The sequence below is a fragment of the Cyrtonyx montezumae genome, unplaced genomic scaffold, assembly GCF_038088225.1.
Source record: "Cyrtonyx montezumae isolate F1298 unplaced genomic scaffold, pur_monq_1.0 scaffold_9, whole genome shotgun sequence".
Classification (NCBI taxonomy): Eukaryota; Metazoa; Chordata; class Aves; order Galliformes; family Odontophoridae; genus Cyrtonyx; species Cyrtonyx montezumae.
This window is the reverse complement of record NW_027072100.1, coordinates 9,151,165-9,293,297: the sequence shown is the minus strand read 5'-3', so window position 1 is coordinate 9,293,297 and position 142,133 is coordinate 9,151,165. Positions and strand designations below refer to the sequence as shown.

At 45.7% G+C, this 142,133-nt stretch overlaps 4 protein-coding genes across 7 annotated transcripts; 1 reads left to right on the top strand and 3 right to left on the bottom strand.

Moving 5' to 3' along the window:
* The first annotated feature begins 27,531 nt into the window (after positions 1–27,531).
* On the top strand, positions 27,532–46,212 carry CHRNA4 (cholinergic receptor nicotinic alpha 4 subunit). The gene is made up of 6 exons (XM_065754477.1): positions 27,532–27,592; positions 28,824–28,975; positions 32,852–32,896; positions 32,988–33,097; positions 39,337–40,717; positions 45,650–46,212. Exons 1-6 carry the CDS (start codon positions 27,532–27,534, stop codon positions 45,773–45,775), a joined length of 1,875 nt encoding a protein of 624 aa, XP_065610549.1. The 3' UTR covers positions 45,776–46,212.
* A 5,149-nt stretch (positions 46,213–51,361) lies between these two features.
* COL20A1 (collagen type XX alpha 1 chain) lies at positions 51,362–96,034 on the bottom strand. Its single transcript, XM_065754305.1, has 40 exons — positions 95,971–96,034; positions 92,637–92,721; positions 90,009–90,119; positions 88,645–88,788; positions 88,035–88,193; positions 87,225–87,419; positions 85,936–86,091; positions 85,116–85,235; positions 84,794–84,958; positions 83,678–83,842; positions 82,163–82,335; positions 81,467–81,596; positions 80,801–80,946; positions 79,295–79,418; positions 78,739–78,878; positions 78,438–78,567; positions 77,807–77,949; positions 76,489–76,621; positions 72,376–72,518; positions 71,953–72,082; positions 71,600–71,656; positions 68,989–69,027; positions 67,126–67,264; positions 65,381–65,523; positions 64,902–65,011; positions 63,199–63,357; positions 61,336–61,413; positions 60,649–60,735; positions 58,573–58,626; positions 58,083–58,178; positions 57,536–57,589; positions 57,131–57,184; positions 56,736–56,789; positions 55,504–55,575; positions 55,086–55,121; positions 53,693–53,759; positions 53,269–53,457; positions 53,102–53,179; positions 52,296–52,451; positions 51,362–51,796 (listed from the first exon to the last, which is right to left on the bottom strand). The coding sequence occupies exons 2-40, from the start codon at positions 92,707–92,709 to the stop codon at positions 51,783–51,785; spliced, it is 4,416 nt and encodes a 1,471-aa protein (XP_065610377.1). The 5' UTR covers positions 92,710–92,721; positions 95,971–96,034; the 3' UTR covers positions 51,362–51,782.
* A 2,193-nt stretch (positions 96,035–98,227) lies between these two features.
* LOC136060041 (DEP domain-containing mTOR-interacting protein-like) lies at positions 98,228–113,070 on the bottom strand. 2 transcript variants are annotated; one of them, XM_065754301.1, is made up of 9 exons: positions 112,850–113,066; positions 106,613–106,791; positions 103,869–103,992; positions 102,530–102,708; positions 101,803–101,988; positions 101,307–101,447; positions 101,112–101,182; positions 99,384–99,488; positions 98,228–98,502 (listed from the first exon to the last, which is right to left on the bottom strand). In XM_065754301.1, the coding sequence occupies exons 1-9, from the start codon at positions 112,978–112,980 to the stop codon at positions 98,377–98,379; spliced, it is 1,242 nt and encodes a 413-aa protein (XP_065610373.1). In that variant the 5' UTR covers positions 112,981–113,066; the 3' UTR covers positions 98,228–98,376. The 2 variants fall into 2 exon arrangements, with proteins under 2 accessions (XP_065610373.1, XP_065610374.1); XM_065754302.1 differs by having other exon boundaries at positions 98,415–98,502; positions 99,384–99,484; positions 112,850–113,070.
* Positions 113,071–121,019: 7,949 nt separating this feature from the next.
* ARFGAP1 (ADP ribosylation factor GTPase activating protein 1) lies at positions 121,020–135,773 on the bottom strand. 3 transcript variants are annotated; one of them, XM_065754615.1, is made up of 14 exons: positions 135,662–135,773; positions 134,071–134,134; positions 133,286–133,395; positions 132,304–132,475; positions 132,083–132,183; positions 131,252–131,338; positions 130,609–130,705; positions 128,942–128,998; positions 128,585–128,617; positions 127,304–127,333; positions 125,928–125,984; positions 123,899–123,958; positions 122,702–122,778; positions 121,020–122,229 (listed from the first exon to the last, which is right to left on the bottom strand). In XM_065754615.1, exons 2-14 carry the CDS (start codon positions 134,128–134,130, stop codon positions 121,875–121,877), a joined length of 1,296 nt encoding a protein of 431 aa, XP_065610687.1. In that variant the 5' UTR covers positions 134,131–134,134; positions 135,662–135,773; the 3' UTR covers positions 121,020–121,874. The 3 variants fall into 3 exon arrangements, with proteins under 3 accessions (XP_065610687.1, XP_065610686.1, XP_065610685.1); XM_065754614.1 differs by lacking the exon at positions 127,304–127,333; XM_065754613.1 differs by lacking the exons at positions 125,928–125,984; positions 127,304–127,333 and having other exon boundaries at positions 135,662–135,737.
* Between the last annotated feature and the right edge of the window lie 6,360 nt (positions 135,774–142,133).

Here is a 142,133-nt window from a genome sequence, read left to right as displayed (position 1 = left end):
ACTAATTATTAATCGCAGATGTGGCCAAGGAACTAAACTGAAGGAATCAAAAATTGAGTAGCTGTTTTGAAAGGGAGCAAGGGGGAACCAAGTGTCTCAAAGATGATGCTCTGTGTGTGGTTGGATTGTGCAGTGGCACCCAGGGACCTCCCGTGGCTCTCAGCAGCCTCACTGGTGGCCTGAGCTGGCAGGAGGAGCCCCGTTATCTCCTGCTCAGTGACAAAGGACAGTCAGAGAGAGCTTTCTAGTTTTCTATTACAGAAGATGGATCACGTGTTGAGAACTTCAATTTTGAAAGCTGGCAATGCACACCAGATGGAAGAGACCTGCTTGTGCCAGAGCAGAACTTGGCAAGTGATGGCTGAAACTGTTGAGACAATGTGGGCTCCTGTTTCATTTGAAAGCTGTGTTTATTTTTTCTGTATAACCTGAAATTCTGTGGCAAAAAATAAAAAAAATTAAAAAATTGAGAGCAGAAGAGATTTGAAAGCGCAAGAGGGAGCAAGATCAGGACAGGTTCTGAGAGAAGACCCTTGGAACTTCCCCTTTGAAAGCAATGTGAATCCTGGCCCATCCCTGGTGTTTGTCCTGCTGCTTTTCAAACTGCAGCCTTATAACATTGCCAGACTTTTTCTATTGCTCATCAAGTCTGCAGCCTTCAAACCACCCTCTTACTGACTCCAGAAGCTTGTGATGGTAGATGTGGTCCAAGAGTGGTTCAGTCCTTTGTGGAAACCTCATCGCCTCCAGCTCAGGTGTCTGCAGGGTCTCTCAGGTAGGTTGGAGCTTCCCCAGATCACTGCTCCTGCAGAAGCTACTGGAGACCCTTCCTAACAACTGCTCCCTTTCCAGCCCAGCTCTCTGGAAGTAGCAGCCTGCCCACAATTGAGCACCTTGCCTGGAAGGTGGCAGATGACGCCTGTAAAACTCTTTCCCTGACATTCAGAGCTGCTAATTTTTAATGAAAACTGTTGCCTTGGTATTTGCATTTGAAATGAGTTTGCATTTCCTTAACTCTTTTGCCACCCCCTCTGCAGCTATATAGGCTCTGTAATTTCACAGGAGCGTGCAAGACACCAAGTTGTCATTGGGAGATTTACTCGGGTCTCAGGATGAGAAATTCTGGAAGCACCTCAGTAAAAGGATGAAGCTGCCTTCCCTATCAGTGTCAAGGTTCATCCCACCAAGAAAAGACCTGTTTTCCCAAACCAATAGCTGGGAATAGCACCATCTCTGGCACGGTTTGTATTCCTGATCTCCTTCTTTTACCTTGCTACATTTTGTGTGATCCAAATGTTTGGTCATCTCAAAGGTGCATAAGAGCAGCTGTTCTTCCAGCACATTTCAACTTCTATCACAGACTACATCCTGGAGTAAGAATCAGTTAGCTGATCAAATAGATGTGGTCTCCTTTGCTTGGAAAAAGAGCACCACAAAGACAAAGCAGAAATAGAAGGTGATATATTGGCTCTTCTTCATATTATTTTCTTCAAACATTAGAAAGGAATTCTAAAGAAATTAATGACATGTCAGGATAGATGAGTGCTACTACCAGCTAATATAATTGGATTTATACAAAAAAGTGTCATCACACACAGTGCAGTGCAGGAGCATCCTGGAGTGAGAGGTCTTCCAAGGATGACTTATATAGACCTATACGTGCTAGCATTTGCTTGAGAAGTTAAATAGAGCTTTTCATAGTTTTCTTTTGTAAGGATGCTTGCTGCAATAACTTGTTGCTACCAGTCCCTCTGTTCCTACAAACCTGTAGAGAAACTCAAATCGATGTCACTCCTTCCTTGGAGGAAAAAAAAAACCAGCATCTGCATGTGGGTGTGCAGTGCTGGTTGGAAGTGAAGCAAAAGGATTTAGTGCCAAGCATGAGCACGTTTCTCATGAAAATGAATTGCTTCCAATGTACTCGAGTTGGAGAAGCAATGTTGTGCTTTGTTAACCTTTCCTGTTGTAATTTATACAGGTGCTGTCTGTGCAACTACCGTAGTGCTGCAATGAGTGATTTTGAGAAGAAAATGTAGCTCACTTCCCCTTGGTGCCACATGTGGAGGGCTGGGGCACCTCTGGGAGTCCCTTACCCCATTCTTTTCCCAAAGGAGGAAGGCTGGCTGTAACCTCAGACCCCACACTGAAGTCAGAAGTCAGTCTGTGAACGCTCTCAGGGTTGGAGGCATTCTGAATGGCAGAAGGGTGGACGTGAAGCTGGCTCTGCAGATAACCCGGTGGTGGCAGTTCTCATCAAATGGACAGCGCTTGGTTATCTAAACTGCATAGACACATATGGAAGTGTCATACTCTTCCTTTTGGCTTTTTTTTTCTGCCAAATCACATAAGCACATAATCAACTAAAATCAAATTATGTCATGACAGAGTTAAGCTCGCCAGATGAGGCAGAGCAGAAAACCTTATACATGCTTTTATCCCATCGGATGGCGGAATGTGTTTGTTTAAGCTCCTCTCATTAAGTCAATCTAATGTGATCATGTTAGCTGGCACCCTGTAACTGTCTATACTGATGTGATGGGAAGGATTATGGAAACAAATCAGGGCTGTCCCCTCTGTCCTTCGCTTTTCCTCTCTATGGATAACAAAACAAGACATACAATGCAAAAAAAAAAAAAAAAAAGAATGCTGTTCTGTCAGGTGTCAGGATCGTGGGGAAAGTCAGAGCTATTCACTTTTAAAGGCTGATAAGCACTGAATATGGCAGTAGGAGATAGCCTGTGGGCAGGAAGCAGTTATTTGGGAGCTTTAATTTACTGCTTTTGGCAAGAGATAGCAACCCAGTACGATAGTATCTGGACACAAATAGTATAATTCGGCCAGACAGCTAGGAGGACAGACTTCACTGCCTCAGGAACCACAATACGGTGTGATTTCAGGCTATGATAATCAGCATGCAGCTATTTTGTCACACCAAGAGAGATTGCATTCAAGCCTCCTTGCAGCATTGTGGCTGAGATATCTGGTCTCAGTGGGAAACCCAGGGAACTGAGTCAAAAGTCAAAAGCCCCGCCCTGTGGGTCGCAAATAAATTCTTTTGACAAAATAAAAGTATAATGTTGATAGTATCCGGTCCCAGAAGTCCTGGAATTTCCAACAGACTGAAATTTCAGCTCTGCAGGTGCTGGCTCCCGGGGCTGGCCATCTGCAGCACTACAGAGCAGTCCAAAGCAGTCTGAATAGCTCTCAGGTACCTTTAACTCTGGTTTCTCAGTCTAAAACACTTTATGACCATTTCTGTTAACTGTTTAGAATCCTATATGTAATAATTAAATTTAAAGTGGAGTCTGTCATGTTCTGCTCTATCTGTGAGGTTGTCCTTTGTGAACTTTCTAGAACATCCATCCATTCATCCGTCCACACCATCTTTTCAGTCCCTTACTCACCAGAAATAACTCAGAAACAGAGGTTGCAGGACCTGCTTGTAATTTATTCTGTGAAAGGAATCTATCTTCATTAGCACTATGAACAGCCACGTGCATCAATAATAACCAGTCCCACACTTGATTAAAATGGAGGCACAAGTCCAAACTTCTTCAGATGCAAGGGCCCAAATCTCATAAACGTTCCAGGTGCCTTAATTACAGTAGATCAGTGAATAGATAGATAGTCCTGTACTTCTTGACAGACAGTTCCTCTATATTACAAGGGCACATGGAGTATAGCACTGATTTGAATGCATGGCAGAACTGCAGCCCTCAGAACAGCCTGAAGGAAATGCCTACCATATTTTAATGATTTTTTTTTTCAGCTAATTTTCCACTTAAGCAAGGGAGCAATATCAGTTTACAATCAGCTGAGGCTGTGACACCAGCTCCCAGTGCTTCCTTATCACATTTACAATAGCTGTTTCTTATGGTTTGGTGGGAATTAGCATTCAGGTCCAGCAACAATGCAGGCTCCCAAGCCAAGCACCTGTATGAGATAGGAAATTAAAATCAGGAGCCAGAACTGAAAGCCAGATCTTGCATACAAGCAACCCAAATCTCCAGAGATGTAGTGTGTACTGGAGGATTTCATGCTGTGTTGAGCATGAATGCAGCCTGATTCTCATGTTCAAATCCGTTCTTATTGCAAGCATAGAGAGCAAAAATAACCCACAAGGTAGGATTTGGGATTGGAGACAGGGGAATCTTCTCTGCTACAAATTAATTTTGATCAATTGCTTTACTTCTATGCTCCTCAGTTTGGTGCAAAATAAAAATGGCAGTTTTTTCTCTTTTGGCTGTGAGATGCCAAAATCTGGGTGGAAGAATAGAAGGGGAGTAGAGTTGCTTAGATAAGCTCTCCAAATACCAGGAACTTTAAAGGGAAGTACAGAGATCCCACTTAATGGACAGAATCCCTCCTTCACCCATTAAAATGCAACTTTACAGAAGGGAAAACCTGCCTGCATTTGTGGCAAAGCCAACAGCTGAGATCCCTGCTTTCTCTGTTTCTGAACGTGCATTACGTTACCTGAATAAAAGCCTCTGCATTTATCCTTTAAGCCGTCTCTGGCCACGCAGAGCAACTTAGCACAGCAGTTATCTGTTTCAGGCAGGCAGCTCACGGAGGCTCCCAGCTCTTTTAGGTTTGGTGCCCATTTCTTCCTCTGTTTGGAGGGAACGATGCTGATCTCCCTGATAAAGCCCTTGGTCACCTGGCTCACAACACGGGGTTCCCCAGCCAAAGGGAAAAAGGAGCACAGTGTGCTTCTTGTGTTCAAGGTGCAGCACTTGGGTCCTGACCAATCTGTTGGGCCCAAAGAGAGCCTGTGTGAGCAGGGCAGCCTGACCTTCAGGCGCCCATGGGTTGGAGTCACTCCTGGAATCAGGAAGTGTTTTGTAGCATCAAGAGCCAAACCCCATCTCGGAAAAGACAGGACCCATCTTGGGGCTGAAAGACAAATATATTAATCTTCTTCTCACACCTTCCCAAGCAGGGTTGAAATGGTTGCCAGTTCTTAGTTTATATGAGGTAGATAAGAGTCTGGAAAAACAAGATTATATACACTGAGCACTTCAAAGGCAAGAGGGAGCAATTTCATGCAGCAGAACTGGCTCTGCCTTTCCTGCACATGCAGCAAGGTGGTAGGAGCACTTTGGGAGGGGAAGCAAATTGCCTTGTCCCCATTCCTGTTACCTTCCTGTCTCCATCCCAGCTCTGCACTGCAAGCACAGTGCAGCTTCCTCCTTCAGGAATATTAAATCTGCATTTTGCTTCTCCCTGGCATTTTCCTTTCATTCCAGATGGCACGTGATTAGAGTCCTAATCAGCTATTAGCTTATAAACACTGCCCCTAAGTACTGACAGCCCCATGATAAGGAAGAGCAAAAGGGAAGAAAAAAAACAATCCGTTGATTGACTCATCTGGGCCATACAGGTCTGCATGAAACAACTGAACAGAATCCTTTGGATTAATGTTTTATAGCAAAGGATACCCCTACAAACACCCTGGAATAAAATTCATTATGAAAAGAGGAGTTATAACACAAGAGGAAAAATCTTGAAAGGGGTTTAAGTTCATTCCTTCACCTTAAACAAATAAAATAATAAAGAGAAAAAATTTATTTGTGCCCAGGCACTATTCTAACCCTCCCAGGCTCTGAGTCACTCTGACATGCACAACCTGAGTTGTGTCAAAACCTATTTCAGCTCCGGCAAGATCTCTTGGTCACATCCACAGATTGTCAAAAAGCAGATGGATTTCTCAATTTCATTGCAGTGTTGCTGATTTGTGCCCCTTTGATGATCTGGCCTCTTTTTCCATAACATGTTGTCCTTTCTCCTCCACCCCAGAGTACCTTTGGGTGGCAGCTCCTTTCCTGGCACCAATTATTTCCTCCTCATTACAACTCAGGAATCCTTTTATTGCCAAATTGTCCATCTTCAGACAGGCTACACTGAGAATTGCTCACTGCTGCCCTTTCCTAAATAGAAAATCTCTCCTGCTATAGTTAGAAATGCAGTTAATTTTCCTGATTTACAGGAACTAATCAGAAATTCGACACAATCTGACGACACTGTCTATCTCTCCTTTCGCTGGGTCGTGTTGAAATAACAAGAAGCGAGGATGTCAAATCTCAGGGTACTTTTGAGAGAGATAATGGATTCATGTAACTCAGGTCCTTTGAAGCACCAGCAGAAATTCTTCATTATACGTAGCTTAATGCTTTCCCGGGATGTCAGACAAATCAGATCTGTCTCTACAGGTAGAATGAGTGCATTGATATGATATTTTATTCATATGCAAATACAGCACTGATAATATGGCATTGCTCAGCGTGTGCTGATGGCACAGGAGGTGACACTACTTAGGGTCACTCTGACAGCATCCTGGAGGGCTCAGACATCTGCAGAGCCCCATCTGGGCTCTGCCCTCAGCCCCAACCCAAGGGCTGCATGTTTCACTATCTACCAGAACTGTCCTACAAATAGGATCCTAAGCTGACCCTTCAGACAGCTGATCCTGGCCTACCTCCCAGCCTCTGTAACTCTGCCTGAGCAGCTCCAGATCAGAAATGGGTAGTAGCAAGTCCCTGAAGAGTGAAGTGGAGCTGTTCTGCATGGGTAGAAAATATAGGGTGAGAGCTATGAGATCTTCCACATTTTGGACAGCATAGAAAACTGGCTTCCTCACTATGGCTCATCATACATGTACATGTGTTACATGTCTTTAATATTGGAATGCTTGTAATTAAGGACAGCTAGGTGGCAAAGTGGCTTCCTTTCTCCTATCTAATTTCCCATGGTCCTTCATGCTGGCATAGATCATTGCCACGATGCTTTGGGTTGTTTTCCAAAAAACTGAACAGCTCTTCAGCAATTGAGGGAAGGAGACTTCTAGGAATCTCCTGAGCAAAGGGGAAGACAACAGAGGGAGTGAGGAAGTCCAGCCCCCTGTGAAGCTTTTTACCTTCTTGGAGACAGAGTGAAGGCTTCATGCACACGTACAGCCACCCCAGGGCTTCCTCTGTTGAAATAGAGAGGGACTGTCAGAACTGAAGGGCAGTTTTGCTTGGGAAGATTGCTCACTTTTGAAAATTCTGTACATTTTTTTTTTCAGACTCACAGAATGGTTTGGGTTGGAAGGGACCTTTAAACCTATCTATTTCCAACACCCCTGCTATGGTGTTCCTCTAGACCAGGTTGCTTGAATTCCCATCCATTTTTATTATTCTCTTAAATAAAGGTGGTGGGAGATCCGAGTGAGGAACTATTTAGTCTCTTCCACAAGAATTGCATGACAAAAGAGAGGAGATTTTTGGGTGGGATTGTATGTCTTAGTTATTAAACATCCATATTGCATCAAACAGGTATTTTAATTGGATAAGCAGTCTGAGATTTCACCAGCACATGCGTTATATTGACAACTTTTAACAACAACAGAAAGAAAATGAAAAAAAAAAGGAGGAAGAGAGGAGTATTGTGAACTGAAACACTTTGTATGAGTCTATTAATGTTTGATTGCTGGTGCCCAGAAAGAGGATATAAATAATATATTATTGCTGAAAGCTGTACCCAGCTTGGAGGGGGGGACACAGTATGACAAACAAAGCAGCAAGGCACAGAAGTGAGCATCACAGGCATCCACCAGTAAGTTTCCATTGTACCTTTTACACTTGGAAACAAAATAATTACGGAGGCTGTGAAGGTACCTAGTACAACTTGATTCAGATGTCATGACATGTTCTATTACATACATCATTCCCTTTCCAGGGTACCAAGCAATACACTGCTATCCTGACTTACCTAATAGAATCATAGTTACCAGAAAATAATAATAGCTACCAGAAAAGATGGCAAAAACAACAGCAAAAGTCCCCAACCCTTTCTTTTTAGGCTGTTTGTGTTTGTGATCCATGTTAAACAGGTACCAGTGAGCAGGCTGGGACCGTGCAGCTCATCTCGCCAATACATCCACTCAACTCGTCAATGCTGTGCCAAATGGAAGGAAGTCAGGATGCAGAGTCCCTTCTCCTTTCTGAGGACAAAATGCCTGAGATATATCAAAAATGTTCAGTGTATTTAAGTGCTTAATAACTGTTTTTAAATCTAATTTAAGGACAAGAAATCTTTCACTTCTATTGGCTGAAATGTTCACCAAAATATAGGATGAGATGAATTACAGAATCTTAAATGAGAACCACCTAGGGAAAAGCATATGATTTAAAATTAAAAAATGCATCTAATCAGAGTGAACAGCTAAGAAGGCCATTATTACCCCATTTAAGAAACTGTCAATGTAACGATGCGTTTTCTCTTCTCCAGCAAGAGTGACAGTGCCTCTGGTCAATGCCATTAGACTGTGGCTTCTGGAAGTCTTTGAAAAGTTTTTCTCCCACAGTGAAAGGGAATGAGTCACATCAAAGTTGAATAATGCGAGCTAAAAAGCCCCTCTTTTCCTCTTCCACTTCCTAATTAAGATTAGTGTGTAATCTGCATGAGGAGCGAGGTTCAGCAAAACCAAGCAATGGAAGTGCTGCAGATACAGGGCGAGAACCTTTCCTTGCTAATTGAAGCTTTTCAAGTAGTCTCCACAAGCCACCAAGAGACAAATTACACTCTGGATGAGTAGGACGAGGGGGATCTCTGAAGACGAAAGTAGCAGGAGGAGAAAGGGAAAAGAAAATATTCTGAGGGACATTTCTAATTGGAAATTTCCAATCACTTGTACCATCTGTACAAACTTTCTAGCTCTGCTTGGCCTGAAATTGGTGATGCTCACCCTAAATTTCAGCCTGCACACCTAACCCAGCGATTTCCAGTGTGTGGCACCAGAGCAGGCTTTGAAAGAAATAACATTGACTTTCCTTAAAGGAAGTTTTGTGCAAGAATATGATCATCTAGAGCAAGCTGGATGCTGTGACAACTGAGCAACTCAAGAGGCAGAAGATCTTTGCTGCTGCCTCCTTTTGCAGGCAGCCTTTAGAGGGCAGAGGCAATGCTGGGCGCTGCCAACCTGGCTGAATGCTTGCTTGCTATCTGCTCACTTGGCAGAACAGTTTGTCACAGCAAACCAGAGCAGCTTGGGGATGGCTCTAAACAGTTCCAGGTTCAACCTGGAGTGTGAAAAAGGAAGAAAACTGGGGTTTGTGGTAGTTCATTTTAGTAGGGCCTTAGTCCTTTTGCCCTGCTGTCTCAAATCATCTCTGCTGCGCCATACTACATCCCTCATACAGAAATTGACCCTGACTCCTCTGGTTCTAGCATCTGGCCAGTATTAAATGGTGGCCTTGTGTTAGCGAGGTGAGCCTAGGGAATAAATAATTATCCCGCATTGTGGCGAGACATGCTGGGGGAAGGGAGGACGAGATTAAAATAATCTTTTTGGAAAATGGATCAAAAAAGCCCTAAGAGAAGATTATCCACAGCCCAAGCCGGGCCCAACGCTATGCATTAAATAAATAAATAAATAAAAATCTATTAAAATGAAAAGACAGAAGATTGACATAAACCCCATCAAATGCGGCCATTCGCGGCTAGCTCGCTGCCCGGCCAACAGCAGCAGAATGACAACAGCCAGCTTAGATCAGCAGGGCGTCCCGTGAATCTGTTCCACTAATCACCTCCTCCCACGGGCTTATTATTATCATGTGTGGGTAAAATCAGCTTGTTCCCAGAATATCTGTCTAGGGCTACCAAGAAACTCCCATAGGGCTTTTCCTGCTGGCAGCAGATTAGGGCAATCCATCTATAAAGAAGGCCAGGAGCTCAAAAGTTGCACTGACGATGAGTGGATGGCTTCATGATTTCCAAATCCATAACAACAGGGTGTTCTGCTACTTTTATTTTTTACTATGGAAAGAAATCCACTGAGAAAGTGTGCAATTTCTATTTCCTTAGCTGGTGTAGGGGAACCCTGACAGAGCCAGGGTGAATGTGCCTGACTAAAGGTGCTGGAGTCCAGTTGACAGCTGACCATGTAAGAACAGTTGGATGAAAGCTCAGAGTGGCAGGGTATGGGCCAACCCCTGGGAACCTCCCTGCCTGCATGCAGAGCAGTGGAGGGACTGTGGCATCCCGACCCCATGTACATCCAGGCAGAGGAATGCAAAGCAAAAAGTTCATTTTACATCACTGCATCTCCTCCCATCCTCTGACTTGCTGCTGGTTCTGCTTGCTCGCACCAGGCTGTTTCCTAGGCACAGCTCCAGCCCAAATCTGCATCCCTCCTTCGCTGAGGAGTAAATACAGCCTTGCTCCCCCGGCAGTGCTGAGTCATTATTTTGCCATAAAGGACAGTCTGTTCTGCAAAAGGAAAACGTTTCTCCGAGGGGCACTTTTCTACGCTTTGTCAGACACAGAATTTGTACAGACATGAGTGTAAACAGAAAAGGCAGCACCAGTCCCAGCAGGGGTGAGGAGGGAGCAGAACAAAAGCTCAGACATCAGAAAGAATTTTGGGTGATTACTGGGAAATGAAAGGAAGGGCAGTCAGAGATGAGGAGAGGAAAGGGGGTGTATAGAGGAGGGAAAGTTGGAGGAAGAGAGAAAAAAGGAAAGGGAAGGGAGGAACGGGTAGGGCAGGTGAAGGAAAGTGAAACTGCAGAGCAAGTCAGAGCAGCCAGGAGCTGTGTTTGGGGATGAGAGCGATCAGCCTGCAGGAGAGACCAGAGAGTGGGAATGGGGATGGGATGGACTCTCATAGGTAGAGCCAGGGCAACAGCCGTCTTCTGACCATCTGCATGGGGATGTGGGACCAGAGCTTAATTCCCACTGCTTCCCTTTTCTCTAGGGGAATCCAGGGTCCCTTTATCACCCAAAGCCACCTCTACCTGAAGCACAGGTACAGTGAGGTGCAGCAGGCTTGTTTGACGCCAGAGACTTCTCCATCTGTGTTCCCTGAGTGCCTAGGATCATGAAGTCCTTTCCTTCAGCTCTTGAGGCATAAATAAATGAATAGAGGTGATTTTCCCCTGCCTGTATGTTCCCCAGTACTCTGCAACAGACTTACCACCTGCCTCAATCCGTCTTGCATAATGCAGTAGCATAAAACTGTTATTTTGTACTGAATAAAAATGATATTCCTGGTTTATGCATGAAAAGAGATCTTAAAGGGATGAAGCTGCATCAAGAGCAAGGGAACAAGGAGGGATGTGCGGCACTCACGAGGCGAGGAGTTAGACTCAAGGTCAGTAAATCAATCACCAGCCAGGAGACAGAGAAGAAATTGGACAACACAGACTCTCTCTGACACGTAGATCCTAGGCACAGCCCGTTGGCATGGCTCCAACGGCACCAAAATAGGGTTTCATTCCCTGCTGCACCATGGCTGTTCCTCCTTTCAGCACCTGGGCAATATTTTTTTATCCCCACAGAGGAGTCAGCTTTCATAATCCATCATTATGCTCACTTGAACCTCTCGCCCATCCATCAAACATGTCAGTGCTCGTAGTGTTGCGGACCTCACATTTCATGCCCCTTGGATGTGTCCTTCCCCTCGCAGGGCAGACTTGCCCTCGGGTTTCTGTCCACATCCTGTCAGCACCATGAATTATTACTGCCAAGGGAAAACCTGGGGCTGCTCAGACAGCCCAGAATCTCTTTTTCCACTGCTTATCTTCAGCACTGTACAACTTCAACTTTCATCTGACAGCAGGAAAAAAATCACAATCTGCTGCTGCCTGTTGTTTTTGCCAAGACTAGAGCTGAGGCATGTGATGGACATGAATTCTGTCTAACATATGTGTATTTATTTAAAATACCAGCCTGCCTGCCCTCTGCTAAGAACAGCTCCCGTTGACATCAGCCACACTATGTGTGAACGAATCCAAGCATCCAAATAAATAAATAAATGGACAGTCAGCATATGCAACGCTTACAAGAAGTTTTAGAGCCAGCCAGGTGAAGAACGCGGGGGATTTACTACCCAAATGGATGTTGCTATATAAAATTGATGCAGCTCCTTCACATCCCAGGGGAACGTGATTCATAAGACCATACTGCTACATCAAGGCATGTTATACAATTAAATATGATTAACCAGTTTGCCCGCATCAACTCAGTCATCCCATTTTAGTCACTTTTCAGTATGATGACTGGGGGAAAAAAAAAAAAAAAACAACTTAATTTAAGGACTGGCTAACTGTGGGGAGGGGAAGAGAAGGAAACATCTTCATTTGCTGTTGGAACAAATTAGCTGCCCAGGAGATGGCGAAAAGTCAACTGGGCATTAACACCGTCTGACACCTGCGTCCAGCACACAGCCAGCTCTCCAACTGCTGAGACCAAGTGGATTTTTTGAGGGCAGTGCTGACCTGCTTGGAACAAAGTCGAGGACCCCCTGCAGCCCCTCAGCGGGAGGTTGGGCTTTACCATTTCCACTTCTTCCATTAATTTGGTTTCTTTCTGCCTGAAGGAAGAGCAAAGCAAACCTTGTTATCCTGCTGACAAGATGACATGTGCAAAGCTTTTGCCAGTCCAGATGACATAGGAAGGCTCTTGTTCCAGCAAATGCCGTGCTGATACACTGCTTCAGAGCAAAAGCCAGAAACTGGGCCCAGAAAATGAAAACTGTAGCTGCATTTCCAGCTTTTCTAGCCTGCTCTGTTTCTCCATTTTATTAGCTCTTGAACAAAGTCAATATATTTTTACAAAAAAAACTGCTGCCAACCATTGAGGTACAAGTACCTGAGAACTAGCACAGACTTTATTTTATGAGGTAAATAATGATAAGTCAAGGAAAAGGCAATTTAGTTGGGAAGACTACGTTTTAAGCTGCCAGTCAAAAAGTGCCTTTCAGTGCCCCGTTGCCATTCCTCTGTGTGAACCACAGCATGGTTCTTATAAGACCTTACTGTGCTATGTGGCATAAAGATTTCCCAGTAATCCCTGCCAGAGTGGCCAGGTAATTCAGGTAATTACATGGGGCTCTGTTGCACTGCAGAGTAGGCCCGCTGGATCCCATCCTCCAAGACAAGCAATGTCTTTGGAGCCTAAAACAACTTGGAAAGGATCTCTGTTATATATACAAGCAAACTGCACACCTCTGAGGTGGTGCTGTAAGGGCCTGAGAAACTGGAGAGACTGGAGGAGCTCAGGGATCTACACACTGCAGTGAAGAGCATCGTTTGGATTCCTTTCACTCTCTTTTACTGCATGCTTCTTTTCTCCATGCTTTCATATGTGAATCCATTGCCCAAACACTATTGTAAGCATTTGGGAATAGATAACCCTCTTTCCCCCTCAGCTCCAATCTTTCCTGCCCATCTTGAAAGCCAACATGGCATAAATTGAAAGCAAATGCAGCTTGGAGAGAGTGCAAGCCACATCTAATGACACCACTCGGCCCCTAAATGGCTGTCACTGTGCGTACAGCATGAGTCCTGACAAGGAGTCATTATCCCTGCAGCAAACACAGGCAGAGTGTGCAGCAGGCTGCTGGGGCTGGGAGAGGCTCCCAAATTCTTTCCTTTGATGGGGCTGCTCAGGAGCAAGCTGGTGTTTGTTGCCTTGATGAGATGCAGTGAAAGCGATGGTAATTTTCCACCAATGTTAGCAACCCCCATTGCAACTTCACGCTGAGCCACGAGCACAGGGACTGAGGGGCTGTCCTTTGCTGCCATAAATTCACCCATTGCTTTTGAGTGTGACCTATTTTCCTCAGTGCAGTCCGTTGCTAGCAACTGTGTGCTGTCTCCTTGCTGCCTGCCCCCCTCCTGTCCCCAGCCCCTCTACCCTTTCTTCCCAGTATTCATCACACTGAGCAGAGAGGGTTAACAGAAGTGACCTCCTCATCCTGACATTCCTTTACTCTTTCCACAGGGCTCCGTGCTGCCCCTGGGCACACCAGAAAGGAGACAACTGAGACTCTCTCTGTGAATTAGCTCCTCTTCTTCCATTGGTAAGAGGGAAAATACTTGAGAATAGAGGTTTTGGGGAGAAAAGCTTGCCGAAAAGAAAAGGCAGAGCCTTCTGAGCAGGGAATATAAATGAGGATTCAGAAAGGGACCAAAAATCACTACAACATTAATCACAGAACATCCCAAGTTGGAAGGGACCCATAAGGATCACTGACTCCAACTCCAAATTAGACTTTGGCTTTCCTGTCTTTACTTTTTGCCCTTAAAGCTATTGTTCCCCATATAATCTTATGTTTTCCAGTCTTGCCCTTCCTTTTTTTGTTTCTCTCCTCTTTCCTTAATATAAAAAAATAAGATAATAAATCTAGAATCATCAGGAAGCTCAGCTTGACTCACACGATTCTTAATATTGAGTAAAAAAAAAGTCTACAAAAATAATAATAAAAAAAAAGAAGTCAATTAAAGAATTCTCAGTCAACATTCACTCTTGCTTATAAGGACAGTTTTTCTCTGGTGGCTGCTTTTCCCTTGCACTGTTGCCAGGCTCTATCCACTTGTGCTTGATGGGTGCCTTCCTGCAGATGCTCCAGGCCCAGCACAGCTCTGCAGGATTGGGCTCACCTGGTTCCATGGGGTCCTGCTAGTGATGGCTGCTTCCCTCACCCCCAGCTCTTCCTGCTCAGTGAGTGAACAGCAATTTAATTATCTTTCTTCTTCTTCTTTTTTTTTTTTTTTTCATTCTGGATAACAATGCAGCAATTGGATTGTTTCCTTGTTAAGGAAGTGTCAGCCTGGACCTTTCATGGGTGCCCGCTGAAACTGAATGAATCCTGGGGAAACTTCTTGCTGTGGATGAGACACAAAGAGTTTCTACTGCTTGCTTTGAAAATAAAATGAAATAACCCTCAAAAAAACCTTTTAGGGGAAATGGAAACCTATAATTTCTTATGACAGTAAAGTTCTGTTTATTTAACCTATTTACTGTGCTGGCTTTCAAGTCTTATCCTCAGAAAATGTTATGCCAGTGCATTATCGTTTTTTCACAACTTAGACTTTAAAAAAACTCATCGTCCATGTGTTATTTTCTTTAAATCTTCATAAACTTTAAATAACATTTTTCTGCCTTCATCACCAGCGGAGTCAGCCACTGTCTGACTAAACACAGGAGCAGAAACATATAATTTGATTCAAGCTTTTAAACTCTCCTAGTCGACAAATGATTTGAGCATCTCTGCAGAGTGTAATGTCACTTTTCTGCCATCTGTCATATGTCACTCTTCTGCTCGTGCTCCCCAAGGAGAAGCATCCATCACTGATTTACATTTGCTTTACAAAGGAAAATCCTGTTAGGATACAAAGGGACCGAGTTTTGGGGCTCTTGTTCAGCTTCATGGAGGACATTAATTGTTCTCTTCCAGTCACTGTGCTACTCCCCTTGACCAGCATATTCTGTTCATCTCTTTCTCTCTCTTTTTCTTTCTTTATTTTTTCCTAGAATTCTTTGCTCATTTTAAAGTCAAACAAGCATAAAAAAGAGACTCAGGAGAAATACTCATTTCCAGTACTGGCACTCTTATCAAATCAAAGGGCTGTGGATAAGATATGAAATTAGAGGGAAGAGGCGTTGTTATAATTGCTCTAGCCCAGGACAACCTCAGACTCACAAGGTTTGCTTTAGGAAAAAGTATTCTGCAATGGATGATTTAATATCATATTCAATTGACTCTCACTTAATGTGGAATAAGAATTTGCATATGGGTAAACAGGAACAGCTGAAGTGTTCAGACAGGGAGGGACAGAATTAAGATCGCTTTTTTATGTCAAATCTAAGGAGGAAGGGAGACGGTTTTATTTTCTTTTTTACTGCTACCTGCTGCTTTTTATCCATCTGTATAGCCACCGTCTGCCCAGCTGAGGACTGTAGCTCATGGAGAAATAGCAAAGTGCTGCTTTTCTGCCCAATGTGATGGATTGCTGATGTTTAAGCAGGAGATGCCCAGTTTAGCAGCTTTTGGCTGAAGAAGCATGGTGATGCTCTCCAACCTTCGGTGCTCCGGTGCTCCCCCTGCACCTCCCGTTGCCATTGGGATGAGCAGTGACAGAGACAGAGAGCAGCGTGATGCCACATGGGGAATGTCCCAGCTGTTTTCCATCCCAACAGTTCATCTGTTGACACTGCAAGCAAATAACGTGTTTTGCTGGTTGTAATAGTTGCAGTGTGCTATTTTTGTGTGTGTTTATTTGTTCTTTAGGGATACTTTGCTTGCTTTTTCCCTTTCCATGTGCATTCATCACTGGAAAATCCTCAGCTGAGGCCTAGAAGCAAATCAGGAGCTTGGGCAGTCTTCACTTGGGTCCAATCTGGTGTTCTGATCCACCAGCAAAGAGTTTCCCATGCCCAGTGCTGCTCCTCCACAAACATTTTCCTGTCAAACCAACACTGAAACTCAGAGCGAACCAAGCAATAGGACTTCTGAGCTGAACACCCTCAGTAAGATATCTGCAACGTTGAGCTATAATAATATGGTGTATAATATAGTATTTCCACAGAAAAATGTGATGCCTTGCCTTGAGGATGCCTGTTTTTGTTGTTACTTCTCCCCCGTGCCTGCAGTGTTATGCCATTTCCAAGAAAAGGTGAAACGCAGTCACCCCTCCAGATTCCTGTGTGTTGCAGAATGCATCCAGATGAAGCTGGCTCTCATTTAAACACCCTTGCAGGAGGAACATCGGGGAGCTGTGCTTCAGCTGATTATACTTGCAGCCGTTCACCTTTGCGGGAGCTTAATTAGCTGAGATACTGCCTTCTCTATATTTATCCCGTGTGTCTTCCTGACACGTGTGCAGAGAGGAGGTTTGGTTTGCAGGCTGTGCAGGGGCTTTTCAGTTCATCTCCGTGCAAGGACAGCTGCTGTGCAGGGGTCAGTGGGTGGCTTTCTCTGCATGGAGTCTGGGTATCCAAAATACCCACGTGCTTTTGGAGAGGTGAGTCTCATAATTTCAGCTGCAGTCGCACCGTGAGATATGACAAATGCCTTCAGTGCTGAAATGACAGGAGCAAAGTTGTTGCACGTGCAGACCACCTCCTCTGTCAGCTCTGCTGCTCTTTGGATTGAGACCGTGAAAAATAACTTCCCCAAATGTTCTTTACTTCCTAATCACATCCATTATGTTGAAAATGAAGTACAAAAGCCACTGAAGTCCCACCCCACCTCTCTGTGTAGCACATATCCTATGGCAGCTTCCATTCCCTCCTGGATTTTGTGCTGTTGGCTTTCTCCTTACCCCCCTCTCCTCCTTTCCCAGGTTCTTTGGTAGCAATGTGGGTTCACAGTTCAGCCAGGGTTCCACCTTCACTGGGAGCAACGTGGTTGAGGGATGAAGGATCTGTGCTTCATTTATCACCAGACAAACGTGCCCTGAGAAAAGCTTAAAGTACTCAGAAATGTTTTCATACTTGATTTCCTTGATGTTTCTTTTGCCTGTAGATTTTTCTCTTCAGTTTTGCAAATTTACACAGAAAAAAAAGAATAGGACATTCTTCTGGCTTCAGCAGCTGACCACGAGAATTGGCTGAATCTGATGTTGAGCTCTGGAAGTTTTATGCATTAATTCAGTATTTTCCCAGAAAGATTCATCTGAATTGGAAGAGATTTTTCAGGGCCATCTGGTCCAACACTGCCACAATGAACAGAGACACCCACAGCTCCTTCGGGTGCTCAGAGCCCCTCCAGCCTGACCATGAGTGTCTGTAGGAACGGGGCACCCACCACCTCTCTGGGCAGCCTGTGCCAGTGCCTCATCCCTCTTAACTGCAATAACAGTTTTTTCATATCCAATCTAAATCTCCCTGTTTTTTCATACAATTATCACTGAAGATCTTCAGAAAAAACTTGGCCTTGGTAACCCAGACTGAATGCCAGCAACTCAGCCTGGCCCTCTCTCTTCTTACGGTTTCACGGCCCATATCCCACATATTTGAGCATCATTAAATCCACAGCCACCGTGACTGTACGATGTGTATGGCTGCTCTGCCCAGCACGCTCCAGCTCCTTTCTGCTGGGATGACTGGTGGCTTCCCTGAGCCTGCATGAAGGTGCACATGCAGCCATGGGTTATGAATAGCACCTCAGTTCCACAGATCCACTGAGGTTAGCACCTCAGTGTCTCCAAATCATTGTAGAAATAGCAGGTGACACATGATGTCTGTTAAGCTCAGGTCACCCCTAGTGCATCTTCCAAGGAATAGCAGTGGTTTTGCTCATGGGGAAAAAAAAGAAAGGAATGAAATAAGAGCATCATAGAAGTGGCACAACCTGCTACAGGTCAGGAAGAAAATTGCATTGATATATATATCACTGTCTTCTCTTTCTGTGAATACCTGTGGATGCCCCACGATAGAGTAATAAATATCAGCAGGGCTTTGGTGGATGGCTTTGGAGGGTTTCTGATTACCACTAATGAGGTTTACTAAGTCTCCCTTGTGTCCAGTTATGCAGCTCAGACTTTTCTGGCTGATATGTTTTTGCTCCCCTCAAAGCCAGCTCTCCTCTCTGTTCACATGAGGCATCCACCAGATCATATCCAGGGAGGAAGGAGGGATGTGAAAATGAGGACCTGAGGGATGGGAGCTGTCCTGTGAAGGTGGGTGGACAAGTGCCAAGACCAGAAAAGCTGCTGCTTCTTCCCTACTTTCTTCCCCACTTTCTTCCCCAGCAGCTGTTTGTAAGACCTATCTGCATCTCTTTAGGTGGCAAAAAGGAAGGTTTTCTAAGAAGTCTTTTTCTGCAATTGATTTCTTCTGGCTCTGCCTCTGCTGTAGTTTCACTGCACCAAGGTATTGGCATTTATGGGCTACCACTCCTGCAAGCCAAATGGACATCTTGATTACAGCCCCTACTTGAATCTCACTTAAACTTCACAGAACCGTTTATGCAGGCTCATGCTTGCTCAGTTAATTGATTTCACGGCTGCCAGCTGGATTGTTTGAGCAGAGATGGTTATTTCTTGAGTAAATACCGAGGAGTTGAGGTGCTGATCCAGAGTGAACATTCCCTCAAACATTTGGGGAATTGCTCCTAATAAGCTGTTGCTATGGCTGTGAACAGATTTTCCTGTATCCTAGCAATGATTGTGTTTGAGTGAAGCTCTGCGAGGGTCAGTTCCTGGTGGCAGTGCTCAGACCACCAGCCCCTCACCTGCTCTCCTTCCATCACTCAAAACGTGACCTCCCGCACCCCCCGCAAAACTGATGGCATGACTCAGGCAACATCATTCTTTGCAACCTCACAATTTGCACCTTGCAGAAATTACTATGGTACTGGAATAACATCAGTTCAGCGTGGGACCTGACTTGATTGTTAATAAACTGCAGGGCTGGTGTGATAAGTGTATACAAGTCACTGTAGCAGTTCTGAGTAGCTCTGTCTTCAGTCAACTTACAGTGAATCCTCCCTTAGAAAACTCATTGATTTTTTGCCTGCATAATTTATACATTTGTTTCTGCCTTATGTGAATAAAGGAGCAAATAACAACTGGGTCTGCTGACAGAGACGGCTATTCCAAGCAATCATCCCTGAATAAAACAGTTTCATGAGCTGCAAAGCTTCTAAACTGAGGTAGGGGGGAAAAGACAAAAGATTGCAAACCCCAGCAACAGAACAATGCTACATGAGTTCTGGAACCTGAAAGATTTCCTCTGTTCCAGCAAACATTCTCCAGGCTGGAACAAACCACACTGAGATGTGCAATTTGTCTTCCTAAACTCCTCCTCCGGATAGACATCGCGGCCTGGTGAGCAGGCAGGATGAACACATTGGAGCAAAGCACTGCCAGCCCCCGGCCCCTTCCTGCAGAGCAGGAGTCAAAGAAGCAGCTGGTGTCTTTTCCTTCTGCCTTCTGGAGTACCGCTCATGTTTGTAGCACTTTGATTTCCATGTCAGCGGTCAGGATGTTCTTCTTTGCGGGAAGCAAAGCCTGGCTCAATGGTTTGAGCCGTCATGATGGACAAAGGTGAGAAATGTTGGTGGCAGAGAGTAGGCACAACAGAAACCTCTTCTGCTGGAGATGTCTGGGTTTGTGTCTCTCATGGCAGCGTGGACTTTTATTTTTTTATTTCCTATTATAGGTGATTGATTTTTCAGTCTGTGCTTCATGGAAATGTCTGTCTGCATTCCACTTAAAAGCTCTGTGTTGCTCATGGAGCTTGTGTGTGTTATATATAGAGAGAGAGCCAACTCCACTATTCCCACATGGGAACAATTCTGCATCCACCAAAATTTTCAACCAAGTGCATGATTTTGTTCCCCTGCCAATAAGATGATGAACAAGAAGGTCCAAGGATTGCAAATTCCCTGTTGTGTGCACTTTCTAGGCAGGCAGTGAGGGTAATTTGCCCATGCTCATCTTTTCTTCCTTTACACAAATGATACTTCTTGTTGTAGACCATAAATGAGTCTGCTACTCTCTGCACTGAAATGCTTTCATTAGGGTTACAAGAAAAGAATAAGTTAGCACAAGACTTGCAACTAATAAGACTGTTATTTACAGCTTGTTTATCCACAACTTTTTGTGTTTGGAAAAAGTTGAGGAGTCCTTTTCCATTTTTTGTCTTTGACCAGAATGCCAAATTTTGAAGAAATAGATGAAGTTTTGCTCCTGATTTTCTGGATAGCACTAAGGATGTCAAAGAAACTTAGTAGGGAGATGTCACTGTGATTTTTGAGATGGTATAGATAAAAAAAGAATATGACAGTGTCCTTCCCTTGAAATCTCTATTACCAGCACATTCTCCAGATTTTGGTTGAATTTCCATCATCTACGATGAGAGAAGGTACTAGATCCTGTGTACCTGGGGTGTGACTATTCCATGTGAGGGCTTCCAACTCATGTTGAGGCCAAGGACTTTGTTCTGCAAAGGAGCCATTTGATTTTTCCTCTGGAGGCCACCTCTGGTTCTGTTCAGAGATGAATGGCTGCTTTGAAACCATTTTCCAGTTAGAAGTGTACTAGAGGAGATCAAAAGAGGACTATTTTATCCCCTTAGAGAACAAACTTTTATGTCCGTTGCTCAGTGTAGAAAATGTCTCCTTCCTGCTGAACAGTGGGATAAAAATTACATGCCTATTTCCATTTGCCAAGAGCATTTTCAGTCTGAGCCAGCCCAAAAGCACAACTTGGTATTTTCAAGTGTCAGTCAAACATGCATTCCCTTCAGCTGGTTCAGGGTCCAACAATAGGCCATATGGGATGTTAGTCCATGCCAAATGAAGAAGAATCGAATCGGGAACTAAATACATCAGTGTATCTTTAGGCTATTATCAAGCTCTACAGTCAGTATGATGGGAGGGGACTTACTGTAGCTTTCCATCCTCAACAGCTTTGTTGGCAAAATCAGAAGTAGCACAGGTATAAATTTGCCTACATTTTTGCCTTCTTAGAGATGCAGGATAAGGCCTGAAGACATGAAGATAAAACTCTTTTGTTTGTCTGAGGTCCTTTTTTTTATCTTTATTTTGTTGTTGTTGTTGTTGTTTTGTTTTGTTTTGTTTTTATTTGGCTTATAAGTCCAAAAAAGGCTGGGTTCTTATGTAGAAAGAGATTTCTGTGCTTTACTGACAATGCCTGAATGGGCACAGCCCAGACCTCCAAAGAGACTCCGGCACTTGAAGTCAAATGTTTGTGTTCCTTTACTCAGACTGAGCAGTGAGTAGCGCTGTAAACAACTGCTGCACAGAAATGCATGCTATTCATGAACCTGGACCCAAATAAAGGCCTGTGTGCTATCCATACTCTGGCTTTAAGCTCTGAACACAGGAAAAGAAGCTGTAATTTAGGGAAAGAGTATCGTTTTTGGAAATTAGTGGATGCTGAGTGCTTTTTTAAAGGAGCTTCCTCCTTAATCAACAAAACCCTTGTGATCCAACAAAAAGAAAAAATAGAGAAGTAATGGATCACTGATGTTTCTTTTCATGTGGGCCAATCAGCAGGAGAATAATTTGAGCCTGTGTTTTAACTAGCAGGAAGAAGATGTGGGCCTGAAGGAACCAGTAACATGGGAGATGTGCATAAACAAACTGGTTATTGAAAGACTTCCTTGTCTATTGCTCAAAAAGAGATGTTGTGGGGTCTGCAAAGGGAAGATTGGTCTGTGGAAGGAGGATGCCCATTGTGGCCTCTTTTTCTGAGCAATGAACTCTTGGACTGCAGCTCCCATACCCAGTGTCTGTATGAAGCGTGCAGTCACAGCTCATCTGGCAGCTATAAAAAAGATGCTGAAATATATTCACATAAATATTTCATTTTATCCCTCCCAAGCACAAGAAGAACAAGATGCTGTTGAACTCCAGGAATCACCAGAAATTGGCATTTCAGGTTGCTTGTAAGAGCCAAAGAAGTTGCAGGAAATCTGCCCTTAATTTCCCATGCAAACAAGGCAGGACCCCAGTGCCAACAAGTGTGAGCCAGTTGCTACTCAACTATAATTGAGATTTAAGAACTGTCATTTCCTATTGGTTAACCAAGGAAATATTTATGGCCAAAGCGTGGTGCCAAGCACAATATTTATGACCGAGTTTTTAGTGTTTTTTAGTGCTGACTTTTGCACAGAGGACACAGATCACATCTACAGTGCTGTGGGCATGAAACTGATCTGTATCTAGTGATAATTATAGGGAGAAAAAAGAAGTAATTTGCCAATCATTCAACTCTAGATTTCTTTATCGAATAAGCTGGGCAGCTTTTGCCCTTTGGTGAGAAAGGACAAGAGCTTAATTTAGACCTACAAAGCTGAGCAGTGAAACCAAAGCTATCCTTTGATAACAAACTTGTTTGGAGAAACATGCTTCTGTTCTCTAATTCAAAAATCCATCTTCTTAGATCTCAAGAGGAGCTAAAGAGCCTTCCTCCTCTTTATAGGCTCTTTACATTGAAATGTCGCATTTACAAATGAGATGTTGAGGTTCATCTGGTTTGTAACAGGAGTTCTGTAATAGCTGTAGCACTGCCAACTATAATGAACCCTCGATCCGATGCTCTGCAGTCTTTCTGTTCTCAGTGGTTGGCTCACTTTACTTGTTGATCTGTTTTAGCAGAGACAGAATCACAAATGCCTTCATTGTTTTTGTTGCAATGAGCTATGCACAGAAATTCCCAAGATACATCTGGATGACTGAGGGAGAAAAAAGGTGTCTAAGTCTAGAATAGCACATTTTGTTGTTAGTGTTACTCACTGGTTAAAGGTATCAGCATGGTATGTAACTGTGAAGGAAAGAGAAGTGGGAAGCAGCCAGGGGACAAAGGTGGCAGCAGAATTCCCCCTGCTCTCCGTGGCACTGCCTGTCTAAGGGTAAATCCAACTGGATGCTCCCTGAGGTCTAGATGTAAATCCAACTGGAGGCTGCCCAGAGCTTCGTTATGCAGCTACTCATGCAAGGCAGTGAGCTCCTGTAACTCCCACCTCAGGAATGCATCGAGATTTCAAGGCAACAAAATATATTGCTGCATTAGGGCTCTGGAGTGAGAGAGCTTACATTAAAACCATGCCTGTTATCTGCTTTGTGTCCAAGCATCCTGCACAGCTGGCAGCCTTGGTACTGCCCTGGGTCAGGATCTTGGTGCCATGGTAGAAGGATCAGAGCCTGCTGTGGCCCCCAGCCCCCAGGGCTGGGCTATGAGGCAAGGAGCTACCAGTTTGGTTTGCTCACTGCATGCACTTTGTGATGGAAACAAGTCTAGAAAGGAATCACGTGTGATGCAGCTTTGGAGCACCTCATGTCCAATGCATTACTTATCACCAGTGCAAGGTGCTTTGTTGCTGTTGCACAGCCACGACACTGTCTTTGTCCCCTGAGTTTGAGCGTTGCCGTAAGGATGCTCCTGGAAACAGGAGGCTGCAGTAGTATCACATGGATGGAAACCAATCCACTCCACAACCAGGGTCCAAGAAAGGAAGAAACCTGGGGGAAGCCTGGCTTTCATAACCATATTTACTGTTTTGGAAGTGATCATTACTACGCTTGCTTTTTCTCTGTTGTTTTTACTCCCATGCAGGTGCCTCAGCTTCCCCCATGGCCAGAAGTCTCCTACGCAGTAAACATGTTTGATTTAGTCCAAAATGTCTTTCAAAGTCTTCTGGCACTTCAGAGAATCTGAAATAAATCTGAATAAATCAGAGTCACTCTTGTGAGACCAGCAGTACCTGGCAGATTTCCCCAGAGGCAGACTGAGCCTGTTCTTCTGAGAAACAGTCTTGCACGTCTCCCTGCTCTGCTCATTTCAGTGTGCATTTTGCTGAAAAAAGATCTCTCGCCCTTTTAGTGTTGGTTTTCTTTCACTGCTTTTGCTCCACCTGAAGTCTCTGTTTGATGACAAACCAGTTAGAGAAGGGAGAGGGAAATCTTCTTTATTGCAGGAGTTGAGATGAGAAAAAAATGTGTAACAGCTTTGAATACTAAGGTGTTGTTTCTTGAGCATCCTATTAACTAGCTGTGCCCCCTGTGCAAAGTCCAAAGAGGGAAGGAGTAAGGAGATACAACAATATATCCCACTTCTGAACACTCAAACATGCAGATGACATTTTACAAAATAGACAGAGGCTGATATTTTGCCCTGGGGACAGACAGTGACATCTAAGACAAGATCATGGAGAGAGGGGGGCAAATTTAAAGCAAGCATCTGTTCTTAAGATTCCTTGTTCATGACTCTGTTCCTTGGGCAGTTGTATTTTTTTCCATGTTAAAGGAGTGACGTTAGGAGAAGAGTCTCAGGCACAGTTGATCATCAGGCACCCAACTCACAGGGAATTTCAGCCCCCATTTAATGGGATAAAAATAGATTTAAGAAAGGGCTAAAGGGAGTGGGATATTTGCAGGAGTGTAGATTGCAAGACAGTGGATTCAAGAGTTGCCAGCTCTTCGCAAGTTCATGGAATTCTACTAGATGACCCCAAACACTTGAGCTCAAGTGTGCATTACTGCCTTGTCCTTATTCCAAGGACAAGTCTGAGATTTCATTGGGAACCTTGGGGAAGCACTGCCTTAATTATGTTTAGTGAAATCTGTGATCTTCAGTGGCTGAGATGTCTGCATGCAGTTTTTATGAACATCTGGATTTCCCAAATTACTCATCGCTTTTCCAAACAAAGGAAGATGATCATAATGAGGAGGCTCAGAGCCCAGTGCCTGGGAATCAGACTGGGGTTGCAGCTTTCTCCCACAATAAAAAATCATTAAAACCCTTAAATGGTGTCTTTTGTCCCAGTCAGCCTAAGTCCCTTGCACATGTACCAGTGGAAAACATCGTCCTCCAACTACATGCATAGCTGATGGAAATTTTGTCATGGCCCAGTGATGCAGAAAGAAACCGACAGTGAGATTTAACAAGGTCACTTCAAGGCACAGAAACCCCTGTAAGATATGCTCACTGCCCACAACATATAAAAGAAGGGCTGGGAAGGTGAGGAATAAACCTTTCATTTATCAGAAATGATGATTTATTATTAATTTCCAAATGAAGGAAATCATTTTTTAATCAAAATTATTTATAGAGTTAATCCAAAGGCAGTATTTGCTGGCCAGTTCCCTTGTTCACTAGCACAGAAAATAAGGCAAGGAGAAGATGGATGGGGTATGTCCATGGGATTTGAATCAGCTCTGTGCAGGAGGGTCTGTAGTCAAGGATACCTGTGTTATTTATGGCCAAGATTTTCAAAAGGGAATAACTGATCTTGGATCCCTTGGGCTTGGCTGTCCAATGTGTGACCTTAGCAGCAGCTTGAAAAATGGCCTTTGTGAATCTTACTCCCCACCCGTACCTCTTTGGGTATTTTTAAGTTTTGTTATTTCTAGTGCTTTTCTGAGGGCTGAAGATGAGGATATGGGATATCATTTAGTGACAGAGCTGGGTAGGTCCTATTGATGGCTGAGTTTGAGGATCTTGAATGTCTCTTCCACTTGGATGGTTTTACTATTCTGTGATTGATTTCACCATTTAATACTGTTACAAACTGCATGGAGCTCGATCCAATGAGGAACAGAGTGTGGAAGCTCAGGTAACGTCCATTTCCCTCCAGATTTCATAGAGCATTTAAGAGATTTCATAGAGGATTTAAGGGAACGGGTTTCCCTGGTTGCTGCATAGGCATTTGGGAATCTGCATGCTGACCCCTCTGCAAAAGAGCTCCTGGCTCATTCCAGCTGTAGCCCTGGGGAGCTCCTGCAGCCACCTGGCAATCCTGCTGTGCTGACATGCCACGCTGCAGGCAATGTGCAGAGTATGGCAGTGTTGTCCTTATCCCAGCGAGGAGTGGCTGCCCATCTGCTGCTCCTCTCCTGGCTGTGGCAAAGAGGTGCTTGGGTCACCAAAAGGAAGGAAAGCAAACTGTACAGGAGTCCATACGCCCAGCAGAAAAAAATAAATGATGGGGTTTTGTCATCCTAAAAGGCTCTCGTTGCTTTAATCCTTTCCTCTTTCAGCTAGCAATCTATTATATTCGAAGATATTGGAGATGCTTGAGGAGTAGGGAAATTATTATACATTAAATATGTAGCTAGTATTATTAGAACAGACTTTGATTAATTTTGGAGCTGGCAAAATTACCCCTGCCTGAAAACAGAATCCATTTACTATCCGTAAGGAAGTAATTGTGTTAATATCAAAGCTAGTTTTAGAATGAAACAGAGAGGGCTCTGCTCCGTGCCTCCGGTGCAAGGAATTGGGCACACTGAAGGGCTGAGCACAGACAGTTGTCAAGACTTCACCAGGGCTATTTGTGGTGTATTTAAGGTGCATTCACAGATATAGGTACATACAGATAACTCTCCTGTCTCACCTTTGATTTGCATGTTGCCCCCGAGCAGCCTAACATTTGTGTTTTTGCCATGCATTTATACAGCACCAAGCACAGCTGAGCCCTGTTCTTGTGGGCAGGTTCCTTGGCCTCAATAACCTTTGACAGCAGTTACATGCCTGGACCAGAAATATCTATCAGGCTAATTACCTCGTTAGTCTACAGGAGCAATTTTGAAAAGCACTAGGGCAAGATTAAACAAGCAGCTACTGTTAATTAAAAGCTATTTTGGGTTCAGGTGTTAAATAAAGATCCCAGATGGCCCCAACCCCACCACTTATGGGTGCATGCAGCCAGATTCTCGACCTCCCCTTATATCCCTCGTGCTCAAACTTTTCCTCGCCTGCAGCCTCTTTGCTGGAGAGCACTGATTCCCTCCTCCTCCTCAGCTGGAGGTGGGCAGGTCTAACTACACCAAACACCCAAACGTAACGTTCTCTCTCTCTCTCTGCTTCACCAAGAGCTGCCCTCGGCGTCGGTGGTCCACCGGCAGCAAAAGCTCAGCGCAGGCTGCCCAAAGGGCTGGGGGAAGGGTAACGGCAGCAGAGAGCAAACCGAGCAGCCAAAGCTTCCCCGGAGCAGGGAAAGGAGCGAGCAGCCAGGCAGGCTGGGTGTTCTGTGCATCCTTAAGGGAGCCCTCTGTATCTCTCGTGAGTGAGTGCAAGTGCCCATCCGTATCTCGGGAAAGAGCATCTTCCAAGCGGGGAGAGGTGGGAAGCAGGCACAGAATGGGAAGAATATAAATCAGTCATTATACCCTCCTGAAAAGAGGGACAGAAAGGAGCTGAGAGGAATGAAGCCGGAAGATCTGGAGTCTCAGAGAGGAAAAGTTGCCCCGATGAGAAACGCTGCGTACTAGAGCCCGAGCTCTGCTCCACAATGGGATTTCTTATATCTAAGGGAAACCTCCTCCTCCTGCTGTGTGCCAGCATCTTCCCCGGTAAGTTTGCGAAGCCTCTTCTCCCCCTGCTCTGCTCTTTCTCTTTTTTCTCCCTTAGCCATGCTGCAAACAGTAATCTCTCTCCACAGGGAATTTCCCCGGCTCCCACATCCCCCTGCCCCGTTGCTGAAGGTCCCCTAAATAAATTGCTCACAGTGCTTTGCTTCCATTTCCTTCTCCTTGCCCGAACAGTTGGGGAAAGGGTTAAAGCCCAGCAGGAAAGGGGGCATGGGGGGAGAACACACACAAGGCTCAGCCTCTTGCTGGGTTTTTCTCCCTGGGTGAAGTGTGTTAATGTGTCTCCGGGCGATGGCTGTGGTTGGGGAGAGCGCAGGCAGCGCTCAGCTAATGCTTCCCTTTGTATAATCCAGGGCAGGCTGCGGCTAAGTCGGAGGCATGTTCCACGGGGAACGCGGGGAGAGCCCTCCACTCCCTCTTCCCACTGTCCTTGGTGGAGGATGTGACTGTGCTCAGGGACGCAGCCCCCCCGGCAGTCTCCAAAGAACGGAGGATTTAATTTTTAATTAATCCACCCGGCACCGCTGGCAGCTCTGTTAGTGAACGTGCAGGGTCAGGGCTGCTCCTTGCAGCATCCAACTTTTGAAGTCGTTACTGGGAGAAACCTCTCTCTTGTTATCCATTCTGAGCTCTCCCCCTTTCTTTTCCTTCTGCCACCGTTTTAGAGAAGGGCCAGCTACAAAGATTAGTTTGAAGAGCTCACTTTTCTCCTGGTTCATTTTTTCATTTTCTAACTGATGGCATTTGATGCCAGTTTTCCCAAGTAAATCCAGCCCGAGACCCCTATCCCCCCCATCAGTCTTGTGATTAAAAATGCTGCTTTTCCATTTGTCTTGCCCTTCTATCATTCCCCCTTTCCTGCCTGCAGACTCCAATGCTAGAAGCTTGTCACAAAGTGGCCATAAAAACTAAGGATCCGAGCAAAAATGGCCTGTGTAATGGCTTTAAAATGATCTTAGTGATGCTCCCAATTTCGGCAAACCGATCCTGTTCTTCAGTAGAAACCCTACAGCTTCTGTACACGTGAACTGTGCAGGAAATACACATCAATCAGTGCCTGGGGTAGTAGGGAGGAACGTCACCAGGGTGGCATTGCCCCGCTGTGTCCCCGCTTCAGATCAGCCCAGGGGTCCCCCCAGGAGGGTTTCTGCTCCCCCCTATGGCTCAGAGCTGCAGTGCACAGCAAAGCGAATTCACCCTGCCCTGCCCACAGCTTTCGGCCACGTGGAAACGCGAGCCCACGCGGAGGAGCGTCTCCTGAAGAAACTCTTCTCCGGTTATAACAAATGGTCCCGTCCCGTCGCCAACATTTCGGATGTGGTCCTGGTCCGCTTCGGCTTGTCCATTGCCCAGCTCATCGACGTTGTAAGTGCACCTCTGGCATGCAGCAAGCAGCTGAGATTAACCAGGCTGGGGGGGGATGCTCCTGGTGTGTGTGTGTGTGTGTGTGTGTGTGTGAAAGGAGGGGGGAGGTTGCCGGCTGACTCAGAGCGGGAAGCCTTCGCTCTCAGTAGGAAAGAGTCATCACACAATGCTGCTGTGACGTGTGTGAGTAGCTGGTCATCAAACCATATCTGTTATTCTTCACTGACTGTAGCCCCAAATCCCAAATTCCTTACCAAAAGCCAGTGGGACTGATCACAGCAGGGCAATGCAGCAGCTGGTTTGAGTGCTGGAGGGTCCTGGCTGAGGGAAAAACAAGCAGCTGATTTATAATTTAAACCATAATTGCTAACACTAATTTGCACAAGGTGGTCGAACCGGTGATTTGTACATCTCCAGGAGATGGCTGACCTAAGGAGCAGTCTGCAGATGAAAGTTTTGAGGGATGTTAGGTATTCAGGCAGATGCTAACAAGAACATTATTCCTGCACGTTTGCTCAGATAGAAACTACGTGTTCAAAATGTGTGTGTGGATCAGAACAAGTGGCACTCTGGGCTGATACGCATTGAAATGGAATTTAAAGGCTTATCCTCTTGCAGTGTGATTCTTATAAACACAGGCAGTCCCACAGGGTGGTGGGAAGCATAAGCACATGTTTTAGCTTGTGCACACCTTATTCCTGTGTGCTTCCCTCAGTCCCTTTGCACACAGTGCTTCCCAGAACACTTGCTGATGTTGAGGCACACCTCTTGAACAAGAGCTGGCCATGCTGTCAGAGGCTCTCCATCAATTTTTGCTGCATTCTGTGACAAGGAGAAAAGGGGTGATAATTCAGAGTATGATGCAAATTAAAGACGTTGCTGGTGTAGGGCTGTTGTAGCAGATGACTCTCTGCGTCTCATGTTTTGAGATAAAGGTTATAAAATTGGAGGAAAAAATAACTTTCAGAGCTTCTCTTAGAAAAGTTGAGATTTCTAATTATCAAGATCCCCTCCATGAATGACTGAAATAGCAGGAGGTATAAGCAGAGATCTTAAATTGTCCTCAATGCCTTTGCCATATGTGGTGCTGCTGGAGCCTGCCCATGTCCTCCACTTGAACTCCTACTGAGGTGATCATGTCCTTAATGCTCAAAAAATCCTCCAAGATGCTCAGGTCCAACCCCAGCTCACCCCACTGTGCCCACAGACCACGTTCATCAGTGCCACATCTCCATGGCTCCATGGGCAGTGACCCTAGCACCCCCTGGGCAGCTGTGCCACTGCATCACCACACATTCTTAGAATAAATTTTTCCTCATAGCCACTCTGACCCTCCCATGGCACAACTTAAGGCCTCTTGGACTCCACCTGGATTCCTATTGGTGTGGTCAGAGCATCTTTTGCGACGGTGTGCTGTTATGACCTTCATCCTCAATGAATCTCAAAATATTTAGGTTGAATGTTTCCATTGGTTCATAGGGTCTCACGGTGTTGTGGCTTCATGAGGAAAAATTATTTTTACAAGGGGAAGATGAACACTGGAAGCTGCTACATTGCTCTGAGAAGCAGCCCAAACACAGCAGGCAGCCAAGTGCCAGGGTGAGAGATGAATGGAAAGCACAACAGGCCCTGATTGCAGAGCTTCAGACCTTAGATGCAAAGGAAATGCAGCCAAGATGGGGTGGGAGGAGGAAGTGGAAGTCACCGGTTGCAGGAGGGGTTGCATGAGGCACCAGCTCTGCAGCACAGCAGAGATCCTCCATTCCTCCTCTCTCCTATGTCAGCCTGAGCAATCCAGAGCTGTTCGCAGTTGCTCATGTTGAAGTTGTTCAGTTCTCATCTGAATAATTGATAAGAGTAAAGATGAGACATTAGTGACTGTGGAGGCATGATAGAGATTTCCATTATGCAGCTGCAGAATAGTGGAGGGGTGGGATCGATACACCTGCCTCGTAGAGCTTTTCCCAGTTTCCTGAAGAAGAATTAATCTTTTTAAAATCATGTTAGTGGTTAGAAGTGCAGCTGTCTGGCAGCCCTGTGCCAAGGGAGGCAAGAGGAGGGGTTTCATCCCTTCCCACACTGTGCTGTGCTGCTGGGGTCAGGGGATTTGGGTATCACCTCTGCCACCACTGCAGTGCTTTGACTGCCTCTCCCCAGCAGTGACATTCTTTGTGCAGCCCCCTGTGCAACTGTTGTTCAGCTCCCAACGACTAGAAGTCTGAAAGAGAAATCAGAGCCGTATTCAAATCCTGGCTCCTGCTTGACAAAAGCTGTGAGGGAAGTAAAAATCAATGGGAAACTTGACATCGCCATGTGTCCTCAGCTCACCCGGGTGTTTCAGAGCCAAGAAGAAGGTGGCAGGAGATCAGGCATGTGTCCAGGAACAGCCACTGAGAGACATGCTTGGAGTCCAAACCCATGTCTCTGCATGGTGCTGTATGCTGAGTTCACCTTGAGAGAAGAGACCAAGTAGAGCAGCTGCACCATGGCTGAGAATCCCCCACTGTGCTGCATGGAAGAATCGAGCTGTGCAGGCAGGCAGGATCACATTGCCACCGTGAGGAACCCATCAGACAAGAGCCATTGAGCTGTACTCGGGCCAGAAGTACAGCAGAGCCCTCAGGTATAGCCTGGAGGGAGAAAGTAGGCAGGAATTCTCGTGGGAAAATGCTCAGGATCTGATGACACCTGTGAGACAGTAATCCCCAATGCAAGGGGTTTGGTGGAGACCTTCAGATGACCAACTTGCAGAGAAGCAGGATGGTCCTTTGCCCCTCCAGTGGTGATCCAGGTGTCACACCTGCATCCAAGGAAAAAGCTGGATTTTGTCTTTTCTTTGTCACTCATTTGAGTATTTTTTTGTGTTACTCCCATGTGCTGCTAGTGCCCATCTCTTGGATGAAGGTCTCTCTGCTCAGGTGTTACACTTGGTGCCACAGCCACGGGGATGGGGGAGGCACAGCCCTGTGAAGCCCTCCAGCTTTTAGTGCTCAGAATTAATCCTGAATTGGCACAAGGGTAAAGTTAACGATGAGCAGTTTGTTTCCAAATGAGCCCTGTCATCCAAGCTGGGTTTGGTTCCAGACCAAAGAGAGAGGAAAGAAAGAAACACAACAATAAGCTCTGAGCTGTCTGTATTTCATCCTGGTGATTTACTCAGGGCTGGTAACTGGCATGCAAGGCAAGTGGCAAATAGTAATTAATTCCACAAGTAATGCTACTATGCTATTAATTCAACACTATTTAAAAGTATATGTGTAGTTCTGCCATCTCATGTTATTTCTCCTTGGAGGTGGGTGAAAGCCTGCCAGTCGACATCATGAGTATACACTAGACCACCTAAAGGTTGTGTGTCAGCAGAGTAGCTTGATTTTCTCCACAGAAGTCACTCCATGGTGCTCAACATTCATATGTTTTATAGAAAGAGAAATACCACTGAGCTTCATGTTTCCAGAGCTGTGCTGTTTGCTGAGAAGCTGAGTGTTGCAAGCTGTGCACAAATGTACTTGAGCATCCAACAGTCCCTTCCCTCAGTGCTCAGGACAAAGCTGAGCTGAGGAGTGCTTCCCTCCACCTGCCCCCATCATCTGAGGCCAAACCCATCCATTCCCAGGAAAATCCCAGTAAATTCAAGTCAGTCTGCTCACAGGACTGCTTTGGTGCAGGCTCAGCAGTTGTGCGGTATCAGACAGCTGTGCTCTATCCCATGCTGAGAGAAGGAAGCATCTGCTTTTTATTTCCAAGATGAAACTTTTATTTATATCAGAATTGGTTTATAATTACAGAAATCAAATACAGTGATGTTACGCTTAATTTAATGTAATCCTTGGGCCGCTTTATCTGCTCCTGTAACCAACTTCTGATCTCTCATTTCAGGATGAGAAGAACCAAATGATGACCACGAACGTGTGGGTGAAACAGGTGGGTGCACCAAAAGATGTGCTTTCCCCTGTGACATTTCAGTTTTGCAATCTGAACTCTCCCAGTTCTGTAACCACCTACTTTTTGGCAGGAGTGGCACGACTACAAGCTGCGCTGGGACCCCCAGGAGTATGAAAATGTCACATCCATCCGAATCCCCTCAGAGCTCATCTGGAGGCCAGACATTGTCCTCTACAACAAGTGAGTGTGAGCACTGAGTCCAGAGGGCAAACCCATCTTTGCAAACTCTCCCTTCCTGCGTTGTTGAGGATCTTCTTGCAATTGCCCCTCCTTATTTTGTTCTCTTTTCTTGAGGTCTTTGTAGGTTCCTGTAATATCTGTCCCAGATTCTCACAGTATCTGTCTCAGACATGCCTTAAATGACATGACTAACACTCATCACGAGATATTTTTTTCTCCTACTGACTGCTCTGTAGCAGTGAGTAATGTGGAAGATGCCACACGTTGAAGAGAAAATTAGTCTGGACCGGAGCTTTCAGCCCTTGTCAGCATCATTTTGCCAAGGAGCTCTCCTCTCTCATTCATCACCATCAACTGGAGAAGCTAATTACCAAGGATGGACTTAAATAAGGCAAATATCCCAAAAATGTAAGACTTGCTGCAAATACAGGTTTCAGGCCAGCCCAATGCAGTTCTAGAATTATTCCTAAATAAGTATTCGTTCCTGATCCCAAAGGCTTCTAATCTTTCTCTCATTTGGACACCTTGCAGGGAATAGGCAGTGGTTTTCTTTCTTTTCTCTGGAGACGACACTCATAGAAAGAGCGGCCAAGTGCCAAGGCTGCTTTCTCCTTTACTTATCATACCAGAGCCCTGTGGTCAGTTTGGATGCAGGATATCCCAGGCTCCCTCCCCACATGGACTCCAGAGAAAATACTGCTGCAAGAATCAAACAAATCCATCTTTGTATGTGGCTAGGACTCAGAGAAAACACTCTGAATAGAAGCCAGACTCATTTCTAAAGAAGAATTGCCCGGTTCTAATTTGATATAATTTTATGGTTTTGTTTTTCAAAAAATAGACTGATGGAGAAATCTCTCTGCTGGATTGTGAACTTTGGTGACTGTCTGCATGGTCACATTTCCTGTTAGCTTGTCCCTAATCCTAAGCAGCATGTAGTGCTGCTGTCACCCCAGTGACTACTGCTCCTCAGGGACCCCAGTCTGGCCACAGCAAAATGTCCCTCTGGGCTGTGACACTTGCTGCTTTTCCCACCTTAGTGCTTGGCTCAGGCTGGTTTGCAGGGAGGTATAGTAGACTGCAAGTCTATCTGTACTGCTGACCTGTTCCCACACAGTGAGGTCTGATGCCCCAGACACCAAACCCAAGCTACAGCTCTCCCTTTACTCATACTTATTGTTAATAATCACGTGTTCCCCTACTGGTTGTCATGAATCCATCATGCATTTTTAATTGGTTACTTTATCCATGAATTAAACATGGCTGTAGACGCCAACCATTAGCCCGTCAGCAGTGGCTTTCCATTAATTCTCTTTATTGCTATACTTGCCCATGCTCTTTCATACAGTGTCAAGCATGTATTGTGTAGACTGCTGTCTTGTCCTGGCTGCACTTATCTTCTCTATCCGATTTCTCACTAAATCCATCTGTAGCTGCAGTCATTGTCTTAGTTGCACTACTCTAACAATGAAGTTTCATGACTTTGTAATGATTGCAGGACAAGGTGAGGCAAAGCATGTATCATGAGGGGTCATCAGCAGGAGTGTCTCCACATGAGTTCAACAGCTGTTTAACTCCATCATGTTTCTTTTCTTGCATGTGTTTCTTGCTCCAGCTAGAAATGTTTCTGGATGGTTTAGCAAAGATAGTGAATACTCTTGGGTGATACAAATAAGGATTCACTCTCATATTTCATATATATTGCTTAGAGGGAACTCAAAGTGTGTACAGATTATTGTGGGTCTCTAACACCAAGAGAATTGTGTGCAGGACCTCAGTGGAAGAGGGTGAGTGGCCACATTGGCCTTTTGCACTGCTGGACCCAGCGTATCACTGAGACACTACAGGAGTCTGGAACAGCAAATTTGCAGCCAGTTGGTCCAGTTGCTAAAGAGTAATACAAGAACCTTGAGCCTAGTGGTTGGGCAGGGGACTTGAAATGTGAGCTTCACTGGCTATCTTTCAACAAGATATTTGAGATAGCATTGCAGCATTTCTCTTCTTATCCCTGCTGACTGTAGAACCTGGGAAAAGGCCATTGGAAGCATTCTGACTTCATAATTTACTTTGTCTTTCTGGAGTTAGCTCTTCCAAAAGGAAATCCCTGCCTTATCCTCCAGTAATAAAAAGTGAATAAAAGACAAGATCACGCACGAGGGGAATTCAAATAATACGATTCCAGTAATTAGGAGGAGGGCATATCTTGAGGAAATTCACCCAGTGATAATATGGACACAAAGGATTGCTGGACTGGATTAGAAGTTCATCTGGCAGGCAGCTTTGAAAATCTTGAGAGATCAGAGAGCTCTTTGAACTATACTATAGTGGCTTGGTTTTTTGAACTGTACGATGATGTCGGCAGCTAGTGAAGCTTATGGAATAACACTGGTTTTCTGAGTCATTACAAACCTTTTTGGAAGAGAAATGCCAAAGGATGCCTTAGTCTAACCTTGAAAAAGTTGGAAACGTTCTTGACATTTTTCTTCATTTGTGTGCATACTCACATAGACCTTGTCATTTTGCACCACCTTGTAGTTTTAATAGACCCATTATTGGTTCTTCACACTCAAGCGTTCCTCATTCTTCTGGGAATTCAAAATACTTTTAGAGAGGAATTATCTGTTCAGATGCCTTTGAGATTTGCCACGATTATTACAAGTACTGACAGAATCCTCTAAGAGGGATCTCTCTCCTGGGCTGTTGCTGAGTTAGCATCTGAGGCCTTCTTGTACCATTATGTTCAGGACAGAGACGGAGTTTTACCTCCATAGTGCTGACAAAGATTCTTGACAAAGCGAAGAGGCGAAGTAGAATGCCCAAATTCTCAATACTGCATCAGCCTTCTGAGAAAGTTGTGATTCTTTCATCAGTGCAGCACAGCCATGTCTGAGACAGATACTTCTTTTACTGAGGAATTCTGGATATTTCTGTTACCAGTGACTTCTAACATCTGAAGCAAGCAAATGCTGGGATGGGACCTGAAATCAGTACCCAAACTCTACATCGACACTGCTGTTTTGTACCCGTTACCAATAACTTGGAGATACTGAAGGTCCTGACCACCCTTTTTTAGCTGACTGCTTTGAGCAGGGAATTTACACTAGATCATCTCCAGAGGTCCTTTTCAACCTGCAAATTCCTAGTGACCATTTCAGTAATACAAAATAATTACCAAACAAAAGATGACTTGATTTGCCCTTGGAGAGTGCTTTAATCTGAACAATACAGATGCATCTCTTTAACATCTACCAAAAGGGCACAGGGTGGGCTGTTTAATGGGGCCTTGAAACCCCATTTTGCCTTGGTTCCTGTTGCTGGGTGACAAATGCTTTAAATGAGGGCATTCTAACTATATCTATACATGTGTATAGCTAATTTTCAAGCTTTTAAAGCTCTGTTTGGATTTAAATTGTATCATCAGAAATTAAAATAAGCATGAGCCTCATTTACATGTGTTCTGAAAACATTCAGTTTTGTGAGATGATCTATCTCCAACTGCAGGCAAAACAGAAATGGGCAAAAAGTTCTCCATCAGCAGAGTTTTTTAATGAAATGTGGTTGATGGCTGCCAGCGAAACAATGCCACCCTTGAACCCTTAGAAATTTAGAAGATTTTAGAAGAACTGCCTTCATTCTAGAATGGAGGAATCAAAGGCTGCAGAACACAGCAGCACTATTTCCATCGGAAAAGGAATAAGAAACTGTCTTCTCTCTTTATTAGTGTGCACAGTTGTGTTTGACATGAAGATATAAAAGCTCTGGCACTTTATTACTGACAGGTTTTTTAGAGCTGTCAGGTTGGAGCAATCCAGAGAGCCTGTCTATCTTAATTCTCAAGTTCTTGTTGTGATATTTACCTTTCGCTGGCTCCTGCTTCCGAATGATTTTACAGCACAACTGTCACAACACAGTGGTCGAGACTCAATCAGATGAAATTGTGCTACCACTGTGAGGGAATGACTGCCGATTTCCCCTGCTGATTTCCCACCTGCCTGCCTAAAGAATCATTTGCCTTGTGTAGTGAACACTGGCACAACCTGGCCAAGAGTGGATTTTCCTATATTGAAGCTTTCCATGAGAAAAGAGGTTTTCCCCAATCTCTTAACTGCAGACTTCACATACAGATAGTTTTCTCAGCTTGACACCTTGGAGAAGACAGGCGGAAGGCTTTTTGAAGGCTGTCAACAGCCTGGTGATCTTGTTTGCTTCTTTTCTCATGTCAGGATGAGCAGAATGAAAGCCTCACCCAGAAAGAAAACCTTTCCCCAGCTTCACCCTGCATCTGCTGCGTGTCAGCAAGTGTGGTTTCCAAGCCAGTGAGCATATGCTTGAGGGTCCAGTGTGGGTGGGAAGCCTGGGAAAATAGGCAGATATACATATATAAGCACAATGGGCTAAAGCAACAGCTAACACTGTCTCTGCACAGCCTAACTGGCTTGGATTCTGTCTGTGCGCAGTATCGACGTTAATTTACCCTGCTTAAAAATTGCTCAGATATCTCTTAGCTGAACTGCAGTGAGAGGTTCAAACACGTGCAATAAAACCCATTGCAAGTTGAGAATTACCTTATAGCTTTGTTAGGTTGCTAAGGGAAAAGCAAGAAGATGCCAGGATGTTTTGAGACTCCTTGGAGTCATTAGCTAACCCCCAGGTTCAAGAAACAACTCTGGCTTTGGATTCATGCCTGCCATGGCACTGCACCAACATCTGCCTTGGGAGATAAAGCTGTGGTTATCTGTAAGTGTGTGAGCTGGAGAGGACGTGGGCTGAGGCCGAGTTTGTTGGGCATGCAGTTCAAACATGTCTTTCTCATCAAAGAAGCAGATCAGTTACTGAAATAATTGACGTACGAGGCATCACTCCAGTTACATCTAAGTTTACAGAAGAGAGGCATGCAAGGAGGTGTGGGAAGTTGACAAAGCTGCCAGACGAGACAGTTTTAGGAAAGAAACATCATGTCTGTGAAAAAAATACCTATGAGAATTATTATCCCTTAGTGTATTTTTAGCAAGAGTTTCATGCCCTATATCAGCAGAATTAAGTAGCAAAAACACATAGCTGTGTTGTTTGCCCAACCACTTACACCTTGCTCTACCTGAGAAAGGAAACACTGGTGGATGTTCATTACCTCCTTGCTGCGATACCAGTCCAATTATAAACATACTGTTCCTTTAATGAACAATTCAGGCAGGCCTCTAAGGACTCATTAAAAGCAGAATTGGATTCCAAATTCTTACTGAGATTTAGAAAGAAAGAGCAAATGCTGGAGCGTCACTGGCTGTGCATGTTTCATGTCTCAATCTGGCTTTACAGTGCAGGCAAAACCCAGGAGAAAGCTGGATGGTTTTTATCCAGGGAAAGAAGTTTATGAGTGTAAATTAGACAGAAAGAGAAGTCAAGAAAGGAAATGCATGGTACAATGGTAGTGCTCTTATTCATTTGTGTTAGAGAGAAAGGTACGGGTGTTTTTGCCTTGATCCCCTTGGGGTAGCAGTCTGGGTTTGTACATATTTTTAGCTTTCTTGTCTTAGAAAAAAACTTCAGTTTTTCCAAAATTTGCCACAAAGAGTAAAGGCTTTTCACTATTGAAGCAAGAATTTAGTTAAAAAGCCCAGTTCACCACCACAGAATAATTATTGGGTGTCCAGGTTGTGACTTTCCAAAGACACTATATCTTTATAAGGCTTTCTGATTGCAAATCCCAGGTTGTTATGTAAGTACCTGATATCAGCACACAGCCCCCAGCTGAGAGTCCCTGTAAAAAGAAACTGCAAATAATTCCCATACTGGGAAACCAAGACTCTAATTGCTATTACTCCTATTAACAGGATGTTCTCACTGTTTTCCATGTAAGAGGCTGAATGATTACCCAACACTGTTCACTTACGGTGGCTGTCACAACTCTACAGAGCTCACAGCCACACTGTCTGGTTCCTCCTACCTCTCTGGAGCACTGGAAAATCAACCCTTTCCAGGGCATTCTCCTCTTCAAGGGGAACTTGTGTGCATTTACCTCCAGGGCATGGCTTATATATTTCGAGACCTGACATTTGCATTCAAATCCAGTGCTTGCATAAGCCAACAGAGATCAAAATCTGGGTAGGCTGCATGAATCCAGAAACAGTGCATGATGTACATCTTGAGTGCAGCTTTGGAAGACAAGCTGTAAATATCCTGTTTCTTCAGATCTGACAAGTCCCAAAGAACTTCAGCCTCTTTTGTCTTCTCTTTCTCCACAGTGCTGATGGTGACTTTGCAGTCACCCACCTGACCAAAGCCCATCTCTTCTATGATGGGAGAATTAAATGGATGCCACCTGCCATCTATAAAAGCTCCTGCAGCATCGATGTTACCTTCTTCCCCTTTGATCAGCAAAACTGTAAAATGAAATTTGGCTCTTGGACATATGACAAAGCCAAGATAGACTTGGTGAGCATGCACAGCCATGTGGACCAACTGGACTATTGGGAAAGCGGGGAGTGGGTCATCATTAATGCTGTGGGCAATTACAACAGCAAGAAATATGAATGCTGCACAGAGATCTACCCCGATATAACTTACTCCTTCATTATCCGGAGGCTGCCACTGTTCTACACAATCAATTTGATCATTCCTTGCTTGCTTATCTCCTGCCTGACTGTCCTGGTCTTCTACCTACCCTCTGAGTGTGGAGAGAAGATAACTTTGTGCATCTCTGTGCTGCTGTCCCTCACAGTGTTCCTGCTGCTCATCACAGAGATCATCCCTTCTACCTCCCTGGTCATCCCCCTGATAGGAGAGTATCTGCTCTTCACTATGATATTTGTCACCTTGTCTATCATCATCACTGTCTTTGTGCTCAACGTGCACCACCGTTCCCCACGTACCCACACGATGCCTGACTGGGTGAGGAGGGTTTTCCTTGACATAGTCCCACGTCTCCTCTTCATGAAGCGGCCCTCCACAGTGAAAGACAATTGCAAGAAGCTTATCGAATCTATGCACAAAATAACCAACTCACCAAGACTTTGGTCCGAGACCGACATGGAGCCCAACTTCACTACCTCATCCTCCCCCAGCCCCCAGAGTAATGAACCTTCACCCACATCTTCCTTCTGTGCCCATCTTGAGGAGCCAGTCAAGCCCCAGCCTATGTGCAAATCCCCTTCTGGACAGTACTCCATGCTGCACCCTGAGCCCCCACAGGTGACGTGCTCCTCTCCACAGCCCTCCTGCCACCCCCTGAGTGACACACAGACCACGTCCATCTCGAAAGGCAGGTCGCTCAGTGTTCAGCAGATGTACAGTCCCAATAAGACAGAGGAAGGGAATGTCCGCTGTAGGTCCCGAAGCATACAGTACTGTTACCTGCAAGAGGACTCTTCCCAGACCAACGGGCACTCCAGTGCCTCTCCAGCGTCGCAGCGCTGCCACCTCAATGAAGAGCAGCCCCAGCACAAGCTCCACCAGTGCAAGTGTAAGTGCAAAAAGGGAGAGGCAGCTGGCACGCCGACTCAAGGAAGCAAGAGTCACAGCAACAAAGGAGAACATGTCATGCTGATGTCCCCAGCCCTGAAGCTGGCAGTGGAAGGGGTCCACTACATTGCAGACCACCTGCGAGCAGAAGATGCAGATTTCTCAGTAAGTATGTTAACTTGGCATCCATGGGTAAGCTGAAAATATTCTGAAGGAAACCTCATCAAAGGTGGGGGCTATCAGAGTGTACTCGTCATCATTCCCGGACACAATGGCACTATAGACAGAATCACAGAAGTACAGAATCATTAAAGTTGGAAAAGCTCACTAGGATCATCTAATCCAACCATCAACCCATCCCCACCATGCTCACTACACTACATACCCTGGATACAGTGACGTTTGCCAAGTAGGACCAGTTTTAGAAGAGAACAGTCTTCCCACAAACTCTTCTCAAATTTTGGGGTGGGTAGAAGGTTATTTAATTTATTTTACTTCTTAGGGAATCAAAATGTAGCTAGAAAAAAAGATAAATCCTTTGGTATTTCAAACCTGAACCATTTCAAAACAGCTTTAATGGCAGCTAAGGATGTGATTTTAATTGAGGCTAGAGGGCACCTTGCAGGAGCAATTCTGCCTTTGCCTGCTATAGGAAACAGCCAGAGAAGGAGCCAACATGATTTGTTGTTGTCCCTTTCCTGAGAACAGCATCAGCAAGCACACTTTGACGTTGGTTACCCCAGCATTGCCCTAACATCCCTGCTTTGGTAGTTCAGCAGTTCACAGCACTGCTCTTTGCACAAGGGATCACATCACGGCTCTGAATTGTGCCTTCGGTTTTCTGCAGATAAAAGCCAAAAACAGTTTTATAATGAGATAGCACAGAAACAGAATCCTGCCAGGAAGCATCTTGACCCTTCCTGGGCTAAGATTGTAAAAGAAAATAAAAAAGCAGTAATTTTTGTGGGAACACAGCAGACTTCTTTATAGCCAAGCCTCTGACAGGCAGGGAATTTGCACTGTGATTTCTCTTCAGCACTGACTGTGGTTACTGAGCCTGGGAAGGCAAATTCCTGAAATAGGCTGTGTCTGTGGGAAGTGCCATAACGTGGGGATGCTGCAGGGTAAGTTTAGCCGTGTGTGACGCCATTCCTCATTGGTGGACTTCCAGTGGAGCACCACTTGGCTCAGTCTGCGGGAAGGTGGGTGGACAGACTTCGTGCTTACTCTGAAGGGGTAAATATGGCTACAAATAGAGAGAATGTAGAGGCTGGAAGAATTTTTCTTTAATGGAGATGGTGATGCACATACAAATGCCACATCCTTTTATATCTCATAGCTCTTCCTTTACAATACTATGGTTACAGCATGCTAGCTAATTATGGTCATAGACACAAGCTTCTTGCTGAAGAAAACAGGATCTAGCTTTTCTTAGAGGTATCAGTCAGCAAAGATACCTTTCTGACAGTTCTTACAGTTCGATTGTCACCAGATTTACAGTCAAAGGAAGTCATAGTGCTTTTAGGCAAGACTTCCTGGGCTTGAAGAGTGTCTTTATATTTGCATTTTTCATAGCACAGAGCACTTAGCAGCAGCAACAAAGGATTAAGTGCTACTGTCCATTTATGTGCTCTTTGGTACCACAGTTTTAAAGGCCTCTGTTCTTTAATGTATTTCACTTCACAACATCCCTTTGAGGAAGCAGCTGCTTACTCCTCATTTTGAAGAGTGACAGCCAAAGCACAGAGATGAGTTGACCTGCACAAGGTCGCAGAACAAATCTGTGGCAAAGAGGGCTGTGAATCCCCACCTTCATTGGCTGACAGCTCAGCTCTCTTTCCTGGGCTAAAACATTTCACCATCACATTAAGACTGTGGGAATTAAACTCTGCTCTCTCTCCAGATAGTAATAATCACGAATAAGCTCATGGAAGTCAATTGATTTTAACTCACATATTTCCCCGTGGTGCAAATGAAGAAATGTTGCATCAATAATACTTCTCATTTCAAATGCTTCCCTGCTAAGCCTGTTGATGTCAACAAGAACCGAGTCGATGAATACCTTGGGTTCTTCCCTCTTAATCCATCTTTCTTCAAAATGAACTTTCTTCTTACACCCTCTGCTACTTTTCCCTCTCCCTACTTCCCTCTTGAAATGGAACAGTTTTCCCCAGGAGAAAGATATTTAGAGTACTAAATGTCAAAAGCAGAAGAAAAGGAAGAATTCTGTGGGCTCTAAGCAGCACTCTGCAGTGAGCAAAGGCACCGCATGCACATCCAGCAGTGAGTGGAGACTGTCAGTGCACCAGGATCACCAGTACTGAAAATTACTGTAAGGAGCAGAGCATAAAATGAGAATTTACTACGGAAAAAAATATATTGGTACTCAGAAATTTGCTTTCACCTTAAAATCAAATTGTGGCATTTCTACCAGGGCTGGAAGTCTCCCCCAAGCCCATCAGCAGACAGCTCTGTGCAGCAACACCCCTTGGGACACAGCTCGCCTCCTCCTGGGTCATAATTTCTGAGGCATGGACCTTCACAGGATGGGAACAAAGCTTCTTTTAAACTTACTTATTTTCTAAAGCACCACTGCCACAGGGGCAGTGTTTCTAAATTAAAAGTAAATAGTTCATTTAATTAAGTGCTTCAGCAAAGAGAAAATGGGAAAAGCAGGAAGACAGTTGTTTGCAGCAAAAACTTATCTGCAACCAAACCAGCACAACAGTACACAGGGGAAAATGTGAGGCTGAACTGTCCCAGTGTGTGATAGGAATGCCATTAGAAATTAATTACAGGCTGAGAAGTAAAACGAGCCACATGTCACACACCAGTCAAAATAACCAGACACCGACAGCACCGTCTGGAAAGCCTCATTGTCCTCATGACTCCGTGCATCTCAGGGTTGCTCTAATAAGAAATCCATGAAGACAGCTTAAAAAATAAAATGGGAGAGAAAATAGCTGAGGGGGAGGGAACACCAGATAATCTCGCTGGTTTATTTTTAACAAAGTACAATAAAACCACTCGGGACTCCTCTAATCTGTGTTACAGGCTCTGGCTCCTGAGCATCAGATGGCACTTGGAGGTCCCCAAGGCACCTCTGCCCCAGCCCTGGGCTGATGCCCTGTTCTGCTGCTGGGATGGACCAGGATTATGAGATAGCCCCTGACCTTTCCGGAGTTTGGAGGTGGACAAGTCAGCTGGTTGCAGCCCCTGATCCTTTCCCAAAAAGAGTTTTGAGTGAGCCTCTTAAAAACTAATCAGGACACAGCTCAGGAGTTGGGGCAGCAGATGCTGACAGCTGCATGGATGCTGTCAGAGAGGCCTCTGTGGATCACGCTCTGCGTGAGATGCTGGAGAGTTTCAATCATGGGGAAATGCTACAGAGCTGTCAGAAAACAAAACAAAATCTGAAACCATTTGTTTTTCCTCCCCCTCCCCCATTTTTTTTTCTCTCCTCTCTCAATATTTTTAATTTCACCCTTCTGTGCTCTTGCTCTGAAGCTGGATATTGATTTTGCAAATATCCAATGCCCTCTCAGCCATCATTTTCAAGTTGGGTCGACTAATGTGTAAACCATCTCGTCTGAAAGCAAATTTCAGTTGAACTTTTCAGGTTGTTCCTCTTCTCCCATTCTCTCCTTCTTTTCTCCAAGAGAAACTCATCTCATTCATTTCTTGTTTTCAAGTATTCTACCGCTTACTTCTCCTAGCATACTCAACAAAACCTTTATTTTGCCACAATGGGAAAGTATTTATCTCAATCAACCCTTCCAGATTGATGTCAGATGGAGAATTTCAGTTTTTCTTTACACATTACCTCTTCACGAGTTGCTAAACCTTTAAATACAATCATCCTGAGCTTGCTTAGTGGCCTTCTCACCAGGAATTCTAAGCTTCAGAGACTCATTCCAACTCTTAGCAAATGATGAATAGATCAGAAAACCTGTGCAACAAAAGGGAGCTAACCACAGTGACTTCATCCTTGGGACGAGAGGACAGCATCTGATTTCAAGGGTTATTATTTATTTTACTCACCAATGATAGATGGATCATTTCCTCCAAGAAAGTAAGCAGCTTCAGCACGTCAACATTTAATTATTATTATTTTTTAACCTGGCTGTTGAATAATAGTAACTTCTGTTTGCACCCACTGATGGGTGCAGGAAAGCAGCCCCAGCAAAAGCACAACGTTGGCTTTGCTGCCTCCTGCTCCTTACAATGCACTCCTTATTTGCTTCAGTCACGACCACAGGGGAGACAGGAGCAAGCTCCCGCTGAGGTGTTTTCCCTAAGGATCAGGGCAGCTTGCCAGATTTCAGCCCGAAGCACAAGGTGACATCAGGGCTATTAATCATCAAGCAGTATATTGTGGGGAATTATAATGGGTGCAGTCGTATCAACTAAAGCTTCACCATCTGATCAGTCCTCTTCCTGGGAAAGAAATTAATAACAGCAATGTAATAAAAGAGGTTTTCATATGTATGTGGTTTCTTACTTGATGAAATAGCCATTTACAACAGGTCTTGCCTGATGGTACTAGTAAGAACTAGACTTCCCTAGAGAGGAATTGCTAGAAAATCATCCCACAGCAAGACAAAAGTGGAGAAAAAGCAGGATGAGGAAAACCACTTCTTTTACTTGCTGGTTCGTTTTCACTGCTCACTCAGCCAAAGCTTTAATTCCCTTCACAGAATGCATTTGGCTTCATTAATCTGTAAACAAATCTGTTTACCAGCACAAAGAAATAAGCAATTTCTTTCCCCTTTCAACTTGAATCTCAGCCTCATTTACACGCTATTACAGCTCTTGCTCATGGAACTGGGATCGTGAGTGTGCATACACACTTAATTATCCACAGGCGTATCATCCCTGGCGAGCTGTGAACAGGGTTTGTGATTGGGGATGTCTCCCATGTGAGTGATAAGAGTAAAAATTGCCATCATACTCCACCACTATATGTAAGCGAGCCCATTCCCTTTCTCCCTCCCTCAGGACTTAAAATACCGTATTTAGAATAAAGCACAAATAGCCTTCATACATTTTAATCTCAGTTAAGAACTAATAACTGGCCTTTCATCTCTGTGTTGCCAGGTGAAGGAAGACTGGAAGTACGTAGCGATGGTCATTGACCGGATCTTTCTCTGGATGTTCATCATTGTGTGTTTGCTGGGGACTGTTGGGCTCTTCCTCCCACCGTGGCTGGCAGGAATGATCTAAGCAGAGCCACAGAATGAGGAAATACATCCTGCCCTGTGGATCTCAGTTCACCTGGAAGGAGATGAGCAGAGAAATGGAGCCAGCCCTTTGAATTATTTACTGCGTGTCCGCGCATGAGTTGTTCCACAGCAAACCAGGAACACGTTTTGAAGTCACATCATTTTGCCAAGCCATTTTCATGTCCTCCATCTATTTTAGGGGAAAAGTTCTCATTAAAGTTTGTACATAGCATGGTGCCATTCACTGGCATATACTCAGCAAAGTAAGGCCACAAGCTTGCCCCCTAAAGCAGCACATGCAGAGGCTTTGCGTATACAAACCAGCAAATTAGCTCCACTCGTCTTCAGAGGTCTCTGTGTGCCTGTGTAACCTTGCCCTGTCCAGCTGAAGTGGACCAGGGTTGCTTGTCCCTGTATGAGTCATTTTATAAATAAAGGTCCAGCTTTGGGATATCCGTGCTGGATGTGGTCTGTGCCAGGTGGAACTGCTCAGGGCAGCCCAGTTCCTCTAGGAACAACAGGGATCATTTGCCCACCAAAACACAGCGATTTCAGTGTTCATATTGACAGAGGTTTCTTTGGCTAAGATCCTTCAGAAGTCATGGGGATGAGGGACATCATTGCTCACTGAGGCTCAGGCAAGGCAAGGGAGGATTTGCATCCTCCTCTGCAACACCTTCCCATACAGCAGATCCCTCCTTTCTGTCTGCCACTTCCCTGATGGGCTGGAAGAAGTTATTTAATGAGCATCAGGTGCTGAACTCACAAAAATAGATCACCTCATTCACTGGTGCTTCAGCAGCCATGTTTTTCCCAGCTTGCTCGCAGAGGATGAGCCCATCCAGCTCAGCATCCCCTCTGCTTGGCCCTTAGAAATGCACGGCTCCCATCTCCACTGCTGGCTGCCAGCTGGGAACAGCACAGCAGCACTCAGCACCACATCTTGTTTGCTTCCACAGGCAGAAGGGCTTACAAACAGCTTAGCACACTGCACGAGGAACAGCAGATACAGCCTAAAAGTGCAGGCTTCCCAAGGGAGCCGCGTGGCTGTGTGACTCAGAACCCAGGCGTCCCTCTGCAGCCCACGCTGCAATCAGTGCACACGAACCCTTTGGGCCACAGGGAATTTGCAGCTCAGCAGCTCTGGCAGCCCCAGCCTTGGTGGATGCACAGATCACACCCAGAGAGCTGCATGAGCTTGTGAGGCTGTCTCCTTGCTTGTGACAGCAATGCTGGGCTGGGGACCTGACCTGGTGGATGGCAACCAGCCCATACCAGGGGTTGGAATCAGGTGGCCTTTAAGGTCCCTTCCAACCCAACTATACTATGGTTCAGTAATACTGCACTCAGTTCAAGGGCAGTGAATCAACTTGTTACATATACCAGATCCAGTTCATAATGCCTACTAATTATAATCCATTCTTTGTGCTGCTTTATAAAAAAGATGAGGGCCCCAGTATTCTGCACACCATTCACACCTAATGTGTGGACATTAGTTATACTAGAGAGATTCATTTTCATTTGACTCATAATTGAAATAATTGATAAAACTATTAGCAGAACCAGTACAGCCTAAAGACTGAAAATAAAGGATTTTCACATTTTACCCATCTTGGAAGGACTTGGAGTCGAACCATTTCAAAAACAGGACATTGAAATACGAGGACAAGATAAAATCAAAGCAGTGATCACCTAGTTTGGCCAATCCTAGCAATCCCACCTGCTTTTCCTCTTGACACAGCCTGGGCCATGTACTCACCATTCATGGCAGCAAGGCAGCCCAGCCTTGGCATGGTGCAGCAGTCAGGGAGCTGCTGGCTCTTTGCTTGTTTTCAGAATAGAGACTCACTCTTTAGAGATGCTAATTTATCCTTTTTCACAGTCACTGAGCTTGCTTATGGCAATGAAAAGAAAACAAACAGTGAAACATCTTCAAGGTCTAGTGCATAATTGCATGAACACAGCTGCAGCCTGCATGGAAGATATGGGCCATGCTGCAGACAAGCGGGGCACCCATTTCCAGCACAAAATACATGAATGTTGGAGGAATTCTGGCCCCGGGGTAGTTCTGGGTCCTGGGCAGTGCCCAAGGGCTGCTCAGAGCTTCTATAACCTCAGCCCCCATGAGCACTGGGGCTGTGGAGCAGGCTGGGGCTTGGCTGTGTGCATCTGCAGCCATAAAACCATCCCAGCTGGCCTGACCTGCCACAGTCAGACCCCTGTCTAACACAGGGGAACCATTTGGGTGCAGCACTAGGAATGAGAAAGGTTTAAGGTCAGATTCAAGAGCTAAACAGCTTCTTGTGAAATTCTGTAGGGGCAAGCATAGATTTCACTTTGCTCAAAGCAAACACGCCCCCTCAGACCACCACTTTCTCTGCAAAAAGTGATCATCATCAGTGCACACAGTGTGCACAGCAGCATCTCCAGGGGAGCAGTGCAATGTGACAGCACAGGAGCCTGGCAAGGACACAGCAATGCAATCGAGTCCCAGCATCGCTGCCCTGCTCCCTGGGCTGCCCACACTCATCCTGCTCCATTAGCACATTGAAATACCAGGTGTGATGGGGAGTGCTGAGGATGTGGCTGTGTCCCTGAAGACTCAGTGACACTGCAGGATCACAGGGTTTGGCAGAACAAGATGAGAAGTGACAGCTGAAGCAGGTTACAGAGATGTTAGTGGCATTTGGGAAGAAGCTCAGATAATGCAGGTCACTGCTTTCCTCTGGTGTTGCTAACATCATAGCATTGCTCATATAGTGGCAGCTCCACTTCTTCTCACATGGCATTAATATTTCCCCAGTTTAAAGTTCAAATAATGTCTTGCTTTCTGCTTCTGATGTGCCTCCTAGTAAAATCCAAGGGGGGAAAACAGGAATCATGCCCCATCACTCTTTCTTGGACAGATTACTCCACCCAGGAGGTTGCTAAAGAGGACGGTATGCCTCCATAGGATCCAATGATCAGAAACTGGAATAAAACTGAGTTATGGACTAGACTGTAACTGTGGAAAAATGAATAACTCTGCTACTCCAAACCCATGAAAAGCAAAGAGATTTTAATGCATGAAAGACTCCAGAAAATATGTATATCTACACTCACTTTGCCTAAGTCATCCTCCCAGTCTGGGAGGTATTTTATCTGCAGCTGGCTGGTAGGATGAGCTCTATAATCTGTATTTCCCCGCTATTTTCAGGGCTATTGTCCACAGCACCATCTCCTTCTCCAGAGAGCTAATCCACATAACCTACATCACCTTCCTTTTGCTGAAGTTTCTCTAAACGTTTACCTAGAAGCTAGACTCAAATAAATTCACTTGCACAGGGACAGAAAAGCGGATAGATGTATGTGAGATGACAGACACATATGGTACTAAGGATCATCCCTTGTAACAGCCCCACCTTCCTTGATAGCCCCTCTGGGCTCTGCCTCATTGCTGTGATGCATTCTTATAAGATCTCCTGTCCCCACCCAAAATGTCTTTTTGGTCTCCAGACCAAGATATTTGGGAAAACCAATCTACTGAGCCCTGGAGAGAGCCTTCTCAGAGCTGTTTGTTAGCGGTACTGCTAGTTAATCTTCTGTGCTTATCATATCTTACCCCAAGGCTGATTTAATGATGCTTGTAGCCGAAAAATCTGTCTCTGAAAGGTCCTCAACCTCTGCCAGCATGCAGCTACACCAGGTGGGCCAACCTCTGCAGTGGGGATAGAAACCCAATTTTATCATAATTTAAAGATATCTAGAGATGTAAGAAAGTCTGAAAATATGACATCACATCACATACTGTTTGGAAAAGAAAGCCTCTATAATGATTGCTTAGGGCAGATGTGATCATGAGAAAATCAAGACAGACTTTCCTTAAGGACTGAGCAGAAGGGGAGGTAAACAAGCATTCCTTGGCAAAGTGGGGAAAGAATAGGAACTGGTGGGATTTCAAAGGGACATGCTAAATTTGTGCACTGAGATTAATTCAGAGTTATCTAAAAAACAGGATTAAATCCAGAAAAACTAATACCCTAACTTTTATTTGTAGGGATAAATGCTTTCAGAACAAAGTCCTTGCAAGGAAAAAAATCTGCTTTGCTAATACATGCCACTACATGCCACTGCTTTTAACTAAAGTTTGCACTAAAAGTGATGAATGGGGCCAGAAAATCACAACAGGGGAAACAACAGGCTGCATCCAGCAAAGACTGTGGGATATTAATACTCACAATGGGTGGTTTCAAGGAATTTGAAGGCTTCGAGGATCCAGTTGTGGATGCCTCATCCATGAAGGTGTTCAAGACCAGGTTGGGTGGGTCCTGGGCAGCCTGATCTGGTGGGGCAGCTCTGTCCATGGCGGGAGGGTGGAACTGGATGGTCTTGAAGGTCCCTTCTGACCTAAGCCATTCTCTGAAGGAACTGAGTGGCTAAAGAATGGCACATACACTCAGTGAAACTGAGTGGACAAAATCCCTGTAATTTCAAGTAAATAAGACCACTCATGGGACAGAATTCTGGACCGTTAATGAACAAGCTTTTTATGCAGGTTTTCTTTCTCCTAATCAATAGCTCTCCCAGGACCTGTTTTGTTAAAACCTGTCCTTTCCTGCTGCATCTGAAATAATCAGAAAAAGCAAATGCCACTTGAAATTCTACTGCATGGATTAAACCCCAGTGTGAGCAGTGAGAAGATGTTAGTCACTTTCAAAACTAATCGATGAGAGAAAAACAAAGGAGCTCTGTGCCAAACCACCCGCAGCCACTAGGCTTGAACTGACAGAACTGCAAACTCAGAGCTGGGAACGTGGCTGCCCTGATTTACATCTGCAGAATTACCTGCAAAATGCAGACGGTGCACTTTGAACTACTTACTTTCTCCATTAGTGGGTGTTTGATGGGGTCGATTTTAGGTTCCACTGTGCATGGTACCCCTCTTGTCTCCTTGCCTTTCCTGCCCATTGCTTTACATCTGCCAGTCTCCACAGGTATAAGGTTTGATACCCAGCTGTGAATGCAGAAAATACCTGCATGCAAATCAGTGCATGCCGCAGAATGCATTAAGCAAAGGGGTAAACACACAAATTGATTGTGATGGAAGGAGTGAGGGGACAGAAGCAGAAGCAGAAAAGCAGCCCAAAGTACAAATTGCGAAGCTGGAGGTACTATTTTTTTTATCAGTGTCTGCACAGTTTGGATCCACATCACACCACAGCTGATGAAAGGAAAAGAGCGTAACATCACGAATCCCTCCATGTCACACGGATAAAAGTCAGACTCAGGGAGATTTGATATTCTACCTGATAAAATGCAAAGTGGCTGATCAGATTGAGGGAGGGGAAGGTGGGAAAGGCCAGTGGGTTGATCTCCAGCTCCTCACAGTGCATGGCTGTGCCCTGCCTGACCTAAGACACTTGTCAGATCCTGGAGAGTGGGGCTGAAGGTGGGGTTTGTTGCATTGTGGATGATCACACTGACTGCAGTGCTTCTGCATAGAACAGCACTGCAAGAAAGCCATCAGCTAAAAGTAGAAACAGCCCAAATGGTGCTAGGTTTTGTTACCTTGTCAACCAACAGAAAACACTATTTGGTTCCAGTGGATTTTTGCATCTCTGGGCATGAGGTGCTGTTTTTCTCTGTGCTGAGGATGCAGAATAACAAGTGACAAAAATAAAGCACAAGCAGACAAATGGGCAAAAATCTGTTATTTCTGAACATTTCCATACATTATTTTTTTTCTTATGAGTCTGTCAGCCTGTAGCTCTGGCTGTGTGCCTTGCTGTGGCACATGCAATGTGAATTTGAATACTGCAGGTGTCCAGCACTGAAAAACAGCGGATGGATGAGACTCATCAGGCTGGTTTGGTGCTTTGATATTGGCTTTGTTTGATTGATGTGTCCACATAGAAATGGTGGGAAATAAGAAAAGCAAAACCACATTTGATGTTTGGGTTGCTGCTTCTCTTGGAGCTTTTACTCAGAGACTTCCTGGAAACTGTCCTCAGCTGCCTCCACATCGACCATCAGGGGATGAAATCTGTGCATGAAAATGAAGTGAGGCCACTAAGCAAGAGAATAAACCAGAGTAAACCAGTACTGAGAAGAAATGCTGCAGAATAAATTCTTTCCTCTTTAAAATCTTTTGTCCAGGGCCAGCAAGTTAATTCATTTTCCAGGACTTTCTGAGTCTCCATGGAATACATATGTACGAACTGAGATATTCCTCTCCATCCACTATGGAAACATTGTTATGAGCATTAAGAACTGAAGATTACCAAGATCACTCCACCTGCTCTGCTACTATTGCAATTAGGTGTTAATCTATGATGGATGGCTGAGGAGTAGCCAATTGAGCTGGCTGTTATCCACATTAATAGGCTAATTGTAGATGAATCATCCTGATTGCTTTGCAAAGGAGACTCTTCCAGGACTGACAGTCCCTGAAGCATGAACAAAGGTCCCTGCCTAGTTTAAGAGAAGTAACCAGTGCAAAGAGCTCTAAAATCATGACTCGTGTTTAAGTTATCAGGACTTACCTCTTCTACCTGGCCCGTAACATCCAGAAACATCACATCCCCCTGAGTATCCAGGCTGCCCAGGCTGTCCTCTGACACCAGGAAAACCTTGAGGACCAGTGTTCCCAGGGTAGCCCTTTGGGCCTGGTTTCCCCAGCACGACTTCTCCTGGTGGGCCTAAAGAAGAAGTTGTAAGCCATAGCACATCTACAGATTCAATGTAAGACTTCTGTACTTATTCCATCCTACATGGCAATTCATTTTCTGAGTGTCATTTCACTGTCTGGGGGGAAAAAAAAGGAACTACTCTGAATCTCAGTAACTTGAGGTTTTCTATTTGGCCTTAAATGTACCTAGCTTGCCTAGATTGTTACGAGAAAGCCCACCTATGTGTCAATATAGAAAATCACCTCAACTCTGGGATCCACCTCAGAGTCTGTTTTTGTGACTTCACAGTCAGTGGTAAACTTACCCTTGACTTCAAGTTAAAAGGATCAGGATGGAGGAGCACACCCAATCCTAACGGATTACTCAGAAACTCTTGTGTTCCATGAGCTGAACTTTTGAAGAGTTGCTATCTCCTGAACATCTGATCTTGCATGCAAAAACACAATAAAACTCACTGGATGTGCCTCACAGATTTAAAATGCATCCTTACCTAGGAATGGGTACCGAAGAAAAGAGGAACGGTCTCATATGTGAGCAGAAAGGAGCTATCTGAAGTACTGCGATGGGAAAGTCAGTCAGTCCCAGCACAGTGGGCTTAAGGCTGAAGATGCTTTGAATCTGGCAGCCCTATGTGTTCAATACAGAGAGACAGTATTTACCCGTTCTGCCTCTGGGTCCTTGGATCCCTTCTTCATTGACTCCGGATATTCCTTTTTCTCCCTTGGGTCCTGGAGCACCTAATCACAGAACACAGACAAGTGGCTTTTCACTGCAGTCTCCCCACCAGGCTCCTCCTAGGTGCTGAGGTGAGCACTTCTGCCCATACCTCTTTCTCCAGGATACCCATCTTTTCCTGTCTGACCAGGGGCGCCATTTTCTCCTCTTTCTCCAACGCTCCCAGGAGGACCTGGAGGACCTGGTGATCCTGGTTCTCCTGGCTTCAGTTTTTCCTCCCAAACAGGAACTGGCTTCCTTGCATGTTCATGAATGAATGAGTCAAATTTCAGCACATGACCTGAGAAAGCAAGACAGCAAGGAACCTTTGCAAGGGCACAAAGGTCTTTGTGCTAAAACCACTAAATGAAACCAATGGACAGGACAATGTGGTGGGACATGCACAACCCACAGTGCTCAGCGTGGCACAGGACAGGGGATCCCTGGATTATTACAGCTTCGTGCCAGCTTCCCTTGTGGCTTTGTCCACTACTGCTGGAGAGGCATAAAAACAAGCTTGGGGTGATTATACTCACTCTGGATCATCCGCTCACAAGCCTGGCTAACGAGCTGGTAAATTGTGGCCAAGGACTGTGGTTCCCCCTAAAGTGAAGCATTATAATTCTTTTTTTAGAAAAGGAAGCATTCACATCTTTATTGATAAATTTTAGAGAGGATCAATATCACAGTGCAAGACTGCTTTCTGCCCTTTCTTTATGTCAGCTTGTATTACTGAGACATTAATTACTATGAAAAGCATTTTCTTGATTTATTTATTACAAAGCTCCAAAGCCATAAAATTGTAATTGGGAAGCATCAATAATTGCCTTTCTCCCACACATCAAAAAGCCTAGACTGAATTGATATAATTACTGAAGCTACCACAGAAAGGAGAGTAAATTTCCCTCTCAAATTTCATCAAAACAGACAGACACAGTGTATAACTCAGTATTCTGTGATATGTAAAACATTTAACACGACCAGATATTGCAAGATCCTATCTTTGTCTCAATCTTTTATGAATATTGATTCTTGTCATTATTAAACTCTAAATAATTGACATCTGTGGTTTTTCTTTAGAAAGCTTAGCAATACAGAAACAAAAATGCAAAAAGCTGCTTAAAAAAAGAAGACTGAGTCTCCTCATGAAAATTCATAGCTAAGACACAGGATGCTTCCAGAACCATTTCTTAATTGTACATCTCTGTGTGGACCACCATGCAGATTACCAAGTTTAAACAAAAGCTTGGCACAGCACCCAAGGGAAGAAAATAGGTAAGCTCCACTGAAAAAAAAAAAAAAAAAAAAAAGTATAGAAAAGGAAAAGCTGTTGGAAATGGGACGGTGTTAAAAATTATAATGCTGGGGCATTCACTTGAAACAAAAGAAGAAAAGCAGTCTTTGAAAAGGAGCTTGTGCCTGTCTGAAGCTTAATTCACTTAACTCAGTCTTGGCAAGGAGGCTTGGACTCCTAGAAAAACATAGGATTTCTTTTTAATTATGTCAAGATGTACAAAACCTCTTCTGACAATAAAATAACCTTCACAGGCAGTGTGGCTCTCCTGACCTCAGGGACTCTGTACCTGAGCATGGCACTGTTTTTTTAGAAGTGAGCCCCTGCTTTATGCCACACATTTAAAACAAAACAAAACAGAACAAACCCTCACTGAAGCAGTGTTTTTGATTTTGACTTCTCAGCAAAGAATGGTTTTTCAATTGGCTTTTCTTCTTTGCTACTACAATTGGTACTAAGCAGCTCATTATTCAGACCCGTCAAAACAGCCAGTGCAGGTGAGCGGAGAGCAACGAGCTCTCAGTACATTCTGCTCTCCTGTTCAGAAAATGTCTTCACATGTAAGCATAGCTTGCCAAACAGATTACTACATTCATTCTTTGGAGTGCTTGATGTACACTACAAGAAAAACTCACTTTCTCTCCTCTTTCTCCTTTTGGACCTGGTAGTCCCTGCGAGGAAAACAAAAGGGAAAGTCACAGTCTAGGGAGAGGAGAAGAAAGCAAAAGGTCAATGGGGATGCAGGTTACATCAGTGGGACATGGAGCACAAGGTTTGTTTCCCACACGTTTTTACTTCCCTTGACCTTATGAAAATGACTAAACGTTCTCTGAGCTCATAGCAGTATTTTCTGTTCTTGCATAAGGTGCTGGAGCACCATCAACAAGGATGCATCCACAGACACAAGCTCAGGATTTGCTTATCCATATGAAGGATGAGTGTGAATTAAAACTCTCCTTCAGATGCTGAGGAAGATCTACCATGGGAGCAACTTGCTTGCACGCAATGATTTCATGCCTTGGCCTTCTCTGAGACCCACACTCAGACACTTACTGTTGGCCCAACATCACCTGGTGGTCCCTTCTCTCCACTGCTTCCTCGGGAGCCTGTCACTCCTTGGAAACCCTGCAGGCATTAATTACAGGACACTGATGAAAGTCCAGATACTTTCTGCTGTTGTTCTTTTTCTGTTTGACATCTCCTTGCAGCTCCAGGGGCACCAGCAGTTTAAGCTTGGAGGACTCCAGCAAGAACATCGCAGCCTTAAGGTTTATGTCAGTACCTCATTCAGCCATGAGCACAATGTTGAGTGTACCATGCATGAGTCATCTTCACATCATTTCCTATTACTGTCTCAAGCCAGCAAAGCTGACTTTTGCCAACAAACTGCAATGTAATTTTTAGCCTACTGGCTTTAGATCCTTCGTTTCACATCCAGATTTAGGCACAGCCTAGGGCATAACCCTTTTCTTCAGCCTGCTCAGCCTGCTAATACCAATCCACTGCTTTTTTTTTTCCCTTTTAAGACCTATGTTTTGCCACTAAGTCTTTACAATAGCAACTGTAGATTAGAGTGTGGAAAGTGCCTTCTTTGGGTATCTCTTCTTTGAGAAGTTTCTGTCCCTTTTGGAGCCACTTATGGGAAGAAAAAAATAAGGCAAAAAAAAAAAAACCATTTCTTTTTTTTTCCCCAGCTTTTATGTTAATCTCCATTTAATCAACGGAGATTAACAACTCTTTTGATCAGTGGAACACGAAAGAAAGAAGACTTTAAGGAGGCACCAGCCCATCTTTCAGAGCCTGGCTCAAAGTCTGAAGTGCTTTCCTCACACTTAAAAAAGCTGAGGTTCAGTCCTGGCTCCGTGTCTTCCCAGGATAAGCAAGTCCAAGTCAGGAGCTGAATGTGGCCCTCACTATAGATACTGTACCTCACCACAGCTGCTATGGGATTTAATGCAAATGCAGCAGTAAACAGTTTCCAATGTCCAATGAAAAATGCTAGCTGCAGGAAAGCGGGAGTAGCAAAACACGCATCTCCATGATGGGTCAAAGCAGAAGTTGCCTCCAAGAGGCAAGCCAAAAGCTTTTCTTTTTGTTTCTGAAGTGAGACAGTGGTGGAGGAAGTGGATTTCTGCAACGTGTGTGAGGATATTCCCTGGCAAGGAATATTGTGACAACCCAAGAAGGATTGCCTAGACACCTCTGGATAATAGCAGGTCAACAGGAACCCCAAACTCCTTCTGAAGAAGAGGTTTCAAACAGATCTACATTGCTCCTGTACTCACCCTTGGTCCAGGAGGTCCTGGGGGCCCAGCTGTGCCTTCCAGTCCCCTCACCCCCTGCAAAACCAAATCTAGTCAAGCATTAACAAAAGGACTCAAAGAAACACAGTAAGCAGTGAGGTGGTTTCTCCCTGTGCTGCTTTTAGTGGGAGCTTGCAAGAAACAGGTAAAAATACATCTGCCAAACAGGCATGAAGGCTAGCACCTGGTCAGCCATGCAGATTTGGCCAAACCTGAGATGATCCAATAGCTGCTTTTTTTTCCCTCCAATTCCTCCGCATGTGTGAAAATATCACTCAATTCTGCACTGAGTGCATTAGGAGAGCTGGATGACTGCATCCAAGTTGGATTTTTAGGCAGCACTGTGTGAAAACTGGAAGGTGACTGATGTATTTTACCTTTGCACCTTGAAGACCATCTCTGCCTGGAGCTCCCTGCACACCAGGAATGCCCTGTAAATCAGAATTGCTGGTAAAGTCGGCATCTGCTTATCATTGCCCTGCTTCATCTTGTAGCAAGGGAAATGAGAAAAAGATGGAAGAAGAAACAGTTATTGATGAAACAGAGCAATCACTGTTGCCACTCCACCAGCTGCATTATCTCTAGCTTCCAGGTAGGTCTTTCCTTCTCCCACCTGCTGACTCTGCTTCCCATGGGAAAATAATGCTGTTGCTCCACAATGAAATACACTTTCCAAGAAGGCAGTAGGGATAACACTATGGCTTTTCAGTCTTGCTTTAATTATTTACTGGAAGAAATGGACAAATCTTTGATAAAACTAAAAGGAAGGTGTCTACCATTACCTGCATGCCAGGATTTCCAGTATCTCCTTTCTCTCCTTTAATACCTGGTGGTCCCTTGGATAAAAACAGAAGCATACAGTCAAACACTGCAGCATCTTTTAAAGGAAAGAGAGTCCTGCTGCTGCACGCTCACCCCCCGCACTGCTGCTGCTCTCTGTGATGCTGTGCAGGGAGCTTAGCAGCAACAGCACGTTCATGGGAATTCTGACATCCCAGACTTGCATGCAGCAGCCTCTACCTCCACTCCTTGCCAATAAACAATGATCACTGTAAAGAGACGTGCCTGAATTCTGCACTGAGCTTGTTTTCATTAAAGGCACACAAGAGGCAGTCTGGACAAAAGGAGTCCTTTGCCAGAATGACTGAATGTAGGGACTCATTGCCATGAAAAAAATGTTATCATCTCCCTAGTGCAGTTGTCTAGCTGTTAATGAGGATGATGTCAATACACAGACCACGTTTTGGGGTTTTGTTGAAACACTGATTTCTGAGTGTTCCAACTGCAAAGAGCAAGAGATGAACAAAGGTAATGGAAGAGATAACATACCACAGGGCCCTGAATCGTGATTCCTTGAGAACCTGGGGAGCCTTGCTGGCCACTAGGACCTGCTGGTCCCACTTTTCCAGGAGGACCTGGTTCACCCTAAAGCCAAAGATATGAAATCAAAGAAAGAAATCAATTAGAGCCCACTCTCCACATGGGCTGCACTGCATGGCCTGGGTCACCATGAACTGTCTATGGGATTCAAGATGAAGTCAGGACAGTGAGGGGTCTCCAGCAACCTCATCAGCCTTTTAGGTGTAAGGTTTAGATGCATCTTCCATGGGAGAAAAGGACAAAGCTGCACCAAGCACAGCACAAAAACCGACCATATTCCATCAAGACTGCTTCCAAGATCATTGCTGACCACAACATTTGCATTAGTTCAGCTTATGAAGCCCATCACCTCAATTTCCAGAGTCCAATTGAGTGTTTAACTAATAATGTGATCCCATCCTCTTCAATGCATCACTTCCCAAGAAGCACCAGGACTCACCTTGGGGCCCGGCTCCCCCTGCTCGCCTTGTGGTCCTCTCCTCCCAGGGCTGCCCTGTCAGCAAGATACAGCTGCTGTTATTAATGCTGAAATCCTTACAGCAGTGCAAAAGAGAGCCTGAGGGACATTGGTGCATTTTGTGTACACACAACAGAAGATGTCCCCCTGGAAAGCTAGCAGGAAATGGGGGCAAGGAGAAAATAAATTGACTCATTCAGCAAAGGAGGAAGAGGAAGGGAAAAGGACAGCACAGTCCCTCCATGACACCACGTCACCATGACACCACATCACCTCCAGCGAGGAGAGATGAAGTTCAACATCTTCCCTTCAGTTTCCCCAGAAAATCCACGCTGGGGCAGCCAGTGGGTAAGGGATCATATATAAACACAGAGAAGAAATAGGGAGAAGCTCCTGTCTGCTGTCCTTTGGGACAAGTCTGGTGTTTGCAAGAGGCAAGAGAAGGGCCAGGCTCTGAGAGCAGGGCCAGAAAGCAGTGCTGAGGAGACCCAGCTTGTTGGTTCGGAGAGAGAAGTAATCTTCTGGCACAAACCAATGTTGTGTGAACTTGTGAGCTTCTTAAAATACCACGTGAACTTAATCTGAAAGTTTCTATTCTTGATGGTTAAAAAAACAATGGAGGATTAAGTACAGTGAGCTTTGAAAAAGGTGCTTCCAGAAGCACCCAGAAGCTCATTTCATTTGAGTCTGGTCAAAAACACCCATTAAGGACAGTTATACAGCTTTGGCAGCCCTCAGTAAATGGACTTTTACAGACAGCAGTGAGTGCTCTTGTAAAAGCAGCAAATTAGTGAGAGTTTGATGGCGTGAGGATATGGTTGTGTGTCAAAGCAATATTTTCTCTAATGCTTGAAAGAATCCTGCTTTTTAAATAGTAGTACTGAGGGGATGTTTAAACCACAGGGCAATGCAAGCTGCTAATTATGCACTTAGGATATTGAAGCACACTGCGATAGTGGAGTGTGCCATGTAATTAAACTTCCACCGGAATGAGCGCATAATTACTCTGCAACGAGGAGCTCACAAATCGTGGCTTTGAATTCACAGTGAAACCACAGCAATGTGAGCAGTTAGCTGAAGTCTGATCACTTAAGCAAGGAGGCCCCATGTGTTCCACGCTTCAGCATCAACAGTGGGGCTACAGGAAAGGCTCTTGAGCAGGGTCTGTGAGACAGGACAAGGGGAAACAGTTCTAAACTAAATGGGAGGAGATTTAGTTTGGATATAAGGAAAAAGGGTTTTTACAATGAGGGCAGTGAGGCACTGGTACAGGTTGCCCCGAGAGGTGGTGGATGCTCCCAGCATGGAGACGTCCAAGGTCAGGCTGGAGGAGCTCTGAGCACTGGTGGAGCTGTGGGTGCTCACTGCAGGGGGTTGGACCAGGTGGCCTGTAAGGGTCTCTTCCAACACAAACTATTCTATAATTCCTTAATTCTTTGATTTCCAGGAGTAAAGCACCAGGAGTGGTCAAAATGGGGTGCTCTGGGCAGGCTGTCAGTTTTTGCTGTCGTGTGCACATAGCATTTTCTTCCCAACATTTCTAAAATGTGATGGTTTTTTTTTCTGATAGCTGCTTCATAGTGTCTATCTGGAATACTTCCCGGAGCACGCTGCACACTTTTAGGCTGTACCACTACCCCAAATCTCCCCTTTCTTTATATACCACCTACTTGTGCAGACACTTATTGGCCTTCCTGCTTAACAGAAAATCCAGATTTTGAGTGTTTGGAGGTGTTTTTTTTCTGTCATTTACAAAGAGTTTCAGAGCTGCTGATCCATGAAATCTCTGCGTGCACACACACCGAGGTGGCCCGTCCTCCCTTCCTAAGAGGATTAATGCAGCACTCAGACACGCTCAGCCTGCTCCCAGCTGCAGCTGTTGCACTCCCAAAATGCCACAGCATGCACAGAGAAATAAAGCTCTGGGGTCTGTGCTGGGCAAGGAAGAGCTGCTTTAGCCCGGGATGAAGGCAGGAGATGGGTCACAGAGCCCCGTGGAGCTGAGGCACACAAACAGCATGAAATAAGACATGCAATATGCACAAAGGGTGAACTTACAGGGGGACCTGGGGGCCCTGGCAAGCCTGGGCGGCCAGAAGTGCAGGAGCAGGCAGGAGCTACGGTGGGGCAGCTCTCCTCATCCCTCTGAAAAGACAGCAAGAAACATGAGAGGCGAGAGTGGGATGGGTGACAGGTAGTGACTGCAGTGCTTCAAAATTAGATCCTGGGGAAAAAAAAAAAAAAAAAAAACAGAATTTTCCTCTAGCCCAGAGAGAGTTTTTTTTCTTGTGAAAAAATGAGTGTGGGTTTTTTTTTTTCCTGTCAAAAGGTTTAGGTTAAAAAAAAAGTTAAAATGTACCCACACTTCCTGAAATTTGCATGCCATGCAGGAAAAGGATTTGCTCCTTGCCAAATATTCATAGATGCTCCCAAAGCAGCTTTCTGTGCTTGAAGGGAAGAGCAGGGATGCTGTGCCCTGGGGCTGGGAGGTGTCAGTAGAGCTGTGTGGCTGTCAGGGGGCTCAGGTGAGCTCAGGGCAGGGGGGATATGTGCAGCGTTGAGATTTTGCCTTTTGAATCAGACACAGTGGGACGAGATATGCTCTTTGATTCCCAACACCAAAATACAGCCTGTTCACACTCCCAAGTGGTTTCCTTCTTGACTATTAAAATGAGTTGCAGTGTCACTCCTGTGCCATCATGCCCAGCTTCATCCCAGCTAGCAGAGCACCTCACATCATCTTACCAGTGCAGGAAGATCACAGCACCGGTCCTCCTCCGCCCCTAAGCTGTTGCACACAACCTGCAATGACTGCAGCTGGAACTGCGGGGAAGAGAAGAGGGTTTGATGTGAAGGTGGCACTGGCACACAGGCTCCATCCCCAAAGCTCATGATTTGACAGACTCCACACGTGGTCCCAACTGTCACTGCATCAAAATAGCCATGATACACAAAGCAGCCGCAGCTCTGTGCCTGGCTAAGCCACCCTGCAGCCTCACCCCTGCAAAAGCCACTTCTCTGATTTTTCACACTATCCCATAGCAGCAGGCTGGTCCTCAAGTAATTGGGCTTCAGCACTGCCAAAATGCGAAAACAAACTTTGCTGTCTGCATTTCCCCCTTCAAAGGAATGTACTTATGAGGAAAAGTGGCAGCAGCTCCCAGGAGAGCTGTGTTCCCTCCCAGGAACCCCTTCTGCCAATACCATATCCCTCTCCCCCAGCTGCCAACTCTATGATGAGCACAGGAGCACACACTGCACAAAGCAAACCAAAAACAGAAGACGAGGCAGGAAGGAATTGTTTTTTCTTCCCTTAGCACCAATTCTCCCCTGCTTTTAATTCTGCTTCATGCATTTAAGCTGCACAGCCAAGGAGCCCATCACACAGCACACAGATACAGGTGAGCCCCCTCCATCAAGCAGCATTTATAGATATCTCAGATTAAATGAGGTTCCATGATAAGCAATAATGAGATGCTCCATCTTCTCAAGGGCAGCAGAGCTGTGGAGGACGTGAGGCTTATGCTGGGGTTGAAAAGCAACAGGAGCAGAGGCAGCACGAAGCTGCTCATTAGTCAGCTGCATCTGTCTGGCTGAGCTGTGAGCAAGGAGAGTTTGGGAGGAAGAGGGAGAGCTCAGGCTCCTTTCTGACAGGCTTGTGATCCATCTAAACTGCCACAGCACTTATTTAGAAAACACTGCTTGAATCGCATTGTGCCCTGGTTTTACATATGTCACCACTGCTCACAGCTGTCCACTTTTCCCTGGTGCACCCCAGACCTTTGCATTGCCCTTTGCAGGACCAGGCAGTTGGGAATGGGACAAACTGTTCTTTCTGCATTGTTTTGAAGCAGGGGAAGCTGCAATTCAGTGGTTGTGATGTTTTCCTCAGGATCTTTAGAGCTAAAAGCAGAACCCAGGAGTAAAAGCTTCACAGTCATAACTGATGTCCTACAGTCTCACTGAGCAATTCTTCCTCATTCTGCACATATTTAACATTCCTGTTCTGTGAAGTAAACATGGCAGCAGGCTCCCAGGCAATGCCATGCAGGGGTGATTTTGCCTTTTGGGTGATGCATGGGGCTGTTGCAGGGCACAGCACTGAGCCCACACTTCCCCTTGCTCTGTCCTCTCACAGGGTGCTGTGCAGCACAGCATGGATGTGTCTGCAGGCTCACACTGAGTGCTAGGCTGCTTTAATTCACACAGCAGCTGACAAGAAACCTCTGTACTGAAGAGTATTTGGCCACCATTTGCCAATCCCAAGCACACTGGAGACTGAGGAACGTCCTGGCATTTCCCAGTACTGCTCCATGGGGGCTGATGCCACAACCTTACCTTTAAAAGCAATTCTCTATCTCTGCTGTCTGTGCTTCCAGTATTCAGTACTGGGCCCTGAGTCCAGGTAGGAGGTGAGGAGGAGAATCCCTGAGCTAGGAAAGCTCATTAACTCACAGAGATCAGTGGGATCAGCACACAGCCCTGCGTCGCAGCCGCTGTTGGAGGCTGTCATTGTGAGGACAGTGAGGATGGCAGAACCCTCCATCTGCCCAACTAGCTCCACATTTAACCCCCCAATTTCCAAAGCAGACACTTCCCAGCACTCACCGATGCTGACCCACTCCTGGGCCCTCTGGTCCGTGTCACTTTTCCCAGCATGATGAAGCCAGCGGTGGAGATGCTGCCAACGGTGTTGATGGGTCTCTCTGCTATTTTCTTACAGTCCAGATAGAGCTTGATCTTGTAGAGGCTCACTGCAAGGTGCACCTGAGTGGGAAGACCAAGGTTGGATCTCTGCATTGGGGCAGGGCACTTTTAAACACTTTCTGCCCTGTTCTCAGACTGGTGCTGGTATTACCACACATGATGTGGTTTTTGTGAGCAAATGGACTGAGTTAGCAGCACCATGCTTGCTCTTCCTTGGTGGTTCCCTGCTGTAGCTCCTTGGGCAAAGCCTTTCTGCAGTTCCAGTTTTGAGTAATTCATTTCTGAGAACCAGCTGAATAATGTAAGTGCTGACAGAAAGAGCTCATTGCTCATTTGGGTGGAATGCATCTGCTCGGAGGATAAAGATGTCCAAAAAAGACCCCAAAAGTTGTAAGACATCAGATGGATTTCTCATGAGACTTAATCTCTTTTTTCCCTCCAGCACTAAACTATCATTAAAATCCCAAATTATAGAAAACATTTGATGTTTCAGAATTGTTGTTATTTTCAAAACCTGTAAAAAGAGTCTGCCAGGAGACTGCCAGGAGATCTCTCCTACAACCCTCTCCATATCAGTCCATTCCTGTTAACAAAATCACGAGTGGTCTCCATCTTGCTTTGTGGGAAGCCAATTCAAATTATACTATAATAAAATAACCCTGCATTTTTTTTTCACACTAAAGAGGAGACTCTAAGGCTTGAGGGTTTTGAAGGCTTTCCTCATACTACTTTCTAGTCCAGTTCTCCAGATTCGGTGTTATTGTATTATGACTGAAGCAAATATCCTTGGCGCTAATAGTAGTGATGTCTGGGGGAAAAAGAGTATTTTTCTCTTGTAAATTTAACACAAAACAATTACATTTCACAGATTTCATTCAGTTTTGAGGGGTTTGGGTGACTTGGACTAAGTTCCCATATGGTGGTTCTGCTGACAAGACCTGACAAGACCCAAGTGCTTTTCTCTATAACTGTATGTCAGGGGGTCCAGTGCATCATGCCAGAAAGGAACAAGTGCACATGCCCATAAATAAACTGTCTGGAGATAAAAATAATAAAGGGGAAGGACTTGGAGGGGTGCATAGTTCATAAAATGCTCCTATCTAGTAAATCACATGATTTGTGCAGGGAGGTTGTAACTTCAGTGAAGCAAATATCCCAACATGCACGTGATGTGATGCAGTTAAGTACTGAAATGGCAAATGCACACCTTGTAAAAGGAAGCAATTTAGTATACTTTTTGTGTATTTTATTTTTATGCCATTTCACGATGTTACCACACATTATGTATTAAAATAAAGGCCACCATGTGCGACTGTAATTTACCCATCCTCATTAGTACTTTAAAAAAAAAAGCACGAATGTGCAGTGCATTCTAAGAAGCAAGCAGTATGCAGAAAACGTGTCTTACACATAGGATGAACCTGTATAATTGTAAACTCTACAATTAAAATGTTCAGCATATGAAATAGGTTCACTGGCTCCCTTGCAATCTGGATGCAAAGCACTTATAATCACTCCTCGCTTTGAACAATACACATTGATGGCATAATAGTCTCAGAGTGGATGAGATCGTGAGCTACATTTCTCCCTCTATTGATAAGGACCTTATGAAAGCTCCCATAGAATATCTTCTTCACTTCCTGCTGGTCAAAGGAGACTTCCTGCAAATCAGCCTTGTAGTCATGATTGAAATAGGTCAAGGTTTTCTTACTGGCTACAGGGAAAATAGGACAAATAAAAGCTTTTAGAATGTAAAGAGAATTTGATTTCACCCACATGCTGTGCAAGAGAAAATGAATAGGCTTAAGCATTGTGAAATTTCTCATATATTGCAATCAAATATTTCTAAACAATGGAAAACAAAAACAACATCTAAAAAAAAAGAGTGTGTTACAAGTAGAATGAAAATGAAAATGTAATTGCATGAGGAAGCCTTTAAAACATGACATTGGCCAAAAACTGCAGCTGCACAACAAAGCCATTCAACCCACCAAGCTTTCCAAGTGAAACCCGAAATGAAGTCTGCTGCCTGCAGAAATGTTAGCAGATACCTGGATTTAATGCATTCAACATGAAACCTTACGGTCAAGGTTAACACCAAGGAGGGGCTGGAAGTCCTCGTCGGTTATTTGCCACACAGCGAAGGGCTCCTTGGGGGTGTCGGGCAGGAGGCGCAGGAGAACGCTGATGGTGTGCTCGGGTGGGATGGCAAAGAGGTGCACATCACTGGAACGAGACAAGCCGAGGAAGCATTGGTGGCTTAAAGCAGCAAATGCCAATAGACAGCATCCTAAAGAAGGGCTCTTTTGTGGTGTTTCTTGGCCAGAAGAGCCCAGAAATGCTGCACCCATGAGGTTTGAATATGATACGCCATGAGAGAGCCCAGCCATATGTTGTGCACCCCTCTCAGGCTGTCAGTGACTGAGCTGAAAGAGCACTGAGCATGTGCTGTGTCCTGTGGAGGAGGCAGTGTCTGCCCATCGCTGCCAGAGCTGCTCCAGGGAGCACCACAGGCACAGAGCACAGCTCATCCTGCCACGCTCCAAAATGCTTTCCAAGCAACCTCATCTAAAGGAAAAGGAATGGTGGTCATGTACTCTGGGTTAAATCTAGTCAGAAATTGATAGAATTGCCCCTCAGGGATAAGCATACAGCCCCCACAAAGCCCCCACAGCTCAGCTGCAAAATCTGAGCTCAGCTCTAGAACTTGTGGGCATGCAGCAAAGCCCATCAGCAGCTCCTGGCAAGGCACAGCTTCCTCTGCAGCCACTGCCAAACCCCTCAGAGAGCGCTGGGAGCACAGTGAGAGGACTCAGCGAGGCAACAAGGAAAGTCAAATTGGTTATGCCTGGAATACATCTGTAAAGAGACATTTGCATGGGCATGTACACAATTCATCAAGCATCATTTCCGGACTGATTCGTAAGTAACATCAGCTTCTGTCCCTTTCTGCTTGTGATGGAGTGATGTCCTTGGAAAGGAATGTGTGCCAGCTGAACAAAAGGACTTGCCCAGTTTTTGGAAAATTAGACCAAAGAACTCTCTCTGAATCTCTCCCACTCTGTGTATTCTAGGAAGCTTTGCTTCTTTGACTAAGATTAAACTGAGCCAGTGCCTCAGTAATTAGGCTTTAAACAAATTAGCTCTGAATGTCAACAGTCAGATTGTTCCTGATTTATTATCATAAAAAATGACTGAGATCATGAGAGCAGCCTGCCCCCCTGCATCCATGGAGAAGAAAGGGTCAGGACACAGCCCTCAATGGTTATTCCTTCTGACCAGTAAAGCCCAAGCTGCTGAGAGCAGCTAGGAGACCAATATTTTCTAAACCAAAGCTCTGTCTCCAAACTAGAGATGCTGGGAGGAGGGATTGAAGATGAAGACATGACCTCAAACTGCCATAACCAAAGTGCATGCGGTTGTGGGCAGAATGCCTGAAGAATCATGCAGTGTCTGTACGTGATATAATCCTTACGTCCATCACAGCAACCCAAACTGCTGAAAAAAGGGACTCTGCAAAATGGTAAAACCTCGCTGTATGAAAATATTTGGCAGCACACAAATGCATAACGAATGCTCCCGTTGTGTTCCCTTGACTTCTGATATATAATCCATACTCATCTTGAAATTAACCCAAGGCTAATTTCTTAATATATTAAGGAAAACTGGCGTTCTTCGCAGTCTACCTGCGATTCAGTTTAGCTCATCCTCTTTACAATTTAGTTTTGAAGCTGCCAGAAGGGATTCGTCATTCACACCCAAATCAGCGAGCAGTGTGAGTACAGGGACTGATGATGAGCATAATGGTGGTCCCAGCTCTGCTCCCACCTGGTCCTCAGGGTGAGCTGAATGTCTCTGAACAGAGTGAAGGTGCGGGAGCCACTAAATATGAATGGCTCCATAGCTACTCCTTTAATGGAGGCGTATTCCTTCTCTACTAAGCCAAACGCTTCCATCATATCGAATCCTACAACAAAGAAAAACAGAAAAATAAGTGGTTAGGAAAGACTGCACCCAAGAAAGTGTGACGGCAAAGCAGGTAGGATGAGCTCCTAGCAAGCATGGAGACCTCAACAGGAGAAAGAAAAACATAGGAGCACAGACATCACAACAGCAAGGCTGTACAGGCTCTCTATAAACCTGGACCATATTCCACTAGTGGTAGCCAAGGGCAACTGTTTGTGTCTGTACCATCCATTGCCACCATCGCCTCTTGGAGAGGGATATACTGAAGATGAACACTTCCATAATTTTGTTTTCAAATCTCCAGAATGAAAAACAAGTGAGAAATCCTGTGATTCTGTAATTACTAAAAAAAAAAAGCTTTCACTTCAAATAGAGGCAAAAATATTATCTCTAAAAGACATGGAATCTGTCCAGTGAGTGGTTGCTGGCAGGAGGAATCGTTTCTGCTCTGAAATGCCTTATATGTAAGAGTCAGAAAAATTGGAGAAGGACTTTAAAACATGAGCATTTCCATTTCACTCTATTTTCATGAGGCACTCAGAGGTGACTCGCCTTACACTGTCTACAGAGGTTCTTCTCTGACATCTCTGACATCGCCTGTCCGGCTCATGCAGCTTCATCTCACTTTCATGGCTCATCATTAAAGCTGTGAGTCATTTTCTCATTTCAGTTTTCTATTTGGAAAGACAAGATCTTGAAATTGGATTCTTTTTTTTTTTTTTTACTTTATCTCAGTTTGCAGCAGCCCGGGATGAAGGAGATAGCTCATGCTTCAGTAAATGAAGGGATACAACTTCACTACAATGTCCTTTCAGTCTGGATTCCCTCATCCCTTCTCCATTTACTATAATCTGAAGTTGTTTGGCTTGAGTTGTTATTTTGCATGGAGGTTGGTCCCTAGAGCATTTTTTTTTCATTGCCCAGCATACTAGGGAGTTTTCCAAAAGAAATGACCCACTTGTGAATCATTTATCTGCAATGTGGTGCTCCTGGCACTGGAATTCCATTAAAACGTGCATGAAACACAATGGTGTAAAGACTGATAAGAAAGCTCAATTCACAATTGTAACCATATTGTAACCTACCAATATTATTCTCCTAAGCAACATGTGTGTCAGATGCAAGCTGCTGCAGCTCAATCCCCCGGTGTACTTTTTCCTGTCTACCCCATTTGGTCCCATCCCATAGCACATATTTTCCTTCGTATATTCACTGGAGCAAGGAAGCAAGCAAGCTGTCCCATGCCTCAAGTAAGTGCCCTAAGCAATACATTCATCCTGTCTTGCACCTAGTGAATAATTATTCACATAAAGGCAGACTGCTTGAGCAGCAGAGACAGACTCATGCAATAATGGCCCAAACTCTGATGAGAAGAGCAATTGCTCTGGGTCCAGGAGAGGACAAGGGTCGAGCCACTGGCTGAGCATCTCTTGAACCCATTGTCCATACATATTTACAAATACACCCCAGCCATTCCTGACTGAGGCCATAGCTCTCTCTTTTCCTCTCCCTCAGGTTGAAAAGTGGCCTTCAGTGTCAGCATTTGAAAGGTCTCAGGGCTTACCTGATAAAGGCTGTTTTCCTATCTCATTGTTAGACTTCTCCCCTTTCTTTCAGGGCAGGGAAAGAATTCTGCCTTGCTCAGCTGTTGCATATTTCTCAAAAGAACCCAAGATGAGGCAGTGTTTGCACATTCACAGCAAAGGTTTAGGTATGATACTGTACCTCGTACGGAGCCTGCAGCAGAGCTGATAGGGGGACAGGCTGTGGGAATGGAACAGAAGGGAAAAAAATTAGGGAAGAAAGGGAGCAGGGAATTAGTAAAGCAAAATGGATGCAGTTCCTGTAGGCTGAGTAATGGAAAAAACAGCAAAACATGGTGAATATTACAAAATTGTATGGCTTAAGTCAGAATCTGCCTGAGCCTTGTTTAGATGCATGGAGAGAGGGAGAGAATTTATGTTTATGCTAACATGAAAGTTCTCCCTTGTCTTACTCATCACAGAAAAAAATAATAAAGTACTGTCTTTCATCATCAAACATCCTCATGATCACTTTCTTTTCACTGAATCACCTGTCACCTTGTGATATGAAATACAAGGGAACATCACTTTCTGCAAGTTCCTTTTTAGAAACAGACATCAAAATGCTGTTTATTTAAAATGGTGCTTTTACTGAAACATGCACCTTAGTAGGCTGGAAAATAAATAAGCATATCTTTGTTCTAAATATTCCACCTAAAACTCAAAGGACAACAAAAATTCAAGCATCAACTTGATTTTTTTTAATAGCCAGAAAGGGAGGAACGATGCAGTACTGCACCTGTGCTGTGACATGACTTTTGTATGGCATGTGATGTGGCTTTGTCTTATTGCAACATCCCCAAAATCCCATTTTTCCATGTAGTATGCCACATGTTTTGCTCTTCTTCACACTTGAGAGAAATGCAAATTATTTTGTCGTCAAGTTTTACAGGTGCTTTGACAGAAACATACTTGATGAATCCTTAATATGCCACAGGGCAGAAAGCAGCATCAGGGGGTGCTGGGGAGAACGGGCTGTAATGTGAGGCACCACGGTGATGAGCACTCCCATTTAAATGGCTTGGGTAAGGGGATGTTTTGGAAAACCTCACAGGAATGCTACTTTCAATTATCTACTGCCATTTAAATCCCAGGCCATGGCTGCCAGATGAAGCTGGAACAAAAGGGGATGCTTGATGCAAAATGAGACGTGTCCCTGAAAATCAAGGACACTTGACAAGATGGGCTATTTCATAAGTGATTTTCTAGGTCACCAGTAAAATAGAATCCAGCAGGTCATTACTGAAGCTTCATTTCAACTTTTATATTGCTATTCTTACATCAGTACCAGTTCATACCTCATGAGAAACGCAGGGCTTCCAATTGTCTAATTTCTGTAACAGCAGTGTAAACATTTAAAGAGGGGTGTCATCCTCTGCATGGCAGCTGAGCTTCCTAACTCATTTAACGCAATTATTCATAATCAAGTCATATGCAAAAAGAAAGGGCACCCAAAGCAAAGATGGTCATGAGACTGCTGAAGCCTATGTCTGAAAGCCAAACCTCTGCCCTTTGCCTTCCCCTTACTGAAGCAGAACAGCTTTCCAAGTGCAAAGCACTGCTCAGAATGGAAGTATGATGAAGAAAACATAATTCTCTCCAAAACCACACCAGCAGGCTGCAGTCCTGCCTGTTTGCCAGGTATCCATCTTCCTTGCTTACCACCCTTCTCACCTCCCTCCCAACACTCTCATTGCTCACAGCTCTTTGATCTGGCAATGCTCAGCTTACACAAAGCATCAGAGCCAGGGTGAAGGATCCCTGACGGTGACACTTTCCATTTTGCTTTGAAGATTTTCCCTAGACCTCCCAGCATAGGATTCCTGCTGTCTTGTCCTCTTTGCTTTTTGTTTTTCTGCTCAAGTCCCAGATGAATGCAGTTACTCACTGTGCAACATCCCCTCCCACAACAGGTCAGACCACTTATCTCAGTAATGTGATAGCATATCAAAATTAGATTCTTCTACTGCAACAGTTTTCCCAATATTATGACATATCATCTCCACTCTTTCAAGTAATTCATTTTATGAAACGTACAGAATTTAATATTTCTCCTGTTGTCTTTTTTAGCTATCATAGCCATATGTGCTACATTTTCCATCAGCCTTATGGGATGACAGTTTTGCAGCTGAAGGTTCACAGGACTTTTCCTCTGTGATCTGCACACCTGTACATTTCCTCAATAAGACATCGAAAATTGAGTCTGATATTTTCTTTGCTGGGTACTGTCTAAAACATTCTCATCTAATCTGCTTCGTTCTCCCTTCTTGGCTTCTCTCAACAAACTTTAAAGCTGAGGTTTTGTTTGGAATCATTTCACATAGACAGGAAAAGGCATTAATGCCACAATACACGTATTCTAATATTTGCTTCTTAACGGCTTTTTATAACCCTGCTAATTCAACATTTCTCCTTAATCCACTTCATATTTTGCTTTGTATCAGCTAGGAGAACATACGCTCATTAAATTTAATCAGGGACTTTACAAGGAACTTTAATTTAAAACATGTCATCATTCTCCTTGCTCCTTTTTGGTCAAGTTGTGCAGAAACCCTTTCAATATCCAACCTGACTCTCTACTGACTGAGTCTGCTTTTAAAGCTATGTGGCTCCAGGCTCTCCTTAGACAGATTTTCAGGACTCAGAGGCATCTGTCAAGAAGAGACATATCCACTGCTGTCTGTACTGAGGTATCTATGCTATGCGATTTGTTCTGCGAAGAGTAAGGACAGACATTATGGGAGGTGATTTACCTTCTGTCTTTGACGGAACAAATCCTCGTATTGAAGGCATTTTAGACATCACAGGAGCTGAAAGAGAAAGCAGTGCATGCGTGACTTCTGCTGTTCAGAACCGTGACACATGGCTCAAGACCTGCACAGTCACCAACTCTTCTCATTCATCCTGGAATTGCCAATAATACATGGGATGGGCAGAAACTGGGGCTGGATTTTCCCTTTTCCAGGCTAGTAGTGCAATCATTTAAGTAAAACCTCGACCTCAGTTGCAGAACAGTGAAAGAAGGACAATGCTGTCCCTGGAGAGGTTACATCAAGCCTGACAGATAACAGCTAATGAAGATGCACATGCTGATGGATGCACTCACATGTCCGACCAGTTGCAGTTGTGCTCTCACTCTCTCCCGCGTAGTGGACAGCAGAAACCGTCACCCTGTAGGCTCGATCAGGCAGCAGAGGCTGCAAAGTCACTCTGCTGCTTTTCCCAGAAGCCATGATCTACAGCAGGATGGAAAAAAGAGCCCAGAGTTTGGACAGACTTCCATTCCATTCAGACTTCCAGACATCCATCCACACCCTGGAGCTACTCTGAGGATTTCTAGCAGTGAGTTCCAGGGGTGGCATCCCCATTTTTTAGGAAATGGCAAAATTAAACTGTGGAAGCCTGGCTATGCATTGCCATTCTTCTCACACAAGCAAATTCTCCTTAGGGAAAACCCTATTGGAGTGAACAGCAATCTGTTAGCCATGGAACAGTCCCTCTGTCCCACCTGCTAAGGAGCTGAACTTACTGTTTGCTGGCTGCTGGGGTCAGAAACAGGACTGTAGGTGATTCTGTAGTGCTGTATGCGGCCCTCGGGGGGCTTCCAATGGATCTGGAGGCTGGTGGGGCTCTCAGAGTCTATGAAGAGGTTGGTGGGTGGGCTCCGAGAAGCTGTGCAGAAATTAAAGGGAGAATAGCATTAAAGTCAGGTAATGAAGTCTGAAATCAGGGCCAGTGATGCTTGCTTCCAGGTCCCTCCCCCAGTGTTTCATTATTCTGCTTTACCCAGGGCCTGGAACAGAAGCAGCCCCCTCCAGGACCAGGCAGGGGAGAAAATAGAGCCTGGAGGGATGAGGACTGCCTGAGTCATTGTGGTACTACTCAAGCATTCAGTAATACAAAGCCTAGGATCTGGGGGAAAAAAAAAGTATTTAGTGGAGATAAGAGTCCTGGAAGCATGAGGAAAAAAAAGATCCTTTGTCTGCATCATGGACAAATACAAGATACTCTTCTGAAAGACCAAATTGATCTTGTATTTCATCCAAGATCAATTGCCTCCACTGGAGACACACTGGAGAAAAAGCTGGATTGTTAGTTCAGCCTGGATCAAAGTTAATGCCTTGTCATTTCTACAATTTGTCAGCTTGGTCTTTGTTTTAAAACTATCCTTTAAAAAAGTAAATTACACAGAGCATCCCACACACTGCAGTTTGTCTAGTACTTCTCACTCAACACCCACAGCCCCAGGGAAAGATCATGTGCAAAGCCTGAGCTGCTCTCCTGTTCCTGGCTCTGCACCACTGTGGATGGATGGATCCCAAATGGGTGAGGTCTGAGCTGTGGTCAGCAAGACCAGGGTTTGCCAGAGACCAAATCTGAACAGATTTTAATTATATAAATGCATTTCTTTCCCTGGAGTGCCACCGTGTAGCAAGTTGAACCTGGCAACAGAGACAGTTGAAGTGAAATGGAGTGATTTTTCTGAGCAAGGGCTGGGAGTCATTAAGAGAAAGGCAGAGGGAGCTGAATCCATCCATGTTCAAACAAAAGAGGTTGAAAACTAGGGAAGAAAGATCAGCCCATGGCAACGATGGAAAAAAATATGACCTCTATGATCACTGCAGATGGGTATTGTGGTAGTGTTACAGGAGTCACATGTGGGAGCTGCAAGTATGGGGTCACCAACTTCAGGAGCTTGTTTCCAAGCAGTTTCTTGTTCTGTATAAATATCTAGCCTTGAATCCTCACAGGTGTGAAGACAAAGAGGTCCTGAAAGTGGAAAGTAAGCTTTTATTTTTATTTTTTTTCTTCAGAAGACACTAAAAATGATGGGTGAGTCCCAAAGGCAGCCAAGGACACACACTCAGGCTATGAAGTTTCTATTCTGCAGTTTTACCTGCAACACAAACAAGCTCTTCTGCCCACCCAGCAAAGGCTGAGGTGACCTTAAAGCACATGTTGAATGAAGATTATTTGCATCCTCATTGATCCTCCTTCCCTTTTCTGGACACAACAAGCCTACTTTTACTGAAGCTGAACCAAGTTTTCCCAGAGCTGAATCAGGCTGGAGGCTGTTGCTGTGCATCACTGCAAGGCAAAGCAAAGAAGAAAACAAGTGTGGGAGGAAAAGTCATTTCAACATTGCTATTCTTAGTGCTATGCCATACCTCTGCATCTTTGCTGTCTGCACTGGCTATTTCATTCAGCTGATGCAAGTGGTGACTGTTCAAATGAACAAAAGGAAAGTTAAGGGAAGTCTTCCTAGTTGAGTTTGTTCTAGAAAGCCCCCAGGCTGGGCACAGTCTGACAGCATGGATGTGACAGCCAGGGGAAAGGTCACTTCCCAGAGCTGCCCATGGGGGAGGAAGCATCTCTGACACCCAGGGCACCATCTGTGCTTCCGTTACCTCCTGTTCTTCCGTGGAGGGAATCCTGGGCTAGTAAGAGTAAAGCTCTGGAGTCTGCTCCATCACAGTACCCATCTGCAGTGATTGTATAGGTCATAACTGTTCCCTCAATGCCACGGGCTGAAGTTTCTTCACTATATTTCAACCCCTTTTGCTCACAGTGTGTGCTCACTGAGGAGCAGGAGGAAGAATATGCAGACACATCTGGCACAGCTCTGCTGGAGGATTGGGACATATAAGCACTCTGTAACCCACTTCAGCACAGAGTCAGCCCAGCTTTAGCAACACTCCCACTAGACTGCCCTCTTGTTCTTTGTGCTGTAGAGGGTGAGATGCTCTGCTCCAATCCAGGAGCAGAAAGTCTCAACTAAATGACTCTATGTAGAGTCATTTAGTCACCACAGACAGAGACCCGATACCCTTGGCTCCTCCAGAACAAAACAGGTGACTTTTGTGGTTCAAGCTCTCTTTCCTCAGCCTGGATTTTCTTTCTTCTCCTCACTGTAACAGAGAGGTCCCTACCAACTTCTCAGCAAGAACAAAAGCAACCACTTCCAGTGTGTTCCAAGGGTCCCTGGTCAGCACCATCCTATTTCCCAGCAACTTCCTCTTCCAGAGGCCATCCTCTGCTTTCCCACTAGCTTGGATGCAAGGTTTGTGTCCACCTGAAGTACCACAAGATTTGTTTATTAATATGACAGGTGATCACTGTGTAGAGCCTTTAGTCAAGGACGAAGCCTTTGTCATGCTAGATCATTTATAGGAATATAATGAGAGGAGAGTTCTTGACACAAATAAGCCTTTGATCTAAATATGCCAGAGATAAGAAGGTATACTAGAACTGTGGATAAGTGCATGGTAATAAATTAGTTATCTGTGGGAAATACACCAACACGCTGTTGCTCCTACTGTGCCCTCTGGTAAGTCTGCAGAGAAGGACTTGTTTAACTGTTCTACTCAAAAAATATGCCTAAACATCTTATTTTTTTCTAGTCAAGATTAAGAATTGGAAAAAAGTGTTCCATTCATTTTGCACAATGCTAAAGCATTCCCTTTGGCACTAGGTTTTTGCTTGAGTTTTGGGCTCGTATATAAATAAGGCAATGGCAGTGAGGGACTGGACGACTGACCATTGCCAACCCTCCTGTGTTATACAGTCCTGAGGAGGAATATCCATGCATGCCAGTAATGTGAAGGCATGGGCATCCCTGTTCCTGAACAAGAGCAGCAGCTTACAAGCAGAAGCCAAATTGTCTTCCCTGTCTCCTGTCAGGGTGCCAATGTCAGCAAGGATTGGCTTGCTTGAATAAGCTCAGAAGAGCACCATAACATGCCATTGGCAGTGGGTTGAAGGAGCGGCTTTGACATTTTGTACTTCATGCTTTAAAACAGCTATTCATTCTTCTGAAACCTCTAAACAGCTCTCGTTTTTCTCACAGAGCTGTAGAATGCTTTCATTTTTTATTTGTTCTTGTTGGCATGCATCTCCTAGGTACTTGCCTGAGGTAGCTTTCAATAAACAAAAGTTGTTATTATTCATTATTAATAAAACCTGAGCTTCTCGTTCCAGGATTGCCATCTACTCTGAGCGTCATCAGCTCAACACCAGCCTAAAAGACTTTATTCTGCAAAGGAGGTTGAGAGCTGAGAGAAGGAGGAGAGAATTGCCGCTGCTGAATGAATTGTATTCCATTTGCTGCCAACAAAGCCATTATACAGGCAATATTAATTAAGAGGACCTCTGGGAGTACTGCTTTTTAACCTCATATCCTGCCTGTACAAAGCAAGATTTAGATAATGCCTCCACGCAGAGTCTGCCTAAAGGATTCTCTATCATTTTTTCAAGTGCCCTGAGATGAAGCACAGCTCAGCGATGATGTAGCTGGAGAAACCCACACCCTCCTTAGCAGACAATATTTTACTAACAGGAAACATTCATTAGGCAGCACAGTGACATATTCAGCTGAACATCCAACGAAAAGCTAACGCACTCACATTGACACATGCTACAGAAGGGGAAGAAATGTATATCAGCCAGCTCATGCTTGCCCAGCGTATTTTTATCAGGAGAAATTCAGAATATTAATAGGTGAATCCCAACCATGTTTAGATATCCAGGGGTTTTCAGAGGTGAGGATGACCAGATCTGAGCTCCTGCCTTGTACCTGGGTCTGAGGCATCCTGTGCCTTCTTTGTTATCACTAGGCTGTAGAGACTGAGCACTGATCACTTACTGGTTCTGTGCTGAATGGAAACCGTGTCACTTCGAGCACCATCTCTGTAGTAGGCCCAGATGGATATTTTGTAGTCTGTGTTCTTCTGCAAGCCTGGCAGGATGGCAGTTGCCGCATTTCCAGCGATGGAGAGCTGCAGCAGGGCAAGAAATGAGTCAGTTGAATTCCCAGGCTTCCCTGAGCAAGTTCATGCCATCCAAGTGTCTGGCTCACAGACTGCCTGCAGGCACAAATGAGTTAGCACAGGGCTTTGAGGACAAAGTAGACTCTTGTGGGTTGCACAAATCCAAGCAAAGGCAGATTTCCAGCCCTCATGAATGCAGAGTAGATGCCCGTGCACTGGTAGCCAGTTATATTTAACAGCTACTTCTGTACAACAACATAGAGTCTCTGGTACAAGGCAGTCAGCCTGAGATGAGCATGAAATACCTCTGGTCAGTTCCCATCCTTTAGAGGATCTGTGCATAGAAGCCCCACTGTACCTCTATTCCAGCTTAAACGTGAAGTTCTGTAGGGGGTACTCAATAACTCATTGTGACAACAGGGGCCTGGGATGTAAGAGGTCACCTGGTCCATCTCTACCCCTATCGCATCAGCTCCAATTCTGATCAACCTTCTCTATGTTCTCATCAGTAAGAACTCATCCTTCCTGAGGAGTATTAAACCCAGAGTAGCCAGGGCTTACCACCCCTACAAATACCTGACTATTGCACTTGCCTTTTCCACAACTACTTGACATTGTGGGCTGGTGATTCTCTGCAACCCCAGATCTTTTTCTACTGAATTGCTCCTTAGCTGTTTGTTCTACATCCTGTATACCTGTCTTTAATTATTCCTGCCTAAGCTTAATACTTTGTTTGTCCCTATTGAATTTCATCCTTGAGATTTTCCAGAACACTTCTGCAATCTTCCCAGAGCCTGCAGGACTCCAAACCTGCCACCCCGCTGTCCCTCCTGCTTCCAGCACTCAAGGTGACTACAGCACTCAGCAGAGCCAGCGTGGGACAGATCCTGTCTTAGCGCTGAAGCTCCCAAGTGTGTGAACCCAAACTGACTTGCAGCTCTCTGCCATGCCTGCAGGTGAGCACAGAGCTGCTGGAAAGACCACTGAGATCATTAAGGACCACCACTACCATGCCAAGTGAATCGTGCCCCTCAATGCCACATCTACCCTTCTCTTCAACACCTCCAGGGACAGTGACTGCACCACCTCCCTGGGCAGCCTGTTCCAGTGCCTGACCACACTTTCTGAGAATAATATCCATCCAGGATCTATCGAGCAGGCACAAACCCAACCTAGCTGCACGCGGGTCCATACCTCCTGAGGCTTCTCTCCACCAGCTGTGCTCCACTTGATCTGATAGACAACCACATCAGAGGCAGCGACAGCTTCCCACTGCAGCCGGAGGCTGTTCTCGGAGAGCTCGGAAACCTTCAGCGCCCGCGGCGGGGGGACCTTCACTGAGGGATGCAGGAGGACAAGGAGCTGAAGCCCTGACAGCACCTTGTCAGAGCTGAGGTGGGGAGCAGATGGTTGGAGAGCAGAGCATCAGCCAGGCAGATGTCTGAGATCAGCCTGTCTTTCACTTCTTCACATCCAAATGGCAACAGCCATCAGGACGGAGAGGAGTACACTGTTTTCAAAACCCTAATTAAGGAAGATCCTTTCATTTGTGGAGAGGATACATATCACTCTGATACTACAAAGGAGAGAAGGCTCCCAAGGACACAGAAGTTAGCAGTATGTAATGTGTTTTCTTCATTTGCCATTTTCCTTTCTTCCTTCACCTCTACTATTAACATCACAGAGTGGGGATTCCAGCAGTCATCATTTTTATACAAGGATTTTGGCCATAAGCTGCTGGGACCAGCATTGAAATCATCCCATTTCAGGCATACACAGAACAATTTGGTCAATAAGACTGAAAACATTTCCATTCCCTACTTACAGGTGGTGACATTGGCAGTGATTGGAAAGGAATCACCCTCATCATACATAGATCGGACGCTGATGAAATACTGGGTAAGGGAGGACAGTGGTCTCAGAACAGCGGACGTTGCAGGGCCAGAAACCTCAACCTGCAATAAAGAAGGATGGGTTGGGAGAGAATAACTCGGAGGCAGCTGCAGAGGGCTTAGCATATCCCTCAGAAGTGCCCATTTCAGATATAACACTCCCTCCATACACCAGAGAGAACAGGGCAGGCTGTAACCTCCCAGCTCTCCCTCCAGCAGCCCCTGAGGACTCACCTCCCCAGTGTTGCTCCCTCTGCTAGACACGTAGGTGACGCGGTGACCTTTCACTGCTGGTGATGCTGGCTCCCAGCTGACCCGCACAGACGCGTGGCTGAGCTCTGAGAAGCTCAGGTACCTGGGAGGGCTCAAGGCCACTGCAACACAGCGAGTGACAGCACTCAGGGTTTGAAAAGCTGCACCAAAGCAAGGTCACTGGATGCCTCCTGCTGCTCGTGGGTGACTCCACCTTGAACTAAAAGTCTCCAAAATATTCTTCATTTCACTGTGTAGTTGCCTCTGGGATGTCATGGAAAGCTATGGGTGCTTTAGGTGAAGAAATGGCCATGCAATTCCCCCTCTCTCCCCAAACAAAAAGATCTTAAGGAGCAGCTCCTTCAGGAGTCCTCTTTTACCAGGAGAGAATCATTGTTTCACAGCTCACCAAGTGATTACAAACCTCCTTAGGGAGGCAAGATTTGCAAGCCACATGCAACATACAAGAAACCCCTAAACTTACCTAATCTCTCCCACCTTAGTGTTTAAAAACAGATTAATGAGCAGCAGCACTTACAGGTGGTTTCCTGGATGCTGGTTGGATCACTGGCATCTTCCCCATACACTGCATACACCACAATGGAGTACTCAGTGCTGGGTGACAGCCCGTCCAGAAGGACCTCGGGCTCGGCCACCTTCACCTGCCACAGGGAGAAGTTTGGAGAGATATTTCAGTTTTGGGTATCTGAGGAATGCTTCCATTCTGGGGTACCCTATAATGCCCTCATCAGAACAAGGCCTTGCAGAGACACGGCCTGAAGTCCCTTTGGTTGCATAGGTGGTACCTGACCAAGTGGACACGGGCTCTGTGCTATCAGAGTATTCAGTATTCTCTGCCTCCTTCCCTTCCCAGGGGGCACCAAGTACACTGAGAGGTCACATCACCTTCTCCTCCATGGCCTGCAGGGGTGTATCTCTTATACAGAGGTGATGCTATTACTCTGAGTTGGATCAAGGCACCTGCAGTGATCTCAAACAACTCCTTTTTGTATGGAAAATATCGAGATTTTCCTGGGAAAGACACTATAATGGAAAGATGAGTATGGACGTAAAAAGCAGAGTGGCTTCCACTACTGAAAATACAAAGTTTGGGGTGGATTTCTGACAGCAGCATCCAAAAATTATATTCTTGGTGAAAATTCCCCCTAAAAGAATGCAATCACTCTCTCCCATTTCCAGCCATCCTGCAGCACCCTGTGCAGGGAGCAGTCGCTGGCTGCCCCCTGGACAAGCAGGGTGCAGCATCCCTGTGTGACACAGTGAGAGGATGGAAGAGGCCTTGCAAGAGCAAGGTTTTAAGTGAGAGATAATGAGCCTCTTTTCCTCTGAGGTCTGGGAAGCTTGCATGAGAGCTGTATGCTGCAAGCAGGGCCATAGCAGCTGGGCTGCTGCCACCTGCCGCTAACATTGCAAGGCACAGCCCTTCCTGCACAGCCTGCTTGCTGCAGGGACCCACCCCAGCGACTTCCAGGAGTCTGCATGCAGCAGAGCAGGGCTTTATAAAACGCTGGGAACACTGTAATGCTGGTTTCTAAGGTATCCCATAGCTTCAGTGCACTGAACTTTTGAAGTGCATAGGTCAAACAACTGTGGAAATGATGTGATATGCTAAAATGCAATTTAAAATATTGGTTTCTATTCAGATGGTTTTTGAAAAATGCAATTATACACTGGCAGCAAAGGGCAAGCCTTAATGATTCTGTTTAGAAAGCCATCCTGCCATTGCCACTATAGCTGTGCCATCAGGAGGAGAATCTTTGTCAAAGAGGCGATGTACTCTTACAGGTACCAATAACTCATTAAAATGTTCACATTTTGAATGTTCCCTTTAAAATGTTCACATTATGAACTTCACCATAGAAGTCTATAAGGATTTTAAGGTTTCTGTGCTTCAGGTCTGCCCTGTATTATATAATCAGAACGTAACCCCACCCAGAGAGGCAGGCACTAATTTTGGACTGTTTAAGTGAGGAGAGCCCAGACATAGAAAAAGCAATATTGCCACTGTTCTCATGGAACATACCTCTGTCATATAGTCCTCTGCTGCATCGGGGGCTGCAGAGCAGAGCACCAGGTACTGCGTGGCTCCCTGGGCCGCCTTCCAGCTCAGCCTGATGCTGTTGTGGCTCAGCTCAGAGACACGCAGGGAGCGGGGGGCAGACAGAGGCACTGGAGGGGGGAAATGTGGCAGAAAGACACCTTCAGTACATGAGGTCTGCAACAGCTCCAGCTCCAGATGAGAGCTGGCTTTACAACAACCTGGGAGACACCCAACCCCCATCTAACACGGTGCAGAGGTCACTTGTCAAGGAGAGGGATTAGTTCATTTGCAGCCCAAAGGTGGAAAAGGGACTAGGGACTGTAAGAAATGTCTGTTGGGGTGTGTTACTCCCATGGCAGGGTGAGCTCAGCACAGTGGTGTCACTTGCAGAATGACATGGGTGAAATGGGACACTTGAGGGTCTCTGGTCCAACCCTGCTGAGCCAAATTAGAGGAGGTTGCTCAGGGCCTTATCCAGCTGAGTTTTGAACATCTCCAAGGATGGAGACAGTAGCAGACAAACCGTCTGAACCAGAGGGAAGAGGGAGTATGCAGTGCCAGGCTCCAGACTGAGGTGGTTGCACAGACAGGGCTTAGTTCACCTCCCACAAACACGCGTCAGAGGAGCACTCTCTACTCAGGACATACATGTGGAGGTGACGCCTCTCAGCCCATCCCCAACGACTGTGTCATAAATAGGAAACACCGACACCAGGTACTCGGTGTGCGAGGTCAGATTGGAAAGACTCAAAGAGGAGATGGCTCCATCTAGAAGCACCTGAAACACAAAGGAAGACAGGCAAGTCCGGGAGATGCCAGCCACTCTGGCAAAGGAACAGCTGAAGCAGTCTTCCCTGGTAACCATGTAGATAGGAGGCTGTGAGGACTCCATCCTTGAAGGACTGGATCTGTACAAGCACATTGCACATGGCCCTAATCATATTCCTTTAGAAGTGACCTGCTGCAATACTCAAGTCCAACTTTCTTACCACTTCAGGGCTAACGAAAAGTTGAAGTATATCATTAAGGACAACCCCTCAAGCATTTGGATTTGTTTTTCTGATTCTTTCTGTCAGAGATGAGCATCCTTCTGTCAGAGATGAGCAGCATGGCTTGCAGTAGTTCTAGCAAGATAGTATTTATCCCATTTCCTCTTCTGAATTGCTATCCTATCACCTTGTCACATCAGTACTCAGTCAGTGCTTAGTTTCCTTTCTGGCTTTAGCTGATGTTCCACAGTCACTGCACTCCTCCCCTTTTCATTCTGTCTACCCAAGTCTGGTTGAATTCCCAGCCACTGACTGGAAGGCCCTGCAGCTCCAGGTGCCCAACAAAGCTTCTTACCTCCTTGGGAGTGCCGCCCTTTGATGGATAATACACAACCCGGTATTTCTTTGGTGGGCTCAGAGGAGGACTCCAGGCCAAGTGCATGCTTTTAGAAGTCACAGCTGATATTTTAAGGTCGGTTGGGCTCAGCTGTGGACCTGTGTTCACAGGGATATCTTTCACAGCGCTACCTGGGAATTGAAAACACAGTTACTTTCTTGTATTCAGACTTCTCATACCAAACATACTTTCCGGCTCAAAAATATGACTGCCATTGTTAAAATCGAGCTGCAGTCCCCTTCCCTACAGAGCATAGCAACTATTCCAAACTGCTGCAAAATAAATATTTAAAAACTGAGCAAACAGAGAACGTAAATACTCCATAGAGAATAATTTGCACATTCTTCTGGTTGCTGGGAATATTCTTTTCAACAGAAATATGCATTTTTGCCTGAATCCAAAACATGACCCAGCTTTTTTTAAATTATGAAGATTTTTCAAAATGAACCAGAAGAAGTAATTTTGGCTTCTTTTTTCATGCAACCAACATCCTTAAGGCTAACCTGTACCTGTAAAAAGATGCCCAATTACATCAAACAAGTACAAATTAATAAGAATGAATCAAATTATGTCTATGTCTACCCACAGAGCATTAAAATAAATGTGTGCTTGAAAGTTTGTCTTTCCCAGTCTCCCTAGGCAAATCTGAGAGAAGAGAGAGATGGAAATATGTACGTGATATTTCTCCTGAGGATCTAAGCTAACATCTGGAGTAGTTCTTAACTCTCTTGTACATCATGCAAACTGCCCTCCAGCAAAAAAAAAAAAAAAATAGAAGAAAAGAAATAGGCTGTTTGGTTTTAACTTGAAAACGCCTTGGAGATTACTCAAAGTGTGAGAAAAAAAATAAATATGTATAGATGCTTTGCTATCTCTTCTTTCTCCTTCCGTATTTCTTCCATACACTAATGTATTCTCAAATTAGCTCTTATGGATTGAATTCCTCCTGTTGATTGAAAGAAACACAGAGAAGAAGATGATTGCAATGCATTTTTCACACAGTAGAATAACAAAAATGGAAATAGAAGCCTCCTGTTGCCTACAATGGTAGTTTTGCCATTAAGTGATTTACAACCACCAAGAGGTATCCAACGCTGTGGTGAGGATGGCTGTTGCCTGTGTTGGCAAGGACAAGAGCAAATACCTAAACCAAGAGCAAGAGAATGGAAACACCTACAAGTCCCTCCATGGCTTGCTCACAACAGCAGGGGGAGTGAGAATGGAAGAGATGCATCTCGAGTGTCTTGTAAATACCAGGAGCACAGCTGGACCTGGCCAACATGTTGGCAAGGAGTGTTTTCAGGCAGCAGTAGCACTGAGCAAGGAGATCAGCACAGGAAGGAAGAGTCAGATGGTGCTGAGGAGGTGGTGGAGCTCATGGAGGGAAAGGTATGAGAAAGGAGATTTTCTGATGGCAAGGAAAGAAGGTGGCAAGCAGGAGGAAGCTCAACCCTCACCAAGATTTCACCTCACCTGCGCTCTCCTTGCTGCTCCTCTCTTTGATCCTGGTGCACAGGACCCGGGTGAGCCTGCCAACCAGGGAGCTGAGCAGTGGGAAGTCCAGCACGTTGTACACCGTCAGCTCCAATGGCTCTGAGGCCACCTGCTTCAGCTCAGCCTCATCCGCATTCTTCACCCCTACAGACAGCAGAGCACAAGGCTGAGGAAACTCCTCAGAGAGGACAAGTTCTGCGTCCTGTTTGGATGTTGGTTGTGAGGATCATCAGCAGACAACTGATCTTGTTTTCCAGTGCTAGCCTTTAGGCCACCTTAGCGTTGCCTGAGTGAGGCAGGGGTCCTTTCCCCCTCACTCTTGCAGTGAGAACAAAGGTCTTGGGGATTAATACTATGGTTCTGATGTCTCAGGACCAAACAACACCACCTTCCTTTAGTCAGAAAGGGGAAGCATGGACCCCAGGCAGTTCCTGACCTCCAAGTCAGTTCAGATGCACAGGCCAGCACACAGCTGAAGCTCAGAAGCTACAATCAGTCAATGAAAGAAATCTAGGTACATATTTCTATGTAATCAAGCCTTGCCTGTGTGTTCCTGACTTATATTAGCGCCTAAAGTGCTGGAGGTTGCAGTTTTAGGATGGTATTCTATGTAATTTTGTTGTCCACGCATTACACTTCAGCAGACTTATTTAGTTATCATGGACAGAGCCGCTTGAAATTATTTTGTGTCTCATTATTGCTACCAGACAGTAAAAAGCAGATGATGCTATTATTCAGAGAAATTGGAAGTTCTGAGAGGCAGTAATTACAAAATAATTACAAAGTATTTACAAAATTCTCTTGCCTAATTCCACAGCTGAGAATATTACTCTCACAGCAGAGGTTGCTGAGGCTGGCAAAGGTCTTTATAGATAGCAGGTGTAAAACCTCTCTTCTGAATGAGTGATTTTTTTCTAAACTAACAAAATCTCATTTGAAGGCACTACCTGTGCTGAATAAATGAGTTGATTTTCTTCTAAGCCCTGATGCAACTACTTACTACCTTAGATTTATAGCTTCAGGATGTTCTTGTCCTTGTTGAGGGAACGTAACCTTCAGCATGATGTGTGAAGGTACGTTGGCTTATGATCTTACCAATAGCAAATATCTCTATGCCCACGTTTTTCAAGGTCTGAGCAGCCAGGTTGGCATCATCCTGGGATTTTCCATCAGTCAGGAGCAGTACCAATTTCTCAGCTTCCAGCCGGGCACCAGCATCTGGTTTCAGGTTTTGTTCCAAGACATGGGTGAGCGCCAGGCCTGGGGAGGAGGACAGTTGGATGGTGGGCTACAGCCAGCAGACTGCCTCCACCTTTATCCTTGTCTCTGCCCTCATTCACCTTTGCCCCTCCAGGAAAGATGCTATCCCATGGGAACAACTTCCCCCAACATAGCCTTACTGAGGTGATGGGGTTACCTGTGAAGGTGTTGCCACCCTTGTACCGCAGATTCCTCACTGCCTCCAGCACCTGGTCCCTCGTAGCATAAGTGCTGAGATCCCACTCTGTGCGGGGATCACTGCTGTACTGGGACAGCCCTGGGGAAGGCAAGAGCCACCAACACTGTTTAAGACAATGTAGGCTGCAAGAGGAGACCTGTTCTGGGGAGGAGGTGTTGGGCTTGTCATGAGTGCATGGCACAAAGTAATGAATTGGATGGGAGGTGAGCAGACCTGGGTCCTAGATCCACTTCTCCTCATAGTGGTACTAATCCCTGATAGGTGCTCTGAAGCATTTTGAGGTCTCAAAGTTATTCCAGGACAAACTAGCTAGCTGCAAGGAGCAGGAAGGATTTATGTTGTCCTGTTTCACACGCAGCCGTTGTGTGAAGCAGACTGTAGTCATCTGCTGGGTTCAGCATCCCTCAGAGCTGCCGTGGCTCTTTTCTCAGATGAGATCACAGAAACTCCAGCGTGGCATTGCCACCCCACCTTTGTGTCATAATCTGTAGCATCCCATCAGAGGGAGACAGCAAAGCCCGAGCATGTCTCAGCATCAAGCTCTCCCGCAACACCCAGCCCGGGGCTGCCCACGCGTCGCTTTTGTTCACCGTGCAGCTCTTCCTTACAGCCGCTAGAGGCCAGAGCTTGCTACCAGATGGGAAAGTTGTCAAGATCGGCGCACAGAATCCAGCCAAAAGGGATAAAACCCCCCAGGACAGCATGATAACACAGAAACAAAGAACAAGGTCTCTTCCGGAGGCATTTCCCAAGGTCAGGAAACAGGAAAGTGTCCTACCTACTCTTATCTTGTCTTGGGCAATATCAAACGGAGAAATTAAAGCGCTCAGGAACTCCTTAATGAGCTTGAAATTGTTGCGCCCAATGCTCCACGATCCATCCACAAGCAGGACAATATCAGTCATTGCAGATGTGTCACACTGAAACTGGGAACCTGAGAGGAAGCAACGTCTGATACTGAGAGAAGCAATTGTAAAGGAGGAAAAATATTTCAGTTTTAAGATGAGAAGTAAGTCGGCAGTGTAAAGCCTTGGACCATCTGCCAGCCCAACACATCCCAGCACCTTGGGAAAACCACATGGCTAAGGGCAACATGTCTCAGTATCAAGAAGCTGAGTAGTGAGCAGCTACCTTTCTGCAAAGAAAGTGTTAAACCCATTGGGAAGTGCGTGCCTAGGCCAAGCTTTGCTCTCTGCAAGCTGTCAGCTCCATTACGTCTCAGCCCCAGCCCTTGCTTCCCTTTTATCTAGCCTAAGTCTCCAAAGGAATTGCAGGTGATCGCTTAATTCCATTCCACTGTGAGATCCCCTGTGGGCTATAATTATTTCCTGGTGTTATATTAAATCCAATCTCTCTGCAAAATTCTTCATCACAGACACTCAAGCACTGCCCTTCCCCCCACCCCAGGCCAGCAGCTTAACAGAGGATGAGATAGGGCATGTTGATGATTGAATGCATCTTTCCTGAATATTTTTTAGTTATGGAGTTTTCCATCTTTGATGGAAGGAAATAAATGGTACCATCCAACTGCAGTGAGTTGCAAATGGGTCACTCTCCTATCTCTTCTCATGGCCATGAATTTCTACTGGTATCAAGGGACCAAACAGGGACGTTCTAGCCAATCCCCCTCCCACCACTTCAGAAGTGCTGTGAGCCCATTCAGCTGAAAGATCTGGAGTTTCAGCAAGGATCAATCATCTGGGAAATGTGAAGAAGACAATCACGATGCCATGGTATGCTGGAGAATGATAACATGTATGGATCTGGCTGATGCAGGAAGAGGTGGAACAGTGGGAAATCAATACACTAAGAAATTCCTTCCCTCGTGAAGGAATTTTTGTCTTAGCTCCAGTTTTCCTTTAAATTTGTAATGCTTTGCAGAACTCCGAGCTCTTTCAGTGATACCTGGCAGCTCTCCAAAGCATGATCTAGCAAATAAGATCAGCAGCAGCACTCGTGCTCCTGAAAGCCTTGGTGACAGTGAGATGGCTGGAAGCCTTGTGTTTAACAATCACTAGAGAACACAGTGGGGGACAGAGAGCAGGACGTGCTTGAAACAACTCTCACCTCTCTTCAGTGAATCCCTTGTGGGTTTTTCTTTTCCTAGAGACTCTCGCTCTGTGTTTGCAGTGGCATGCTGGGATGATTTTGTGGTGGGTGATGGTGTTTGTGTCGCACCAACACTGGGCTGGCTTCTTGTGGTTTCTCCTGAGCCCTTGGGCTGAGTCCCTTTGTGCCTTTTCTTTTCAGCTCTCTCTTTTGCTGTGCTCCAAACAGAAAAAAAATTATGTTGTCCCTTCCTGTGTTATCGCCATGCCACCTGCTCCAACCACTGGCTGATTTCAGCCACATTTGTGGGGTCAGAGATCATAAAAATCCTACAGGGTCTATGAAAACAGCCAGCTAGATAGAGCAGACCCTGTTTGCTCTTGAAGACCAACTGCAGCTATGGGGTTCAGAGCCTTGGAAATAAGGCTTCAGGAGCAGCTTGTTCCCCAAGGAGCAGTGCTCAGCTGAAGGATATGTCTGTATGTGCTGAATTTGAATACCTGCCAGCCCCAGACATCCATGGATGTGTTTCATTTGGATGGCATGAGGGGCAAATATTTTTGGGCTGGTTATTGTAGTTCAGTATTTAAGAGGAACATCTAAGGATTGACAATCCTGCCCATGGCAGAGGGTTGGAGCTCAATGATCTGTAGGATCCCTTCCAGCCTAAGCCATTCTAAGATTGTATGAACAAGCAAGGTACAAGACTGAGCCCCAGGTATTACTGAATGAATGTCCCAAACAGAGTAGATCCCTAGAAAATGGCATTTCTGTAGCTCACACATGCAGATAGCAAAGCAGTGGCCCTGGGTTGCTATGTATACCCACCAGAATGAGTCAGGACAGTGCTCAAGGGCGTTGGGGCAGCCTCCATCCCCAGGCTCTGCTCAGCTGTTGAGCTGCCCACAGAGGTGAGGTTCTTTCCTGGTGTAGCTCCTGAGTTTCTTCGGTTATTTCTAGTCTGGGATGCATTTTTAAGGTCCTCTACTATAGAAATAGCAAGTACAGGGAGGAGGAGTCAATCCAGGTTGGTCTGTGAGTCATGGTCCACCCCTCATCCCATTGGTATTCACCATCTCCCCTCTCCAACAAAATAATAATGGGCTTCAGTACAGTCTATGGGGGCACTGGGTATGAGAAAATAAATCCCTTTGCAGTAAGGGTGGTGATGCCCTGGCACAGGTTACCCAGAGAGGTGGTGGATGCCCCGTCTCTCGAGACACTCATGGTCAGGCTGGACAGGATTCTGAGCACTGATAGAGCTGTGGGTGTTCCTGTTCGTTGCAGGGGTTTGGGGCCAGATGGCCTTTAAAGGCTCCTTCCAATTCAAACAAATTAATTCAAACAAATTCTACCATTCATCTGACAGAGAATGAGCTCTGAGAAGTCACGTCTCCAAGAGCTCTCAGAGTGGTAAAACGTAGCTCTTTCTACTTACTCACAAATTTCCTCTTGGCAAATAAGGCCTCCTGGGAGCCATTGAGCACGTAGACCTGCAGCGTGTACTCCTTGGTAGGGCTCAGCCCCCCCACTGTGGCTTTGGGGGTCTTTGTTTTCAGCATGACTTCTTGCTCAGAGTCCCCTGAGGTGGGATGAAGCGACACTTTAGAAACTGTTTGAGCTTAAATTTAAGCTGACAATAGCAAAAGTGACACTGAAATGCAGAGAATGTCTGTCTGGGGACCTAAGTCAATTCTCATTTAATTTTTAATTCTGTGGATCTCCGCTTTCAGAGCTGAGGAAGTCCTTTAAAAAGCCCTGATACATGCTCCAAGTGGAAAACCAGTTCCCACCTAGCACTAGTACGATGTCCACTGACTTCTCAGAGGGTTACAGACTGAAAGGCTGGTTCCCAGAGGGTGAAGGATGGGCAAACACCACTCATTCAACCAAGTGATGTCCTTGAGGTCATTTGTAACAAGGTGAGGAACTGTTCTGATATCTCCAGAGTTCTGTCCTGGCCCTTGGGACTCATTGTACTTAGTGCAGTTGTTCTTGCTGTGTTCCCTCTGCAAGCCTCATCTGCCCCTAAGAGAAGCTGTCCCCTGCACAGCAAGAAGCAGATGGAGCAAGGCAGCTCTGCAAAACTGCAGCCAAATACTGCACCGTGTCTCTGTTACAGGGGGTGGTGTGGAGACATTTTAAACCACAGGAACAAAGCAAAGGGAGAGAGGCAAAGCAGCTCCCTAAAATCCTCTGAGTAAGAAAGGTGGATGAGTCTTTAAAATGTGGGAACGGATGCATTTCTGACCACATCACCCCTAGGGCTGGAAATGGAGCTCCCCAAACCACACATGGGGGAAAGCCTCAGGCATGCTCAGAGGGAGGATTCCCCACATTCCCAGGATGCCCATTGCTCCCTGGCAGGGGAAGAATGAGAAACCTCCAGCACCAGCTGGGCAAACAGCTGGGGGCTGAGCTAAAATCAGGCAAATGGGCACAAGCTAAGGTTGCACCCGCACGCTGCTCCCCCACGAGGATGTGGTGCCCTTCCTGCACTGCCCGGTCTGGAGTCAGAAGTTGGAGAGAGCTGGAGCTCATCCAGAGCAGGGAGCCTCAGGATGAGCACCCCCATGTACAGGGCCAAGGACATCCTGTCCCTGAGGATGAAACAAGCAGGACCCCTGCAGTGACATGGCTACCAGTTATAACTGATGAATTTGTTTTCTGTCTTCCGCTCCACTTTGGGCAAATATTCAATGGTGCAGACAAGGGAGAAAAAGCATCCAGCAAATACTCAGCATCAGACAGAAGCTTGGGAGTCCATCCCTCACTCAGAGCAGTCTGCTGGGTTGCACCTACCTGCCATGGGCTTTACCCTCACTTTGTAGCCGTTGATGTTTCCTTCGGTTTCTTTCCATTTCATCTGGAGCCTGTCTTCTGAAAGGACCGTGAGTTTCAGCCGGCCTGATCCTGAGGAGGAGGAGAAGTGCCCATTCTTCTGTGGGTGCAATTCCTCCCTCTGCACACACACATACACGAAAAGCCCCACATGCCTCCTCCGCTAAGGACTGCCGCAGTCGCAGTGCAAAGGGAACCTTCACCATCCCATACAAGTGCTCAGCATCCTTTGCACTGCTGCTCCTGCTGCCCCTGGACCAGGGAACCCACCACTGCAAATCCACCCTCTGTCCTATGCAAAAGGACAGCTTCTCTGGGTGAGCCCTCACTGTGTGCTGGTGCAAATGAGGAGAACAGCAAAGAGGTGAGGGTTTCTCTCAATTCCTTGCATGCTGCAAGTCTGTACTGGGAACTTCCATAGCATATGTGTGGTTTCAGAGAGGGTTTTGGTGCAAATGTCTGAAATGGAAGGGAAAGAAGTAGATAAAGGGAGGCAACAAAACTGCTGAAAAATAAAGAAATTCCCCAGGAGATGGCTGCCATCTTTATGCAGAAAGATTGTTAAGGAGAAAGCTCCAAGGATCAGCTGGGTTTAGAGAGAAAAGAAAAAAAAAAAGAAGAAAGAGAGAGAAGGAGAGAAAACCTGATAAAGTGTAACTAACACCTGCTGGCAGGACTGTAACTCAGGGGCACCAGCTTGCATTGGTTTGCTGCTGGGAGCAGCGAACAAAAATGACAAATCCTGATGAAAAAAATAGTATCAGACAAGGAGGTAAAAAGAAGAAAGAATACTTCCTCTTATCAGCTCCAGATTTCTCAGAGATCTTTCAAAGCCCTGCTAACTGTCTCAACCCACGTGTCAGCTTTTGAATCAGAGATCCCTCAGTGAAATGCAGTCATGCTGTCATATGAGTGTCACAGTATGAAACATTCCCACTTGAGTAGCTGTAGGATGGCAACTCAGCAGATTTGCCTCCCCTCCTCCCTGCTCCTGCATCTACAGCTGCCTTTTGGGCAGGCTCCTTCATGTGTAATGAGCAAATGTCTGTATAGTAATAACGTATGCCCTCAAATGCCCACCTGGTTGGCAGCTGTTACCAACTTTTTGCTAATGGCCTCACGTTGTACCAGGGGAGGGTCAGGCTGGATATTAGGAAACATTTCTTCCCAGAAAGAGCAGTGATGCAGCGGCACAGCTGCCCAGGGGGAGGTGGGAGTCACCATCTCTGGATGTGTTCTGGAACTGTGGAGATGTGGCACTGAGGGATGTGGTCCATCTGCACGGTGGGGTGGGCTGAGGTTGGCCTCGGGGATCTTGGAGCACTTTTCCATCCTTCATGATTCTATGATTCTTTATCATAAAAAAGCTCAGGGTGAGGTGGAGCATCGTGCTCAGCACCAGCAAGCTGTCTGTTCTACAGGACTCTGCAGTGTTTTGGTCATGCATGATGTCAGACATCTTCTGACATCTCTGCATGAAGCCACAGCTCAGGAAAGCAGTGAGAGCTGGCAGCAAGGACTTGCTTGGCTCATCCCAGCATCTGTGCCTCAACCTCTCCTTGCAGAGACTTCCTGCAGGCTGCCCAACAAGCAGACAGCTATTTAGGGGAAACAAAGCTCAAATTCACATCTCACCCCATGCAAATGTGAAGAGGAAGAAAGAAAACATGAGGAAGAGGGGTGAGGGGTAAAATCAAATCTCAGAATCATGCCGAAGAGAAGCGATAAAAGATCATGCAACAATGAGGGGAATTCATAGAGGAAACATGGAGCTGTCTTCTTCTGGACAAACGTGGTCTAGCTCCTTGGCCATCACTCTAGGAGCCCAGAAGTTAAAAAGGCAAGAATGTCCCCAGAGAGATCAGAAAGGACAGCATCCTCTGAAGCTCCATTATGCACTGGATGCAAATGAAGCCTGGTGCCATGAAAGCCCCACTGTTTCTCTGCCCTGTGTTGGATGTGTGCTCTCTGATGCTGTAACCTTGCTCTCCAGCTGATGGGGAGCAAAGCCCAGATACACTGTGTGGAAGATGCACAGCAGAGAGATAAATCTGTCCTGAATCTGGCGTGCCATTACCTCTCAGAAAAACCTTGTGGTGATCCCTCACACAGAAGGTTCGTATGGAATAGAAGGGTGGACAGGAGACTGTGAGGTGCTATAGGTATTTTCTGTTAATTTATGGCTCTGAGAGAGCACTACATGTTACAAGAGATTGCACATGATGTACTCTCTTACCCAGATGTCACACATCACCGTGTAGCTCCACAGTTTTGCAGCGCAGGACAGATGTGGCAACAAACAGAATCAACACTTTTTCTTTCTGTTTCTCAGGTTCTGTTAGCAGATCCCATAAGCATCCTTCACTGCTTACAGAGGCTGAAATGCATCCCCAGTGCAAGGGAGTGGCATGCTGAGCTGCTGCCAGGGATGAGAACAGGCATTGCAGAGTGGGTTGGGATGGAGACACTCTCCCAGCACTGGCCCCCTTGATCTCCTATTGCTCCTTACATATGGGGATAGGCTTCTTGGAGCTTCCCCACTAGAAAGGCTGGCAGCTCAGCCCAGAGCAGGGCAGGTGAGGTCCTTACCTTGCCCCCCTCGTCCCCAGACATGGCTTGCCACAGGCAGGCAGGCAAAAAAGAAGCAGGTGCGAATCAGCATGGTGAGCAGGACCTACGAGAGCAAACACCAGGAAGAAAGAGCTCAAGTTACTTTTCACCATGCCAAAACCTACCTGTGTTATCTACTTCTGCCACACTACAAGCCCTGCTGCACCCTGCAGGGAGGTCAGTAGTGACCATCTGGGCTTTCCTATGGCACTGAGAACTGAAGCCTGTTGCTGTAGTGGACTTCGTTATTGTTTTTGTTATTGTTTTATTTTTGCTTCGTTTCCACTAGATTTTCCTTTTCAGTCCCCAACAAAGAGGCCACAAACTTAGATATACAACTCTTCTCCTCACTGACAACACTATGAGAGCAGGTGGAGAAGCACACATTCAACTTTTTGCAATTCCTAGATATTATTTTACATTCTTGGTCTCTTCAATGCAGCTGTTCAGCTCCTCAGACCAGAACCAAACTGAATTTGTACACCTGATGGGGAGGAGGCTTCAATCCAGTGCTCCTCTAAGCTTGCTGGGTTTCCAGTGATTATAATAAAGCAATTATGCAGAGGATGGGGTACCACGGAATTTATATGTCATCAGCTTAGAAACAAGGGTTTCATTTGTTATCTATCATGGAGCTTCTGAGCAGTTACATTCAGGATGGTCTTGTTTTGACTTGCTCACCTGAACAAGACTGAAATGCAGTTATGGACTTCATATTGGCAGAGGATCAGTTTGACTTAGAAATAACCTCTGTGACATCCCCAGAGCTGGTGGCTAAGAACAGCCACCCCTCAGAACTCACCCTATGGCTCACAGACCTGGAGGGCCTTCTGTTATCTTTACTGGCCTGGATTTAGGTTTCATTTCTTAGGGACAGAAAAGTCAGGTCAGCATAAAACCACCCTAACAGATGGACATACAGCCTCCCCCTGGCCTCAGACTTAGTGTGCCACGTTTAAAACATATGCTGATGGGGTTTTTTTTTTGCATCGTTGGCATCTGTCATTTTTGTGCTACACAATTGCTTTTGGCAGAACCAGACCATACTCAAGTTTCCTCCTCTGCAGTGACATTTTGCTTCCCTTCATTCTGATGGACAGGTATTTACAGGCTCCTGGGGAATGCCTGTTTCCCCTCTGATATGTCAGCTTTAAAGTGATTTCAAGGAAAAATAAATATGCAGGAGTGACCTAGCCATGATCTCCTGAGTTTAAAATCAGTTCAAAATTGCTGTAAGAAATGAATGGAAAAAAACATACTACAAGTTATAACAGATAGATGTTAACCATTCTCCCCCTGCACACACACACTCATGCATGATACTCAGTCTGTGATTATTTTTTGTTGTTTGAAGATCAAATTATATGGAACAACTGTGGTGTAACTGATGCCCCTGGCCATGGGAAACACTTGCCTTTTTTTCCAGCTAACAAGATGAAGTCATTGCTCATAAACAGAAGCATATTACAGGTGGGCTTCACGAATCTGTGTTCTCAAGAAGGGCAAAACCCTCTCTTCCTGCAGGGGTACATGTGGCAATGGGAAGAGAGGAGTTTGTATTTCTGAGAATAATGCCCTGTCTCAAGGTCTCATTTGTCCCATTCTGCAAAGGCATTTCCATGCCATTTCCCTATGGTTCTGTTGGCAAACAGGACACCAGCTCCCAGCCACAGCACTGCATTGGATAGGATCTTTTATGTTAACCAGGGTTATATGGAACCCAAAGTCCAGTGAAATAAGTATATGGGCTTCTTTAACCTGCACTGAGCTTCAAAATTAGACCCAGCAAGGAGCTTCCTCCTGGATGTGCAAGTGAGGAAGAATTCAGTATTAACCCAGGTAGCGCCCAGTAAGTCCAGCAGTGTAGATCCTCACTGCCACAGCACTGTGGCTAAAGCAAAGACTTCATCTCTTCTTCCTACCTCAGAGCTAAAACCATCAGCATTTTCCTTCTCCAAATTCCATTTTCATATCCATTAATCAAGAAGAACAAAAGCACCAGTTTGAAATGATGGAAGATGAGAGCTGAAGTGCCTATTGTTTTGCCATAGGGTTACCTCCCAGACCCCAAATCCCACCCATTTCTCCCTTTCCCATCCATTTCCCACCTTTTCCATCCACTTCAGCCCGTGTTGGTGGCACCGTGGCCAGGCTGAGCTGCAGACCTCCAGACCAGGGGACCACGATGACATCAGCCCCACAGAGTGCAGGGGGCTGCTGTCACACTGCTGCCTCTCTCCCATTACTCGGTTGGGGAAAGAATTTGGAGACAGCAACACATGGAGCAAGTGGTATTTCCAGGGCCTGGAAAATGGGAGGGGGGCACGCACCACTTCCTGCTCATCCCAGCTGGGTGCTCAGGGGGGATTTGGAGGTTAAGGCCATCTGAGATCCTCTTATTTGTGCAGAAAATTAGAAAAACAGCCACTTCAGTTACAGAAAAAAAACAGTAATTTCTATTTCTATTATGCTGTATTTTGAAATCGGTGAGGATATGGGAGCGGTGTGAATTCTTTCTGCCCCACACAGCCCCAAAAGCCAGCTATTAGTCTGAGGATGTTCCCATCATTATCCCAGAGGACATCACCAGCCCTGCACAGAATCACTGGCAGAGCAATGTCACCTCATGGCCTTGCACACGGGCAGTGGCAGAGACCTGCCTGAGGTGCCACTTTCCCACTGCAGGAGCTCATACTCCCTGGGCACTTTCCCAGTTAAAGAACCTAGAATAGACAAAGAAAACCTGTATTCATCAACCCCTGCCTGTTCTTGCCTGCAAATCTTCTGTTTCTTTCACTATTGAACAATAAACTTCAGTTCTCTGCATCCATCTCCCAAAAAAGTAGGGGATAAGGTCTGATTTGAGGCATAGACCAGGCAGGTTTAGGAACTCTGTCCCACTGCAGACCCACCCCATGTCTACAGGTGGAAGAAATGCACCCTGAGCTGCCACTGCCATGCACCATCCCCTTAGGCAAGAATTCCTTGCAAGTTTTACACTGTGAACCACAAAATAAAAGGAAAAAATGAATTGCATCTCCAACAGCCATCACTGCAAAATAAATAAATAAATAAATAAATAAATAAATAAATAAACCTGACTACTCTCTATAGAGCAGTCCTGGTGACATTCACACCTGGGTTGCAGCAAACAGGAGACCTGAGGCCATCCCAGCACAGCCAGTGCTGCCTCGAGCATCCCACAGCTGGGAGCCCTCCCAGAGCTGCCCCGATCCCCAAGCACGCTCCAAAACAACACAACCCCTCCGACCTCCCCTACACACTAAGTACCAGCAAGGAGCAAACCACAGACCTGTCAGAGCGGCTCTCCAGGAGGCAGTTCAGATCCTGCTACATTCTCAGGCGTTGGGGAAGGAGCCCCGGTGCCTTGCTGCGTGTCGGCTGCTTGGAGAGAACTCAACAGAGAGCTCAGTCCCAGAGTCAGTGCAGTTAAGGGAGGGGAGGGAGGAAAGGAGGAAGGGGGAGAGGGACTGAGATTCCCCCACCTCCCTGCACCGCACAGCAGAGCAGCAGCCCGGACACGTGGCTCAATAAAGCGTGCACAGAAAACATGAGCCTGCATCTGCCAATCTCAGTGAACGGAGCAGAGAGCTTGTGTTAACTCCATGCTAAACCTCCGTCTAGGAAGCTGCTTGCTGATTTCCTAGAGTGCAGCGAGAAGCCATGCCTCCCGCCCACTGTCATGCTCCCAGGGATGAGCTCAAGTCCAGCCACATTCACATCCCATTAAGTATTTCTGAGAGCCCAGTGCCGGCGCTGAAGGCCAATTGTGTTGCTTTTGGATAGGGGAATTAAGCACATCTGGAGGCTCTGCGAGGCCAGGAGCTGATTCACGAGCTGGAGAGCAAGCAGTGCCTGCAGCCCTGACCTCTGGCTGCACACCCCTGGAGAGCCAAAGCTTCATCCAAAAGCTTTGTCCTCACTGTCACAAATGGGACAACCCATGTGGTGTTTCTCCTTCCAAGTGCAGACCAGATTTGCAGTTAAATCTGTGGCAACTGCTGGCATCGCCCTTACATGACAACAGTGAGCTTCAGCCAGTGTGCAGTGCTCACTCTTCAGGAAATAGGCACTTTTAGAAGCGTTGGAAGGAAGAAAATGGAAGTTTTTAAATACTTCTGCACAATAAACAAACATTAAGTACTTGGTTGAAGTTCTTCATAATCTATTAAATGCTTTAAAAGCATCAGAACATACAAACCAAAGGGTAACACAAAAAGAAAACACTAAAATCTTGTTGAAATGACACATCAAGCACGTGGGGAGACAGAATTGATACTGCCTTGTATTTAAATACCACAGATTGCCTCTCCTGTTCAGCAGTTGCTCAGATTTGTAGCAGTTTACTGCAAAACAAGAAGGTGGGAAAGGAAAGAGCACAGAATCTTCTGTGCTTTATTCGCTTTCTAGGAAATTCAAACCCAGAGCCACAGCTTGTGCTCTGTTTATGACAGAAAAATCATGAGAGCTGCTTCCAGTGGCTATGCTTGTGTTGTTCAGAATGCTGTCTGCTTTCACTTAGGACCTGGGTTATCAGTAAATCTTGCTTGGACCATGCTCTAGGAAGTCTGCACTCCAGCAGTGCTACTCCTCTGCTCCAGCATGAGGGAAGCACATCTCTATATGGAGAAATAAGGCAGCCCAGTGCCTCACACAGGGCTGGCACAACGTTTCCCAAGGAAGTCAGCTCCCATTTCAAGATGAATCAAAGTGACCAGAGCATCATGACAAGCAGAGTGCTCTGAGAACTGGAAAGCAAGAAACCTCCCCCCATCCCTGTTATTACCTGTTACTGTACATTCAGCTCAAAGTAGGCTGCATATGAGTGTCCCACGCTGCCTGCAAGTGAAGCCAGGGCTGTGACCACTGCCCTCAGAGCCTGTCCCAGTGCTGTCCAGCCTCTCATGCCCCAGTCTGTACACAGAACCATGGTTACTCCATCCCACCTGCAGAATCCTCACTTGCTCTTCCTTAACTTCCTGTGGTTGGTGGTTGCCAGCCCTCTCAATTTGTTAAGATCTCTCTGCAGGGCCTCTCTGCTTTTGGAAAAGTCAACAGCTCCTCCCAGTTTCCTGCTGTCTGCAAACTTATTTAGTATACCTTCAAGTCTTGTAGCTAAGACATTTATGAAAACATTAGAGATGACGTTGGTTAATTAATTTAAGCAATATTTGAAACTAAAGGCACAGAAAGAGCTACCCGAGAAATCTCACATTTCAAGAAACCCAGTTGGGAAGAATAACTAGCCCAAAGAGCAGCAGGGCTCTTAGACTTTACAAGGGAGCGTATACATCACTGCTGATGGCACAGCTTATGGAGCCATCTGGGAAGCACACTGAGCTCTTGGTAGACTGCACAGACAGCTCAGGGGAGCTCAGACATGCTCACTTGCTTGGTATCAAGCTTCTTGCTGCTCACCACCTGTCCTGCAGCCTGGCAGGGTGGCTGGCTTGCTCCAAGACTTGGTTTCATCATGTGCTGAACTCTCCCACCAGCATTAGAAAGGGGCAGCGAGAGCTGAAGATTTCAACATCATCAAAATCCAACACTTGTCCATTAGAACGTGTTTATTTGAAAACATGTTAAAATGCCTGACAAACATTTCAGAGTGAAAGGTCAAGCTTGGTCTCTCCCACAGTCCGTCCCTGCTTTGCAGTGTCCTGCTCTTGCCCGCAGTGGTGGGATGAGGATCCTCTGTTCATTCAATGGCTTCCATGACTTCCATGACGAGAGTCCGTGGTCCCGTCATGATGAGGCTGCTGATGGTCTGATAGTCCAGATGCAAAACATACATGCCATTTACTGAGAAAACAAACTGGCACACCTGCAGGGAGAGGAAGGGCTGGTTACCTCCAGCTGATGCCTTCACAGCAACTTCTGCTCAGGGCTGACTGCAGCTGAAGGCTGCACTGCAAATAATGTGCTGCAAAACCCTGCAAAGCCCAAAGCATTGCCACTCTATAAGCTACACTAATAATCACTGTGCTATAATCACTGTATCATAAAAAAGAGACCAAAGGGATTTAGTCTGAGCTAACAGAGAGGGAAGAGACTCATTTACGAGCAGTGGTTCATTTCACAGATGGAAATGAAGCACAATAATAACATTTAGCAATTTGGAAGCAAATTAGATTAGGTGAGGAGAAACAAACTGGGCTCTGGAGCAAATGAAATGAGTTCACACATCTCCTTCCAACCCTGCCTGAAGCAAACAAGTCGCACTCCGCCTCTGAAGAATCCCATTATTTCAAATATCCATGTGGCTGCAGGGTTGTGTCAGCTTGTGGAAACTGCTCACTCAGTGCTGTGCTTCTTACAGGGTAACTGAAACTACTGAAACTCCGTTTCTTTCATTCTCTCCTAAATCCAGGCCTGCAGCTCTATACACAGTACCCATTCACGCTCGGATGGCAGGTCTAAAGCGATGTGCAAGATCTCCCTTCCTCTTGCCTGAGCCAGGAATATTGGGCATTACCCAGGGAACCAAATCAAGGCATCAGACTGAGGTTATTCTGCTCTCCTGAACATATGAAAGAATACCATGCAGCACTGTGTTGTTAACAGCAGTCAAACACAACCTGTGCTCCATGCACTGATTCCACCTCCGCTGCAGGAGGTGGGGTTACCATGGAGGATGTGTTCAGCCTGAAAAGCTCCAGCAGGACACAAATCCTGCACCGTGCTACATCACCATGAGCAGAGTACCTTCATGCCTGCAGCAGCAGCAGGTCCTCCTGGGTCCACTGCCTGGATGTGGCATGGTCTGCCTCCTCGGACCACAAATCCCCAGCCCACAGCATCCCCCACTATCTGCAAGCAGAACAAAAGAGCTTAAAACAATACAGGGCTGGATACAGGAGATGCTGCAATTTGTACTGATGCTCATGATCATTTCCATCCTGCATGGGAGAGAAGACAAAAGGATCTTCATGCTTTGTTTCCAGTTGCGTTAGCAATAGTTCTTGTTATCCTGTAGTTTTCTCAGTCTCCCTGATGGGATGAGAGCATCCTTAGGCACCAGAAAACTTTCCATGGCAGTTAAACACTTCTGCCAGCTCCCTGCTTGGCAGCTGGGGACTAATTGCTCTTGCAAATATCAGTTTCAAGGACAGTCTCTGTCTCCCTCTCATTTATTCTGGATGGTGTCTCTCACAATATCCTTGACAATGACACATCCCTTCCACGCTCAGCCATGGGTACAGACTGATTGCATTCTTCCACTCTGTGTTTGTGGAAGGTTTTTGAATGGGTATCACCTGAAAATTCAGCACAAAGGAGTCTTGGCCCTCCTGGACTGTTCATTTCTCTGTCTGCAGGTGTGATTTATGCCAACACGAAGTTCAGCTCAGAGCATGCACCAGGAGCACACTGAGCATTCCCAAAACACAGGCACGCTGTGCCTTACTGCAGCATTTCCACGATGGGAGCGAGCACTCCTAACCTTTCCCACTCTGATCTCAGTGCTGCAGCCATACGATGTGACTAAAGGAGAAAAGGAATTCTCAAAGGACTTTGCACATTAGCCATATAAATAAATAACAGCAAGTGCACAGCAAAGCAGAAGGCAATGAGCCATGAAAGGCCCCAGCTGGCAGAGTTGAAGGGCAGGGCAAGAGCATTCAGGAGGAGAATGAGTGGTACGTCTTCATGCCACACCAACCACCTGCTTTCTTTTTTCTCATTCTTTCCCTCCAATTTCTGCAGCATAGTTAACTTGGGCAGCAGACCCAAACCCACTTGAGTCAAACCGGTATAGCAAGAGAGTCAGAAATAGCCAAGCACAACAGGATCCTCAGGGCAAGAACTGTCCTGGGACATTCACAGTCCCCACCTCAGGCAGGGCTGCCTTAATCTGGTCCTACAGCTCTAGAAATCACATGCAAAGCAACAGCCCCAAACTAAGGGGCTTATTCATGAAAGAATAAGGGGCTGATAATAAGGGAAGAGCAGCCCTTGAATGATCCCTCTTCAATTCTACTCCATCAGAAGCTGATGGAGCACATTAATATATCTTTTCTGCAACAGAAAATCTGAAGCTGAATAAAGCAGCACAAAGGTGACATCTCTGTGACACACAGGATGAATGTCAAAGTCTCAGCTGCCACAAGACCTGATTGCATTTTCTTCAGTTTGTGTAGAGCTGGGTGATACAAAAATTGGATCTTTCCTGTCCAGGAAACATTCTCTTTCCTGGATATCCCTTTGAGACACATTAAATTAAAGCAGAGGCCACAGCGGTCACGGCTGTTTTCAGCCACGAGGACATCTGAAGACATCGACCCACTGAGACATGCCACGAAGGAGCTGGGATGAGGTGACATGCAATCAAAGTTTCAATGCATAGAGGTCAGAGCAGAAGACAGAAAGTGATCAAAGAGTGACCAGAGAGCTCAGTGCCATCAGAGCAGTGACATGCTCACAGTGGTCACTTACAGTTAGTGTCTTCTTGACATAGGGGGCCCCAGGGGACAGGAGCTCTTCATTGGTGACAGGTCTCTTTAACACTAGGGCAGAAGGTGACAGATCTGAAGTTAGGGTTTCATACAATAAAGCACTTAAAAAGGCACTCCATGCCCAAGGGAACCGATGTGCCCCATGGAACAAAAATGACAGTGAAGGAGCCCAGACCTGATTTGGGGTTGCACTCAGCCACAGGAGGGAAAACCAAGGTGGGAGTAATGCTGAAATAGGGGTTGGAGTTTCCAGCGAGGGAAGTGATGCTGCTCCTCCGAACTGCTGAGACAACTTTGATCTCCTTGTTGGGTTGGACTGCAAAAATCAGAAATAACAGTTTCCCAAGGAAGAAACAAGACCAGTTTAATAAACTTCCCACACCAGCCTGACCCACATCTGGAGGATGTACCAAATACAGTGAGTTTAGGCAGAATAAAACTGGCCTTACAGAAGGACAAAAAGCTGAGCTGATGAGCTGTTTCCTGGGGTGGGGAACTGCAATAGACTGCCACCACACTGTGACATCCACCAGCCCACAAAACACGTGGTCACTTCATAGGATGCCTAGAGGAGCACCCTACAGTGTATGCTGGAGCTACACCTCGGCCCAGAGTTGCTCTGGCAACGTAAGCCTTGGTTTCACACCCCTCAAAAACACAGAGACAGTTACCAGAGAGAAAGCTGGTGTTGCCTGGCTCTGGGTTGAGCTTGCGGAGGCAGAAGGGGCTGTCAGGGCTCTCAGAAAGAGCACGGGAGGAGTTCTCGCTGAGCAGCTCGGTGAGACGTCGCCGCCGTCGGAAGTTGATCCAGAACTGGTAGAGGATGTCCATGTCAAGGAAGTGGTGTCTGTTGGAGACTGGAGGGAGAAGGGAGAGGCTGAGGGAGTGTGAAGGATGTGTAGTAAACATACCAAGAGACCTGGATGAATTCTGCATTGTATTTCTTTTTTTTTTTTTTTCTGACTGTTGGAGAACGCTCTGTGCAAGGAAGGAGGAACAGCAGGGCCACCTCTCCAGGAGATGCCATCTCCCATCAGTACAGCACCGAGCCCCAGGAGCTCAGAGGGCTCCCTGCCCCACGGATGGAAAACTGAAGTCCTGCACGTGGGTGTGATCTGCAGCCAAGCTGAGCACTGCACCCTCACAACCAGCCCTGGAAACTCAGGGTGGAGCCCAGGGCTTTGAAGGGCCGCAGAGCAACAGCTCAGATTGCAGCTCAAAGCCTCTGCGGGCGGTGGATTGCTGTGGTTTCAAAGGTCACCGGCTCCAAACATAGCACTAAAAGGCCCCGTTGCTATCTCCAAGTGGGCACTTGACCAGCACTTGTTGCATGCCATGAATGGGGATTTGTTCTTGGCATGACAGCTATGCTCATCGCTTGCTTCCCCTTCCTCTCACCGTGCTGAATGATCCCGTGTTCCAGCAGTGCCTGGCCCAGCTCCACTGCTTCCCTCCGGCTCTCTGCTTCTCCCTCCTGCACCAGCCACTCCACCATCTCGCTGCCCAGGAACGCCCGCTGGTACTTCACCGAGTTCTCCTCCCTCACCTTCAGGATGGAGCCCTCCATGCTCACCAGCCTGGCAGAGGTGGGACAGGTGCCCGTGATGCCACGCAGCCCGAAGCAATTGCAAGAAGAGCGGGCAAAGCCGAATCATCGCTGCCTGCGAGCGGTGGGAAGGGAGGGCGAGAGGCACAGCTGCATTTACAGGTTTGTAAATCTTCATCCCAACGGTGGAAGCAGATGCAGAGAAACCAGTCCGACTGCAACCTCAGCTAAAGGCTACAGGGGAAAGCTAAGCAAGCAACCAAATGCGTGCCTAAATAACAGCTGATCCACATAGATGGGAAAGGTGTGTGGCGGAAAGCTGCGTTCATTCTGCGGCGCGGCGGAGCTGAACGCAGTGCTTCCACGAGAGGGTGCAGCAGCCTCAGCTGTAAGAATCTCGACGCTCTCCCATCTGCTGCTGAGCAAAAGCAAAGTGAAAGCAAAGCAGAGGGCGCGGAGAAGCAGAAATCACACCTGTCCGAAGGACATCCCTGTGTATCCCTGGAGGTGTGCAAGGCCACAATGGATGGGGCCCTGGGCAGCCTGATCTGGTGTTTGATTTGGTGGTTAACAACCCTGCCCACAGCACAGGGTTGGAACTGGATGATCTTTGGGATTCTTTCAACCCAACAATTCTATGGATTGGGATCACACGGCAGAAAGGCCCCAATGGCCCTGAACCTGCTGGTTTTGCTGGGACACAACTCATAGCAGGGCTGGCACAAGTGATTGATGACCCCATCACCATTGCTGCTCTATCAGGGAGGGAAAAGCTCTGAGGATTGGTTCCCAAAGTTTTCGGGCCAATCAACTTTGCATTTCTGTAGAGTGGAGAGGCAGGCCACCAGGTCCCACAACCATCAGCACTTGTGCTGAAGCACAGTGTAGGTGACTCTGCTTGCTGGGTAACTTTGAGTTAGGAAGCTTGCTGGGGGTCTGTGGGAGTGCCCAACTGGTGGACTTCGAAGGGGAGCAGGTATGGAGAAGGCGCATCAAAGCATCCATTAGTTCAGAGCCCAGCTCCTCTACAAGCCCAGACTGTCCCGTGGCTGTGACACAGCTCAGGAAGCAGCATTTCCCAGGGCTAGAGCATACAGAATAGAAAGAGTCAAGCTTGCTGTGGTTCCAGCCGTGAAGCAGCACAGTGAGCACAGCTGGTAGACCTGGGGCCTCGGGAAGGGACTCACGCACTTCTCGTAAAGGCTCTGACCCCGCAGGAACACCTTCACGTCCTTGCTGAGGGGGAAGGTCCCATCGTCCTTGCGGAAGCGGTACAGCAGCTTGGCATCCTTGTAGTCCGAGTGCTCATCACAAACTGGAAGGGGGAGAGCAGAAGGTCAGAGCACACAGGACAGACAGAGGCACCGCAAGCACACTCCACTAAGATGTGCTTAGAGCTGCTGCTCAGCAGTGCGCTATCCTTAAGTTCTGCTGTGGGAGATGTGAAGTGTCTCTCTCTATGCCTCTCAAACCACACTGCTGAACCAGCATCTGAGCCCTCAGTCCCCAAATCAGGCCCGTGCAGCTCCTGGGAGAGGTCAGCCCTATGGGAGAGCCCTGGGGACAGCTTGACTTCAAGTCTACACTCTGACCCGGTCGCTAAATCGCTTCATTAGGATGGGAATGATTTGTTGGTTGTTTTTGTTCTTCCGCTTAAACACTAATGTAGAGGTTTAGACAAAAAGAAAACCAACAATTGTCACAACAAGCTTTCTTTTTTTTTCTTAGAAAGTTACTGCTATCCGTAAGCAGACCTGGAGAAGAGGGAAAACAGCCCTACATCACTGCCTCCAACACCACACCAACTGGTCTCCATCTGTGCCAAAACCACTTCTGAATTACGATGTGTAATGATGTAACAACAAACCTTTCCCTGCCATTTTGTGCCAGTTCTCTTGTATGGCAAACAGGCCTCAAGAGAGAGTTTTTCCTGCAGCTCGGTGCATCCAACTGGGATGAAAAGCCCCAGTTTGATATTCACCTTGGGGATGAGAGCAGTCTATAGAGGCACAGTTATTAAATGCCTGCAACATTCAGCAGGCAAATACTGGGGATACCATTTTGAGATGAACTTGGCTGGAAGAGACGTCTATACAACTCAAATCAAATGAGAACAAAATGAAATATCATAGTCCAGTTTTCCAATAAGTCAGCCTTGCAAATAGCATTTGAATAAAATTCAAAAGACATAAGATATTTCCTTTTTAAAAAGCTTTAACATTTGTTCTTCTGAGCACACAGGCAATGTTTCGTCCTCCCTTTGGTGACAAGCTCAGGGCTAAAATCTGTCAGTTCATAACTCCTCCTGAGTGGTTGTGCTGGTGGGAAACCAGGGCACCAAAGCCTGAGAGTCTCCAGGCAGAAGGGCAAGGTGATAATTTTAGAAGAGAAAGTTTGGATCCTCTTAACTGAAAGGTGCAGTGATTCAGATAGCATTGCATGGGGTGGTAGCTGGGAAATAATCACAAAGCCTTGCCAGACAGCACCTGTAAGAAACCAAAACATTTTACATGGAGACCAATTCCAATGCATTTCCAGCACGTAGCTGAGCAGCAGCTCTAAGCACATCTACCCCTTATAGCAGCACAGAGCATCTGCATGGAATAGTTACAGTCTTTCTGGATCCCAGTGGAGAGGAGGGCAAACAGTTTTGGCAGCCAATGGCAAGGCATTCAGCAGCCAGCCCTGTTTCTATAGGACCTACAACAACTAACAGCCCTACAGCAATCTGGAAAATCCACTTGTGTGTTCTGCAGGAGCAGGAGGGTCGTGCCCACGATAAGCAATCAAACCAGCACCATCAGCCACAGCCACACAGGGTTAGTCAGCTAATGGGCTTATTGGAAACTGTTGGCTGGAGAGATGGAAAAGTAATCAGTCTGAAGTGTTAATGGTTAACCGAGAACTCACTGCTTCAGAGCTATGCCTTTGTGATAAATCATTGCAGTGGAGCTGATTTTTATTCAAGGCAGCTTAATGCAAAGGGTATCAAACCCAGCAAGGAGCAGATGGCAACAGAGAGCGCTGCAATGGATGCAGGCAGCTTCTGCTGATCTCTGCAGAAGAGAGGGCAGAATTCTGTGACTGTCATCTGCTTCTGTCTCTTTGGCTCCATCCAGAATTGCCACCACATCCCTAAGACCTGAGCTCAGGTTTGCAAGAGGTCGCAGCCAAGGGTGGAAGCTCAGTCCCACTAAGGGCAGTGTAAAAACACTGTTTTATTCTTTTGGTAGCTAAAAAACCCCACAAAACCTAAAAACCAAAACCAAAAACATTTTGGCCCAAAAATCTAAGATCTGTTTGGAAAACCTGAAATATGATATATCTGAAGAAATCTTCACTGCAACTGAAAGCATCTCTATTAAAGCAGATGGAGAGGCACTGCCAAAGGCGAGGGCAGGGCAGGGGGAAGCAGCCCCAGCTGCATCTTCCCAAGTGCTTGGCTGAAGGCTGAACGCAGAGCCTAGCTGCAAGGATGTTCTATGCATGTTTCTGGGGAGCAACGTGAAGGCAAAAATGCAGTCAGTGCATGTGTAAGGGCTGGACCTCAGGGATTGCTCTGCAGCAAAAAAAAAAACCAAAGCCTGAGGAACAAAAAAAAAAAAGCCTTTGAAATGGCACCACACACCTCATTTCCAGGGTAGGTATTCCCACGGGATGGCTTTGGCTCTAGACTAACAGGCTTACTGCTTCGAGTGGTGTGGACTCCACACCTCTTTGTACCCCCCTAGTAAAAATGGGAAAGCTGAGAAATGCCCCAAAGCACTGCAGCTACACCTGGGGCCAGCCCCACACAGCCTGCCCATTACTCCCAGTTCCTCCAGGAGCCTTCACCCATGGAACATCATGGGGAAGGACCTGACTGTGCCTCTGCTGAGCACAAGCAGTGAGTAGACCTGCAGTCATCCCCAGGGGATGCAGAGAATGCCACACACCGTGGTGGATGATGTAGTGGTCCATCAGCTTCTGCATGAGGCGGATGCCCGTCTCTCGGTCTGGGGCTTCCTTGTGGTCAATCAACCAGTCCGTGAGCTCCTTTGCCACAAAGCAGTTGGGGTAAGTTCGGAGGTGGTAACGCCTGTCCTTAATGAGCTTCCCATCGTGCAGGCGAAGCCTGGAGAGAGAAATGAACACAGCAGGGGCATCTCAGTTCAATAGACCAGCCCAGCCTGAAGAATCCACTGATGGGTTGGGACTTCTGGAAAACACCCAGTGACTTAGAAGTTGTGTGAAACCTCTTCACTTTGACATACTGCATCAGTCCAACCCCAGGAGCCTCTTCACCATCTCCTCCCACTCCCATTGCGTGCACTTTGTAATTGTCAGCACCAGACTCACTTTGAGCCATACATGACTTCGTGCCCTAAACAAGCCTCTATATGGTGCACAGCAGCTAACCAAAGGGCCAGACCACAGGAAATAATAACTGTACATGCATCTGTCATCTCGCCATGGCTCTGTGCCTAGTTCTCCTTCCCCATGACTGTAGAAGCAGGAACAATGCTGCCCACAAAGACTGGATGAGAGCACTTGTCCCTTCCAACAGGGATGAATGCCAGGCAGATCTGTGCTCTCCTGTGTTCCTGTATTCACTAACCCACAGCACACGTGAACACGCTGATCCAGATCACACACATTTACTCAAGCTCACCCGGAGACAGAGCTGCCTTCAGCCCATCAGCATTCCTGACATTTCCTGGTTCAAACTGGGATAGACTGGGACAGAGTTGGGCAGAACTACAAGTGTCCTGTCCTGAACACCCTGATGTTTTGGCTCGTCTGCAGCTCTGATGGAAAGATAAATAGGAAGGAAGGCCGCTCAGGTGGGCACGGCTTTGGCTTTTCAATGGGCTTTTACAGCCAACGAAGCCACAGAGCACAGAGATCTTCTGTGTCCTGGCCAAAGCCAATGCAGCCTGGCAGGACACCTGACCGCGAGTCAAACTCCTGTCGTGTAGTCTTTGCTGTTCCCAGAAGGCCAACCCTGGAAAGTTCCCAGTGCATGCAGCAGACTCAGAGAGATGTTTAATTAATATCTTCTCTGTAACTCCTCCAGGACATTTCTGGTTCCCAATTATTCATTTCAGCTCACAGTTTTGCCCCAGGTCAGTATATTTTACAAAGGCATTAACCACAGCAGCACTTCTTTAATTCCTCAACTCCTTTTATTCTTCTTGAAGAAGTTCTGTGTACAGCACACCGTACATGGCATTGCCTGTTGGACATTAGCTTTAGGCATCATACAAGAGATAATAAACCTACTAAAATCTATTGGATGATAATGTATTATCCTCCAATATTGGATTAATAAATAGTAGGGTCTCAAAAGTGTTAAGATAATACCTTTGTTGGGTGAAAACATAGTAAGCAATGGCTGCAGTTAGAGTTGGGGCTACTTCAGGCCAACACAGTCCTTAGCAGGTGTAGGTTCAGACCTTCCTGGTAACTCCCAAGGAAACTTAGCAGGATTTGACAACAGAGAGACACACAAAGAAAACAGTGCAAATGACAAAACCAAACATGCCATGCAGAGCCATCTCCTAGTCCCCCCTTGACTGACCTCCTTCAAACACTGAGCTCTACATCAACGTTTTACTCTCTTTACCAGGAAGATTCATTCCCACAAATAACCAACAGTTATTCTGCACATTGATTTTACCTGAAGAGAACTGCTCACCCTACCACAGGCAGCTGCCTGCTGTTTTTACAGTTTTGATCTATTTTTCCTTCCATTATTTTATCATGCACCGTTCAATGCAATCATGCGTGGGCAGCAGTGACCACAAGCAGAGAGGCTCCTTCCCCCTAACTGGGACAGCATCCCCCATTGCCAGAAGAGACAAGCAGGCCTTTCCGATACGCTTTATTTCCTTAGGAATCAGCAAGTGGGATGCCACTTTAGAGGGATGTTTCTTGGAGATAGGAAATGCTTAAGCAAGAGTGCTCCGTTGCTGTTAGGGGTTTGCAGAAGTCTATCAGTACCATGTGTGTATATATTTATGCACACACACATCTTGACACTTAATGACACACAGGCCACAATCACACGAGGCATGAAAAGAAACTGGATGAAAAAATATTGTCTCCTCTGAGTACTTTTGTTGTTGGATTGCAGAAAACACAGATCTCGAAGGGAGAAAAATAAAAGTCAGAAAATAAGTACTGCTAAGATTAGGATCTTTATACATGTGTATTCTTATTTTGAAATCATCCTGTTGTGAACAGTGGTCAGGAAAGGGATTAAACAGTGCTTAACCATCTCTGGAGCAGCTGTGCCTCAGATTTTAGAAGGCAGCAGACACACAGCTCAGGAGCCCTGCACGTCACACTCACTTGCCTTACATTCACTGTTCACCATTAACTAAGAGGAGACAAATGGTGTCCTTCAGACCCAGAAGGGCACAACACCAACTGTGTCTTTGAATAGCTCTCTGACACCCCCATAAACCACTCTATAACTGTGTCAGGACAACAAAGCCAGTGAAACGATGACTATATCGTAATCACACTTCCACATTAAAAAAAAAGTTAAGGAAGCACGTGTAATGCAATACTATGACTTTTCTACATGCCAAAACCTTTCCCATGTACATATTACTTCCTCAAAAGGACAAAAGATAAAAAATAAAATGCTTGCTGGCACAATCAGCTGTTATGAAACACTCCTTGCCTGGCAAACCAGCTCTCTGCTAGCACATGCTCTTGCTTTGGATGGGCTGCACTGGGGAACCAACTTGTTTCATTGTCAAGGTCACTAAGAAGACATGCTCATTCATCCTGCTTAACCTTGTTGAAAGGCAACAGCTTCCTCGTGTTGGAAAAGGGGCTGGGTTTCCTGCATGGCAGCTGGACCTTGGAGCCTCCCAAAATGGTGGAGCTCTCAAGGACATGAACTCAAGGCTGCGTTCCCACGGCGATTAGATACAAATGGATGACCCTGGAGGTACATCATCCAAATGATCTTTTGCTATCTTTAGAAGAAGATTAAAAAAATAAATAAAAAACTGAGTGCTCAGTAAAAGGCAGCAACAGTCACAAGAGCACCTCTGCAAAATAGTCCTGGAGATGAACATTGATACAAAACAGCTGCTACAAAACTCAGCTCGCTGCTCTCCCATGTCTACGAGAGCACAAAGGCATTGGGAAGGGGAGAGCCCTGGACACACGAGGCAGCCCACCCAAAGCAACACACAGATGTCCTATTTTCCCCTTTCTATTTATGAAGCACAAACAGGAAAACTGAATTTATATCTCAAAAAACAGTTCCAGCAAGAACAACTCTACCTCCCAGTCCTCTCTGTCACCACTGAAAGAGACAGCAGGGCAGTAGGCTTCCCAAGGCCATTCTGACCATGCAGTGTGATCTTCTGAACGTCAGCCCAGAGAAGTTCCCCAGGGACCACTACATTGGGTACCCACAATTCCAGACAGGGTACACATTCAACCTGCACCTCAAAGTGAGCCCAAAGCATCAGCCTTCACACTCTTCTTAACAGCGTTACAACCTCAGCATCCAAATAGAGCACCACTTCACAAAGTTCTGGGCAGCAGTTGGAAGCACAGTTTTGTTCTTTGTAGGAAAAAAATTTCTTTCCCTCCTTTTCTTTCTTTTTTTTTTTTTCCAGGACATGAGTTTACCAAACATATTTCCTTTCTCGGAGTGATAAATGCAGCTTAGCAAAGTTAGTGGTGAACATCTGGTTCACCTGACAGTGCTGAGTCCCCAAATTGTACCCAAGGACCTGCCTGCACTTGAGAAACCTGGGTTAGAGAAGAGCACGAATTCCAAGTGCAGAAGCTGCTCCAGAACACTTCTGTGCAGATCAGCCATTTGCTGCACTTTGAAGTGACTAATTGAGCCCCTCTTACAGAATGCCACCCAGGAACACCCAACACCCAGTAAAACTGGGGCGACTTTCCTGCCAGACTTTACAACTGAAACAAAACAAAACAAAAATGACAGCAGAAGATGCAAGGAATGCCTGACACAGCAGCCCTGCAAACACAGCGATGACTATAGTGGAAATTAATATTTCCATCTTTCTGGGGAGAGGCTCGAGACCCAAACTCCCCTCCCACTGATTTCTTTGGGATTTATTTGTTCCTGGCCATCCCCAAGAAGCATTTCCTCACCCTTCACTTGCGCAGCTATTTCTGGCTGGGAAATGAGTCCTGACACTGAACAGACTTAGTGCTGTGGCCAAAACAAACCGAGAGGGATTTGCAAACTTGCTGGCAAGCCAAAGAACCATAAAGACGGAGCAAAGGTTTGTTTGGCTGGATACAATAGCAAGGAGGAGGCAGGGCAGGAAGCAGAGAACAGGGAAAATGAATGGTTGAGATTTTCTGTAGATGCAGGAGTCGATCAAGGCTTGCAGAGTGTGTGTGGGAGAAGGCTACATGGCTGCCCTACAGAGCACCTTGATTCCTTGTCCTTGGGCAAGCAGAGAAGCACAGTGCATTCGGTCCTGCTCAATCCTTCCCCCAGACAAGGTCGTCCAGCTCCCTGCTTCTATTTCCCCATCACTACTGACCCAACCAACCTTGGGAAGGTTCACGTCACTGCCTTCTCCCTAACTGTCAGGCTGAAGAGTCCTCAAAGCAGTGCCAAGGGACTCCAAAACTCAGCACACTGCTCAGCCATCCCTAATTCCCTTTTCAGTTGGCCAAGCTCAGTGGGACCCAGCTCTCCACCTTCCTCCCAAGCAGCGATTCACAGCCTTTCCATGCTAAAAATTAACTCCTGCTTCAGCCCAAAGCAGAAGGATGCAGCTGATCTGTGCCACACCACCAGCAAAAAATTGCATGCCTCCATCCCTGAGCACTCCCGGGCTTTTTGCTGACATTCCAACCCATCACCTGCAAAGCACAGGTGAAGAGCAATGCAGCCGTGCTGCATGAAGGCCACCTGCTTCTCTTTAACACAGAGCAGGAGTGCTTGGAGAGCAGCTCTGGGGCGTGAAGCAGCTGAGGCCGCCCAGCTCTGCTCCTCACAGTACTGTGTTTGCAAAACAGCACGAGTTTGCCAGCGCTGTGCTCCTGGGTGCAGCAGCCCCAGCTCTTTGCTGGAGGCCACATTGTTACCCTTGCCATTCACCCTTTGCACTTTTAACACATGGCTCAGTTATTTCACTTTCTCTCTGATTACCTGGCCCCTTCCCTTGGCCAAGCTATAAACATCATTTTAAGCCTCAGTCACTCTGGATGAGTACAACACGGGAAGTACAAATATGAACATTCCTGCCCTGCCCATGGCATGGAAAAAGCTGTAACTTTGCATCTCCTGCACCCAATGACTGAAACAAAGCAACCCACCCTTAGATCTGCTGCTGCTCTTCCCTGTAAGAAAGTTGAGCTCAGTTTCTAAGCCTCACTTACAAGGTGACTTGAGAATGATGTGGAGGTTTGATGCAGCCCATCCCCAGCAGCAGCTCTTCCATTCACCACCAAACAGATTTAATTCCAGGAGCCAGGAGAGCAACAATTCAGAAAGACAGCAGAGATGGGGCTGACCATAACTGCACAACTAAACGGCAGCCACCTTGGCTACAGGCTGTTTTTCAATATGCAGCCATAATATTTAGCTGGAAATTATCAGTCCTTGATATGATGCAGATAAATAAAGCTGAGGTTGATGTGACTCACTGAGGCTGGACAACATCATGACACAGAGCTAACTTTGGGGATCCAGTGCTAGCAAACACAGGCTCTGGGATCTTTATGTTACTCGAGGATGTACATCCTAGTTCCCACCCACATTTCATAACACAGCAGAATGGCTCAAGATACAAAGTGCTCGAGAGCTGGAAAAGCCTTCAGCCACACATCTAGAAGCAGTTCTGATATTCTGACCCCATACACACACACGTTCTCAGCCACATAGGTTTTGTTGCACAGCAGAGTGCATCTCTGCCTTCATAAGGAAGCTTAGAAGCTGTGTGAGAACCAGGACCACCAAACAGCAGCAGTACCCAAAGGCAGCTTCCAAAATAAAGACTCTTTGCGTTGCCCTGCTTCGGGCATGTGGCACCATGGGACACCTCCACAGGGTTGTCCCCATCCCTGCTCCAGGCTCTGGGATGGGAGCACGTCGGGGAAGTCCTTGCTCAAGGACCAAGCTTGGAAGCCGTGCTAGCGCAGATCCCAGGAGCAGACCCCAGGCTCAGCCCTACCTCAGCTGCTCTCCGGCGATCATCACCTCCGCTCGGTAGTGCTGCTCCGTGGCTCTCTTCTTCAGCGCTCCGCTCAGCGGCTCCATGCCGGGCTGCGGGCGGCTGCGGGCAGGGGGCACCGCGCAGCCCATGGGGGGCGGGCGGGGGGATGCCCGCGGGGCAGCGGCCGGGATGGATGCGGGAAGGCTGCCGGGTCCCTCTCCCCGCCCCTCCGAGACCGGAGGAGGAGCCTTGGCCCCAGTCCGCCGCCGGTTTGCTGCTGCCCCGCGATGCGGCGGAGGGCAGGGAGCTGTGGCTGCGGTGCGTGCTTTGGTTTGCGGCAGGATGGACAAAGCCAAGCAGCAGCAGTCCCTTCCCTGCGTTGCACCTTTCCTATAGTTGGTTCGAGATAGGGCATTCATCAGCTTATCTCACCGCTGCTGCTGGAGTGGGGCCAGAGGAGGGCATGGGGATGCTCAGAGGGCTGCAGCAGCTCTGCTATGAAGACAGACTGAGAGCCACTAGTGTTTAGCTTGGAGAAGGCCCTGGGAGGACCTCACTGAGGCTTTTCAGTATTCAAAAGGTGCTTGTAAACAGGAGGATAGTGACTTTTTACATGGGTAGATAGTGATAAGGCAAGGGGGAATGGCTGAGAAGTCTCCAAGGTCCCTTCCAACCCAACTATTCTGTGATTCTGTAAATAGAAGAGCTGGCACTGACCTGCCAGGACTGTACCCAGACCAAGCTGTTTGTCTGTGTGATGCTCCTGGCTTTGTCCATTACACCTGCCCCAGGCACTGATTCCTGCCTCAGCTCCCACAGCCGTTTCCATTACTTGAGATATTCCTCTGCAGACCTTGCAGTGATAACACTGAGTAAAGAAATAAGCAGAGGAACTGGGATATGGAAGTGGTTCATTACAGCTATCACTGCCATTAGATGAATGTGCAATTGCATTTCCATTAGTTAGACCCAGAGTGCAAGCTGCTGGCTGGGAAAGAGAGCATAACTCAGAAACGGAGAAGAGTTAGGAAAGGAAAGGAAATTGTATCAGCTAAAGACACTCCAACTCAAAACTTAATAAAGCATCAGTAAATTCTGCCCACCCCCCTTTCCTTTAGGAAACACAGCAGCAGTGTCCACGTCCAACCAGCACATGTAGCCCTCCCAGGCTCACATTCCCCCCACACACCAAAACACTGCTGAAACAAACAAGCTTAGGTTAGCACTGCAAAAAGCACAGCATGCAGCAGGGGCTGAAATCAAAGGGAGAACTGTATGGCTCCTGCTTGGAAACAGCAACGAGATGGCACGTGGGACTGCATGGTCCTGAATGAGCTCAGTGCCCCAGAACATCACTCACTGCCTGCAGCCATAGGTAGGGCCACCAACCCTGGAGGTGCTCCAGAGCCATGGAGATGTGGCACTGAGCGATGTGGTGGGCTGGAGTTGGACTTGGGGATCTTAGAGGTCTTTTCCAATCTCAGTGATTCTGTGATCTCCACCTGTCCAAGCAGACAGAAAAAAAGGCAGAGGAAGATGCCTCTGCTCATAGAGGTGGGGGTAGAGTGAGGAAGGAAGATCTGACACAGGGTGCAGGCGCCTGCAGCTGTGCTCCCCCAGCTCTGTGCTGACCAAGGAGCAGAGCAAGCCCCATCCACAGCACTCCTGTCCAAGGCAAACAGCAGCAGCCAGGGCTGCACCAACAACGCTGCTTCTATCCCAGCTCTCCCAGGCATCCCCTCTCCCATGTGCCGGGAACAGAGGCTGCCCTTGTGCAAGCTCAGCCCACAGCCTGGTGCCATACTGCCAGCGTGCAAATAGCTGGGCCTGGAGGAGCAGCTGCTGCCCCTTAGCACAGCTGTGTGAGTGTCACATCCTTGATTTCACAGCCCCAAGGGTCACCAGCTCAGGAGGAGTGGGATGTTAAACTCATTGTGTTTATCCCCATTTTGATTCAGTTTAGCAAAAAAAGGGATTTACAGCCAATAGGTCAGATGGGGGCAGAGAGGTTTGGGCAGCTTTCTGCTGGTGGAACATGAGCCCGTTGGTCAACAGTTTCTCATTACGCAGTTATAAATCTAAGCTGGTGATTTCATGTCACCCAGTGTCCTTCGTTTGGGTCCAGAAAACAAATGAGGATATGTTAGGGCAAAAGATAGTGCCTCTTTCCAATGTAAAGACTGCTAACTGCAAGAAAGACATCAAGGCTCTGGAGCATATCCAGACAAGGGCAGCCAAGCTGGTGAGAGGTTTGCAGCACAGCATTATTAGGAACGGATGAGGGAGCTGAGGTTGTTCAGTCTGCAGAAGAGGAGGCTCAGGGGAGACCTTATTGCTCTCTATAATTACCTGAGGGAATATTGTAGTGAGGTGGGGTCGGCCCCTTCTCTCGTGTAACTGTGATAGGACGAAAGGGAATGGCTCTAAGTTGTGCCAGGGGAAGTTCAGACTTGATGTTAGGAAATCTTCTCCAAAAGAGTGGTCAGGTGCTGGAATGGACTGCCCAGGGAGGTGGTGGAGTCACCGACCCTGGAGGTATTCAAGGAACATTTAGACACTGTTCTGAGGAACATTTAGTGAGAACTAAATGATTGGTGACAGGGGGATGTTGGACTGGATGATCCTGTAGGTCTTTTCCAACCTCAGTGGTTCTATGATTAGGATTCCATAAAGAAAGGAAAAACAATCTGCCTGGCTTCAAAATAGCCAATGGAGGGATATTTGTTTCCTTTAATGTCTGAAACAATTGCAGCTGAGGGTTCTCCAAAAAGCACAAAGAATTGAACCCTACCTCGCCAATAAGAGAATAAGCAATAAAATCCAACCAACCAACCACCAAAACCAAGAAAGCAAGTTTTTACCAACCAGCATAACAAACTGATGAACATTTTCATTAAAAGTGAAAGCAACAAGCCAAAACGTGCACAAAACCACCCAAATTAAAGCACAGAGCAACTGAAAAACCACTCTTTCGCAGCACAACATGGAACCTGCATCATCTCTGCTTCCCCATTCCTCACCAGCTACTGGAAGGGACATTAAAACTTTCACCAGCCCTTAACTTTCAGCCTCTGGCAGTGAGTACAAGGCTTCAGAGCAGGTCTGACAGGTTTGGCTGCCCCGTTCACCTATGGGAGAGGCCGTCACAGCCGCGTGAATCTGAACATCTGAACACCGTAATAGGGACACGAACCCACCTGGTCCCTCCTGGGGGTCAGAAGGATGCACGCCGTAAGTTCAAGGTGGGACAGGATGGGAGTGCGGATAAGCGAGCAGATGCGTGAGCAGAACTGACCGTCACTCCGCGCACCGCTGCTCAGCTCATCCTTAGAGCCAGGTTCCTCCTGCAGCCAGGCACAGGGACGCAATCCCCTCTAGAGGAAGGAAGGAGAAGTGAGGCCTCCCCGCAGCATCCCTCTGTCCTGCGCCGGGCTGTCAGAGCAGCTGAGACCTTTGCACTTTGTGATCCATGCCCAACGCAGAGATGCACTGCAGTGAGTGCAACGAGTTGAAGTCTCACCCGTGGTTTTGGGTTCAGGCTTTCTATTCTTGCCTGCACCAGGTTGGGTGGTGAAGTCCTGGCGAGGAGGACTGAATCTGCCTGCCATTCAAGTGCAGTGCAGTGCACCCAGGTACAGGCAGCTGCAGGGGTCAGCAGGAAACCCGTGAGCAACGTTAAAGGGGCAAGTCCATTTGGAAGCACAAGCTCACGTGCAATAAGCACAGGTTGCTGTCAAGGAGTGAATTTCTATTTCAGTATTGATGAGCACATCCCGTGTACATCCTGGCACACTGATTTACATGTGTATCAGACACAGCAGGAGTACAGAAAATGTTGTACATACAAGAGCAATTGGGCTCACACAGTCACAGCCAAATTACTGGAGGCGACTCGAGCAATCCCGCTGCTCTCAAGCAGCAGCACTTCATTCAGGAGTGGGCCAGTTTTACCTGTAGTTTTACCCTGGAGTGACACGCTCCAGCCTTCCCACATCTCCTGGCAGGAGCTGTATTTATTTACCTGCTGCAACATTCTGCAGCCTCAGCAGAGCTGAGCAGCTCTCCGAGGGAGCACAACTTGGCAGCGCTTAAAGGGAAAGATGGGGGTGGGAGGGTTGCAAATTGCAGGGAGCCGATAGCACTGCAGTTCCCTGCTCGAGCAGCAGCTGTGATAATGAGGTACGTGGTTCAATCCATCACCTAAACAGTGCTCAGAGGACGTGACCTTTTCTTCCCCTGCATTGCTGATGGGACACAGCTTCCTGCACAGTGCGAGCAGCTTTGGGTTTTACTGCTTTCAATTGGGACAGCTCAGCTCCACTTCTCTTTATGCAGGACTTCTGGCTTTCACCCACCAGTCCTATCCTGCTCGCAGCTCTGCATCCCACACACACAGAGTGCTGTGGCAGGAACAGACCCAGCACATCACTGGGGTGTAACCCAACGCCCACTTTTCTGGGGGAAAGTCAATGCAATTACTCCCACAAGTCAGCAGGATTGAATCCCACTGCCATTTACATAAAGCTCAGGGCAGGCACAAAGCACGGAGCACTGCTGTGTGGCCAATGGAGGGCACTGGAATCTGAATGCAAAGCATTGCCAACAGCTAAAGGATGCGTGAGGAACCTGCCTGCTTGGGAAGACACTTACAAAAATTACTTCTTCTCCTGAAGTGTGTTTGTAGGCAAGCTGTTAAAATAGCACACTCAGAAGTACGTGCAACCACTTCAGTTGGTATTTTGTAGTTCACTTTAAAACGAAGAGGCCAACAATGCTGCTATCGACTATTCCTAACACAACAAGTTCTTAAATTGGGATTGGAAGTGACTGTGAAGCTCCTACAGCACAGAATGGGACGATCACACACTGACACAGTACTTTGCTCATTTCTTAACCACAAAGTGCCCTATTCTGAGCTCACTCTGTGCTGCTAACTACACTGAGAGCTGCTACATTCAAAAGCCACGTAGTGACACCCATGCAAACTGATGACTTTTCCCCAGGGTTTCCAAAAGTAATGGAAGTTTCCTGAAAAAAGGGCTTCACACCACTCTGCTCCATAGCAGTCTGCTTTATTAGAATGGTCTTTAAAAGATGACACTGCAGTTCAAGTCTGGTATCACTCTACAGAACAATGAATAGCGTTCACTGAAATTGCCATTCCTGTGAACTTCACATGAAACACATCAGGAAAATTAAAGATACAGCATTCCATACTGACCAGGTTTCTGCTGGCCTCAAAATGAAGAAGGGCTCTACAATTAGAGATCACTGTGAACCGTGACAGGTGAACTCGTAACGATGCACATCATTGTGCTCCTTGATTTCTCTTTAAGCCACTGATGGCTCAGTGCTGCCTTGAGAGCACTACTGGAATTTAGAATTGCCAAAGTAGGGCGAGAACTGAAAGACCTCGGCTGGTCAGCAGCTCTTTTCAAGGAAGACCACTGTATCTTTAAATGCATCCTGGATTAAACAAGAAACATTTTACCTACGCTTGGTAAATTATTGCACAGATCATTACACTCATAAATACATGATGAACCCACGGAATGTTACATGTCTGGCCAGGAAAACAAAAGCAGCATTATCCTTCAGGTCTCAGCCACCAGGAAGAGCTGGCCAAGCACTACTTGAAAACATAGTGATTATTAGGAGGCACCAAAACAAAGTGAAATGTTTTGAAGTAATCCCTAACCCTTAGGATTAGCCTCACTTACTGGCTGGGAAGTCTCTTTTGGCAAGCAGCACTCAGTTTGAATGTAATGTTTCTCTGATTTCAGGTTACCTGTAGGAATCCAAGTGCTCTGTGTTTTCCAAAGCTAAAGCCCTACAAAGGAATAAGACAGCTTGAAAGGTGAGGAAGCTGCTATCCACCATGACAATGTCTGGTTGTTCCAGCAGCAATTTTGCCCACTGCGCTCTCTCCTGGCAGTTTGCTTGTATGACTTAGAACTGTTAATAACCCGTGTGGGACTGAAAGCAAAGTGAAGTTCACCTAACAGAAAGGCTCATAATCAGGAGGGGAAAAAAAAAAAAGAAGGAAAAAGAGGAATTGAGGAAAGGAGGGGAGATGTTAATACACATTCCCTCTATGCACAGTAACTTCAAACAGCTTCTGAACCATATACTCTCAAACAAAAAGTCCAATAAAACAGGAGCTGTGCAGCAGGAGGTGCCCTCATTTCATCCCCTCCTTTGGAAGAAATGATGATCCGTTCAGATTCAGAAAGGTCACTAAAAAATACCAATCCATCCACCAAACCAAAGCCAACTAGCACATGAGATTTGTGGTTGCTGCTCCACTTTTTGCCGTGATGTTGGCGTTCAGTTTCTTCCAGTAACACCTTTCTGGGTGCTGTACCATAGAAGATACTGCTTTGTTGTTATCTGCTGAACTGGAAGAACAATCAATGCCCAAAAGCCTTAGTGGGGCTCTGGCTATTTACTTTAGCATAGAAGATAAAGTCTCAAAAATCCAGAACTAAAACCAGAAAAGCAAATGAAAGGCTCATACCAATCATAGCTACAAGTGAGATATAAATAAACCAGTTTTCTCCTGGGCAAAACACACAGCTGAGAATGTATGCAGACATGTCACAGCACTGCTGACTGAACGGACTGAAATAAAGCTCACCCTGCTGTCAGCTACTTCAGGAGCTTTATGAAAAGAAACCATACTAAAATTGTCCAGAGGCTGAATCAGCTTCACATCACTCCAGACAGACACCAGCAGTCAGGCAATGCAACCCAGAGGATGCATTTTGCAGCCACCACTGCAATACATCCCAAGGACTGACCATCAGTCTGAGACCCAGCAGCACTCCTTCACACATGCTGCAGTGTGCAGCCCTCGAGGATGTGCATCACAGCTACACACTGCACCACAGACAGGTGACAAGCAGGCAACAGAGGTATATGCATATAGACAGAGTTCTGTTTGACATGCAACTACGTGATAACAAAGGTGGATTGGAATAGGAGAACAAGTAAAACAAAATCCTACAGGCAAGGCTGTAACCATCTGCCAGTGGCACCAGCAGCAGTGCTGCAAATCAGGATCAATCCTGCCTCGACTGTTCCCCAAGGGGGAAGCAGGCACAGCTCAGCCTGGACCTGGGTGCTGAGCAGCACCACATGCTGCATGAGCTTCAGAGCATTGCCTCAGCAGAAGCGAAGGGGGGAAAAAAAGAAAGAAGAAATGCAACTGTTGCAGGACAGGGCTAGAGAAAGCTAGGAAAATATTTTGTTCATTATCTGAAAGATCATGCTAGTAAAAATACAGAATCAGGCCACAGATAGCTGTGCAGTACTTGCAAAGATTGTAAGCCTTTAATATCTGCTATGTTTCAGAGTGATTTGTAGGCCCCTTCCTCTTTTCCCTTTCTTTTTTAGCTGCTGACTACAGTCTGGAAAAACTGTGATGAGTTTTTTTCCTCCTTGATGAGGGAAAAAGAAAAACAGAACATCATTTGAGGTAAATTCAGCAACTTGGGCCCATTAATTGCTCAAACAATAAACTACTTTTAAAAATAAAAGGCTTTTTGGGTATGGATTAAGATCTTCAGGGTCCACTGTAAAGAAGTCCATGCTGCTGCCAAAGCAGACTACATAATGATGTCATGAATTAAAGTCTGATTATTTTCAGGCAGCACACATTTATGTTCCACCCCCAAAAATACAAACACCTTGACTGTTAAAAGATCACAGGTCTTCTGTATACATTATGGTTTGTGTCAAAATTGAGACAGAACTGAATCATCTATCCCATCCCTTAATGCTGACACAAGGGGTTCCTGAAGCTTCCAAAATTGTGTTTCTGTAACAAGATCCAGGAAGTGTGGAGAAGTACATGACTGAGAGATAGCTTGACATAGTAAAGATTAATTTGGAAAACATCTGCTAAATCTAAGTTTTACTATTAAGCATAGACATCTACTCATCCTGAAAGCTGCTCGCTGCCAGACTTTCTCTTCCATGTACTCATATTTTCCATGCATTTTTTCTTACTGGAATCTTTTCTTCTTTTTTTTCCCCTCACTCATTTCACTGCTGAGTTGCCAAATAGATGTCCACAAGGCCATAAGCAGGAGGAAGATTTCATTATTATTATTATTATTATTTTTATCAGTATAGATAACAGATCTATACTGGAAAAAAAATGATATAGATAACAGAAGGAAAAAAATGACCAAAAGCAAAAAAAAAAAAAGCAAACCCTACAAAATACTCAAACTGGAGAAGGGTGTATACAAGGAAGGAAGGAGGACACACAGCACTGCACCACATCCATGTAGGAGAGCTGCTCTTCTTGCTCGATAGGTTAAGAATTTACACAGTGCACAAGGAGCCATTCTGAATATCCCCTGATAGTTCAGGCTGCTAAAATGATGAGAGGGAACAAATAATCACCAAGCTCTGGACTCCTTATTAATTCAAAGGGGAGAAAATAACTTGGAAAGTCTAAAAATCTCACAAAGATTAAAAACAAAGCTCCAGTAAAAAGTATCTTAAAGACCAGTCTGAATTGCCAGACCTCGTACTGTCACAGCAATCCATAAGGCATTTCAGCTGGATCTACTCAACTGCAGCTTGCTTGTTTGAAAGCTGCATTTTCAAGATACAGCCTGTTCTTTCTTTGTGTTAAACATCTCTGGTCATCTCAAATGAAATGAAGACTGGATGAACACCTACAAGCTTACACATGCAAGACTGTGGCATTAAAATGTGCTTGCACTGATTATTTTTTTCTCTCTCAAAGATTGCTCCTATAGTCAACGTGCCCAACTTCAGTAGTGCAAGGAGAACACATTTCTCACTATCCGTACAAGTGAGAGAACCGTCTGCACATCATAAAAGATTCAGACACTACCATTTTTTTTTCTTCCTAAATTGGTGCAGAAGGAAAAAAAAAAAGAAAAAGCACAAAAAGTAATGCATCAGGAAGGTCAACCAAGACACTCCAGATGTGCGTGAAACTTCCTCCTCTCAACCAGCCAGCCAAGTCTCCCTTTCCTAGCTGCACAAAACAGGGTTAACAGTTCTACCAGTCATCCCACTTATCATCAGCTGAAGATGCTTTTTTTGTTGCCTTCGGGGGTTTTTTGGTCTTGCTCTCCCCTCCTGTGCTTTCCCAGTTGGTTTCCCAGTTTTCCCAGCTGTCGCTGTTACTGTTCTTGTTGTTGGAGACTGTTCCTGAGCCCCACACGTCCCAGCTATCAGAGCTCTTCTTCTCTGTGGAATTGTCCACATAGGTCCAGCTCTCACTGCTTGGAGATTTATGAGCTTTCTGTGGGTCTGAGTTGCCAAAGGTCTCCCAGAAGCTCTGATCTACAGCACTGTTCTGGTAGCCCTCCCCTCCACTGTTCTGGTAGCTGTCTCCCTCGGCTGGTCTGTTACTGGCAAGGCAAGGAGAAAGAGGAAGGGAGAAATAAATTAGTTATCACAAACATGACGGTAAACAGAAATGACCACAAAGAAAATGATAACGTTACAACCCTTATATGAAAGGCAAAGAAAAGATGAAGGAAAAAAATTAGATGCACTTCTCAGAACAGCAATAGTTACTCTTCTAATTCAAAAGTACTGGTAACAGTCTGCAATGCAAAGACACTGATGCATATGGCATACAATTAAAAATGAAGGTGCAGTGTAGTACTTTGCTCTCAGACAGAAAACAGCCTTACAGTCCCTGAACTACATTAGGGAAGGACTACTAGCAATTTTTTCCTTGAAAGTCAGAATAATTTCTTCACATTAAAAAAAAAAAAAAATATATATATATATACCTGATGGTACTGCATTGCAGAGAACATAAAGCAGATAAAACAATGTGTTTAAAGAGACAAAAAAGGAGAACACAAGAAATACCTTTCAGAATGATCATCTGTTTTCCCAGAAAAGAAAGTGGTGACATCTCGCCATCCCTTACTTCCAACTCCCTGAACCTAGGCAGAAAGAACACACTTCTCATCTGGACTGAGCCAACATTGAAGCCAACAGCAAAAGTGTTGTTCAGATGCAGGTGACATAAGTCATGAAAAAATTCACCACCCTTATTAACACTTTTGATGGGCAACTTCTAGTTGATGTCAAACACGTTTCCTTTACAGCACCACTGCTGGATTACTTGAAAAGAACATGAAGTTCAGCATTTTCACCCACTTCTGTCAGTAACAGCTTTTGAACTGTTTTCTAGAATTCCTTGACAAAAACGTTGGAATTACCTCTAACATGAAATTAATGACAGTACTACTCTTTGGATGTTTGTTTCATGTGATTAGCACTGATACCTCTAATACTTTGTATGTTTCTTTCACTCATTCTCACTTGTATTATTCCAGAGCTCATGTGAACGGGCCAAAAGTGGAGTTCTAGAGCAGGTACAACCAACTGACCCCTTTCAGGGTTATTATTTTGGACTGGCATTGGATTAGAATCACCAGTTCTGATGTGATGCCTATGGAAGTCACTATTCCAAGTCACAGATGTGGAGGAGGAAGCCCAGAATTCAGATTTCAAGTTGCCAGGCTTTAAGCAGAACAGGTAACACAGGCATTCCCAACACTTCGGGCACTGAGCTGTTATACAAAATGATCTGCAGTGCTTAAAAGACAAACAAACCCTTGTAAAATTTGGTACAAATTACCAAAATACGTATTAGATTCTGCAAGGCTTCTGCACCTAGCAAGCATAGAGAGCACTTACCACATTACCAATCAATGATTGCAAAAGAAGACAAAGAAAAAGGTACACAACATTAGTAAGTTCAATCGTGCAAACGTAACGCAAGCTGTCTCCATATTCTCCAGCAGGTTTTCTTTGTGTGTTTAGGACACTGGCTGTCTTACAGCTCTACACTGTGCCCTCAGTGAAACCATTAAAAGGACTGCATCAAAGCTGGAGAGTTATTTTAATACGCCAACGAGTATGGCATGTTGATAATTGCATTTCTATTCACCATAAGTGGAGAGTGAAGATGTTTAGTGGTCACTTAAAACACTGCTCAAGAATACAGAGACTGGCTTACTGCTTGGCCTCCTCAAGGGGAAGCAGGCCTCTCCATACCTTGCTGGCCAACTGCGATACCCCCACGGTGACCTCCTCAAAAATTTTCCCCTCTTTCACCTAATGAATCAAAGTATTTGTCATTAGTCATCAAAACAGGGGACTGCTGAAGCCTTAAGACAAGTATTCTTGTGGTGTCAGCCAGTAACAAGAAATTAATGAGAACAAAAACTCGATATGAATCATAATAATCCTAAATCAAGGCTAACAAGGATCAGGAAAAAAATAATAATCCATTAAGATAATAATAAACCCATTGATATCCAGTGGAACAAAGTGCAGTCCTTTGAAATGTGTTGAAATGTTGTGTGGACATACATAGGACCTGAGGAAAGCAGCATTACACTAATAATGAGCACTAAGAACTAAGACACTCTCCCAGAATTTGCAAGCTTGGGACTTTATAAATGCATTGTATTAAATAAAAAGATCTGGTTTGGAGAGATCAAGATTCAATTAGAACCTATTTATTTCCAATCTTATACGTATGCTTATATATATACTAAAAAGGCTTTGACCTTTGGCCAAACAGAATATAAGCAGCATCTTCCACCAACCAGGTGACTTCCTATAATCATTTGTGTCAGGCAGCAATCACTGAATACATACTTCAGACAGTAACACTTTTTTTAACAGATTCTAACATTCCCCATTAAATTGTGCTATGAAAGTCAGCAGAGGAAAATGTGCCCTAAAATGATGTTCCTAAGCACTGTGAAAGAAACTGCAGATAATCCAGGGGAGGACAAAACCAATTAGTGTTTCAAATCACAGGAGAATCCCAGTAAAGAATGCTGAATTAATAAAGGGAACGCAAGAGAACTCCTGCTGTTATTGAACCATGCTTTTCAAATTAGAAATTAACAGACATCCCAGAGCAGTGGCATTACTTCATTTGGGGAAAAAGGTACAGAGGTAAGGACATCACCACACTGCCACAAAGGACTTCATCACAATTTTGGAGCTGATCCGAAGTTCCAGAAGCACAAAATAAACACATGCCAAATGGGGAAGAGGTAGAAGTACTATTTTTATGGTGGTTTTTTTTTAAGCTTAGGAAGCAGGAAGGCAACATCTGATGTGAGGTGAACCAGGGGGCTCCTGCCTGCAGCAGGTGATGATCCCTCAGGTCCCTTCCACCCCAGGCCCTCTATGACACCAAAGTGGCAGTGTCAGCTCTCACTATGCATTCAGGACTGCCTGCCTTGCTGTTCTGTATGGCCACTTCCCACATTAACCCAGCTGGGTACATGTGCTTTCCACATAAGTACTGTTTGAAGTGCCATTAGCTATATGTTCATGGTCAATAACAACTGCAAGAAGAACCTTCTTCACACTATCTATGCTTCCCAGAAACAGCACAACTAGAACAGCTCATCAGAGCATTAGTTCAGAACATATTTTGCTGATGAATGCATGCAAAGCTTGGTACTGGCCAGCACAAGTTTCTGCACAAATACCAAGGTTGCAAGATCAATTTATTTTTGTTTCTATTTGATAATCTGTCCCCATTCACCCTTTGTATAATACACACACACACTTTGCTCCAAACTTTGCTGTCTCTGCTGAGGCAGCAGATGAACAGTGGAGGCTTAAACAATGCTTGGCTGAATTTCAAAAATGCTGACATGCAGAGGGGGGAAAAAGACCATCAGCTTAATGCTCAAAGTTATTAGCATTTGAAAAATGATTTCTCTGTTCATATAGGGTGTATTTTTCCCTTAGATCTTCCATTACTGAAACCACGAAATCCAAACAAGAATATCAAATGTTAAAGACTGTAACAGACTATTGTGGACAAGGAAAACTGTAGCAGGGAGAAATGTAATCATTAAGTCTTATCTTGATGACTTATTAGCTCTGAGTTATTTGATGCTCCCCCTTCACTACTGAGCCTGTATACGAAGGAAAAAGATCAACCCAACAGAAGGATACACTGACAACTTGGGAAGTTGTGACAGGAGGATACAATTACTCCATGAGTCAATGTAATCACATTCTGTAAGGAATTTACTAGTTCCAAAGTTACCTTTTCCTGCGCGGGTTTGAGAACATTTTCATTTAATGTCTGACCTAACTCTGATGCCTATTTAAAAGCAAAACAAAAACAAAGTCAGTTATGTTTTCCTTTAAACAACAACAACAGCACAGCCAACATTTTTGGCAGAATGGTTTCTCAGCAGCATCTCCAAAAACACACGAAGCCTGAAGCTCTGATTTGTACAAGCAGAATGAGCTGGAAGCACACACAGTACAGAGCTGAGGGAAAACCAACCAAGCCCAGATGTGTGTGGCAGCAGGTTGCTGGGGCTGCCCAGAGCCAAAGCAAAACCTGAGCTCGCAGCAGGAGCAGAAAGGATCAACCAGCAATAGCCTATGGACAGAGCCCCTGAGAAGAATTTGGAAAAATGAACTTCATTCACTCTTTTTCTTTTCCTCCTGTTCTCCCCCAGTGACACCACTTGTAGAATCAGATCTGTTCTGACCATTTTTCACCAGCCCTTCTGCCTCACAGTGCTGCTGGTGCCATCAATAATAAGCCAATGGTTTCTAGGCCGTACACAAGAGGCAAAGTTGCGACAGAGGACTTCAACAATCCCTTTTCAGGCTGCAGGTAGGCAGGGAGAGGAAACAATATGCTTCAGAACTTCTCTTACAGTCCAGAACAAGATGTGTGAGGCCCTTGTACTTCAGGGCACCTTCCAAACCCATGAGCCCACAGCATAAGTCACAAAATGAGATTCCAACTGAGACAATGTTAGCAAATGCTTCACACTGTCTGCGTTGGAAGTGAGGGTAAGAACAGAGGGGACTAAGCAGGATTCTTCAAATGCAACAGATCCCTCTGAGCACCGAGCGATGCTAGCCAACAAAAGGTGTGATGGACTAACAATGAAGCTGTGCTAAGTGAAGCTACTGTAGTATCAGCATGAATTCTGATATAAAGCCAACCACACGATTTCAGAATCCTTTCAAATCACTATCTTTGCTACTGTTGAACTTCAGATAGCACCACTACTGACACTACATCACGGTGCGTTCATCAAGGAGCTTGCCTTCAAACAACACCCCATGGTGGTTCCTTGAATACTGCATTCCTGCATCAGACATGCAAAAGGAAATCTCAAAACTGGTGTTTATGAGGAGCGTGGAAAGAAGCACAGAATGTTTTCTGAAAGTAGAGAGGCTGGTCTCTATCCATTTTAACCTATTTGAAGTAGGTTTGAAGGAACATTACCATACGAAACACACAACGTTATTCTGAACAGATTTGACTTAAGGCACACACAAAAAAAAAAGACAGGGAAAAAAAAAAGAAAAATAGACAGCTCAAGAGCAAATGCACATATTCAGCACGAACAGTGACAAGGAGTCCATGCACAAGAATGTATGTGAGGGTGTTACCGGCTCTGGCTGCTGCTTGTAGCCCCAAAACTTTACCCAGACAGCAAAAGAGAAAGAGCAAGGAAGGTAGAAGAAGCAGCTTTTAGCAAAAATTTGGAAGCACTCTTTCATTCAGGCAACTTACGTAGCACCAACCTCCTCCAACCTCACATCTACTGACAAGAGTAACAGCAAATACGTTTGGTCACTGGACATCAAATACATTTCCAATAAATCCATCAATAAGATGTTATGTCTGTTCTACAGAGGAACAGAACAGTTCAGGAAGCAAATGTAAGCTTCAATAACATGGCTTCGGCTGTAGGGTACCACACTGCTGAGGTCCTTGTCAGTAGATGCAATGAGTTTGTACACTCTGCATTACATTTACATGTGTTAGTAACACTAAAGGAAAAAACAGTTTTCTGAAAGGGAAACTGCTGGCTGAAGTGAAAAAGGACGACCTCTCAAACACTTAATTTTTTTAGGCAAGCCAAACAGCTTAGACAAAATATTTTAAAGCTTCTAGTTATGAGGTCTGGGTTCTCCCACAAGGCTTTTCACTGTGAAAATCACAAATCTGGCTTGCTCTGTGGACATCCCACTGCACACATCTCCTGCTCTAAGACCAACACTAACAGTTTCACACGTGTATGGCACAAGAGCACCCCAGCCACATGCCACTGCTGTGCTCACAAGGAGTCACAGCTCCAAGTCAAACACCTTCAACAAAGCATTAACACATGCAAGTTGGCTCTTGCTCAGAATATTGGCACTTTTATGAATCCCCTCCTTTCACAGGTTTTTATGTTTGAATTTAATTTTTTTCTATGCAAATAGATCTTGCTTACATCACAGTTCTGCATATCTCAGGTCTAACTGCCCATTTCAACCTTAGTTTGAACGTAATAGCAATACTAAGCAGTTCACATTTGCAATATCTTAATAGGATTTATGAATGGACTGCTTTACATTAGAACACCTAAAAAAGAGAACTGCTTAAGGTAGAAATATAAGCTTCACACAGATAAAATACGAGTGTTTCCTGCCCACAAGACACAAATTGAAGGATTTTGTTCTACACACCTGACAGTTACATGCACAGCAGACCATCACTGTCTGTTTATAATTTAATTTGATCACAGTAACTGACTGCAATTCCCATGGAAATAAGAGCTAAAACCTAAGAATTACAGTGTGCCACGAAGATAAACACACAAGCCTGGATCAATCAGTACAGACAAACACATGACAATAATTGGCTTTTAAATATCAATAAGATCAAGCTAAAACTATCATCACCTTTTGACTTGCTTGAGATCCAAATCTGGTTGCCTGTGGAAAGAAGTAAGTTCAAATTTAAAAAAAATCAAAGGTTTTATTCCTAGCAAACATACACATCTGAAACATTGAGAGAGCCTTTCCAAAACGAATGGAAAACTTACCATTGAATTTACAAGAAACAACTCAGAAACAGGAGAAATAACTCGGAGCAGACAGGAACATTCACTGCTGATATTTCATATACCGTAGGCAAAGGGATGCAACAAACAGCATTTAGTCTTTCTTGGTAATGCTTTTAAAGACAGATCCCTATCAGAAGCCAACAGAAGCTCTTGTAGTTCAGGAATTGCACTGAAATATATTGTATTTACTCACACCCTCCTTAGCAGCTGAGGCAATTTTGCTTGCTCCTGTTGTAAAACTGCTCCATCCCTTTAAAAGAAAGCAAGAATGCACCAAGTTACATGCACACCAATAACAGACAAGAACCAAGTTATGCCAAATTAAGTCAAAACATGATCCAATGCAGTCTGTTCCATGGATGTAGGAACTACTCATTAGTGAGAGCAAAATCTGCAGTCTCTCACTTAGCTGTAAAATAGCAATGAATCGCCACTACTTGTGACAATATGCTGCAGCGTGCACAAACATCAGTTTCAGCTGTTGTTCTGTTAGAAGTGAATATGTGAAAACAATTATTCTAAGTAACCAGCTTAAGAAAGTGAAGAAGGGGAGTGATTCTAATGATTATTTTTTTAATAAATCCCATCAAAGTACAGATGTTTAGTTTAAAGAGTGGATGTTTAGGTAATGCATTACATTTTAGGTTTCCTGACTAGGACCAATACACAAGCAAATAGTACCAATGTCACAACTGCTTTAAAATTACACTGTAATATGCATCCGTGGTCAGAAGAGGGCATCACGTGTTCCAATCACAGCTGACAGGCACTTGGACAACATAGTGCCACCTTTTTTCTGCTGTCTAAGCACATCTGCAATATATTATACACGTGGTTCCCAGTTTCAACTCTCTAGCCTATAGTTTACAACATAATTAGGGAATATCTAGCAGACCCACGATCCTGGAGGATGATCTGGAACACCATTCTAAGGCTCAGCCATGTTTCTGTTAGGTTCTAGCAGTTGAGTCAGCAACCAGAACTGAGCAGGATTTCTCACGTGTGTCCCCACTGCAGGGGAGGACAGCAGCATGCTCCATGGGTGATTCATTCCCTTCCCCCATACCACAAGCATTTACAGTCTTAAAGTTCACCAGGCACATCTTAAAAAACATCTGGATTTTTTTTCTGAACACTAGCTACTACCAGCAGACTGTTCCAAAGCTCAAATGTAAAGATTAGTATATTGCCCATAACAACTTCCAAGCCCGTTAACACAAGAGACTTTCTACATCCAAATCATGTGACAATGCTCAACAGAAGATCAATGACCTCTAACCCTGGCAGAAAACCTTACTACATGTCTAAGTGAATCCAAATGGCAAACTTTCTCCTGTCCTGCCACTCGGTAGCATATGACAGCACCTGACTTTACCACATTTCCTTCCAACAATGTAGCTTTCGTGGTCTCTGCTTTACACACAACAATGGTACAGCCATATGCTGTTACCTCTTCATGCCATCCCACAAGTATTTCAAATGTTTTCATCACTGTTCAGAGCTGTTTCAGCACCATACAAACACTTCAGCTTAAAGGCTCATCCAATTACAGCATCACCACCCCAGTTACCATCACCCACCAAGCCAATTTGTTTTTCTTGTGCTCCAAGAGCTGTTTGAGTGTTAACTCCTCATTCATTGCTATATCCTCATTTCCTTATCTCTAAGAACTGATCTCAGATACGTTTAACTTCTCAAGTCCTCCAGTAGTTTCCCTGTATTGGGAACTGAACTACTGCTCTACATCTCCTCGTATCTACTTGCAGTCTTTAGTTTCTCTTGTTTGTTTGCACCCTGATAACAGAGTTCGAAACAGAAGAAAATGCTGCTGATGAAAGAAATCTTGAAGTATTTTCTTACAGAGTATAGCGAAGACATCGCATTATTCAGGAAGTCATCCTCTTTTTTTGGAGGGGTTACTGTATTTCCAAACCCTACGTAGCGATTTTCTTGGCCACTACAATAAGAAAAGGAATAGACAGGATCTGCATTAACAAGCTTTAATTCAAGTCATTAAACAAAAACATAAAGCATAAAAGAATGATCATTTTGCAGACTTTAAAACACACTTGCAAGGAAAAACCTGGTAGTGCTGACAGCTGCACAGGCACTGAACGATCAAGGTGCCTGGCACCCAAAATACAAAACCACAACACCAAGGAGGACCCACTGGTAATCCTTGCTAACAAGACAGTGTCTTCTTAACAATTCCCCATCAGATCACTTAAACCAGAAACTTAAGTGAATCTTAACTAAGCAATATAAGAAAATGGGTAGAAAAAAGGAGAAGAGCAGTATCAGCTTTATAAATATCTCCACTTAAACTAACACACTTGAGGATACTGTACATGCTAAGAATCACCTAGTTTGGAGCCCACCACTGTAACATTTGGATTTAACTGTTAATTAGTATGGCCTGGTGAATCAGCATCATGATTGCACAGCTGTAGCATAACACCCTGAGCATCAGGCACAAATAAAAACTTAATAAATATTGCATTACCCTTGATAGGAGTTGACATCATCATTCAACCAGTCTTCAAAAGCCTTGTCAGAAGAGGCAGTTGCATTCTGAGGATGTCCAGTAGAACTACTCAAATGAAAGATTCAAACAAAAGAAACTGCGTAAAGCAAAAACCACTAGTTCAGTGGTGCATCTTGTTGTATATCATCACAAATTAGGTGTGAAATTGATTATTTCCTTGGTCTAGCACGTAGGGAACTCTCATGTTACCACTAAAAGCTGTTAGAATATCGAATAAATAAAGCAACACAGACCAAGCCACAGAAAGTGTTACTTAGGATACTGAATTTGCTGGATGATGGCCAGGTACAGAGCTCTTGTTTGTCCAATTTGCAATTGCTTTTTAACTTCTTAATGCAAAAAAATAACAAACATACAGGCAAGTGTAGAAAAGAAAACTGCTGTCCAGCTTTGATACTCTCATTAGTAATTAGCACCATAAGGTAAAGCCTGTTTCTTCTTCCCCGGCACTCAGTCATGAACTGGAGCTGAACTGTAGTTAAGGTAAAGCTGTGACACACTACGCACAACTGACACAGCGATGAATCTCAGGTACACTGCAAGTCAAGACAGAAACAGGACATCTTGTCCTCTCCTCCTGCTCAACTGTCTCAGGTGTATTCTTTAAGATACAGATGGAGGGGGTAGAAGGTACACGAACAGAAATTCTGCTTTCTCATATTCCTAAATTTCAGCAAAATAAATGCTTGTTCAGACAACATCATCAGCAGAATAAAAGCAGCACACACTCAAACATCAGGTTTTGAACCTGCTGTCACTATGCCAACAATAAACAGCAACAATGCATACCGATGGGTGGAAGACAGAGATGTTTTAGGCTGAGGTGGTGTCCAGTTTCTGGCAGGAGATGTTTCAAGGGACCACTCCTTGCCCTCAGCTACTGTAGCAACCTAAAAGAAGCAGGAAAACAATCAGAATCCCAGCTACAGCTTTTCATAAGAGATACACACTGGTCCTGTAAAGCAAGGACAAGTTGGCTTTCCACCTGAACACACAGTGACAGAGCATACCTGATCTCTAAAAAGAGCTGCAGCTTTGCTGTTGTACTTCTCTTGCATTGACCAGCAGGGATCATAATCGTCCTGAGACTCCAAGAACTCTCGAAACTTGCTGTTACCTCCAGCCTTCATTTTCTCCAGCTCAATATCTTTCCATTTGTCCATAGTTACAGATCGTACAAAACTGAAAATCAGTTAAAAATAATAATACAATAATAATCACGTCTTGTTTTAACTTCTTGATACATCAGCAGGGACAAAAAAAGGTCAGGGGTACAGAAATGTTAGTAAACACTCTCAAAGCATAGAAAGAAAGAGCATCTTAAGAAGGTGGTCAAATCCTCACTGAAATAACCAAAAATCAAGCATTGGCACTTAAAAGACACTATCAAGAGAAGGAAAGTGACAGAAAATGCTCCCCCAACAAGCCAGGAAACCAAACACACCGCAGAAAAGAAAAGCTTACTTGGAAGCGTTCCCCTCCTGTCTGTTTCCAACGTTACATGCAAGTGCCCTGCAAGGACACCTCCTGCCCCACTTCATGCTTCTGCTCATAATGACCACCAGGTATGACAACTCAACTGCCCAACACAGCCTATGCTAACAGCTACCATGACCTCATCCCAGAGCACTTATGACTGCAATTAACACGTCAGCTCTGCCTTGGGCCATAAATTCTTGCTACTGTTCATTAGACTGTATTTAAAAAACAGTGCGTCACTGTGTTAAACACAAGGTCACAACCTGCAGATGGAGATACTGCTTTCTTAGACTTGGGCACAACATAGCTGCATCAATGAAGCAAAGGCCCCAGCTAATTCCAGTGAACGCAGAGAGAATAAAGCTCACTTTGGAGAGGAGCACAAATCAGAAGCACTCAAGAAATGCTGAAACTGAGACACTGTACACCCTGTCACAGTCATCCCTTCTGTTCACAGCCATAAAACTCCCCAAGGAAACCTGACTGAGCACAGCATTTGCCTGCAGGGCTGACCTGAGGTGGACTCCCAGACCTCGGTGCTTTCCTGAGCACTCCAGGCAGATCCAGATTCCATAGGTGACACTCACCCACTGGGGGTTAAATGCACCACATTCAAAGCAGACCTGCAAGAGAGAAAACGATAATCCCTCACTTGTAACCAGCACTCACCCACAATGAAGTTCCCAAAGCACAGCTCAAAAAGTTGGGTCATGAAACTGTCACGTGCAGGAAGAAAGTTCAGCTCCTTGTGTTGGCACACCCTCCTGGAGAGCATAAGCTTCCCTTAAATATTTATTTACATCGAATTGAAAGCATTCACTTACCTGAGTTGTTTGGTACTTGGTCATTTTATAGTACACCAGTAGGGAAATACAATATTTAAAAATTTAATACACTGACATAACCAAAAATGAAGCTGTCTGTGGGCTGTTACATTGAAGGCAGTAAATTAAATTAAATTAAATTTAAATTTTTAAATTAAAGTAAATTAAAACTGTCTACTTCATGTAGCTTGATAAAGTTATACACAAGACACCAGTTGTGTGGACTGTAGGGTTTACAGAACTCAAAGCCCCCCAAAGCCTTGTGCCAAACACACAGCCACGTGTTATAATACATACACAAATAAATGCTACTAGAACTAAGGCAAATAAGAGTCATGCACATTTTTCTGCTACCATTAGTTAGACATACAAGTGCTACAAATCAGTTTGCTTGTACAGACAGCAACTACAACTGGAGCAGACAGTAGGAAAAAACAGTTTTGGGAAACTACAAGAAGAAGACAGTTTTCTCACATTGTTCTCATCTTGTGCTCTGACTTCCTTCAGAACTTTCCTCGTTCTTGGACTTGCCATGATTCTACAAAAGAAGAAGAAAATAACAAGATCTGAGTCGTACTGAAGGGTTGGATACGGGTGTGATGTTCAGTACCAAACGTGCATGACCTTGACGGAAATAAAGCTAGCAAACACCACCACAGAAACAGCAGGGAAGAAAAAAGAAGAAAGAAGAATTCACAACGCTGCCCTTCCATTTAGGTGTACAGTGTGGGGAATTTTAGTCATCCTACCTCATCTGCTGGAAATTCAGTCACAGCTGAACATGCAAGGGAAGGAAAACACACAACTCCTCCTCCTATGGCCACATTCTGCCAACCTGACCCCCTCTGCTGCCATCCACTGCCCCCTCCAAAAGCACTTCTTCACAGTTACATGGGACCACACACACAGAAACGCATTGACTGAAGCACAGAATGACTCCAAATGCACTGCTACAACAGAGTGCTGCATGAGGAGGCACAAAAAGATTCTCATTTTCCTAGAAGTACTAAGTTTCCTTATCAATTAAGCTCTGAGAAAGTAAGGTGATCATAGAGTCCTCAAAAAAAAACCGAATCTGAATTCCAGTACAGCCATCTCTGGCTGGCAGAAAGTGAAATGCAGCTGCAGGGAGCAATGGCAAGCCAGAGATATCATTCACATTAAGGAAGAGATGTGACTCACTCACAGTATACAGCCCGGAAAAAGCAAAGGACATAAAACGCTCATGACTGGAAAACTAAATACCAAAAGCATAAAATCCTACCAGTAAGAAAACTGAAGTTAAATTTGTATGGACGAGGCAGTGTGGATTTATTAGACAGCTCCAACCCAGAACAGCTTCCCTGTGAATTCCAGCCACAGCAGTGCAATAGAACAGAGCAGACACAATTACACACATCACCAGCTAAGACAACACGGCTCAGAAACAAACAGACTCAAAATGCCTTCCGAGCTGCTTAGCCAACTTCCAGGTACATTTCACCACAGAGGTAAGGGATCTCATTAGCACAGTTTATTTGAGCTGCAGAAGTTGGCTGGGCACACAGCCCCTCTGCAGCTGACTTCCAAGGAAGGGCTGCTTCCAGAGCAGTAACTAGACACGCATCACTCGAGTTTCGATGCTGGGAGCCTCCAGCGTGCTAAAAGCAGCACTCTACACCTAAGCTGATGTGAGCTGTAAGAGGACTTTGCACAGAGCTGAGGGCTCTGCTGCTCACTGCGTGCACACACAGCGTGTGACAACTTAAAGAGCCGCTGAGGTTGGACAAGAGATCCCCAAGCCCAACCCAGCAGCACCACGCCCAGGAACCACATCCCTCAGTGCCACATCTCCACGTTGAACACCTCCAGGGACGCTGACCCCCAACCCAGGGCAGCCACGAGCCGCCGCATCACCGCTCTGCTGGAGAAAACACGTTCCCTACGGCCCAACCCCGATACGACGCGGGGCCATCGGGAGCAGAGGCCGATCCCCGCCCGGCTCCAACCGGCACAGGGACCACAGAGGCCGCGCCGGCCGAGAAACGAGCGGAGTGAGCGGGCTCCAGGCCGCGGGAGAGCTCACCGCACTGCGCGCGGGGGACGCGGGGCGGGCGGTTCCTCCACGAAGAGCCGCGAGTCCGGGACAGCCGCTTTCAGAACATGGCCAACCGGCAGCCAGCGCTCCGGCTCCTGCAGGGAGAGATGGAACAGAGGGGCAAAAAACGGCGTCGCGGGCAGAAGGCCGAAGGTCCGCGCCCGGCTACACGCACCGGCACTGACGCGGCCGCCGCTGCGGGCCCTCCCACGCCACGAACGGCGACGTAGCAGCGCCGCGTGGAATTGTGGGCGCCGGGTTAACCCACGGAGCGCCGGGAGCGGCGGGGGAGGAGCTCCGACGTGGCGGAGCCGGGCACCGGGCACCGGGCACCGGGCACCGGGCGCCGGGCACCGGAGGGTGCGGGGCTGTGGGTGTGGGGAAAATGCGGGGCCCCGCGCTTTGGTTGCGGGCATGGAGGGAAAAAAACCGTGAAAGGCAGGGTGGGAAAATGGTAAGAGAAATGTTGGAAGAAGTATTGGGAAACTTTCTTTCTTTCTTTCTTTCTTTTTTCTCCTTTTTTTTTCTTTTTTCCTTTTCTCTTTTTCCCCCCTTTTTCCCCCTTTTTCCCCCTTTTTCCCCCTTTTTCCCCCTTGTTTCCCTTTTTTCCATTTTTTCCCTTTCTTTTTCCCTTTTTTCTTTTCTTCTTCTTTTTCCTCTTTTTTTTCTTTCTTTTTTTCCTTTTTTTTTTTTTCCTTTTGTGTCGCATGAAGGTTAAATCTGTTTTAAATAAAAAATGCTCATCAAAACCACTGCCTTTCAAGAGTCATTATTTCAAGAAGCCTGCTTTGGGTCGAGGAGGTATTTTAAAATGTACATCATTTTTAATAAGGGGGAAATTCATTCGTGTTGACCAACCAGCCCCCAGCCAAGCCCGCAGGCTCTCCTACAGGCTCCATTTGGTGCCATCTGAATCCCCGTGCTTGGTGATGGCCTCGTTCTGCAACAGGGGATGTTCAGGTTAGATGTTGGGAAACATCTCCAAAGAGCAGTGATGCAGTGGCACAGGATGCCCAGGGGGTGGTGGGGTCACCGTCAGAATCGTGGAGATGTGGCACCAAAGGCGTGGACAGAGGGGACAGTGAGGTGGGCTGGGGTTGGGCTTGGGGGTCTTTTCAACCTCAATGATTCTATGGTTCTCTGTGGCACTGGAGGATAATTTCCATTTGTTGCCAAGCGGCAGCGCTCTAAAAGTGATGAGAAATCAAAGGATATGAATAGGAGAAGGTGGAAACGTTTTGTGATGGTTGCAGACAAGTGCCTGGAGAGTGCACTGATAATAATCACTAATTTATTTTTAATCAACAACCGTAGACAGGCCGGAGCAAAGCTTTAACATTTACATATGAATCCCACGGAGACAATACCCTGCTGGTTTTCAGTACTACTCCTATCTGGCCTCCCTGCTTAATAAGTAGGCTGTTATCTCACTATCGGTGCACAAGAGATTAAAAAGAGCCATTTTCATTAACGTTAACGGTAGCTACACACATAACCCCTCCGCGTCAACAAGAAGATAATGGGACCATAAATGTGTGTGCATTCGAAGGAGAGAGAGAGGGGTACGAAACATAAAGAAAATTCTACTTAGATAATCTGCTCTTCCAGTTAAGGACAAAATGGTCTCTTCTGATAAGCGCCGTTAATTTTCTGGTAAACATGAACCAATGGACAACGAGGCACCCATCGTGCACGCACTGTATTATAAGATCTAATGAGAATACTAATCTCAGTTTTACTGTGGAATGGATGGGACCCAGCAGTGGAGGGAGGGCTCACGTCCCACCTTCGGTACTTGTGCTCGCAGCCTCAGGGGAGCAGTGTTGGGCAATATTTTTCATTCACTGTGACGCTGGGCCGAGTTCCTGATGCCTGCTCCATGCTTGCTTCATGTCCCAAACATGCACTTTAGCACTCTGTCTGGGCAGGAAACCTTACAGCTGCAGCTTTGTCTTCCTGGGCCCAAAAGTGCTGCTACCAACCAGGCACCAGCAGTGCTGCTGTGTCCACACTGCAAGCTGCCCTGAGCCAGCAGTCGTCGTTAAGTTGTTGGTGTGTGCTGAGAAGGAAGGTGCAAAGGCTGCAGGATGGGAATGGTTTTAAACAGGAATGAAGAGAAGCCACAGGCATCTGCCTTCCTTAGCAAGCACATAAGTGCACGCCATTCCCTGGCAAGTCCAGTTTGCTCTGTTCCTGGAATTTGGACTGGGTGCATTGCTGTCTTCCCTTCTGCAATGTGTGTCAAATATCTATTATAAGATTATAAAATGTTTTTAGCATCTCTAGGTTGACTTGTGGGATCAATACAGTCATCAGAACTGGCAGTACTTGGGGTGGCTGGAGGTCTGTATGCTCCTGTTGCCTCCTTCCCTCCCTCCCAGCACACCTGAAGTTTGCCAATACATCAGTGTAATGCACTGGGCATCACAACTGTTAGCTCTGTGAGCAATCCCATGCGTTGGTGGGAGTGTGATGATGTCCTCTTTTTTGAAGATTTATTATTTATTAAGTACCTATTACTTATTTTTATTATTATTTAATAACAAATAACTAACATTTAGACATTATTAATTATAGCATTCAGAGGTGTTGCTATCTGTTGCACTTGGCAGCCACAACACAGAAACCTCACCAAGGGCCAATGGGTATTGCCACTGTCTGTGGAAGTGCAGCTGGGAGTGCACATTGGTGTATGTGTTTGCACTGTCGCCGAGGCATCCTTTGTGTTCCTGCAGCAACACTTCATAGCTGGAGCCAAAGGAAAGCTCCAGCATCCACTTCTGTTCAGAGAGCCCCACTCCCTTAGGTCTTAATTGCTGGCACTGGAACAAATATAGCTGACACAGGGCAGGAAAGCATCTCTATCCCATATACGTGTGTTTGGATAGTGGTGCTCCATGTCTCTGCGCCAGAGCAGTGCTGCTGGCTCCCAGCACTCTGCACACACTGCTGTAGATGCCCTTCAGTGGATGCCCTATAATAAACTTGTTGATTTATTCTCTGTTCTATTACACAAGAACTTGTTCAATTGGCTGGAGGAAGTTTATCACTGATTCCTAAGCAGACAGGGAAGCTGCTTGTCTGCAAGAGCTCCCTGATGGCTGCCCCAAATCAGGGGCTGCCCTGGCCCTTCTGACTCTCCTCGTATCCTGTCATTTGAGAAATGCAACTGTTGCATGGCAGCCTTGGACAATACCTTGTGTCAATACCCATGGACTTTGGCAGCTGCATTGAATTACTTCTTGGTCACACCACCTCGTGAAATTGCAGCTGGAAATGTGGCTGCAATCATGCCAGGGACTCAGATTGCAGGGCAACCATGTCAGCTGCCACAGCTCGCTTCTCTGGTGAGAATTAACCCTTCGGGCACTCCCTCCTCTGTGCTCCAGGCCATTCCTGTGGGAATGTGGGTGTGCAATCCCAAGGAGGAAAAATGCATCCCAGTGTGATACCAGTCATGTTTCCTTCACGCAAGCCATTGCTGTGAACAAGGTATATGTATGGGTGTGGGCAAAGCACACACCTCACTGTGTGCTCTGAATCCTCCTCACACCCCTGCCATCCTCCACTTCTTCATCAAACAGTGATGGGAATTCTCTGTGCAGCTCGGTAGGGTAATGTTAGGGAATTACAGATGCAGAATGAGGTGCTGAAAGGCCATGGAAGATGATTAGAAGTTGTTCCCTCCCAGCATCAAAGACTTCACGAGGATCAGAAAGAAAACAACAGTTCTGATAAGACTTACAGATTACCCCTGGCTGCTGGGAAGCCATTTCAAAGCATGAAAGTCATTGGGATTGTTTCTCTTCTAATGAGAACGATTTTTAAAACATTGTGCTTTGTTGTCACAGGGCTGTCTCAGTTTCTGCAATGTGTTCACCATCACTCTTGAGCCTTCTTCTCCTTTGGTAGTGTTGGCTGCAGCTGAACTCAGTCCCGGAGCAGCTCCCTTGACATTACCCCAGGTGATGGGAGCTTTAAGAAATTACAGATTTAAAGTTAGAAGATTGGAAGTCCTTGCCCTTTATTACATAATCTCTCTTTCTGCCTGGTTCAGTAATCATTTCCTATGTGAAAAAGTCTTCAGTATGACACCCTGGAACATCACAGAGCCCAGTTTATGGAGAGGTGGCACATCTGGTCACCATGGGTGAGGTGCTGTCACAGCATCCAATGTATTCCTCGTGATTTGTCCTCATCCATTCACTCTGAACATCCACAGTGTCCTGGAGTCCCTTGCCAGGTTCTTACATAAGGGCTCCTGAGCTATTGTGCTGAACAGGTCCCTTTGTAAAACTGTGCAGTGCACAATGGAAAGGAGCCATCAATCAGAGGACTGGCAGCAAGCTCTACTTCTGATGTGTGATAGAAGAATAGGATATGATGTGCCACCTTGGATAAGCTGTCCCAAGGGAGGGGAGCATGCAGCACGGAGAGGGACACGTGCTGCCTTTGGATGTGGCACCGTGGCTGGGGGTCTCTGGGACAGCATTTGTACCTGAGGATGATTCTCTTTGGCTTTCAAGCAGCCCTGTGCAGTGGCCCGTGGCACATCACTGGTGGCACAGTGCACATTGATGGTGACACTGTGTTTGGCAGCCTCTGGACTGCCTCATCCAGTGGTGCCTCGTTAAACCACTGGCTAAACTACCTAATGAAGATTTTTTTTTTCACCTCACTCCAAATTCAGCTAAGTTAACATTTATTCACACTGAAATAAGGGATTTTCCAGAAGTCTGCATGGGGCTTTTTAATTGGCTTGCAAAGAGTAGCCCAAAATGCAGCCTTGCTGTCAGGGTGCTCAGGCTGCTTGCACCTCCTCTGATGTCCGTAGCCAGAAGATGCTGAAGAGCATGGCATTGGAGCAAGCATCCAAACACTGGCATGGGAACAGCTGCACTAAAGCCAGTGAGGCCACTTGGATACTTAAAGGCAAATACCTCTGTGTGAGGGCCCCGTGCTATTCCAAGAAATCATATAAATGAAGATTACATGACCAGGCACTAGGAGTTTTAAGTCTCCCTTTGTGATACAGTTGCATTATCCTGTTTACCCTTCTAAATAAGCTGCAAAGGTCAGTGTGTTCTCCTTCAGATGCACGCGGGGCTCCGCCAACACATAGCTGCCTTTCCCTTGGCTTATCGAGAAAAAAAGCACAGGGGGAAAAAATCCTGTTTGTGTCGAACATTATTTCAGCAGCAATACCTTTGGCTGTTCCTCACCGCGTCTCCTTTGTACTACAACTGTGCCGGAAAATAGCTGCACTTATGGGAGGCTTTTAGAAGCAGGAGATGGAACAAAAGATGCTGCAAACTCTAAGCAATGGCCTGAAGGGCAGGTACTAACCTGCACAGCTGCATCCCTGCCTGCTCCCACTGCTCCAGCAGCTTGTAGAGCCCGGAGCACTCCAGGCAGACCCCAGCCTGTGCCTGGCAGCCTTCAGTTCCCCTTCTCCTCCTGATGTCAGCTTGCCTGAGCCCACAGAGCAGAGTGAGCCCTCCCTGTGCAGTTTGTGAGGAGTGTTTCATCTGCGTTCATTTAAAAAGTAAGATGCTCTTTGTTCCTATTGCCTCTGCCGTCCAAAATCCACCTTTCTGAGAATACAATTAGTGCCAAAGCTTCTTCAGTCCACAGTTTTCTGGGTGGAGTAAATTGGATTCTTCACTGAGTGTATTCCTTTCACACATAATAAAGTGTCTCTTATTGTATCTGACTGCATTAATTGCTGCCCTGGTTCTGCTCAGTGCACAGGTCAGATAATCAATACACTTTACTATTTAAAAACAGTGGGATTTAAGATTTTCTCAGAGGCCATCTCCCAGCCTCAGGTATTCACAGTTTGCTCGTCCATTTGTTTGTTCTTTATCTCCCTATGTCTGATTTGAATAAAAATAACTTTGTTTATATCAGGTTTCAAACATACACAGCACTTAGAGACTAACCTTGCTTCATTCTATTATAATCAAGCTATGCTTTCCTCGGATAAAATGATAGAGCCTCTGTCATTTCAGCTACCATCTCCATCTCCACCACTGCAAGAAGCAACTTGGCACGAGTATTTAGAGGGCAGTGGGGCTGTGGTACCAAATTCACACTGCTTCAGGGACACAAATGGAGCCCTGACTTGCTTGAGAGCAAAGCAAACTTCATCACGCAGCCTCGGAGGCTGCAAAGAGATGGCACTGTCATCAGACATGCCTCTCCTAAAGCTTCTTATCCCACTCTGGTGGAGCTTGGCCACAATATGTCCTCACGGCATGCACATGTGTCCCCTGCTGCTTGGGCTGAGCAGAAGCAGGGAGAGGTGACTCTGCTCCCACTCCCCTGGGCAGGAGGCAATGTGGAGGGCTCAGTGGTGTAAAAGAGGTGATCTTGTGCTCCCAGATTTGCTCTGCCATTTGCAATTGAAGCAGTTGGACCTGCTTTGCTGCAGATGCAGTGGGTGGTTCTTGGTGCTCCT

Bases quoted from the DNA above. Each gene is read 5' to 3' on its own strand.
- CHRNA4 (XM_065754477.1), top strand. From the start codon at position 27,532: ATGGGATTTCTTATATCTAAGGGAAACCTCCTCCTCCTGCTGTGTGCC. The intron at 27,593-28,823 runs GTAAGTTTGCGA...CCCTGCCCACAG, and splicing joins GTGTGCCAGCATCTTCCCCG to CTTTCGGCCACGTGGAAACG. The intron at 33,098-39,336 runs GTGAGTGTGAGC...CTTTCTCCACAG, and splicing joins GACATTGTCCTCTACAACAA to TGCTGATGGTGACTTTGCAG.
- COL20A1 (XM_065754305.1), bottom strand. From the start codon at position 92,709: ATGCTGATTCGCACCTGCTTCTTTTTTGCCTGCCTGCCTGTGGCAAGC. The intron at 85,236-85,935 runs GTAGGACACTTT...TGCCTTCCCCAG, and splicing joins CCAAGACAAGATAAGAGTAG to GGCTGTCCCAGTACAGCAGT. The intron at 55,122-55,503 runs GTAAGTGTCTGA...TTTTCCTCGCAG, and splicing joins CAGGTGATGTTGGGCCAACA to GGACTACCAGGTCCAAAAGG.
- LOC136060041 (XM_065754301.1), bottom strand. From the start codon at position 112,980: ATGGGCTGCGCGGTGCCCCCTGCCCGCAGCCGCCCGCAGCCCGGCATG. The intron at 101,989-102,529 runs GTGAGAGGAAGG...TTCTCCCTCCAG, and splicing joins ACACGGGATCATTCAGCACG to TCTCCAACAGACACCACTTC. The intron at 101,448-101,802 runs GTAACTGTCTCT...TGATTTTTGCAG, and splicing joins CAACACCAGCTTTCTCTCTG to TCCAACCCAACAAGGAGATC.
- ARFGAP1 (XM_065754615.1), bottom strand. From the start codon at position 134,130: ATGGCAAGTCCAAGAACGAGGAAAGTTCTGAAGGAAGTCAGAGCACAA. The intron at 127,334-128,584 runs GTGATGATAGTT...GTCTGGGTAAAG, and splicing joins GATCTCAAGCAAGTCAAAAG to TTTTGGGGCTACAAGCAGCA. The intron at 122,779-123,898 runs GTATGGAGAGGC...CTTTCTGCCTAG, and splicing joins TATCGCAGTTGGCCAGCAAG to GTTCAGGGAGTTGGAAGTAA.